The 143453-nt window shown below is 44.3% G+C and overlaps 3 protein-coding genes and 1 pseudogene across 6 annotated transcripts; 2 read left to right on the plus strand and 2 right to left on the minus strand.

The window, feature by feature from the left end:
• Positions 1-24888: 24888 nt before the first annotated feature.
• Positions 24889-42719, minus strand: LOC119062756 (TRPM8 channel-associated factor 2-like). 2 transcript variants are annotated; one of them, XM_037163824.2, is made up of 8 exons: positions 42560-42719; positions 39721-40356; positions 34119-35110; positions 33761-33858; positions 28234-28447; positions 27652-27891; positions 26457-26794; positions 24889-25888 (listed from the first exon to the last, which is right to left on the minus strand). In XM_037163824.2, exons 2-8 carry the CDS (start codon positions 40341-40343, stop codon positions 25637-25639), a joined length of 2757 nt encoding a protein of 918 aa, XP_037019719.2. In that variant the 5' UTR covers positions 40344-40356; positions 42560-42719; the 3' UTR covers positions 24889-25636. The 2 variants fall into 2 exon arrangements, with proteins under 2 accessions (XP_037019719.2, XP_037019718.2); XM_037163823.2 differs by lacking the exon at positions 42560-42719 and adding an exon at positions 42383-42511.
• An 8147-nt stretch (positions 42720-50866) lies between these two features.
• Positions 50867-92540, minus strand: TCAF1 (TRPM8 channel associated factor 1). Of its 3 annotated transcripts, none has more exons than XM_037163821.2 (9): positions 92379-92540; positions 70820-71453; positions 60982-61976; positions 60650-60747; positions 59403-59616; positions 58857-59096; positions 57741-58078; positions 56020-56270; positions 50867-53431 (listed from the first exon to the last, which is right to left on the minus strand). In XM_037163821.2, exons 2-9 carry the CDS (start codon positions 71437-71439, stop codon positions 53422-53424), a joined length of 2766 nt encoding a protein of 921 aa, XP_037019716.2. In that variant the 5' UTR covers positions 71440-71453; positions 92379-92540; the 3' UTR covers positions 50867-53421. The 3 variants fall into 3 exon arrangements, with proteins under 3 accessions (XP_037019716.2, XP_053527788.1, XP_037019717.2); XM_053671813.1 differs by lacking the exon at positions 92379-92540 and adding an exon at positions 80039-80198; XM_037163822.2 differs by lacking the exon at positions 92379-92540 and adding an exon at positions 77933-78093.
• On the plus strand, positions 79835-106252 carry LOC119062749 (olfactory receptor-like protein OLF3; annotated as a pseudogene).
• An 18658-nt stretch (positions 106253-124910) lies between these two features.
• LOC119049836 (olfactory receptor-like protein OLF3) lies at positions 124911-125864 on the plus strand. The gene has a single exon (XM_037145992.2). It carries the CDS (start codon positions 124911-124913, stop codon positions 125862-125864), a length of 954 nt encoding a protein of 317 aa, XP_037001887.2.
• Positions 125865-143453: the final 17589 nt, after the last annotated feature.

Consider the following 143453-nt stretch of genomic DNA (forward strand, 5'->3'; position numbering starts at 1 on the left):
TATAAGGAGGAAAAGTTCATTCCTTGGGGTCTTTGTACACATTTGGGTAACTTTATAGAAAACAGATGATAGAAAAGGGGCAATAGAGTAAACCTAAACTGTCAACAATAAATGAAGGCACAACAACACACAAAGGACGTAGGGCATAGAAGAGAAATAAGCCAGAGTATAATCAAAATCTTCAATTGACTCTTCGGAAATTCTAGGAAGATGGATATGTATCTGAAATTCTCATCAAAGAAAATTTAGAAAAGATAGAATTGAAAAAAGGAAAAGGTAGAATTAAAATATATACAGTAGAGATTAGAAAGAATAAAAGAATGTTATTAAAAAGTACTTATGGATTTAATAGACACATCTCTGAAAGTGAAAGTCCAATTGGCCCAAGAAGAAACAGAAAACTTGGGTAAAACTGTAGTCATTAGTACTTGAAAGTGCTACCAAAAAGTTAACCTTTCTGTCCTTTGTGTCACACTTGTGGAAAGTAATTTGACAAGCGGACTTTAGCCAAGTTTCAAGGAACATAGAATCCCCATGTGTTAGTAAGTTTTTCCAGAAAATGAAAAAAGAAGAAAAACTGCCCATCTAATTTTGAGACTTATTTAACTCATATTAAAATAGTTCTTATAATAGATTATGCAAAAGGTATACACTAATTTTATGGGTGACATCTTTTAATGTTGTCCAGAGTAATTCAACTTTTAAAAACAGCATATTTTTACCAAGTAACAATGTTCTCCGAACTACAGAGATGATTCAATCTCAGAAAATGCATGAATTCAGTATCGCTTTAGTTGATTGGAGAGAACAGAGTAATTTTGTATACATGGTAACAATGATGAAACTTCTTAGAAATAGAGGACTTTATAACCTAAGAAAACCAATGTAAAAATTGTACAACAAATGACTATCGATTCTAGAACAAATGGATAAATCTGAGGCAGTACTTCTAAAGTCAGAAGCTAGATATATGTGCTTTGTGTAAATAATACTTGTCATAGTCCTTATGATTCCAGCTGATACAAAGGAAAGAAAATATAATTGTTTGCTTGTGGTATGATCATTTACTTTTAAAATCCAAGAGAGTTATTCAGCAAATGAGTCACACTAGTAAGAAAACTCAGCAAGATTTCCGAACATAAGATCAACATATAAAAGTAAATAAGATCCCTTATACCAGCAATAATCAATTAAATATAATAAAAATAAGATAGCATTACAGTAGGAACACATGCCATAAATGTGGAAATGTGGAATGAATTTAACAAAATGCATAAGAGCTTAAAAGGAAAATTATAAACCCTGGTAAAGGACAAGAAATGGAATGTAAACAAACATAAAAATGTACCATGCTAATGAATGACATTCCCTAACGAAAATGTCAGTGTTTCCCTGAATTTCGGGATGCATTAAATGCATTTTCAATAATTACAACAGGATTCATGAGGCTTATTAGCATATTACTTTTTAAATATATATGGAGAAACAAAGGACTTTCTGCCAAGATGGAGGCATAGGCAGACACACTGTGCGTTCTCACACAACCAAAAGAAGGACAACAATTGAAAAACAAAAAGCCAACCAGAACTGACAGAAAATTGAACTTATGGAAGTTGGACAGCCAAGGAGTTAAAGAAGAAACATTGAGAATTGTAGGAGGGGTGGAGTCAGGCAGCTGGGCAGAGAGGACTCATGGCAAGGCAGTGGCTAGCAGACTTGGCAAGTTGGCAGCTGGCGGAGGGGGTGGTCCCACATTTGTGTACAGATAAACTGGGAGAAACAACTGGGGAGGGAGACAGACTGCACAACCCAGGGCCCCGGCGAGGGGGAATAAAGCCTCAAAATCTCTGTCTGGCCCTGGCTGGTGTAGCTCAGTGGATTGAGCACATGCCTGCGAACCAGAGGATTGTGGTTTGATTCCCAGTTGGGGCACATGCCTGGGTGGCATGCTAGTTCCCAGCAGGGGATACATGGGAGGCAACCTTGATGTTTTTTTTTTTAAAATTTTAAAGAGAAAAAGAAAAGAAAAAAATCTCTGTCTGAAAACACCTGCAGGAGTTGAGGGAGCAGAAGAAACCCTTAGCCTCACAGGAGATTGGAGAGACCCACAGGGTCCTAGAATGTGCACGGGCCCAGCCACCCAGGAATGAGCACCAGAAGGGCTCAGTTTGCTTGTGAGAAGTGGGGGAAGTGACTGAAAGCTGTCAGAGAGTGGAGCAAGCACCATTGTTCCCTCTTGGACCCCTCCCCCACATATAGCCTCACAACTCAGCCAGTTGTGTTGCCTTGCCCTGGTGAGCACCTAAGGCTCTGCTCCTTACTACATAATAGGTGTGTCAAGACAAAAAAATGGCTCAAATGAAAGAACAGATGAAAGCTCTAGAAAAAATACACCTACATGACAAAGAGAGCCAACCTATTAAATGCACAGTTCAAAACACTGGTAATCAGGATGCTCACAGAATTGGTTGAATGTGGTCACAAAGTAGATGAAAAAATGAAAGGTACACTAAGTGAAATGAAGGAAAATATACAGGGAACCAACAGTGATGGGAAGGAAACTGGGACTGAAATCAACAGTGTGGACCAGAAGGAAGAAAGAAACATTCTACCAGAAAAGAATGAAGAAACAAGAATTCAAAAAAATGAGGAGAGGCTTAGGAACCTTCAGAACAACTTTAAACATTCCAACGTCTGAATCATAAGGGTGCCAGAAGAAGAAGAGGGTTAGGGTTAGGGGAGGGAATTTCAGGGGAAAAGGGGGAAGGATTCACAGGAACTAGTATAAAGGACACATGGACAACAACTAAGAGGGGTGGAAATGGGAGGGAGGTGAGGGGCATGGTGGGGGGGGGATGGGATGGGAGTACAATCAGAAAACTGTAGTTGAACAACAATTAAAAAAAAGAAGAGGAAGACCAAATAATTGAAAACTTATTTGAACAAATAATGGAGGAGAAATTCCACAATCTAGCAAAGGAAGTAGATTCCAGGGAGTCCAGGAAGCCCAGAGAGTTCCAGTGAAATTGGACCCAAAGAGGAGCACACAGGCACATCATCATTACATTAGCCAAGATGAAAGAGAAAGAGGGAATCTTAGAAGCAGTAAGAGAAAAGGAGACAGTTACCTACAAAGGAGTTCCCATCACACTGTCATGGGATTTCTCCAAAGAGACTTTACAGGCAAGAAGGGGCTGGAAAGAAGTATTCTAAGTCATGAAAGGCAAAGACCTACAAACAAGATTACTCTATCCAGCAAAGCTTTCATTTAAAATGGAAGGACAGATAAAGTGCTTCCCAGATAAGGTCAAGTTAAAGGAGTTCATCATTACCAAGCCCTTATGATGTGAAATGTTAAAGGCATTTATCTAAGAAAGGGAAGATAAAAAATATGAACAGTGAAAGGACAGCAAACTCACACTTATTAACAACCACACTTAAAACAAAAACACAAACTAAGCAAACAGCTAGAAGAGGAACAGAACCACAGAAATGGAGTTCACATGGGGGGTTATCAGCATGGGAGTGGTAGGGAGGAGGGGAGAAAGGTACAGAAAATAAGTAGCATAAATGGTAGATAGGAAACAGACAGGGGGAGGACAAGAATAGTATAGGAAACAGAGCAGCCAAAGAACTTAAATGTATGACCCGTGGACATGACTTAGAGGGGGCAATGTTGATGGGAGGGGTTCGCAGGTCAGAGGGGAATAAAGGGGGGAAAATGGGACAACTTATATATTTTAAAAATATATGGAAAAATACAAGCCCCAAGACAGCTAATAAAAGTAAAATTTTTGAACTAAGGTGAGGAGTAGAGAAGATAAATAACTCCTAGATATTAAGATATACTGCAAAGCAATAATTAGTAAAATAACGATATTTGTATAAGAAAGCTGGTATACTGTACGGGATTGACAGTTCATAAACAGGCTTGTATTTTTATGTGAACTTGGAAAATGATGGTGATGGCATCATAAATCGATGAAAAATAAGTAAAAAACAAATGTTTTAAGGGAAGTAGGCTCATTAGATGGGGGGAAATGAACTAGTTTCTCCAGATATAGTCAAAGATGTAAAATATACAGGCCTTAAGAGAAAAGTTGATGGATCTGAGTACATTAAAAATAAATATTTTGGTTAACAAAGGACAACATAAGTAGAAATAATAGTGCAGGAAGAGATACTTGCATTATTAGTAATAAAACATCTAGAGTTAAAGAAGGAAATAGTACTGATTAATTAAAGAATGAGACTATGGACAAAGTTATTAAGCTGTTCGAGAAGAGGAACTTGAGTGGGTAATAAATCATTGAAGAGATTCTCAGCATCATTTTTAGTCGCAGATAAATAACATTTAAACAACCATGTGATCTTTCTCCCTTTTATTCTCCAATGTCACTGTTATGACGTGGATACTGGGCCTTTACTTTAACCATTTGTTCACATTAGTACAGGATCCAGTTATCTTTCACCAGAAAGAAAAGTGAAAGTGCCCTATTTCTCAGGGGATTACAAAACCCCACCCGTCAGATGAGGCATGAGGACAAGAAAAGACTTGGGAGAGGAGCCAAGTGGGGCCTGCACGAAGGTGGCACATACTGGCTCATGGGTTCACCTTCCATTGGCTCCAGGTTCTTTACCACGTTGTGCTGAGCCAAGTGTTAACACCTTCCACAGTGACCACGTGCAGTTTGCTGGAAGACGTACCCAATGACAGTTCTGCTCCTTGTGTTCTGAAGTTCAGTGTTACATACATGTGACGCCTTTTGACCTATTGTTGTAGTTTAGTTTGTGACTTTGGGGCTGCACCTTCAACCCCAGCCAGGTGGTTGGACACACTGAGCCTCCCACCTGACACTTCCAATGTGCTAACCAAGTATTAAGTGAAACAAGCAATCCAAACAACAAAAAAGAATAAAGGAGAAACCCATTTATAACCATCAGGTTGGCAAAAATTAAAATGCCAGTTACTACAAAGTGCTGGTGAGTTTGTAGAGAAAGGAATGAGCCTCCTGCACTCAAGTGGAGGGTAAATCAGTGCTGTCTCTGTGGAGACAACTTAATAATATTTGTGAAATGGCATCACTTCATATTCTATGCCTGCAGTTTCACTCCTTAGAATATTCCCCAGAGATACTCTTCTGGAGAGAGGGGAAATGCAAGTTCTCAGAAGCAGAGTTTGAATCAGCGACGACTTGGAGATGACTTGAACATCCAACAGTAGAGAAATGGACAGGAAAACGTGAGACATGCAGGAGTGTGAATGAGGAAATACCATGCAGGGGGTGAGAAGCAGCAAACTGGATTGAAGCATGTCTGCATTAGTGAGTCTCAGAATGTAATGATGAATGAAAACAAGTAAGAAGAATGTAGCACAGTGTCAGGATGTCAGTTAATTAAACACACAGGACTGAGAACGTGACTATGATATTAACATATTATTAAATACGAGACTATGAAAGGAGGAACCATGCATGACTCATGATGTTATTGTACCACAATTTGCTTATGGTCACATTAATCTTTTGCCTCGCTTCCTGAGACTCAGTTCTTTTCTTTCTTCCCTGAAATCAGTGGGAATAAAAAAAGAATGTACTTAGTTACAGCTAACCACTGTCAAATAATGATTGATCCTTCCCTTCATCCAGTCTCCTTTTTGAGATCTATGGTGTCACCAGTTTGTGTCAGGAATTCTTGTCACCTTTGTTAGCAGATTTCTAAAGTTACTTTTCCCATCTTTTTTGAAATCCTCACCCAAAGACAATTTTTTTTTCATTGCTTTGAGGAGAGAGAGAGACAGAGAGAGAGAGATAAAGATAAGCACCTATTGGTTGCCTTCTTGTATGAGCCCTGACCAGGGATCAAACCCCACAGCATAGATATATGCGCCCTGACTGGGAATCAAACCCATGACCTCTGGGTCCATGGGAGGGCACTCCAACCAATTGAGCCACACCATCCAGGGCTACTTGTACCATCTTTGATGATTTGTCATAATCAAGACTGAGCAATGTGGGGATGTGGGCAACATTTTCAGCCTCCTTGAAGCCATAGAATTAGTTCCTGGAGTGAAACAGTGCTGCCAAACCTCATTCCTGATTTTTCTGTCCAAATGCTGCATTTTAAGTGACTTTACCACTTATGTTATACTAACCATACTTCCCATCCTTGACTATTTCCACCCCTTTTCTCGATTAGTAGCAGGATATGCTTCAGCTTCATGACTAAGTGTCAACCCTCCTCTAAGATGTCATCTACTAAATCCTTTAACTGGTGTACCCTTGTTTGTGTAGTGTGACTGCTACTTATTCCAATTTCACCCCTTGTACGGGCTTCCTGCCTGACCAGACGCCTACCAACTGCAAGTGAGTTCCCACAGATGCTTAATGATAACTGTTCTTTTGCTGGTGAAGTTGCCATAGCATCTCTTCCAACCAACCTTCTGTTTTTCTCAAGCTTACCTGTGCTCCTTTTATTCCTGCTTCTTCTAGTCCCACCACTACCTACCTCTGTAACAGCTTAGAAAAGTTCCTGGAACATAGGAAACTTTCAGTGAATGTTGGCCCCTCCTCTTATGACCAGTACTACTAAGTCTGTAAGGATCATCACATGTGAAACAATTATTATGTGTGTAGCCTTACACCAAGTATTTACGTATCTTATCTCTTACTGAAGACACTCTTACCAAGTATGGTGAAAGCATTGAAGAACAATCCTTAGGTTTTTCAAATTTGTTTCCTCAAAGCTTGAGCTCCCCACTTGTATTTCTACCCTGAGAAGGAGGTGTGTGCTCGTGCTCTCCAAGGCCAGGACTTTGGGGTGTATTTCTATCCCACCTACCCATTCCATCCCTTCCACACCATGTTTTCCTGGTGCCAACTCCCAGATTCTTCAGCCTCTCTCTTTCCACTGGCTCCTTTCTTGACCCTCAGGGTTGCCCAGGTCTGCCTAACTTGTGTTGAAGAGTCCCAGGTTTGACTGTCACCATTTTCTTCTTCCCATCATTCTACACATTCCAGGTGAGCTTTTTAAAATCCTAAACACCTTTCTCTTGTGCAAATTCTGTTTCTGAAATGCACCTCTATCGTTTCTAACCTTTTCCTGGTTGGTCATGATTTCCTGGTCACAAAAATCCTCTTCTAACTCCTTGTTCTCCATAAATTTTTGTAGTGCATTTTGCCCCTTGGACCACTGTATCCTTGACACTCTGTCTTCTTTGGTTTTTATGATAGGACACATTCTTGATTCCCTACGCCTTTCTACACACATTCCCCTGCCTCTGTAGGGCCAGATGGTGAGCATCATGTGAGGACATCGCCTGAGAGATCTTGGAAGCAGAGCATGCACAGAGGTCAAGGGTGGGTCAGAAGCAGGGTCAATATCATGTTGTTAGAAGTCAGGAGGTCGGCAAAAGGCAGGGAAGGGCAAAGGTTCATATTTCTGGCATGAATTGGTGGCTGAGACAGATGTAGTTGTAGATGAACTATTGGGAACACCTGGGTACAGTTGGCCAAAGAGTTTACAAAATGTGAGGGAGGCAGAGGAAGAAAGGGCAGAAGTGTGCAGGGGGCAGTTCGGGGGGGATGACTGGAGGAGGTGGGTTGGTGGGCAGAAGCACAGTGGACAGCAGGGGAAAAAGAGAAGAGTTTTGGCTCCATTTCCTTATGTCCTAGTGATGGGGGTCTGCCTCACTCAGAGGCCAGGGGCGATGAGGCAGCAGGCTGGGTGACCTTGACTGTGAGCATGAGGTGAGGACCCAGCTGCTGATGTTGGCAGTGGAGGGAAAAGAACCTGGTGGAGAAGAGATCTGATAAGCATGGCTCTTGAACCATCATTATCCTTCCTCTTTAGTAAATGTCAGTCATCCACACAGCTTATAGCTTTTTATTATGGAAATTTTCATAACGTGCAACACACAGAGAGAACAGCATAATGAGCCCTCATGCATCTATTGTCTAATTCAGCAATTACCAACGTTTTGTCAATCTTGTTGAGTCCGTCTGTGCCCTACAGTGTTTGGCCTTTTGCTTTTGTTGCAACATCTTAAAGAAATCCAAAACATGCCACAATTTTACCTGCCAGTAAGGTAGTGCATTCATGTGTTTTGTGTCTAAGCACCTGTGTGCACTGGTGCTTGCCCTAGTTTTGTACCAGGATTCCTTTGGTTCTTCAGTGATGATGTTCAGTCCCCAGGTGAGTCTTCAGGAAGAGCAGGGCCTGAAAGCCCAGCTGGTTCTGCAGACGGACATGACTATGACTCTGGTGCGGTGTGTGGGGTTGTCTTTAGTTTTGTGGCTCCAAGAGCCCCAACTAAGGACTGGCTAGACCTTGTTCCTTAAATGAAGGCAGGGCATATCTCTTTTAGGCAGTCAAACTGAAATATGTTTGAGTAAAAAGGATTTTGCCATTTGCAAGTCTTTGAGCTAGTCCAGTAGGCGACCTGAGGTTCGTTATGATAATCAGCCTGAGATATAAGCATCCAATTCTGGGGGTGCATCAGTACTGGAGACACATGGGCCAACCTTGTAGGACAGATACAAAGTGATAGAAACGTAATTAACACCAGGGAACTGCACACAATGATCCACTGGACAGTACAAAACGTGTGTGCTCAATAATTACAGTGAACCAAAAAACCAGAAATCGAAATAGGTAATTTAATAAAGATTTTTTTACTAACAGGAATTTACTTATAACAGGAATCTCTCAAAATCACATTTTTCTGCTATATATGAATTATTTTTATTAAGAATGAAGAATCACATAAACTCAGGGCCATGTAGAAAACCTGGTGTGTGTGGCTTCCAGTGCAGGGCTCTGACTCTGGAGCCCTCAGCAGGCCTTGGTGGCCAGAGAAGGGTGACATGACACCACAGTGTCTGACTTGGTTCCACATGGTCAGGAGCCAATGTAAAGGCCACAGGGGATCCAGATAGGGTCGAGGTGGGAAAGAATTTCAGGAAGAGATGTGGAGGCGACATGGTGAACGTCCTTTTCTGTGTTTCAAAGAACGGTAGTGCCAACCAGATGGAGCTGAGTTTTCAATGAAAAAAGTGTTCTGCAGTGGAATGCACTTTGAAAAATGCTGTATTTAAAAAAAGTTTCCGGTCTCATCACATATTCAACTAATGTGCCTTTAAAAGGACAAGAGGTGAGGGTTGGCCGTATTCTTTTCTTTCCTTTTTTTGCCTTGAGTAAAACATCTATTAATGTCCAAAGAACGTGGCATTTCTCAGCACACAGGTTAGGAAATACCGTGTTAAGGAATTGATCGTATCTGAAAGGACATGGAGACTCACAGAAACTTTTCTGCAGGACACACGGACATGTCACCAAGGTTAATCTGCTGTGGTTCTAGGACGGAGTGAAAAGGGGAAGGTGAAAGCAAGGAGACAATGGTCCAGTTGAAGGATGCAGTGAGGAGGGCCTGGATGCCAGCAGGGGGCGCAAGAGTGGAAAAGAAAGAGTAGGGTGGGACTTCTGCCAAGATGGAGGCTTGGGTGGAAACACTTTGCTTCCTGGCACAACCAAATCTAAAAACAATAAAGTTTTAACAATAATAAATGCAATCAAACCACAGAAAATTAAATAATACGGAGTCTAAAAACAACAAAAAGCTCAGCTAAACCGTTGAGGGGCAAAGCCAGCAGTGGAGTGGGCGGGCAAAAACCATCCCTCCACCCCTGCTGCAGGAAAGCAGCTGAGAGCGCAGATCCCAGGTGCCGGGTAGCTACAGGCAGGCTCCGGGTGTGGCTGGCTGTGGGAAGTTGCGCATTTGCTCGCAGATAAGGCAGTGAAGAGGCGAGCATTGAACTGCGTGGTGCAGGGCTGCAGGTTGCACATTTGCGCTCAGAAAAACAGGCGGGGGCAAGTGGTGAGGCGGACCTGGTGAGCAGAGAGGACCACCATTGCTCCCTCTGACCCCGCCCCCACATACAGCATCACAAAGCAGCCACCTGGGTAGCCCCGCCCTGGTGAACACCTAAGGCACCTCTCCTCATACGTAACAGGCACCAACAGATCAAAACATGGCTCAAGAACAACTCAGAGCCCCAAAGCCAATAAATCTAAGCAATGAAGAAATACCCAAATTTTCAGATGTACATTTCAAAACACTGGTGATTAGGATGCTCACAGAACTGGTTGATTTTAGTCACATATTAGAGGACCATATGAAGGCTAAGCTAATTGAAATGAATGGAAATGCACAGGAAACCAATAGTAATGGAAAGGAAACTGGGACTCAAATCAGGGAGCAGACCAGAAGGAAGGAAAAGATGACCAAACAGAAAAGGATGAAGAAACAAGAATTCAAAAGGGGAAAAAACAAAAAAAATGAGGAGAGGCTTAGGAACCTCCAGGACATCTTTAAACGCTCCAACATCCGAATTATTAGGGGTACCAGAAGGGGAAGAGGAATAGTCATGAGTGGAAAACTTATTTGAACAAATCATAAAGGAGAACTTCCCCATTCTGGCAAAGGAAATAGACTTCCAGGATATCCAGGAAGCTCAGAGAGTGCCAAAGAATTTGGGCCCAAGAAGAAACACAGCAAGGCACATCATCATTACATTAGCCAAGATTAAAATGAGGGAGAGAATCCTAGAAGCAGCAAAGCTAAGGGGGCAGTCACCTACAAAGGAGTTCCCATCAGACTGTCAGCGGATTTCTCAAAAGAGACCTTAGAGGCAAGAAGGGACTGGAAAGAAGTATTCCAAGTCATGAAAACCAAAGACCTACAACCAAGATTGCTCTATTCAGCAGAGCTTTCATTTAGAACGGAAGGAGAGATAAAGTGCTTCTCAGATAAGATCAAATTCAAGGAGTTCATCATCACCAAGCTTTTATTATATGAAATGTTAAAGGGACTTACCAAAGAAAAAGAAGATAAAAAAGATGAACAGTGAAAGGACAGCAAACTCAGAGTTATTAACAACCACACCTAAAACAAAAGCAGACTAAGAGGACAGCTAGATCAGGAGTGAACCATAGAAATGAAGATCACGTGGAGGGTTAGCAACAGAGGAGTGGGAGAAGGAGAAGGAGAAGGAGAAGGGGGGAGAAGGTGCAGAAAATAAGTAGTATAGACAGTAGATAGAAAATAGATGGGGGAGGGCAAGAATAGTAGGGGAAATGTAGAATCTAAAGACCTTGAAACACGTGCTCACAAACTAAAGGGGGGAATGGTGGGGGAGGGGTGTGCAGGGTGGAGGGGAATGAAGGGGGGAAATAGAACAAATGTAATGGCATAATCAATCAAATAAAAAATATATTAAAAAAAGAAAGAAAAGAAAGACCAGGCCCAGGAGATGGACACACCGCAAGCACCTGTAATTTCAATAGGTGACCAATGGGACAGGGCAGGTGTGGGGTAAGGCAGGCATCACACTAAGGGTTTTGTGCACGGAAACTGAGACCACTGACAGAACAGTGGCATTTACACGGGGATAGAGAGGGAAAGGGTGCTGAGGTCGGATGGAGCTGAGCATGCTGAGCCGCAGGTGGCCGTTCAGGTGGTCCATTCAGGTGATTCTGTACAGCAGCAGCTGATGCGGGCGCAACGTGCAGGAGACAGAGGGCGGCCCTGGGCAGGGAACCCTGGCAACTTTCATGACTGGGTTGCTGGGTGGTGGCGGTATGTGCGGGTTTTACACGTGGTGCGGTAGCTGCAAAGTGAACAGTACCTAGAGTCAGGAAACCTGGTTCCAGTCGTGTCTCTGCCAGAAATTCTTTGCAACTTTGGACAAATTTATTTTGCCTGAAAGTAGATGAATAGATAGGTAAATAAATAAATGTTGAAATGCAATAAAGTTGTACCTGAAAGGGTTGATGTGCAGGTTGAATTCGGTGTGTGTGCAGAATGAACTGGAAAGGGCTGTACTGGTTTACTTACTATTATGAGTGATGGTTCTAGGGAGATAGAAACCTAAGGTGTAAACCCCAGGTGCAGCGGTCAGTCCCAGAGTAAGTGAGCAGAGAGGAGATATTAGCACAATACCCACGGCGTTGCCAGTGCTCAGCCAGTGTTCCCTCGACACCAGTCTGCAGTGTTTGCCTGGGGATAGGGGTGATCACTGTACGGTGATGAGTGTGACATGTGGCACAGAGTAGGTCCTCAACTAAGTGTCATTAATTATTATCTTATTTACCTGAAAGCATTCACCACAGAACAAGAGCAGCACACGGTCTGTGGTCTTCCCCTTCAGCACTCAGCATGTTTCCAGGGGTCGAGCTCATGAACTTAGAAGGGCTTCAGGTGGGCTCCAATCTGAAATTCAAACTTGTCACTGACTCCAGGGTACTGAGAGAAATTTCTGTCTTAGAGAGCTATTGGCTACCTGGCAGCATCTTCCTGGCTCCCTCCTGTGGTGTCATTGGTGAATTCACCTGCCCATCACAGCCTGTGGAGGCTCCTGGGTTGGGGGCCTGTTCCTCAGGGGGAGCTGGAGGGGGTGTGGCTGGCCCACCAGGTGTCCCTCTTTGCTGGTGGGTTGGGTTCCTGGTAAGCCTGCATCGTGAGTCTCACCACTCACCCTGGTCATCCTCAAGCTCCTGGAGGGAAAACACACTTCTTTTTCAGTTGAGGTTTTATGTTTATCAAAGTTATAAAGAAATCAGGCAAGGCTGAAGAAAGCATCTGCCCCTGCTTCGCCCTTTCCTACCTGTGACTGCTGCTCCTCAAGGGCAACTCTGAAGGGCTTCCTCTGGCGATGCGCATCAGAGCCATCTGAACCTATTAGTGGGTGTCGTTTTTCAGTGTCACATACTCTTCGTCAACTTTCTACTGTGGAAGGTGGAGATTTCAGGTCGTCCTTTTTCCCAACACAACGCCTGCAAGACAAACAGGTACATCTTCTCCCCATACAAGAGTGAAATCCTAATTTTGGTGTACAAACATATTCACTGTGTCCACGATTGCCATTATGTTAATATTATTCCCAGAGGAGCTATGAATTGTACTGTGTTTGCCTTCTTGTAAAACTTTTATTTCCCTGGAATTCACCATCGCCTCAGTTTTGCAGGTGTTTGGTTAGTCTTCTATGCAGCTATCACTGCTGTGCCTCAGAGCATGGAGCCCTTGGTGTGAGTCTCTGAGCACATTTAAGCCCATGAGCAGTGGGTCTGTTTTCCCGTTGTCCTAGAGATGTCACTCCTGGAGCCTTGGATCCTCCCCAGCGTGGACCTGTGGGTCCTTGCTCCCTGCACCACTTTGCTCCCCACAGTCCTGGAGACACCGCACTTTCTCTTGGGTCCCTGTTTCCTGAAAGCTGGATCTTCCTCTTTCTCCTGTTCTTGTTCTTGGACAGTGAGGTGTCCCTGAGCACCACGTTTGCTCATTCAGTCTCTGCCGACCTCACCCAGGCGTAGCAGGCGTGGCTCTGCCCCAGGTGCCAACACCCCCCAGTGATCCGTGCTCTGCATCTGGGCTTCGGGGCTTCCATTTTTCCAGGTGAGGTTTCTGTTTTCCCTGGTCTGCTAAGTGCGTTGTCCATCAGCCTCTTCTGCAAAGTCTGAGCCTTTGTTGCTGCCATCATCACTCTCAAGTTCTTGATCCTTGAAGATTTGTACCTTGCTTACTCCCTTACTTGTCTCGTTAGTGAGGTGGGACCGGAACCAGAGGTGATCTCAGGTGGTAAATCTCATGAATACATGGAAGTTCCTTGAAAAATGTCTCTTCACCACGTTTTGCAGGATTAGCTTTTGCGTCCACTGATTCTTCTTTTCTTCATCACTCATTTTTTTGCATTTCATTATTTTATGCTGGTGCTCTTATTATATCCTGGGAATTCTGGGTTGATTTCCCAGAATCACTGCTGTAGGTCATTCTGCTTTAAACTTGAAAAAATTGTGACTTATAATAATTATTGTTTATATCATATTTCGGTATGTGCAGAAAAGGCCCTGCATACATATAATTAAAAGAAACACTTACAAAAGAACACTTACATGTGGTAAATTTCATTTTCCCAGGTCAATTCCATTCTGTTTGTGTCTAGCACTGTTACCTTTTGAACTGGAGAGGGGCACGTAGGGGGGAGGGGAGTGGTAGGGATGAGAGCAGAGGGTGGCAGTGTCCAGCCCTCAGATGGCTTTTAAGGCCATGGCAGCGGCCAGACTTTACTAGGGAAGCTACTTGAAGTGCTTTGAAGCTGTGTTATATGATCTCATATTTTAAAAGACCCCAACAGACTGCTGTGGGGAGAGGAGGACACAGGGAGGAAGATGGAGGCAGAGGAAGGTGCTGCAAACATCTGGGCAGAGGGGGCCGTGCCCCCTTGGATTAGGGAGACAGCAGGAGAGGCGGTGAGAGGTGAGTGAAGTCTGCTCTGCATGTATCTAGAAGGCAGAGCAGAGCAGATGGGCTGGAGAACGGGAGGGGGCTTGAAAGAAGGAAGAAGCCAACACCCAATCTCTATCATCCCATGTTGTGTCTGTTTACAGCACTTGTTACTGTTTTATCATATCCTGTAATTTCCTTCCTTGAGTGTGGTCTTCCCCAACTGGGAGACTAGGCCCTCGGTGAGATCACACCTGGGCCGTCCTGTCACTGCCTCAGTCCAGCACCTGGAGGAGTGACTGGCACATGGAGAGGCTCCGTTGGTGGTGTGAATAAGCGAAAGGAAAAAGTGACATCCACGTTTTGTCCTCAGTAGATTTCTGCCATTTCACTCTCTACTTCCACTTCTGGGAATCTATTTTGGGGAAATTTTCACAAATGCCAAGACTTACCCCCGTACATCTTCATCAAAACAACTGCTCCTCATAGTGGAAAATTAAACACATCCTAGCTGCTCAACAAGAGAACAACTTGGGATGCTTCCTGAAATGTTCCAGGGAGACTCTGCCCACTTTGGGGCAGGATGGTCTGTGGCTGGAAATAGACCCCTCCATAGCCCCAGAAGCCTGTAGTCCCGTGGGCCCGGGATCATTCCTGTGAGATGTTAGTTCATTTCACACCACACATTCCAATTACAGCTCCTGCAGTCTCCAGGGTTCAATCAAAAGTATTACCAGAGGCTTGGCAAGGTTCCTGGGGCATCATTATGGTCAACTCTGCTCACCTTGGGCCTCTATGGCGGGAGTTCAGGGAAAGGAGAGCAATGACTGAGGGGAAGAAGTGGAGGAGGAGCAGTATGTTATGATAGAAAAACCTGAGGGAGAGCATGAGCTTTAGTTAAAACCCAGCTGGACAATTTGCACCAGAGAGTTTAACCCTGAGAAGGGGAGGGTGGTGGCAGCCTTAGGGAATGCTGTGGGAATGTGGGTCTGCCCGGCCCCTGGGAGGTAACATCTTGAGTAGAGGTTGCAAGACAGCTCATGGCAGGCACTCTGCACGGTGGTGTGGGAACTCAGGCTTGTGTGTTTATAAAGCCTGTATTTATTCTGCCGAGTGCGTGGAAAAATGAGATATAACACCATTTTCCTCACCATGCAAATAATTTTGTTTAGAGTTACACAATGGAGTTCCAAGTTCTAGTACACAATCTCAAGTGTATTTGTTCTAAATCAAAGCATTTCCAAACTGAAAGGAACAGAGTTCTGTTGCCTCTTCCTTTTACAACTAGGAAAAGGATGTCCAGAGAGTATTTGAGGTAATAGCAAAAGGTACAGAGTGCATTAATTCATGACCCATGTTATAGTTCTTTCTCCACTATTCTATGCTGTTTTCCATTTTTATCCCTGAATTTATTTATTCAACCAATACTCACTGAGAACCTGTGTGCAAAGCACTGGTTAGTGGTATGAGAAGGTGGTACACAAAGTGAAACTGGAATGAGTTTTACTTTCTAGAGATGTATAGTCAGGATACAGGTGGTCTCATACTCATCCTTTTCTCTTTCTTTGCTCTGGCTGACTGTACAGCCAACTTTCGGTGGCCAATATTTAGAATATCATGAGCCATGGGATCTCATGCAAAGTAGAAAATGTAGGTGCCATATGGGCTTCCAGGGAGTCTAAGAATCGGGTGGAATTCCTGGAGGAAGAGGCTGCTGTCAGTCTGGCCTGAGGCTGCCGTGGGTGTGTGTAGTGTGGCACTCAGGGATCCTGGGTGGCAAGCAAGAGAGAAGAAAGCCTCCCCTGACTCCGGCAGGAAAGGAATTCACCAGGCGCATTTGGACAGCTCTCATAAGTGATGGCACCTTTGCAGAACCAGGTCTGACTACACTAGGAACCAGGACCTAGAAGTTCAGGTGTGCGGCATTACCTGTACAGGTTCAGTTCAGACCCCCACGGTGAAGGAAGTATCTCCATAATGCAAGTCACAAATTTTTCGGTTTCTGGTACATGTAAAATTTCTGTTTATATTGTACTCTGCCAAGTGTGAAGTAGCATTATGTCTAAAAAAATACCCCAATGTACACACCTTAATTTAAAAATGTTTCATTGTAGACAGGTCTACAATGATGGCATAGGTGGAAGCTGAACTTGCTCCTTCCCAGAAGAAATCGAATGTACACCTGTATGTAGAGCAGATCCCCTGGAGAGACAACTGAGAGTCAGTTGAGCAGCTTCTGCACAATAGGCAATAGAGAGGGACTGTGTGGAGAAGGCTGGGGAACCTAAAAACTGCTCACCATCATCTGAGCCTTCAGCCAGTCATAATCATGTTGGTGGCAGAGGGTCTCACCTTGATGCTGATGGCTGCTGACTCATCAGGGGAGAGGATGCTGAAGGCTGGGGTGGCTGTGGCAATTTCTTAACATAAGACATTGTCATTTGCTGCATTGACAGACTCTCCTTTTCACAATTTTTCTGTACTGTGCAATGCTGTTTGGGAGCATGTACCCACAGAACTTCTTTCAAAATTGGCATCAATCCTCTTGAACCCTGCTGCTGCTTTATCAGTGAAGTTATGTCATATTCTAAATCTTTTGTTGGCATTTCTATGGTCTTCATCGCATCTTCTCCAGGAGTGGACCCCATCTCAAGAAACCACTTTTTCTGCTCACCCAGAAGAAGCTACCCCTCATCCATTACCTCTGTATCATGAGATTGAAGCAATTCAGTGACATCTTCAGGCTCCACTTCTAATTCTAGTGCCCTTTCTATTTCCACCACATCTGCAACGACTTCCTACACTGAAGTGCAGAACTGCTCACAGCCTTCTTGTGGGTTAAACTCAGCTTCTTCCAGACTCCTCTTAATGTTGATATTTTAACTCTGACGAGTCACGAGTGCTCTGAATGGCATCTAGAATGATGAATATTTTCAAAAGGTTTGTAATTTTCCCAAATCCATCAGAAGAATCACTATCTACGGCAGCTTTAGGAATCGCTATTTATGACAGCTACAGCCTTGCAAAATGTATTTCTTCATTAATAAGACTGGACCGTCAAAATCACTGCTTGATCTAAGAGCTGGAGAATGGACGTTGTGTTGGCAGGCACGGAAACACATTTTCATCAGAGCTCTTGGTCCAGCAGCTGCAGTGTCAATGAGCAGCACTATTTTGAAAGAAATCTGTTTTTTCTGAGCATTAAGTCTCATCAGTGGGCTTAAAGTATTCAGGAAACCATGGTGTAAACAGAATGCTGTCATTCAGTCTGTGTTGTTCCAATTGTAGAGCACAGGCAGAGTCGATTTATAATTCTGAAGGGTGCCGGGGTGTCCAGAAAGGGAAATGAGCATGGGCTTCCACTGAAAGTCACCAACTGCATTAGCTCCCAGCAAGAGAGTCAGCCTGTCCTTGGAAGCTTTGAAGCTGGGCATTGACTTCTCTCTCACTATGAAAGTCCTAGATGGCCTCCTCTTCCAAAATAAAACTGTTTCCTTTACATTGGAAATCTTTTTAGTGCTTGCACCTTCATTAATTATCTTGGCTAGATCTTCTGGATCACTTGCTGTGGCCTCTTAATCAGCACTTGCTACTGCATCGTGTACTTTTATGTGATGGAGATGGCTTCTTCCCCTAATGCCCGTGAACCCACTTATGCTTGAGACTTTTCTTCTGCAGCTCCCTCACCTTTCTGAGGTGAGAACTGAAGAGAGTTAGGGCCTTGCTCTGGATTAGGTTTTGGCTTAAGGGAATGTTGTGGCTGGTTTGGTCTTCTATGCAGACTACTAAGACTTTCTCCACATCAGCAATGAGACTGTTTTGCTTTCTTATCATTTGTGTCTTCACTGGAGTAGCACTTTTAATTTGCATCAAGGCCTTTGTCTTCACATTAACAACTTGACTAATTGTTTGATGCAGGAGGTCTAGCTTTGAGCCTGTCTCAGCTTTTGGCACGCCTTCCTCAGTAAGGTTAATCATTTCTAGGTTTTGATTTAAAGTGAGAGATGCATGAGTCTTCTTTTCACTTGAACATGGAGAGGCGATTGTAGGGTGCTAATTGGTCTAATTTCAGTACTGTTGTGTCTCAGGGACTAGGGAGGTATAAGGAGGGAGAGAGGAAGGGAAGGATGGAAGGAGATAAGTAGAGATGGATGGATGGACAGTGGATAGATAGACAGATGTGAGGGAACGGCTGGTCTTGGAGCAGTCAGAACACACACAATATTGATTAAGTTTGCTCTCTAATTTGGGCATGATTCATTGCACCCCAAAGATAATAGATCACCGATCACCATAACAAATATAATAATAATTAGAAACTTGGAAATATTGTGAGGATTTCCAAAACGTGACCCAGAGATGCAAGGTGAGTGAAGGCAGTTAGAAAAATAGCACCAGTAGACTTATTCATTGCAAGGTTGACACAAACCTTCGATGTGTAAAAAATGCTGTGTCCGCAAAGCAGAATACAGTGAAGCACAATCAATGAAGTTCGTCTGTACAGCAACAATGATGCCACCAGAAGAATTTGGTTAGGTTGTGGTAGCTGTGGCTACTGGTGGAGCCCACCAACAGAAGTAATTCCACTCCTGACACTCTTCTCATTGTCTGTTTGGGACTCAGCACCCCTGTGGACTCAGCTGACTGCACTCTAGTCACAGGGGTGAGGGTACAAAATATACATCTTTGTCATTTTTAGGTGGCATGCTGTGAGGAAGGAGCTTATTTAGTACTCAGGCCGAGAATATTGGAGCAGGGTCCCTAATAGAATCCGGATCCGAATGCTGAGTAGCCAAAAATAAAAAAGAAGAAAAAAGAGAGAGAAAGAAAACTGAAAGTTTCTTGTGTCTCTTTAAAATTGAACAGAACTAAGTGAGTTGAAAGCAGGTAGTCTGCCGAGTGTAGTGACATTTTTACTCACTGGTAGATTTTAAATGTGAATAAGTTTGTTGCAAATTTAGGTTCATCCTAGATCCCCAAAGATATGTTGAGAAGTAAGATGCTACTATTAGGGAACCCACCTCCCCCAAATGTTTTACTATTGTAAAAATAATCTCTGAGCTATAGTTCATGAAAAGAAAAATACCGTGTACACATTAGTCTCTTAAACGTGAAGCGCATAATAAAATCTAATGGAGTTGATAGAAAATCAGTTGGTTCATGCCCTACCCAATTTCTTTCCCTGTACTTGAAAGCTACTTTGTGTTTTCATGTGAAACGAAATATAATGACCTTCTTTCACCTTTCGTGCTCACAATGTCTCCCTCCATCCCGGACACTTCCCTACTGTGCTGATATTCACAGTATTTCACTGGAGAGAACAAACTGTCCCCTTGGCCCTTTACCCTGCAGGTACCTGTTCCTTGGCTTCCTTACCAAGAAAACCATATTGCCAGCATTTTGAGTCTGAGTTGTGCAGAATGTCTCCTGTCCTGTTCTCCTCAACCTGCCCCAGGTGGGGCCCCGACTCAGCCACCCAGCCCTGATGAGATCACCCACAGCCTCCACTACCTGGGACCCAAAGGTGCCTGCAGTGCCCACTCCTGGGACTTCTTCCTGTGCACTTGGCGACAGGGCACTGCTGTCATCTCCCCCTGCCTCTGCCTTGAACAGCTGTTTTCTGCTGTACCTCTGTGACACTCAGATGAATTTGGGCTTTGCCTTCTCTCACAGGCTGGTCCTTCCAATCCTGTTGCTGGCTCGGAAGTGCTGACCTGCAGCGTTCTCAGGGCGCTCAAGGCCGCCTAAACTCGGGATGCCAGCTCTCTTCTGAGCAGTTCTGCATTTCCATGGCCAGACCTGGCCTCTGCCCTGAAGTCTGGACTCCTCTGTCAAAGTGCCTGTCTAACATCTCCTCCTAACTCTGTGCCCTGAAGTGCTGTGGTGTAGACCCATGTTTCAAACTGTGTCTCTGAGCCTGTCTTCCTCTCACGCTCTCACACCCACTGTCTCTGCTAAAGGGGGAGAAACTCTGAGGGTTCCAGCCAAGAGCCACAGTATCATCCTTCGTCTGTCAGAGTTTCCCTGTCCCCCTCACGTCCAATGCATCAGCTAAGACTGCTGCTCCCCCTCCCATATATAGAGGATCCTATTTTCTGAAAACAATTAGTATTTTGTCTCTTCCTTTTCTGTTTGCTTGTATATCTTCTTGCATTGCATTAACAAGGACCTCTGAGGATCCTTCTGGTGTCCTTGAACTTAATGTGAATGCTCCTAAGTTTTCACTGCCGAGTGTAATGCTGCCAAAGGCTTCTGGCAGATGTACCGTTTGTTATAGGACATTTCTTCCTGCTTTTCTGTGCTGCAGTTGTTTAGTTAGGACCGGGTCTCGGAGTTTTCCAGTTAGTTTTTGGCGCGGCCATAAAATTTCTCTTTTGGAACCTAATCGGTGCACTTAGTGAAGATACTGATTCATTAGAGTTGCATTTTGCATTCCTGGGATTTAGCTGTTCCGCCCTGCACTTCCCCTGGAACTGGACAGTTCCTGTGGCCACTGCTGGTCTGTGAGCTCTTTGCACGGGGCAGGTTCTTGGCCTCCTTTCACCATGGGACCCCATCTCCCTGGGTCTCTTAAGGGGAGTCTGCCTTCTGGATGCCCAGCCCTGTGAGAGTTTTAGAAAAGAGCAAGTCTTTGTAGTAACTTATTGTGGGGTGAAGAGTGAGGGGTCTGTGTGTAGCGCGCCATCTGGAGGACAGATGGGGAAGGACTCGAGCTATTTTGGTTGATGTTGTAAAGAGATTTGGAGACTATCCTCTTTAAGGGAATGCCCTTGGTCTGGAATATAATGAGGTGTATAGTAGGGGCGGGGGAAGTGATCCTCGAGAGGAAAGAAAAGCCCCTCACACACTGATGCTGGCTGAAGTTCAAGTAAGGTGAGAACAGGCACAGGTGCGGGAAGAAGGGAAGACAGAGCCCCTAACAAGTCAAGGCCTAAAAAATGTAACTCAATCTGATTATAGCCTTTGAAAGTTTCCATCACTGTCCCCTCAAAAGTGTTTGCTGAAAACATCCTCCTATGCCCTGATTCTTTACTGTATCAAAGGGGTGGGGGGAGACCCCAGGAAAGTTCCCTTCCATCCAGTGGGACCACAGATATGACCGATGTTTTCCTGTAGCCAATTTCAAGGCAGGGGAAATGGAGGACATGTTAAAGTCACACTGAAACTTCCTTCTAGATTGATGGGAGGAGTTGAATTTCAGTAATTATCACAGGCCTGTATGGGATATTCAGTGGGGATGGGAGTTGGGGAATCCGTACTGAGTCTTGTGTATCTTTGTGGAGTAGGCAAACACCTCTGGAAATCTTGTGTCAGGCCAGGCACTAGGACACGAGTTGGAGGTAAAGCTCTGAGACGTGCAGACGTCAGCCCTGCCTCGGTGAAACGTGCAGCCCAGTGGGGGACGAGAACAGTACACAAGCACTAACTTCAGTGTGACTGTGGTCACGTTGGGGTCTCTGGGACTGTGTGTGGGCGCGGTGCAGACGTACAGCAGAAGTCACACCTGTCACCAGGGAGCACAGAGGACACTTATCTCAGCAAGGCTCAGAGAGCGCAGGTTTCTGGTGAGGACAGCCGAGGAGGCCGAAGGTACTTTAGATGGTAAATTAAGGTGTCTTAATTAGAGGCATTAAAATGTTGATTGGAAGGGAAAGTGTCTCTGTGAGAGTCAACTTTGGCTGGAACTGCTAATTATTGGAGGAGGGAAATCGTCATGGAGATACAGGATAAACAGGCCCCAAGGAATCTCAGGGCCTGAAAGTTTGGTTAAATAGTTGATTGTTTCCCAAAAGTGCAGAAGAAGCTCCTGCAAACAGCTTGTGGTGTTCTCGGAGCTCGCTCCCCAGAAATGGGGAAAGAGAGTGATAGAAAATGTACCTCACTCAGGTGGCCCGTGTTCAGATGACAAAACTAGGTTACAATCACCCTGGAGTTGCTGGAACAATGAAGCATTATCCTGAGCAGGGATGAGTAGCAGAGGCCTTTGAAAGGCGGCAAACGGGCACAGCAGTTGGTGGCCCTCAGCTAGTCTCTGCCCGTGTTGTACAGTCTCAGTGGGTGTCTGTGAGCTCAGCAAACACCCACAGCCACAGCGGTGGGTGGCGGTGGGGCCACGCAGCCAGCGGTCAATCAGACGGACCTGGCTCCTGTCCCCCGAAGTGTGCATGTAGTTGGGAAGGAGACGCTGAGTCACCATTAGGAATGAGAGCATGGGTGTGTTAGGGACTCTCATGGGAATGTGAGGCCTGGGGGCAGGACAGAGCAAATGGCCTTAGCTTGGGACCTAAAGAACGAGAAGAAAGCCTTCAAAAGACTGGTGCATGAATTCCACTTTATGCTGAGGGGTACCATCTCCTCCGGCACTGCCGCCCTGGGCCATGGGGCATCTGTGTGTAAGCTGTGAAAGGCCTGACTTGCAGCCCTGCCAGGGAGAGGGGCAAGGGCTGGACAGCGCCCCCTCCTGGCCCTTGGATTGGGAATCTTCCTGTGGGGCCCCAGTGGCACCTGCATGTGGTGTCCCCACCCCACTGGACACGACTTGATTTTATTTCCTGCAGCACTCAACAGTGCTGACCATGTTACTGAGATTTAGCTAATGAATCAAGTGTTTTGCATTTAAAAAGAGTTCAGACCTTTCCAGTGTAAGGTCAGCTTGAATCAGTCACTGAATACTTAATGTGGGAAAAACGTGCTCTGATTTCCCGTGATATGTAGAAGTTACCTGCTATGGTTCTGCACACCTGAGGCTGTAATTATAGAAAAGGACGTGTGTTCAGGTCCGCTGTCGTTGCTATTGGTGGTTTCACCAGGGAGGAAGCCCCACCCCAGGCGGTTCTCTCCTGTGATGTGGAGGGAAGTTTGGATGGGGACAGGGAGGGCTCCAGGGGCACAGAGAGGCCTTTGGGTGTGAGCACGGGGAGGGGGGGCCGTTAGGGTCTGTGTCCCATGTGCCCTCCTCCGGCTGGAGGAGGGGGAGCCAAGCAGAGAGTGGCCGGGACGGGTCTGGGAAAACACTCGGGGACCCAGTCGGGGAAGAGCTGTTCACTGGTCCCTGGGTGGAAGATGTGAAGGCAGTGAAACTTACTTTGTTGGAAAACGGTCCTGGTAGGACATGGCAGACAACACACAGAGTAACAGTAAAATGCTGAAATACCAGGGCAGAGCTCAAAAGAAGAACAGCAGTACTTTGGCCAAACCTCTTCCCTCTTCACCTTCCCCACTCCTGGTCCCACTCTCCCTAATAGGCTATTTAAACCCTTTAAAGGAATTTTTACCTACTTTTTAAACCTATCTCCAACACAATTGCACCTTTACATTTTCCTTTATTGCACACCTTTCAAGCATGTGGGAAGGCTGAGTTATGACCCCAGGTTTCCTGCACTTAGGCTCACTGAGTGGCAGCACCTGGCAGCCTGGCCACAGTTTCCCCTGGTCCTCCAGCTGTGGAGAGAGAGTGTGCTTCCCAGAATGTCCTGTGGGGGGAGCAGCTGCGTGCCCTTCATCAGCCTGGCTGGGGCAACTTGCAGCTGTTTGGAGCAGTGAAGGTCAGAAGGTAGAGAGGATCAGATGAGTCCCACCAGACCCTGTGCCCCGCCTTCCAAACCCTGTGGACTGTGTGCAGATGGTGGTGACAGCAAAGGGGAACTGGCGGGTCTTTTTCCAAAGTAATAATGTAGCTGATGGGAAGCTAATGTAGCACAAACATAAAGGACAAAAAAAAAAAACCACCCTAAAACTCCCCAAACCAGTATCCTGTACAGGGAGAGACAGGGCGAAAGTGGAGTCCAAGGGAGCTGTGAGAACCAGTTCCACAGCTAGACCAGCTGGGTGCAGTGTCTATTCCATTGTGGTTTTTTTCCCCACAAGTTTGTATCTGTTATTGTTCTATTACAGTTGCCCCAGTTTTTCTCCCCTTGCCTTCCTCCGCCCAGTCTACGCCCCCACTCCCAGCCAGTCCCACCCTGTTGTCCATGTCCGTGAGTCATCCATACACGTTCCTTCCCTACTCCGTCCCCCTTCTTTCCACCCTCACTCCCCTCCCGCCTCCCCTCTGGTCACCTTCAGTCTGTTCCTTGTCTCCGTGCCTCTGGTTCTACTGTGCTCACGAGTTTGGCTTTGTTCATGAGGTTCCTGTTATAGGTGAGATCATATGGTGTTTGTCTTTCATCGACTAGCTTACTTTACTTAGCATAATACCCTCCATTTCCATCCATGCTGTCTGTCTGTTGGTAATAAATACCTTTCTCAGAATAATTTCTCTAGACTTAGTACATCTCAGAAATGATAGATTCGTGTTCATGCATTCAAAAGTAGTCGGGAGGGCGCACAGTTATGGCGAATGCAAATGTAGAAACCAGCGGCAAAGCCACGTCAGTCTCTGTGAGAGAGAGAAGGGCTCCAGCTTCCCCCACAGAAAGTGGGGAAAAGTCCCATTTTGTCTTCGTCTCTATGACGGCCTGTTCTACTCATCATTATCCATCCCTGCACCCTCCCTGATGTCATGGTCAAAGACAGCAGCTCTGAAGTACAACTGCCTGGGTTCAAATCCCTTCTCTTCCCAAAGACTAATGGCACATGGAGACAAAGATGGAACTCGATTCTGATACCTTTTTGGAGGTTACATTCAATGTTTAATAAAAATTCAACAGTGAATGTGGCATAAGTAGAACTTTGCCGAACTTCCTTTCTTCGTTTTCTAGCTGAATTTTTGTTTAAACTGTAAGTCATTTGTGGAGGATAAGCTACGGGCTTCAGCCAAGCCCGATTCTTCCTCTCACTAGGTTTGTGACTGCAGAAGTTATTCAGTATCCCTCAGGGTGCGTTTGCGCATCCACGAGATGGGAATCAGTGTCGGAGTCAGAGGCCCTAGCAAAGGTTTCGTAACTCACAGAAGTCACCTCACCCAACCCTGGGCCACAGCCCCTGCTCATCACGTAGGAGGTCTCACTACTGTCCGTTCAACTCACAAATATTTCCTGAGCGCCTCTCATGTGACAGGCACCTGGCAAAAGGCACTAGTGAAGTAAAAGGAAATCATCCTAGAACTGAGAGAGGTGCGGATGGGACTCAGAAGCTCCAAGTCGTCCCCCAGGTCAGCTCTCTCCGAGGAGCCGGTCTGCTCCGCCAGGGAGTAGAGTCCCCCTCAGAGGAGCAGGCCAGGGGGAGCCAGGTCCTGGAGAGGGCGCTTCTGGATCTGCAGGGAAACTGCCAAGGAGCACCGGGGGTTTTCCTGAGAAAGTCTGATTCATCGCGTCTGTGACCTTCACCGCTTCCCGAAGACAGTGAGGAAGTGGGACCCAGGCTCGAGTACCCGAGGCAGCCGTGGGTGTGGAGCTGCTGCCTCCGCACGTTTACTGCTCAGTGTGGACGGGCGTGGCCCCGCATGGGGTCTGCCTCCCACCCAGGCAGACAGGCCAGGCCGGCAGCCACTTCCTTCTGCACCGGCCAGCCCCAGGCCTCGAAGAACGGAGCCAGATTCTTCTGCACTTTTTCAGAGAACTTCTTCACCCACAGATTCATCTTGCCAGTGTTGTCTTCGGGGACGCCGGAGAGGGTCTGGTACTCGGCAAAGAGCTGGGTGAACGGCTCCCACCCGAAGGCCTCCTGGAGCTGGGAAGAGAACGAGGGGGCGGCGTGAGGCGTCAGGTTTCCGAAAGTAATGGCAGTGAGCTTGCTCGTGAGAATGTTTCGTTCGTGGTGGTGACTGCCCCTTCCTTGCTCAGTGGCCCCCCTCCCGTTCTTTGTCCCCTGCTCCCACAGAGCCCTGCACATAAGGACAGCTGTCGGCTCATTCCACCTCTTGGCCACTTATTAGGGGACCACGTGAGTGGACCAAAACCAGTGAGTGGAAGAGCTGTGAGTCAGTCTCAGGGATGCCTCACTCAGAACTTCTGCTCTTGACCGAAGTACCCACGGGCTGTATTTCTCTCCACTTACTTTTCTCATAACCCTTTTCATTTCCTCTTTACTTATGATCACAAAATCACAGGAGGCGAGTGGGTCAGGTGTTACCACCTCCATCCAGAAATGTATAACCTGAGAAGCACCTCCCTACACCCAGGCTTCTGTGTCCAGGGCATTTTGTGAGCCCTGGCTGCTGGTGGTGGTGGCGGTGGTGAAGGATGATACAGAACGGAGGGTTCTGACGGCCCCACCTTCCTGAGTTTCAGCTCGGTACCTGTAGATAGGTTTCCAGAGCTGTCCATACGTTCCAGTTACACAGGGGGGCTCCCTTCGCCAGGTGCTCTCTGATCCTCTTCTCTCGCTGTGGAGGGCTCAGAGCAGGGTGGGCCCGAGCTCTGGGGATGCCCAGGACCGTCTCGTGCACATAGACTGACCAGAGGTTGCAGGTGGCCTCGGTGGTGTGTGGCGGGAACTCCCACCCGTGCCGCTGCTGGTTGTGGCCCAGCTCGTGGATGGGTCCCCACAGACCACTGCCCCGCATGTGGGTCTCGCTGATGAGCTCCTGCACCGACTCCAGGTGGCACATGATGGGGTACCCAGAGTGCATCCAGCCTGCGGCCCCAAGAGGAAGAGATGAGTGATGGGGCGGCAGGGGGCACCCAAACCAATCTCCCTGCATTCCTCTGCACCGGGTAACTGTTCCACACCGCCCTGGTTGCAGCCAGCAACCGCACTCCTGTGCTCGGCTTTCCCGACGTGGCCAGAGGCTGGAGTCCTCGCCCCTCCCAGCCTCTCGCGCCGCAGTGGCACCCCCCCACCCCGCCACACTGGCCCTGAAGAGTATGGGTGCACTCTGCACAGGCATTCTCGCCACAGCGCAGCGCTGCCTTTGCGGGTGTGTTCCCTGTGACGTCCTGAGTCTGCATTTAGGGTCCTCGAGGCTAGAACAGTGTCCTCTGTCTTGTGGAAACCACTGGTGTCGGCGTGCACACGATTTAACAGTGAGAATCTTGTCCCTTTTCAAAGAGCAGCAAACTGGGGTCCAGAGACGGTTTTCCCACATTGGACCCAGATGTCCTTATTTTTTTTTCTTTCGATTCCCTTCTTTCCTCTAAATCACTCGGTACTTAAACCTCTTTACTCCCTCTTTTGATTGCCAACTCTCACTTGTGCTTGAAGGAAATACTTCTCTTTCCATCTCTCCTTGAAACAGCCCCTCTCTGTCATCTGCGAGCTCCTGGTGCCACGTCTTTCTGAGACTGTCCCAGCAGCCCTCTGAAACCTCCCCTTGCAGAGGCGAACGATTTGCCTTCTGACACGTGCACATCTCCGCATCCCGTTAAGGCCCCTGTATGCCCTGTCTTTTTACCTTTGTTGGTAAAATTATGCCTTCCCCATCCTGGACATTAAACAAAGGCAACAGAATGAAGGGTGTCCCCCGACTAGGAGCCCTTCCCCAGAGCACCCACCAGCCGAGATCTGCACGTCAGCAACAACCCTCTCGGGGCGGCGGAACGGGAAAGGCTGGGCCGCCAGCCTGGCTATAGCCCGCATCATCTCGTCCCAGAGGCGGAGCACGGGCTCGGGGTCCTCCAGGGCCCGCAGGTCGGCGGTCGGCACCGTCAGGATGATGTTGTCTGTTGCCAGCTCCCCCCAGGGAGCTGGGCTTTTCTGGATGCAGCTCCTCCACTCCTCCAGGGATGTCTTACCTGGGAGTAAATATCTTGGGTCTGTCATCCGCTTCCCCAACTTCTCTTGAGCTGAAAAACACAACTTGACCTCCAGGAGGAGGATGCTGAAGTAACGCACTATTATCACCTGGGTCTCTGTGCCATGAAGGGAGGGACAGGCCTCCAGACCCTTCCTTCGGTTCTGCCCTGACGTGTCTGCAGACGCAGGGTGTTCAGTTTCTCCTTCCTCCACTTCAACCTCAAACGGTCCTCCCTCCTTCTGTCCACCTGTCCGTCTCCCTCTCCTCCTTAGCAACCAGCCCCTAACTGTATGGCAGCATCCTCAGTGTCCCCACTTCCCTCAACATTCAGTCCACTTACCCAGCTTGTAGTATGGGGCAGGCACAGCCCTCTTAACGGTGACAGACATGGGTCCCAGTTCACTGCCTTTGGGCATGATGACATAGAGAAGGCCACCCCAGAGGCAAGAGACCGACTGTTTGGTTGTGTCCATACAGCACTGGTGAGTCACCACAGGGGCTCGAGACAGCTTGCTGGCCCGGGTCAAGTCATCGGTGTGGCAGCCAATCTGTACCTGGGGGGTGATTCCACCGTGTGTGGGAGGAGCTAAGTCCCTGTGTGTGGGGGGTTGTGCGTGGCACTGTGTGGATGAAGGGTATTAGAAAAACTCTAAGAGTTCCAAGATGTTGGCCGACTAGATGGAAGTGGCACTCACCTCCTCTCAGGACCAAATCAGAATTATATCTAACTTATCGAACAGTCAGCCTGAATGAACAACTCAAGACTAGAGGACAGAAATCTTATGAACAAGGATTTACACAAGAACTCACATTGAGACTGGTGTGGAGGGTGGAGAAGGGAAAAGAGCTGACCCTGCAAGCACCTGCAGTGGTTGGGAACCCTAGAGGATATCTCAGTTGCGAAGCATACCTCACCCCCTGAAGAATGTGCAGCTTCAGCCCCACGCCAGGCTCCCCGGCCCAGACCATAGTGCTGGGAAGAGGAGCCCATGTAACATCTGGCTGTGAAAATCACACGGGGTTCCGTCCACCAGGGAGGGACAGGAGACTGCTAGATGCCCAGGGGCCCTCTTAAATGGCTGGTGCAGACACTCTTGTTTGCACCCGCTGGGTCCCGCAGGAGGGACCGCAGCTCACTGTAGACTGGAATCATGCAGGCAGAGATTGGGTTGTGTGCCTTTGGAGAGATGGCTGCAGGGACAGTTGCCAAAGACCCTGTGCTGCGTTCCATGTCACCCACAGATACCATCTCTCCTGGGCTTAGCACACCCCTCCGAGTGACGTCAGCCTGAGGAAATGTACCAGCCCCATCCTCCCACCTCCCAGAGATTCTGCCAAGCTCACGCCCTGTGGAGGAATCAGGCAGCTGCAGCCACCCTGGGCCTGAGGTGCAGTTCTTATGGAAGGCCCGCGAGGAAGTCTGGGCGGACGCAGGGCCTGTCGGGGAGGCCCCCGGAGAGACTGAGCTGTGTGGCTCTAGGATGAGAGCCATTTTTCCCTGGGGGCCCTAACTGGCACCACGGTTCCTCTGAAGACCCTCCCTCCACACAGCCGTTTAGCCTGATGAATTCCACTGGCCTGACCTTGACAACTCCCTGAAACCCTGACCCACCATAAAGGTCCACAGGCTGCAGAAGTGGTGGCCGGCCTTGGTGTTCCCTCAGACCCAGCACTAGTGCCCAGTTTGAATCTGTATCATCCTGGTGAAGACTACTCGCCCATTCCTGGTGACTCACTGAGAACCTACCTTACACAACTCGCAGTTGTACCACCAGAGGCACTTTCTGTGACTGAGCCACACAGGAAGCCAGCTGGCAGAGGTGGATCTCAGAGTGCCTTGGGCCTTTTTCTGAGATGCCTCAGGCTTGGTAGTAGTGGGAAGATGCTTTGGCATGTAGCTTGGCCTTTCCCATGCACATCCAGGCCCAGCAGAGGCAGCCACAAACTACAGGTGACTTTTTACCTGCTAACAGGTATCCAGGGCTGGTCACAGATGGTGTCTGACACTGACCTGTACTGCTGTACTGGAGCCCCCCCAAGAGGCTCCCAAGCTCACATACCTCTGAATGTGACCATGTAAGCTCCAAGTGGCATGCCCCATGGGAAATATCAGTAGGTACCAGACCCTGTTGTGGTGAATTCTGCTTCATGGGCTTAGCCCTACATAGCAGCCCTTACACTGTGATCGGGGTCAATCTTCACATTCAGCCAGGCTGAGAGTCAACCTCACTCAAGGACAGGCCAACAGCAGTCAAGACTCAGCTACAGTAGGAGGGCTGTCATGACCCACACAAGAGACACTCCTGGGGCACCCATTCAAATGTTCAGGGGGACTGTGCCACTGAGCCCCACAGGACACCGACTACATAAGGCTACCCCACTAAGACTAGGAGACATAGAAGATCTGCCTAATACACAGACATAAATACAGAGAAGCAGCCAAAGTGGGGAGATAAAGAAACATGCCCAAACAATAGAACAAGAAAAATCCCCAGGGGAAAAAATAAACAACTAAATGAAATGAAGGCAAGCAATGTACCAGATACAGACTTTAGAACAATGATGATAAGGATGTTTACAGAACTTAGAACTTTAACAAAGAAATAGTAACCATAAGAAAGGACATAAAAATGATAAAAGAATCAGAATTGAAGAATACAATATCTGAAATGAAGAATACACTAGAAGGACTCAACAACAGACTACATGAAGCAGAAGGTTGAGTCAGCAATTTGGAAGACAAGGTAGCAGAAAACACCCAATCAGAGCATGAAAAGGAAAACAAGAATTAAAAACAATCGGGATAGTTTAATGGAACTCTGGTACAGCATCAGGGGTTATAGCATTCACGTCATGGGGGTAGAAGGAGAAAAGAGAAGGAGAATGACTGAAAACTTCTCCGACATGGTGAAAGAAGAAGCAGACAAGTCCAGGAAGCACAGAGTTCCAAACAAAATGAACACAAAGCGGCCTACACTGAGGCCGCTTAAATCATCATTAAAATGGCAAAATTTAAGAGCAGAGAGAAAATCTTGAAAGCAGCAAGAGAGACAGTTAGCTACAAGGGAGCTCTCATAAGACTGTCAGCTGATTTCTGTACAGCAACATTTCAGGCCTGAATGGATTGGCATAAAATATTCAATTGGTGAAGAGCAAGGACCTACAGCCAAGACTGCTGTACCTAGTGAGGCTATTCCTTTAAATTGAAGGAGAAATAAAGGGCTTCTCAGACAAGAAAAAGGTAAAGGAGGTCATTACCACCAAATCAGCATTATAAGAAATGTCACAGGGACTTCTTTAAGAAGAAGAAAGAAAAAGAGGAACATCATTGCAAAGAATAAAATATCAATAGAAATGTACTTATCAGTAATCACCTCAAATGTAAATGGATTAAATTTTCCAATCAAAAGACACAGGGTGGCTTAATAGATAAGAAAACAAGACCCATATATATATGAGTCTTGTCTACAAGAATCTACTTCAGATCAAATGACAGACACAGATGGCAAGTGAAGGGATAAAAAAAGATTTTTCATGCAAATGGAAATCATAAAAAAGTTACCACAGAATATACTTTAAAACAAAGGCTCTAATAACAGACAAAAAAGGGACATTACATAATGATAAAGGGACTAATCCTGCAAGAGGATATAACCCTTGTAAACACTCATGCACCCAACATAGGAGCCCCTAAATACATAAAGCGAATCTTGATGGACATAAAGGGAGAGGTTAACAGGAATACCATCATAGTGAGGGACCTTAACACCCCATTGACTTCAATGGGTAGATTCTCCAGACAGGAAACCAACAAGGAAATGGCAGCCTGAAAAGACCAGGTGGATTATAGTGATATTTTCAGAGGATTTCACCCCAAAGCAGTGGAACATTCACTAGGATAGACCACACATTAGGACACAAAACAAGTCTCAATAAAGTTAAGAAGACTGAAATCATATCAGCCATCTTCTCTCACCACAATGGTATAAAACTAGAAACCAGTTATAAGAAATAAACTGAAAAACACAAGGCCATGATACTAAACAATGAGTGGGTTAACAGTGACATCGGGGGAAAAAAATTAAAAGATACATTGAGACAAAGGAACACGAAAACACAACCACCAAAATCTATGGGACACAGCAAAAGCAGCCCCAAGAGGGAAGTTCATGGGAATACAGGCCTCTCTCAAGAAGTAAGAAAAATCTCAGACAATCTAACCTTACACCTAAAGGAACTAGAAAAAAATCAACAAACCCCAAAGTGAGCCAAAGGAAGAAGATGATAAAGATCAGAAATAAATGAATAAATATCTGAAATAAATGAAATGGAATCTAAATAAAAATAATACAAAAGATCCATGAAACCAAGAGCTAGTTCTTCGAAAAGATAAACAAGATTGCTAAACCGTTAACCAGACTCATCAAGAAAAAATAAAAGAGGCCCCAAATAAATAAAATCAGAAATGGGGGAGAAGCAACAACTGACACCACAAACGACTGTAAGGAAATGTTATGAACAGCTACACGCCAACAAATTGGACAATCCGGAGAAATGGATGAATTCTTAGAAACATGCAATCCTCCAAAACCAGATCAAGAAAAACAAGAGTGAAAGAAGGAAATGAAGGGAAATGAGTCAGAGTACAACAAATACCACGGGATTTCACCTTTGTGTGCAATCTAAAGAACAAAATAAATGCGCAAAATTGAAACAGACTCACAGATACAGACTGATGGTTGCCACTGGGGAGACTGGGTGACACTGACGGTGACAAAGCAGCCGCGAGGATGTAAAAAGCACAGCACAGGGGACACAGTCTATGATATTGCAATGACAGTGTATGGTGCCAGGTGCAGCGATATTGCAATGACCGTGCAGGGTGCCAGGTGGGCACTTGAACGGTGGGGGAGAGTACCATGTATAAAGTATGCGACTGTCCGGCCATTGTGCTGTACACCTGAAACTCATACAAAACAGTACTATATGTAAATCATGGTAGAAAAATAAAACATAAATTAAAGAAAGGACAAACTCTAGCTTCCCTGTTCTCTGAGCTACACGTGGAAACCTATGGCCTCTTCACACTCCAAACGTCCTGTGGCCTGAAAGGTGCATGGAAGCACTTTTCCAGGGAGTAGAATAGGCTCCTGAGTTTGCTGCTCACCGAGGTCCTGTGTGCCTTCCTACCAGGCAGCACCCGAGGCTCTGCTACTGGGTCCTCAGCCTGAGTACTGAGTGAGTTGCTGGGGATGAGCCCGAGAGGCCCCGTCTGCCCCACATGCACAGGCAGGAGGCCTGACCACAGGCAGAGGGAGCTGCCCCGGCGGGGGAGGGGCTGAGTCTGCCTTCCTCCTCTGCCCAGGGCTGCCCTCCTGGTCTGGTGGATTGAGTCCCCCTTTGTTTGGAGCCCTGCACTTCCTCTCCTTAGGTTTAGTGCACCTGAGCCCCAAGAAGGAGCTGGGTACAAAAGAGACCCTCACTGAGGGAGGAAGTGACCCTCCGAACGGAGGCACTATTTTTATGGGTGACTGGATTAGGCACACCCCCCAGGTGCCTGGGGAAGAGGTAAAAACCCCTCAGGGCCAGTGTGCTGTGAGAAGCGGGTGGGGCTGTGGATGAGCACCGGCCTGCGCTTCACACATGCTGTCTCTTCCACCACTCGGGGAAGTCCCAGGCTTAGGTTCGAGCGCTGGACCTGATGTCACGGTGCCATCCCCACCGCCTGAGGCCCCCTGAGATTTAGCTGTGTCACCTGTGAAAAGGGTGGGCTGCTCCCTTCCTGTCCCCCAGAGCACTGCCAGGAGCCGGTGGTAGTGAGGCAGCCCCAAGGCTTTGGGATGCGGACAGAGGTGCTCTGGCCTTACCTTCAGGCCGGAACAGGCCATGGCTTCAGGCAGCGAGACTTCTGCGTTGTGTCCATTTAGGACGTAGAGCCCAGTGCTCACCCAGGACTCGCTGCTGTCTGAGCAGAGACACGGGAGGGGCTGAGTTCTCACCCCACCTGGAGCCTCACAGCCCCTCCCTCAGGTGCAGCCCCTGCCCTGCCGACCTTAACTCAGCCATGCTTCTTGTTCTCATCCCTCCTAAACCCCAAGCAGAGCCTAGCCTGTCTTCCTGACAGTAGCTGATAAGCAATGCAGCTGCCCTCCTGGGTTGCAGCACCTGCTAACCCCACCTTCCCCTGACCTGCAAAGCTCCCAGCGAGCTCCCCTTGCTCCCTACCTGGGTTGTTCCCATCGATGTGCACCGTGATGGGGTGTTCTGAGGGGTCCAGGCTGGAGGGGCAGGTCCCAGTTCCCAGCCCCTGCACCAGTTTGGAGCAGTCAGTCCCGGAGCGGGCCAGTTCGGTGGCCAGACAGAGCACGGTGGCCTCATGGGAATCACTGGCCACAGGGTTTTGCCGGCTGACAGCAGGGAGGCCAGACAATTGCAGCATCTTCCGTATGAGTCGGTGCATGGACATGTATGCAGGGACGTCCCCTGCAGGGATCTGCAGGAAGGCGGCCCCATCGGCTCCCAGTTTTGCCAGCCAGTTCTTTTCCAAGTTCCCATTCCTCTGGTTCAGAACAGCCTGGAATTCTGACAGCGCTTTGCGGAAGTGGTAGCTCAGCATCTGGGGGGTGGGCACGGGGAAACAGCCTGGGTTGAGAGTGTGAGGTAGGATGCTAAGGCCAAAGCAGTTGAGGATGACGTTACCAGGGAAACCAGCCAACACAGAGCGGCCTGGGTTCTGGGAAGCCCACCACCAGGCCTGGCCCCCGATCAGCAAGCCGCCGCCCTCAGCCACGAACTCCTGCAGCTGCTTCGCCTGCGTGTCACTGTAAGCCTTACAGCAGTGGACGGCCAAGCCGTCCACCAGCCGGGGCTCCAGACTGCATTCCAGGCCGTGCCCCGACAGCAGGGCACACAGGGTTTTTAGACTCACGTCCACGCCGACCTTGCCCGTCTGGCCTCTGGCCAGCCAGCGCACAGCATTGAGCAAAAAGGGCCCCATCTGGGGAGCACAGAGCATGCCCTCATGGGCAGCCAGGACCACCCGGCCCCGGCCATAGCGGGCGGCGGCCAGGAAGCAGCCGAGTGAGGCATCCAACCCCAGGGGGAAGGCCAGCGCCCCGTGCACCAGCAGCTGCGAGGGGATTCCTCCCGTCTTGATGTCCAGCTCCGAGATCCCTTCCAGGAGCTGGCGCTGGTCCTGCCTGAGGTCCTCCCCACACCTGGAAAGTGACATGGGGGACAAAGGGGACACAGTCAATCAATGGGCCACTGAAATGAGCTCACCAAAGACAGGAAACTGTGTAGGGACAGAGACTACATAGTTCACTCCAGTCTCCTCATTTTTGCTGATGACATTCAGGATTTCAGTAGGTAACACCGTTCCCCTTTTTCACATCTAAGGCATATCACTGTTTAATCGGCACTGTTCACTCTTTCTTAGTAACACACAGAACTATGGGACTTCCTACGAGCCACCCTGTCAGACACTTGATGGAAAACTGGAGAGGGTGGTGGAGGCCTTATCGGCACATCTCCAAACTCACATTCTCCAGATGAATCCTCCCCATGTGGGTCAACTGAGTGTGGACTAGTCTGGCTTGAATTTCCTATCTTTTCAAAAAGCAAAACATATGAATGAATTAAACTGAAAGAAATGGTCTGTTATTCCTAGAGAGAGTGGTCCTACCGACCCATTATCTCAGGGCTAATTTCCTGTAAAGGAGGCTATAGACAGACATGAAACTGCCCTTGCCTCCTGCCAGCTCGGTCTAGGACCACATTATAAGTAAACTGTTGAATATTGTGCTTGAAGATTTGTACGAATACCCACTCTTTTAAAAAAAGTCTCATTTAAGTCGGATGAAGTATTTACTACCGTTTATTGAGAAATGTCCGAAATGTAATGAATGTGGGTAAGGTTTTGTATTCCAGGATCTGTCTGTCTTTCTTTTTGCTCTTAAAAAGCCAATTAGTAGATTCTCTAAATGTCAAACAACAGAAGGCTGGTTAAGTAAGTTATGGTTAACCCTAGAGAGCATACCATGTGCTAATTAAGATAATAATTAAATAATCAAAAAGCTTAGTGAACAAATTTTTAAAAATCACATTCTGAGATATTGTGTACTAAATTAGCCAGATTTTGCAAAACAGACACCAAAACCAAACAAAGCAAAAACCAATAAAAATATAAAACCAGACACAAAAGAATTTAAAGCATATTTATCAAAATGTCCTCACCCCCCTAGGACCTCCAAATGTGACCGAATTTGGAAACAGGGCCACTGCAGAGGTGACTGGCTAAGTGAGGGTAAGGTCAGACCACAGCAGGGCGGGCCCCTAGTCCAGTGACTGGTGTCCTCGTCGAAGGGGAAATTTGGGCCCAAAAAGCCCGCAGGGAGAACACCAGTGAGCAACAAGGCGGATCAGGCCAAGAAGGCGACAAGCCAAGGAAGACCAGAGGTGGCTCGCACACCCCAGCAGCCGGCAAAGGCCCAGGGCAGGTCCACCCTCGTGGCCGTCACAAGGCACCAACCCTGCCAATGCCTCGGTCTCAGAGTTCTGGCTTCTGACGAGGGGATGATACATTTCTGTTGTTTACGACCCGTTTGTGTACTTGTATCCAGCCCTCGAAGCCAATAGTCATCATTCTGAAAATCAACCCTCATCAAACACCTTAGGTGTAGGCAATACGTAAAACTCGCCTGGAAGTTTCCTAGCACTCTCGGACTTAGCTTTTAAAAGTGCCGCTGCCAAATCGGAAAGTTCCTCAGGGGTAGGACTGCATCTTGTGTGTCTGGTTCCAACAGCCCCCAGTTCTGTGCCCGGTGGGGAGACACTGTGCCCCCCAGACAGTGAGGCAGCTGCAGACAGCAAGGGCTTCCGGGGGGGGGGGGGCAAGTACGCAAAGTCAGCACGTAGCAGGGCGAGATGTGCCCTCTGTGCCGCACTGCCTCTTCCGAGTTTGCCTCAGCCTCCGCTCAGTGTTGCTGGTATCCAACAAGTCATTCTGTATTAAAGGCTGAAGACGGTGCCTGGCACAGCTCTGAAATTTTAAACAAGCTGATGGAGATGGGCTGCCTAGGACACGCCATGGAGCCACGAGTTGTAGAAGTTGAGCTAGTCAGCCAGGTAGCTATCGGGGAAAGGACCAGACCGGGATGCAGAACCCAGTGCAGAGGCATCAGGAAGAGAGCGTGGCTCGGAAAGGAGGCCCGTGTGGAATCGAGCCGGGTGGAACCGCAGCCAGAGCAGGACGGGGAGGTCAGGCAGTTCTCAACAGGCAAGAGCGATGTTAATGATCTCATCTCTACTTACCAATACTTAAGTCTTGTCTAATACCTACTTACACTATTTAGGTCTGGATAATGACGTACTAGAAGTAGCTATTATTTAAGGAGGTTTAATATATGCACGGCATTTATACATAGGGATTCTCTCTTTCAATCATTATAGTAAACCTGAAAAGTATTATTGTTGCTTTACCAATGAAAAGTGAAGCAACATGTTTCTTAGCGAGTCAGGAATCAAATCCAGGGTTTGTTTGATGGACAGTCTGTGTCGTCCACACACCAGAAATCTCCCATCCGTGACCAAGTCTTAGCATGAAGCCCACAGCCAGGCATATGGCAGTCAACAGGTATGTTTTGTGCAAAAGAGGCTTTAAATAGATATGAAGGTGTGGATAGTACTGCATTTCTGAAGGAGGAAAAGCATGTCCCTTCTGAGCGGGGAGAGCGGGAGAAGGCAATGGGGGAGGACAGGGAGGGAGAGGTGGCGATGTCTGGGCAACAGCACACCAAACCGCACCTGAGGGGCAGGCGGCACGGGCGGCGGCTTTCTGCCGCTTAATAGACTGTCGTCGCGGTGCCGGCAACAATCAGAAAGCTCACGGGGACGTGAGCTGCTGCCACTGTGACTGCACGCTGGCTTCATCTAGTCTAGTCCTTATGGTGGCAACCTGACCGCTTTTACCTGAGGTGCTTGGCACTCATGCCGGCTCTCGTTTTAGATCACGTGTTTTCTAGACAGCTCTTTCGTAGCTCTCCTGAAGCATTCTCGGACTTCTGCTCCTGTTCACTGGGTCACCTTTCTCTTCCCGGTTTGGCTGATTCTGTTGTCTTTCCATGTGTCTCTGTGATAAAAGCACGGCATCTGTGCGTGGTCACTGCACGGAGTCCGCACTGCTGGGGCAGGCAGACCCTCTGTGCGTCTCCATACAGCATGGGCGGGTTCTTTGTGATGTCGTGAGTCCCCAGCAGGATGTGTTTCTCTCTATACACACATCCATCCACCTTCTCAAACTGTATTGAGGTCTGTACGTAGCTTCTCTCCACTTTCTTATCACTGGAAGGGCGGAGACCAGTGGGACTCCATTGTCCTTGCTGGAGACTGGTCCCTCCACCCAACCATGGGACGCACTGTCCTTGGAAGTGGGCAAAGCCAGCATCCCTTCTGCCTCCACCAAGTCCTAAAATCACTGCTGCTGTCACACTGGAGGGCTGTTTCCTCTTAAAGGTCCACTCACCCAATTTGTTTGCTCTCCTACGCCACAAGAAGGCACTGATGCCTATTCCTGGATTGGTGGTTTCGAGTTTTTCCTTTTAGTTGTGCCCCTGCGGTGGGATGGTGCCAGGGGAGGCTGTACACTGGGCCACACATCAGTCACCCACCTCTCCGCTGGCCAGTGCTTAGCGACGTCAGCGCCAGCACCAGCACCTCCAGTGTCAGCTGCTTGCTTAGTTTGCATTCATTCGGTCAGGTTTGGTGGAGAGGGCGATTCCGGGACCTAGCCCTGTTTGGCACAGTCTTTCCCTGGAGATGCTACCTGTATGGATCTTGAACATGGAAACAGAACTGTGCTGCTTGCAGTTTGGGGGTCCTCAGGGGGCTGCACCGAGAAGCGAATGAGGTGACGTGGCATCTCCACCAGATGCACAAGCCTAAGCTACTAGTATGTATTTACCGTCAGATGAGCAGCTCCTAATATTGCCATGCTATGGGGTGCATGGGGTATAACGGTGAGGCGCTGTGGCTCTGAGGTTACTGCTTCTACAGACTGTTCTGTGTCGTGGCATTAAAGTGGCACATGCCTCTGGACCTGGTCTGGCATAGGAAGGTGACGCAGGGACCCCTCGGGTGTACACACCAGGTGTGCAGGCAGCTCTGGCCTTTCGGGGTGGGAAGAGGGAGTAGTCAGAGCCTGCCCCTCCCGGGGGCAGACAGAGCAACTCTCTGAAGAAGTGCCTGAGCCGGCAGCAGGAATTCGAAGTTAGCAAACCTGCTAGGTCAGTTCAGGGACCTCTGACTAGGATTTGTTGGCAGGAAGGTTCACTGGAAACCCCCAGAAGGGTGAGGCAGGCAGGGATCTGAACCGAGGGGCTGGGCTCCACATAAGGGGCTCTTAGACCTCAGAGGTGACGGGGTCGGTCAGCTCCATCGGCTTTTGGCTGAGGCTGCCTCCCTCCGAGACACGGCTGCCCCGGAGGTTTCGTCCGTAACAGGAGGCTGGCTGTGGGCTCGCACTAGTGTTCTGGGCCACCATGTCTTATGTGGCTTGGGCCGGGTGGTCATCCCTGTATTTGTTCATGCATTTCTGCAGCCTACAGACACAGGTTGCTCTCGTGTACCTGCCAGGCAACGCCACTGTGTGCACGGGGCTTTCCATGCAGGGCGGCTGCCTGGGCGCCCGTGAGCACGTGGGGGACAGTCGCCGACTGTGATCACTGATCTCCAGGGAGTAATGGAGACTTTGCCGTGAAGGGAACGGAGGGCCAGTCCTGGTCTCGGGGGGGTCACTGGGGAAGACTTGCCATAGGGACGCATTACTCACCTGACCTGGAGTGGGATCTTGGGGACCTTCTTAGAGACTTTGCAAGTGCCGCTGTCCCCATGGGTGTCGGTGAAGTACACTCCAGCCACACCGGTCACCCGGTTGCCGGGGAACCAGGACAGCACCTTGTCACCACCGTGCTGACTGGCCCAGTACCAGGCCTGGCCCCCGATGAGCAAGCCTCCCCCACATTTCATGAACTGGGTCAGCTTTGCAGTCAGGGTTTCGTTGTAGGCATTGATGCAGTAGACCCCCACGGGGTCTCCCGGTTCTGGCCGAACCTGTGCAGCAACCCCAGAGCCCTGCAGGATGCTGACCAGCGGGCCCAGGGAGGTGTGCACTCCAATGGGAGCCCCGGAAGAAGGACGGAGCCAGGCCACCGCGTTGAGAAGAAACGGGGCCAAGCCAGCCTCCAGCAGGTAGCCCTCGTGGGCCACCACCACCAGGCGGCCTCGGCCGTAGGAGGACGCCGCAATGAGGACCTGGCCCTTGCCATTCACCATCACTGGGAAGGCGGCCTCTCCAGTAAGAAGCAGTTCGCATGGGACGGCGCTTTGGGGGAGATGCCAGCTGGTCACTCCGTGCATAAGGGCCTCAAAAGCGGCACTGGGAGTCGTTGCCATGGTCGGTCGGCTACTGCAGAGGACAGCAAAGATGCAGCAAGTCAGAGCAGGTGAAGTAGTGAGAGAAAACACAAAGGACTGATACATTCACCGCTTCTTGGGTCCCCACTGTGCACCAGCACTGGGGGTGCAGTGAGGAGCAAAACAGACAGGGTCCCCCCTTTCATGAATCAAGGATTTTAGAAGGGGAAGGACCAGAAATAAATAGGGAGGCAAGCAGATCAATAACATGCAGCAATTATTGTAATAACTGTTATGATGGAAATCAAACATAGTGATGTGTTACCACTGTGGTGACAGGAAAGGCGTATGTATATGAGACAGTGACATTGAAGCTGAAACCTGACACAGGAGTTGAGACCTCACATGTTGCAGGGGAAGGCGGTCCCACAGAGAGAAGTGACAGGGTGGCTGGAGAGAGCAGGGCAGGGAGGAGCTGGACCTGAGTGGAGAGGGAAGGGTCCCCTCCCACAGGGCCCGGGAGGTCAGTGTGCCAAGAGCTGACTTAGTATTTCATTTTTCTGCACAAAAAGGTCAGGTGACCTTTCAGAAACTGCATTTGTTTTGACAGCTTCCACTGAGTGAGCTGGACATGCCTCCCAATGTATTCTGTCAAACCAGGGAGTTTGCCCCTCTGGGCATCAGTCTGTGCTTTCTGGTGCTCTTTTCAAATGTGTTGCTCCTAAAACTGAGCTCATTATCCCCTCAAAGCAGCTCCTCTTGGAGAAATTAGTTAAGCCTCCGTTTTCCTATTTGTAAAAAACATCACACACCTCTCAGAAGGTTGTTTTCAAAGAGTAAGAGGATGCATGTAAAAACACCTTGTCCTGGGCTGGGTACACACAGTGAGCACCAAGAAAATGTGTCTGTCCCTTTGTGGCCCGTGTAGCTTCCCCAAGTGACTAGGGTGGTGCAGCAGAGTCTCCGGGTGACAGAGCCACACCCACTCCACCCACATCTGACTTCAGTGGCTGAGATGCCTCCTGGAGTCCTCAAGGGTCCTTGGAGGGATTGAGCTCCAGCTGCCCCCAGTGGAAAACAGCTCAGTGATGAGCCCTGCACTGCCTCTCCCTCCTTCCTCGTCCCCACTTCCTCACTCTGAGTTCTGGGCTGGCTTCCTACAGAAAACTACCTGTACTCAAGTCCTTCTCCCAGGCTCTGTCTGCTCTGGGGAAGAATCTGAACTTGGACAGATACCACAGCCCTGTGCTGCGCTGGCCACCTTCTTCCCTCTCTGCTGCTTCCCAGGGAAGTCAGCCCCCTCATTTGTTCCTCGTCCTTCTTTCTCGAGCCATCCTCCTCACATCTCTCCCTAGAACCCTCCAATTTCATCCGCTGCCCATAAGGCAAAAACTGATTGCCTCACTCTGGATGTTCAGGCCTCCAGGGTCTGGGCTCCCCACTGTTTTGGGGACTTTTATTCCTGCTGTGTTGGTTCTCCAAGAAATCTCTGGTTGGCTTGACCTGTATTTCCTGTAAAATTCCTCCCAGCCCCGTTTAAAAAAAAAAAAACCTACCACCTCTTTCTCAGTACTGCTCCAAGGACATTGAATTCACAGCCATTCCCCAGCTGGAGCCTGGAGCGTTTGGTGTGCAACCCCATTCTTTGGGTTCAGGAGTGAGAAAGGCAGGAGAGAGGTCAGGTTCCTGAGGTCAGGATCCTAATTACCTCTGAGAGGACAGGGCGGGTCTTGCCCTACTCTGGGCAGCCCGAGTTTTACAGGAAAAACAAACACAAAAACCAGGAGATGAGCAATATGTTCTCAGGATCCTCACACCGACTCTCTAACCTAATTGGTGAGCACACACCGAATCTTGATCAGATTCTTGACTTAACAAATTCAAGAGGCGAGAGAAAAGAGTTTTGAGAGGCATAGTAATAGCGTCAGGCCGGCGAAAGTAAAGAAATTAAGACCTGGTGGTAAGAAGAGGCAGACATCCCGATTGAGGGAAGGTTCTCGGGCATGCGTCTGGCACCCAGGGGCGCACAGTGTATGGGGGCTCGGCCCACCCACCAGGAGCTCCGATTGAAAACTCACGCTCAGATCTTCCGGTCCGTGGTGCTGGCTCCGGCTCCTACACTAAAGCAGAGGTGGCCGGCAGGGCGGGATGGGCGGGGACCGGGCGGGAAGCGCCCTGGAGCCACCGCCCCGTGGTCCCTCCCCTGCTGACCGCACCTGGGCGAGGCTACCGAGCTCAGGCCCAATCCCACTCACCTACACCCCGGAAGCGTTCCCGAGTGCGAGAGGGCATTCTGCAGAGTTGCTCTCACACTGAGTGAGGAACGCCCACGCCAAGTCTCCAGCTAGCCATATTGGAGGCAAACGGTGCCCCAGCCAGAACGTCAACTCATGGCCAAGGGTGGAATCGGCGGCCCGAGATCCGCAGCTGCAACGTCACCACTGCCTCGCAGCTTCAGCATTGAGGGCCTGCCCCCTGGTGGTCACAACTGGTCATGCAACCTGTGCTGGGGGCGGTTCGTGATGGTCCAGGGAACTCAGCGGAGAGAACTGGGACTGGGATTATACACGCGTCATGCCCAGTGACACTGCTGCTGGGAAGGTAACCTGCCTGTTATATCACCGAACAGACACATCCATGCCTGGCTGCAGACGTTACAGCAGACGACACGGCACTATAGCGTGGCTGCGGCTTGAAATTCACCCAAGAGGGGGAAATCAAGGCAGGAGAGCCCTGGGAGGTTCGCTGCCAATCTGATTTTGCACAGCTCTGCACAGCAGATACGCTGTTTTTTACTCCGATGCCCCTTTATTTTGTTTCGTTTTCAGGGGGAGAAAAAGGATGCAGGCAGTGGTATGGAGGGGCTGTGACTTGAGGGTAACTATGGAGAAGGGAGCTTTCGATCCCTTTTTTCTATGTCTCCTTGGGGGCTACCTGTGGTTTTATTACATGTGAATAATCGCGTTGTTTATCAAGTTATCAGATGCACCTATTTTTATAGAAAAGGTCCTTGCCTGTCTCTTCATCAGCATCGTTTAAAACATCAGCGGTTACTCCACAGACAGTAGTGGACTCTTCACTCCCATTTGCTCTTCTGTCTGGGGGCTTGTCAAGACCAGTCTCCTGAGCACACTGGGAGCCCATTCTCTGGACAAAACAGCGTCTCCTCCAGGATCCTGCTGTCTAGTCCGTCTCCTTTTTGTGTTCTTATTTTTTAACTCCTGCTGACTTCTTTCCTGCGCTAAAACATGTATTGGTAAAACTCCCTTCCTTGCCCCTCCGTATAGCCCGTGCCATTTCTCCCCCCGGTCCACCCTCTCTTTTGCCAAGAATGAGGTCCAGACCCCGGCAATGCAGCTTCTGGTCTACAGCTGTTCCCTTCCAGGTCACCAGGGGACTCCTTTCCAAGTCCACTCTCCCTCCTCACCTCCTGGCCTCCAGCGCACACTTTGCTGTTCTCACCCACTCATTTTCAGTCTTTTCTCTCAAACTAAAGGGGTGCTATATGCTATTACTGTATTTCTCTTTGGAACTTTACCGAAACATGCAATACTTTCAGTATTTTAGAGCAGTTGTTTTTTTTTTCTTTGGGAGTAGGGGCAACCAGGAATGAAGTGCTGATTCTCTTTTTTTTAATTTTACTTATTTACTTTTAGAGAGAGGGGAAGGAGGAAAAGAGGGAGAGAGACATCAGTGAATAAGAGATAGATGGATTGTTTGCCTCTCGCTCTCTCCCAAGTGGGGGCCTGGCCCAAACCCAGGCATGTGCCCTGCCTGGGAATCAAACCAGAGACCCCTCTGTTGGCAGGCTGGCACTGAATCCACTGAACCAAATTTTAATGCATCATGTAATGCTTCTCATTATGGACTGATTGTGTTCTCCCTTCCCTCAAATTCATATGTTGAAGTCCCAACCCCTGATACCTCAGAATGTAGCTATTTGGAAAGGCCTTTTAAAAGATGATTCAGCCCTGGCTGGTGTAGCTCAGTGGATTGAGCTTGGGATGTGAACCAAAGGATCATGGTTCAATTCCCAGTCAGGGCACATGCCTGGGTTTGGGCCAGGTCCCAGTGTGGGCCATGTGAGAGGCAACCACACATTGATGTTTCTCTCCCTCTCTTTCTCCTTCCCTTCCCCTCTCTCTGAAAATAAAATATTTTTAAAAAGACGATTCCATTCAGACCAGTGAAGTGGGTCCCTAATCCAACATGACTAGTGTACCTAGTATACCTATAATAAAAGGAAGAAATGCCCAAGGTGCCCCCACACAGAGGAAAAGCCATGTGAGGACGGGGCAAGGTGACTTCCTAAGTCAATGAGAGAAGCCTCAGGGAGCTCAGACCTTGAACTTCCAGCCTTCAGAACTGCAAGAAAATTCCTTTCTGTTATTTAAGCTGAAGACAACTCAAAATTGCCTAACCAGTAATTTAGACACTATCATGGATAGTTTGAAGTTAAGATGAAACATACAATGGAACTTTCCAATGGTTAAAAGGAATGAAGTATGTTTGTAAATACTAATGTTGAAATCTTTGCAAGTTTAATGTTTAAAACATGTGGGGTGGTGTGTGTGTAAGCTTTCATTAATATAGAAAAAGATTTTATACAACCCATCTCTCTCTCTCTCTCTCTCTGTAAATGCATAGAAAATGTCTTGAAATGTTTTTAAGGGTTTCAGAACAGGATAACCATTTATCTCTGGTAAGTGATTCCAGTGTGTTTGTGAATGGAGAGTACACTTTTCCTTTTCATTTTATTCTTGAACTCATGTTACTTATATCATTAAGAAGAAAGAAAAATATGTGTTTCTGGCAAGAAACGGTCACATACAACTTGGGCCATTGGAGCGTCATAATTAGACTTCTGAGAATTTTCAGTGGTTTGTGACACTGGGGAGAAGTTAATAACATTGCTAGTGAAAGTGGCCAAAATTTGACTGTAGCTGTTACGATACAACTACGAAGCAGCACACCTAAGGCTGTAGCATGGAGTCAGTCTGCACTCTCGGGAGGTCGCATGTCCCAGCCCTCCGTGGGCTGCACGGTCCCTTCTGTAGTCAGTCAGTCCTTCTTACTACTGAACCGTCTACCTCTGGGAAACCTCTTGTCCTTTTACCCCATCTCCACACCCCGCCTTCTGTCAAACTTCGGCGGCATCTCTCCTGCGGCAGCGCCCCTTCACAGAGCTCCCTGCACCCCCTACTCCCAATACCAGTTCTTACCCATTCTTCACGCTGCAGTTAGCGCTCACTCTAGCGAGGAGAGCAGACATATAACAACTGTATCAGATCAATTGATGTAGATGCCAACATTGGTCGCAAAGTATGTTCAAGGGAACGGGAAGGAAGAAGCAATGATCTCTTCTTTATCGAGCTCTCAGAGAAGACGTTACAGAGAAGGTGACACTGAAACTGCTTTGACAAAATCCACGTGGCCTTTGTGGGCAGAGAGGGCGTGACACCGGAGGGCTGTGGCATTGTCACAGTGCAGCAATTCTGGAGTGAAAGGCTGGATTTGAGAAGACAGAGAGCTCCTTGTGACTGAAATTCGTGAACAGGACTCGTGGGGTGCTGGCTCTGAGGGGGCCTTGGGCCCGGGTTTGAGGGCACCCCGAGGGGTCTGGATGGTTGTCTGCCATCCGGAGGAAGGGTCTTAAGTGTCACATGGGAAGTGACACTCAGTTCCCTACTCCACCCTTAGTGTCCTTTCTAACCAAATGCCAGCTCTGTCCAAATAATCCACCTCCCCCGATAGAATTCAGGAGGAATGACGCCACTTCCAGCCTCAGGGCTGGGTAGGAGTTGGCCTCGGCCATGCATACGAACGCACACCCTTTGCATGGCACTGACTGGTCTTTCTGCATGATAATTCATAAATGTACATAAATAATATGATGTTTGATTGTGCAGCTGATGCAAGAGGCACACACAAATCAGGATTTTTATTGTAAATCCGTCCACTTTTGTCAGATAGAAGAAAACCCCTTCAGGTGTTCTCACTAAGCCAAATGCAGGGGTCACTTCCCATCTACTTTCCAGTTGTGGGTTAACATGGAGAAACACAGGCCTCCTTCTTCGCTTATTTTTAGTTAGGAGTTAAGCCTTTGTGCCCCATATGTTCTTTCCCGGAAGGCCCTCAAGGACCTGGAAAGGATTAGCCACACTCTAATTTAGGAACAGAGATGGATGAACCCACCTGTGTGCATTTATTGGCATGCAGCACTGAGTGACTAAGTCACTGTTTACGATGGCCCAGAGCAGGTGCCTACAGCTGTTTTCAGAGTAAGTGCTGTGGCGGCCACGAGAATGGTGTGCTCAGATCTCCCACTGCAGCGGGTGGGTTTGCAAATTGACAGATGGCCCCAGCTGGTGGCTCTGGAATCCTGGGAGCCAAGGCCAAGCTGCCCGGGGGCCCAGTGATGAAGTGTGGCAGGGGTGCTAAGGTGGCCCATTCCTGGGAGACAAGGCACTCTTCTGTCCTTTAGCTCGAGGACTCCCCATTGGCCTTGACCACGTTTCCTGAGGCCTGCACTGCAGTGTGAGCCTTGCCTTCCTTTGTTCCCTCCCTCGAAAGGGCCGAACCCGAACAACAGTCTTGAGGCTCTTCCAGTTCGTTATCTCTTCTTGGCTTCTGCCTCTCGGAGGGTGGGGCTAACACAAGTACTGCTGTGGTTATATCTCCTAACATTAGAATGCGCAGGGGTGGCTTTATGAGACGTGTGTTGTACTAGGAATACAGAGCAAAGTCATTAACCTGAGAATGTTTATGAATTATTAACTACACTTTTCACTCTCTAATATGTGTCTGGTAAGTAACCTTTATTCAAATTAGAGCATGGGCCCTCTGTAAGGGCAAGTTCCTGCCTGCTTAGTTACACAAGACAATGAAGCTGAAATTCTCTGCTTCGCTTGACAGTTGGCCGGCCCTAATTCAGAGCTGTAAAAACTTTCATATTCTCCTTTGGCGTATTTGCGAAATTAACCTGGGCCCATGTTTTCTTTTTGGATCGTATGTACGGGGAACATATGTGCTAGGAGAGTGTCTGGGAACTTGTCACTGCCACTCCAGAGAGGCCATGCTGAAACTCTTCCTGCAAAACGGAACAAGGGCGGGGGCTTCTTATGTCTCTAAACTCCTCCCATCCCCCTATAGGATTCAGGGGGAATGACACCACTTCCAGCTTCAGGGCTGGGTAGGAGTTGGCCTCGGTTACATCCCCAGGTTACACCCCAAGTGCGGTTTTGTGCTGAAGACTTCAGTTGTCTGGAAGCTACTGGAACTGACTTAGCCCGTGGCTGAGCGTGGGTGTTTTCCCTCTGGCTCTGAAAAATCAGACCCCCTGGGTTGGCACACAGCAGGCCCAGTTTCCTTTAACGCCACCCACACTGGTCTGGCTTATATGCCTTCACACGTCATCCTGGAGGGGTCGCAGATATCAAGATGCCAGCAGTGCTAGTGTTGGGGGCTGGGAGTCATGGAAGGTTAAATGTCTCTGACAAAATTCCTACAGAGAAAAAAATGTGTCAAAGTTCCCTGTCTTATGGCACCAGCAACATTTTGTTTGTTCCTGCAAATGTAAGCAGTTCTTACCAAATTGACTTATTCCAAAGTCCCTGGGACATTAAGGTCCTCCTCTTTTCGTTATCATCGAGAATTGTGATCCAAAGTGTCTTTTAATTTTTACTGAGGTCAAATAAACATCATTCAGCTTGGCAGGGGAGGCAGGGGAGGGTCTGAACTGAGGAGTCAGGAATTTGTCCACTACTCTGTGCATCAAAATGTAAGACTAAAACTTTCACTGCTATGCAAATTTATTCCATTGTTTCCAGATCAATTTTCTCCATATGAATTTGGTTCCAAATTCCACTTGTTACTGGACCCATTAGGCCATTGACTGGGATGCAGACTTTAGTATTTAAAAGCAGGGAGTTGTGTCTCCACTTGATACCTTTGCAGAGGCCATAGAGATCTCAGAGAGAAGCTATGACATTCACTGTGACCTGTGCCTTGCTTGGCCTTGAAGTTTGAGGGCAGATGCTCAAAAATTGTGAGTTTCTTTTAGCTCAGTAGCTCTTATCATGATGTGAAGGTCAGAATCTGTGATCAAGACCTACATCTGAGCCCTGGCTGGTGTGGCTCAGTGGATTGCGTGCCGGCCTGCAAATGAACGGACACCGGTTTGATTCCCAGCCAGGGCATGTACCTGGGTTGCAGGCCAGGTCCCCAGTAGGGAGCATGTGAGAGGCAACCACAGAGTGATGTTTCTCTTTCTTTCTTCCTCCCTTCCCCTCTCTAAAATAAAGAAAATCTTTAAAAGACTTACATCTGAGAAAGTAGCTCTTGACTGTTAGAGGAATGAAATGCATGTTTGTCTTGCTGCTTTCAGTAAGTTAATTATAAGCATACTTCTCTTTGCATCGAATTATCTGCGTGGTTTGTTCCATCGTCTTTCAAGAATCTGCTCGAATGTCGTATTACCAGTGAGGATTTCCTAGACCTCACTATAGCAAACAGGAGACAAACCCATTGTGCAGCCCCTACCCAACCTACCCCACCCTGACTTAGTTTTATGTTATTTCACAGGACTGATCCTACCTGATATGAGTTTATTTGTCCATTTCTGTGTGCAAACGAACATGAGCACTGAGGGCAGGAGCTTTATTATGTTCATCTTGTATGTCCAGACTCTATACCAATAATTAGCATTGTTGTCGGTGCTCAGTGAATGTACATTGAATGAATTTTTAGGTGACCACACAGATGGCAAGAACAAAAGGAGACACTCTATGTAAAAAAAAAAAAAAAGCTGGAGTTGCTTCTCCCATCTCTACTTACCTTGATGGAGGGTGAGGAAGCAATTAATGGTCTTTTTCCAGATCTTTGGCTCCGGTTTAAAGCACAGACACTTCCCAGGTCACAGGACCGGGCACAGGCATAGGCTGCTTTAACCATTGGCTCTTGGACCACAGGTTGTGTTGAGGAAGGGGAAGGTCCTCTCTCCATCTGCAGGCTTTTCCTGGGCCCCAAGCGTGTTTTATATTGAACATTTGATCTTTTTGCCTTCCCCCTCCCACCCTTTTGGCACTATCTCAGCTCTCAAATTATACTACGTAACTGTGGCAATCTGTGAAAATGAGTTTTATAGCAACAAAGGTATTTTATGCAAAGTTTTTAGTATACACATGTACATATTTTTAAAATAATTATATGAGTTCCTATATAGTGCAGATGAATAAAAGTAACTTTAGTGACCCTCAGGTGCACAAATTTGTATTTAAATAACCATTGATTCCTGACACTCATCACTTGTCAATGCAGGGTTGTTTTTGAGTTGCTCATTCATTTATTCTATTTATTTCTCATATAATGAATACCTATGAAATCAGCCACCTGACATGAGGCCAGAATAGTGGTAGTAATTTAAATCGCCCTAGTTTTCCTATCAAGGAATGCTTCTTTACAGCATTTAAATGCACAAGAATCCCAAGTGCATAAGTAGCATTTCTGTCGTTCTCCCGAATTCGACGTGGAACTGTTTGTGTGCACGTGTAATCAGATCTCTGACCAGTTGAGGATCAACCCCACCCTTCTCTACCACACTTGGAAGACAGACGTCAATGATGTGAGTCGAAGAAAGAAATCCATTTCAAGGTGGAAGCCAAGTAGGGTCCAAAAGCTTCAAAGGAGTAAAGCACATGGGCATGAAGCAGTCTTGAAAGAAGGCTATCACTTTTGTTAGCAAAAATAGTCAACATAGAAGTTCATATCTGGTTAGCTGTTGCCCTACCAAGTGAAAACATTAGGTGAGGCTGTGACCCCAGGTGGGGACATTAGTTTAAAAATGAGTTGTATCAGAAATTACTCTTAGGAAGAAGAGATCAGAAGGAATTCCAATCAATGCAACAGTTGAAGACTAACTGTCAAGCTAACACTCATCAGAGAGCTGTATTTGGCTTTGGGAGTCAGACATCAGAAGACAGCAAACTAATGGAGAAGAAAGGGCCACCAAAGAATGGCAGCACACCAGGAACTTGAGAGCCTGCATGTTTCCACTAGATAGTTGACTGTTTCTCCCAAATATAGGAATAAATAGCTGAAAACAGATTATAATGTTCAGGCAATGTGGCAAAGAACATACCAAGCAGACTGACAGGTGGACAGAAATCCTCTGATACCACCTGGTCTCATGTAAGACTGAAAGTTGATAAAACTGTCCAATGAATTGGAGGACAGGAAAGCCTACAGCTCCACTTAGTCTTGAAATGATATCGGAATAAGGACAAATATTATGTGCACTCATTCACCCAACCAACATGGAAAACCTGCTCAGCAGTAAGCTTTACCACCAGACACACGGTGAGATCAGGGGCAGGCCTTGTTTCCCGGGGAACACCTGCAGAAGCAAGGTGAAGTGTGTTTGAATAGTTGGAGGAAGTACCTGTGGTGAGACCTAGAGTGTGATGGGGAGATCCAATGAGCCTGGACACACCAGGGGGATCCAAACATGTAAGGACCTTAGAAGCCATTTTAAGGTTTTTGGTTGGATGGTGTCTTAGTCGATATGAAGCCACTGAAGGATTTTTATTTGAGTTTATTAAAAATTTTTCCAAGTAATGCATGCACAAGGTAAAAAATTAAATAGTACAGAGAACTTGAAATGAAAAACACAGTTCCCCATCCCACCCTTTCTAGCCCTAGTCCCGTTCCCTAGAGGCAATGCATTTAACAGTTTCTATATTTAGATGTTCTGTTAACTAACTTTCTAACTTTAAATAATATGTTTGAACAATAATTTCTTGGTATATTAACTTTAGACAGTCTTTAATAATACACCATTACAAAAGATAAGAATTTAACTTGCACTATTCTCCTCCTTTCCTTTGCCTATCCTTCCCAAAAGTTTTGATAGATACCATTTTAATATTGTTGGTTTGACTTTTAGCTTTGAACAGCATACCCATCCTCCAGTTCTTATTCCACTAACTGTAGACTTCCTTTTTCATCCCCACTTTAAATGCACAAGTAGTCCTCTTCCTTCCACCTTTCTTCCCACAGCTGGTCCTCAACCTCTTCCTGCTCTCTTTTTCCTTAACTTGTCAGGGTTAATTACTTTCATTTCTGAATAAAACATTAAACCTTTCATGTTTTGTCTATAGGCTGATCAGAACACTAAGTGCCAATAAATAGCATCTACATTACTTTGGCTATGCAAATACTGTTTACTGAGGGCCAAGTAGAAACTAGAACATTTTCTTCCATATACATCCATTGTCAGGCCTGGGGCACTTGAAAGGAAATATACCTACCGCCAATGTCAAATCAAGTCTCTTCTTACATTCCATGAGTATTTTTATTGTCTTTTCATACGTGGACTTACATTTCTTGACATATTTCTGTTTTGTTTTCTGTTGACTAAACAGTGTACCTTCTCCGTATTTTCCAAACCTTCCAGCTTCTCAGTGATACTATCTGTGGCACAGAATTTGTACTCCTCCCAGAGTGCCTGAGACTGTACTCACAGCTGAACTGGGTTGCTCTGCTGGACGGCTGTCACTCTAGAGTGAGATATCCTGCTGGACAAGCGTCACTCTGGAGTGACATATCCTGGGTGAGGTACATCGTCTTCTGGCTTCTATTTCTTCTTCTTTCCTGGTCCTCATCCTCATTTTGCTGGGGAACTTCCACAAGCTACTTCCTCAGTAAGGGTGCAAAGAAGCTAGACTTCCTAAAAACTTGCATGTCAGAAAATACCTGTTTCGACTTGACTGGATAATTTGGCTCGCTATAGAATTCTGGGGATAATTTTTTTTGTAAGATAGGTGAAGACATTGCTCCATTGGCTTCTAGCTTTCAGTGTTGCTAATGAAAAATCTGCTGCCAGTCTATTTCTCATCCCTTTTCAGCTGAGCTAATTACGATGATCTAATTTTATTTTCTCTCTGGGCACTTTTAATATCTTCCTTCTATCCTTAATTCCAAAATTTTACAAGACTATGTCTTGATGCAGGTTCTTTGGGGACCCCCTGGATCTGGAGACTTACTTCTCTGGTTTTCAATCATTTTTTTCCTTCACCTATATTTTTCTGTTTTCTCTTTCAGAAATTTCTAATGGTTAGATATTGATTGTCTGGGTCTCTTTCTTTTCTTCATATTGTCTGCACTTTCTTCTTGCTCTATATCTAGGGAGATACCCTCAACTTATTTTCTAGCCCACCTATGGAGTATTTTTGACAATCTTACTTCACTTTCAAAGGGTTTTCCTGGTTCTCAGAGTTTTTCTTTTCTTTGTAATATCCTATTTTCATCTTACAAATATACCTCAGCTCTCTCTGAAGATACAGCTAGATTTCAAAGTTACTTTTTCCATTTTAACTAAGTTTTCTCCATAATTTATTACAGTTTTTAAATCTCCTAATTCTAATTGGTAGTTCTAATTCTTTTTCTTACATGCTTCTCCCCAGGTCCTCCCTCCCCGCCTGCCCCTTCCCCTCAGTGCTCAATGGCTGGGAATTCGTAGCTGGCTCTTTGCGTCCGAGCATCAATATTAACTGTTGATTTTTATGGGAGTTGGTATAGGTTTCCTCTGCCACTGTACGGTTTGGTGTGTTTTTCCATTAAGTCTCTTCTATGATTGCTAACATTTTGTTACTTGAGTAGGGATTACTTCAACCATCAGAGAATTAGCTGATAGGCTAGGGGGCCACTTATTTCCACAAAAAGAGAAATTTCATTCTGGAGCACCAACTCCTCCCTCTCCCTGGGCAGTTTATTTAATTCCTTTATAGAAACAGCAACAACAACAACAACAACGGCAACAACAGATTATTCACTGATACCGATAACTGACTGCTTGTAATCTATGCACAAGGGACGGGGTTCAATTCTACAACTAGTACAATTCCTTAGCAGATGGATTTTTCAGATGCCCAAGTCTCTCTGGGTTAGGTTGTGAGATCAGCTTATATTCTGTCTGAAAGGTGCCTTCACTCGTTCATTCTTTTTCACTCTTCATCTACTTTCTCTCTTCCAGAAATGTGCCGAGGTCTTCTTCACTCATAATCAAATGCCTTCAGTTTTCTTTGCCGAGCTGTTTCTTTTGCATTTCTTGACTTCAATTTCAGTGGGGCCTGGAGAAGGAGGGGAGGTAAACTTACATGGTCAGTTCATCATCTTAAATTCAAAGTACTGCTAGAAGCTTTTTAACAGGGAGGCGCCATGGACAACTTTACATTTGTAAAACATCCCCAGGGCTATACTGCTGCAAATAGATTAAAGAGGGCAAGAATAGATACAAATATTATTCCAAATGACTGAGGATCTAATTTCCCTTGAGAACAGGCAATGTCTGGGACTTTGGGGGTGGGGGTGCTCAGACACTTGACCAAAATAACCCATTATTCAAATTCCAGTAAGCTAGTAGAATGCTTTCATGGTGCTCTGGAGGGAGTGACTAGAACCTGAATGACCTGCAACCTAAAAGGACTTGAATGACTCTAAAGGGATCATCCCAGCTCTGTCTGCTGGGAAGCCTTCAGGAGCCTACCTCAGATTCTTCCTTTGAACTGGAATTTAGAATAAACAAAGAGGCTTTTGTTCTGCTAAAATTAGATGGGGGGGGGGGTAAGGACAAGCAGCCAAAGTGCTGGCGAGTAGGAACATAAAGGCCCTTCTATTTGCTGGTTGGTTTCTTCATTTACTCATGTATTTGGTTATCCAAAGAACTGTAGTTACTAACACCCCTACTGTAATCAGAGTGCCCAGGTTCAAGTCCCAGTTCTACCCCTTGTCAGCCATGTAGCCTCAGGGACTTCACTTGCCCTCCATAAAATTCAGTCGGCTCAGTGCCTAAAAGGGAGCCGTCAGTTTCCATCTCATAAAATTATTGTGAAGTTTAAATGAAACAGTCTATAAAAAGGAACCTGTCCAATGCTTGGCATGCACTCAACATCCCACTAATTGACAGCAATTATTTTAAAGGTTGAATGAATATTCAACATCTATGTTTGAAGCACCTAGCTGAAAGACATTTATGAAATAAGGGTAAATAATTCTATGATTGAGAAATGGAAGGACAAAAAAATCCAAAGATAAACATTACCTCCGTCAAATCGTATTGTTTCTGCCCTCACCCAATTTCCAATAATGTTGTACTAGAACAACTAAATAAGAAGAATTGAACTGAAAGGGAACTGGCCGGGTGTACACATTAATTGTAGGCCCCCACTCTTGTTGAAACTACAAAGAAATGGGAGCTTCTGGAAACGATTAGAAGAAAATTTAAGAAAATCTTTGAATGTGTTGTAATTAAATGAAATTCAAGTCATCTATATCTAGTTCTCCTGTTCCAAAATAAAGATTTGTAAATGCATGTGAACTTTCTCTGCCCAACTAGTACATGACTCTTGACAGCGGTAGAAATATAGACACCATCACTGAGCCAGATGCCTACCATGTGCTACAGACAAGCACCCTTGTGGAATGGTTCTGGGTTTTCAAGTGACCTCCACTCCTGATTTAATCAAAGAAGGAATTCTCCCTCAACAGTGGAATTGAATGAAGAAACCAAACCCTATGAAGCTTTGAAAACCCTTTGAATTTGGAGCTGTGCCTTTAGATCATCAGGCAGCCTGCCTGGCTCCTTCCAGAGGTGGTGTAGGAAGTATGGGATGGCATACGGGAGATGACACTGCATCTGTAAAGCCACCTAAAAGTGAAGTCTAGCTCTCCAATGGCAGTGAGCGAACTGGATATCAGCAATGGCAGCAGACACTGTCTCTGTACCTACTCACTGCCAGCTACTGTTCTCATCTCACTTAGGGGTACGACAATGTAATCATCACAATAATCCTATGAAACAGATCCTATTTGAGAGATGAGGAAACTGAGTCACAGAGAAGCTAAGGAACTTGCCCAGGGTTGTATAGCTAACAGGTGAAAGAACCAGGATTTGGACACAGGGCAGCAACTGAGAGAGCTCATGATCTTAACCTCTAGGCTGTGGGAAGTAGCTCACTGCCTTGTGAACCAGCATAAAATAAAGCAGCGCCTTAGAGAGCAGGCACTGTGTTCAGAAACCTCTTCAGAACTTCCCATTCGAGTCTCTACGACAGCTCCATGGGGCAGGAATGTTTTATCCTTATCTCGTACATAGAGAAATGGCCGTACTGACACAAAATGACTTTCCTAAGAGCTAACCCTAGCTATTGGCTCCATTGTACCAGGTTGCTTTTCAAGCTCTCGGAAAACTACCCAAGACACAAAATATGAGAGCCATTGGGGAGCTCATGGTAAATTTGTGTTTCAGTTGGGTCCTAAGGTTGGGGTTTCTGGAATAACTCATCAAACATTAAAGCCTCGTGAGCCCTCAGGATGTCAGGACGAGAAGCACTCTCTGTGGTCTACAAGCCGTGATGGTGAACCAAGGGCTGGCACCGACCCGAGGGCCACAGCTCTCAGAACGGGCCCGAACAGGGTCAGGGGGAACTCTGAGAGCTGAGGGCTGAGGAACAAGACTGACACACAGAAGGCCTGTCCCACTGCACTTTCTTACTGTGTTCTCAACCCACTTTCTAGAGAGAACTAGGTTATAAGATAAAGGGGCTGTGAGCCCAGAGGGTGAGGCTAGAGCCCTAAGAGTCAGAGGTCGAGGAATGAATCCCCGTCTCTGCCTACCTCCCAAACCTCTCTACCTGCCACCTTGCTGGGCACTCCTTACATCTGTGTGAGGAGGTACAATTTCATAATATTTTCCTTCCACTCGGGCAGATAGGCCAGGCTGGTAGCCACTTCCTTCTGGATCGGCCAGGCCCAGGCCTCGAAGAAGGGAGCCAGATTCTTCTGCACTTGGTGGGAGAACATCTTCACCCACAGATTCATTTTGTCGACATTGTCTGTGGGCAAGTTGGTCTGGTTCCGGTACTCGGCAAAGAGACGGATGAACGGCTCCCAACCAAAGGCTTCCTGTAGCTGGAAAGAGAAAGAAGGGGCAGGATGAGACATCTGGTCTACCTGAAACCACTCTGATAAATGAACCTAATGCGCCGAGCCCCTTAAACATACTAGTTTCCCAGCTAAGATGGACCCGCTCTCCTGTTTGCTTGCTGGCCTCATGCCCTACTCCCTGACATTCCAATCGTAAGAAGGGCCTCTCAGCCAGCACAGTGCTCAGCACAGAGCAGACACTCCAGAAATGATGGCCGTGGTAATAACTGCAGTGAGTATTGTCAGTATTTACTACCAATGTCATTCTTCGTGTATCTCACTAGACTGTGAAAGTGGTGACAAGACACAACACAAGGACTTAAAATGGGCTGAAGGGAAAAAATTCTCTTATCTTTCATAGTTGTAATGTTAGACCCCAATATTTGGGGAACTCCTAGGCTTATCCTGATATGATCCTCATTAACCATAGGTCTCTGTCATTTTGCAAGGCCACTGAAATGGCCTTTGGGGGAAAAAATGAATCTGGTAGAAGCAGAAGACTATGTATGTCATAGTCTAGGCAGTAAAGATTAAAACATAATTTTAGGCTGTTGGAAATAGGCTGTGTTATGTTGGGTTATGGAGATTCAGCATTAAAGGGGACGTTAGCGGTTCCCTAGAACAGTCTCAGCTTCATTTTATGGATGAGGAACTTCTGTCCCTGGGGTGAAGTGGCCCCAATGACTAGTTTCAGCAGAGTCCCCTGGCAGTGTCACCGTCCTTCCCATGGCCGTGGGAATGCACACGGAGACTCGAGGAGGTGGAAGAACTGGAAGGCAGTGGGCCTGGCCTGTAATTACGTTCCAGGACCCGAGGGGATGACGTTCCAGGCAGTGAGCTGGGAACTAATGCAGGGACTCAGGGAAGAACTGGGGGTCTGAACAACAATGCGAGGAAAGGCAACCTCCACATCCAGGCTGGGGGGCGCCCTGGGTTGCCTGCGAGGTGGGGGAACGGAGGCCCAGCCAAGTCACAGTGAGAAGCTGGTGCACTCATCCGAGGAAAAAGCAGTAGACCCGATCCCCTATTGCGTGTGTGTGCGCGGGGGGCTGGGAGTGCTGTTTGGTTTTAGGTGGCTACTAAACAGCGTAGTTTGGCTTCCGTCTCAGTTCTGTATGGGTCGGGCGCCAGCGAGAGCAACTGTATTCCCAGCACTGCTGCGCCTCTGCCAGGTTTTCACCTTTCTTGGCGCTTTCTGTCTGTCCTCATGCATCTCTCCAAGATCGTGGGGGGAGGGTGGGGTGGGGCCGAGGCAGTGAAGCCCACTTAGGGTCACGCAAAGGGATGCACTGAGAGGCATCATCTAATGGGACCGTCACAGATGGGCTTTGTCAGGGGCTTCTGAGGCTTAGTGTGGGAGACAGGTCTAATGGGTTGCAAGACCGTCACCGAACAATGATGCTCTGGCATCCCACAGAGGGGGGCTCCCATCACCCTCCACTTTTGCCGATCTACCTGTAAGTATGTCTCCAGTGCTGTCCACGCATTCCAGTTCTTCACATGGGGACCCTTGCTCAGGTAGATTCTGACTCTCTTCTCCCGCACAGGGGGCCACAGGGCGATGTTGGCTCGGCTTCGAGGAATGCCCAAGACCGTCTCGTGCACGTAAACACACCACAGGTTGCAGGTGGCCTCGGTGGTGTGCGGCGGGAACTCCCACTCCTGCCGCTGCTGGTTGCGGCCGAGCTCGTGGATGGGGCCCCACAGCCCCTTGGTTCGGATGAGTTTCTCGTTGATGAGCTCCTGCACTGACTCCAGGTGGCACATGATGGGGTAGCCTGCGTGCATCCAGCCTGCGACCCAGAGCAGGGAGGGAGAGAGGGTTAGTGTGCCCCACACACACCTTGCGGAATCCTTCTCTGTGTTCTCTCCCCAAACACACAGTAGCCCCAATGACTTCCAGAGCCCTGTGCTACTCAGAAGGCCAGTCCAAACCCACGCCCTCCTGGGCTTTCCACCTAGTCCTCTCATTCCATAGTAACGATGCCTTCATCCTCACTCTGACCCGAGAGCGTGTGCTTGCTCACGGGAGGCGACACGGCATCGCAGTTGGCTCTTCTGTGACTGTTCACTTGTCTGTGTTTATGCGAGCGCCCTGTCCATGTGGACCTCTGTCATGACGCTCTGTCTCAAAGTGAAGAACTCACTGAGGGTGTTCCCCTCTCATTGTTTAGATGTGGGGTTGCGCACATTGATGTTCCTTTATAGTGATCACCTGTGTCGGCTCGAATGCGGTCTGTGGTTCCTCTAGTTCCATAGGCACCCCCTTCCCCCAGTTTGTTAGGCCTCTTGGCCCACTGGCAAGCCGCCACCAAAGTATCTCCCTCAGTGTCTATCGAGGGTACGCACAATACGTCACTTAACCGTTCCATAATGGTTGGACATTCAGGTAATTTCCTATTTTTTGTGAAAGGAGGTTGCCAAGCTTAGGTTTTTTTTTTTTTAATTCCCCTTGCTAGAACAGCATTTTCGCCCTTGCTGGCTGCCCACCGCACGGCCGTTGAGGGGAAGGCAGCCCCCCCCACCCCGGGGACAGCGTGCACACAGGGCCGCTGGGACCAGGGCACCCACCTACTGAGATCTGCACGTCAGCCACGATCCTCTGCGGCAGCCGCAAGGGGAAGGGCTCGGCCCCCAGCCGAGCCACAGCCTGCATCACCTCGTCCCAGAGGCGGAGCAGCGGCTCAGGGTTGTCCAGGGTGCGGAGGTTGGCGGTTGGCACTGTCAGGATGATGTTGTCCGTCGCCAGCTCTCCCCAGGGGCCTGGATTCTCCTGGACACGCCTCTTCCACTCTGCGTGGGTTGTCTCCCCTGGGGAGAGAGGCCATGGGCTTGAAACGATCTTTTCATTTTTCTTGGGTCAAAACATATAACTTGAACCCCAGGAGAGAAACACCAGGGTTATGAACAACCATGTCTCCCTCTCTACCCTTCATCTGTGATGTCCCCATGGATGTGGTTTGGTCTGTCTCCTTGGCCCCAGAGCTGAATCTGAGGAGGTTTACCTCCCTCCCCGCCTCCAATCTGAATCTCTCTCCTCCTGCACCAAACAGCCCCAGTGGCCTCCTCTCCCGCTGCTCTCCCAGCCCCAGGGTTCACGCCACGGCTCCCACTCACCCAGCTTGTAGCACGGAGCATGCACAGCCCCCTTCACCGTGATGGGCACGGAACCCAGCTTGCTGCTCTGAGGCACGATGATGTAGAGCAGGCCACCCCAGAGGCAGGTGATGGACTTTGTGGGCTTATCCAGGCAGCACCGGTTGATCACCAGGGGACCGCGGAAGAGCTTGCTGGCCCTGGTCAGGTCATCAGTGTGGCAGCCAATCTGCACCTGGAGCAGAGAGATCCCCCCCATGGAGTCACCTCGGAGTGCGTGCCATGAGGTGGGGAGAGGAAGGGTACTGGGCCTCTGACCCCAGCCTTCCTCCCGTCTAACACGCACGTGTGTGTTAAACCTGCATCTGGTGGTATGAACCGAATGCTGTGTAAATATCCCCCTGGGGGATCAAACAGCTCCACCAGGGTGATGCTGACACACTGATGTGAGGGGCACAGGTGTAACCAGAGGCTAATTCTGAGGGTCCCTGAGTGCGTCCATAACAGACAGAAGAATCCCAGCATGCCTGTCCCACGGTGGGGACTCTGGTAATGGGGTGGAGGGCATCCAGCCTTTTGGTGACTCGAGAGGAGACCCAGTGTGGGGCTGTGTGAGCAGCTGGTGTGGTCGAGGGCTGTCATGTCCTCTGATTGCCAAGGTCCCCTTCCTGAGCCAGTGGAGCGACCCCTGTCCTCAGTGAAGTCCTGGGATTTTCGGGGGGTTATGCTAATGGAGTTCCAGGATAGGTGCAGGCACAGGATAGGTCCTGTCACAGCCACTCTCAAGGGAGACAGAGCAATATGGCAACTTAATGGGTGACGAGTGTATGTGTGTGTGTGTGTGTGTGTTTGTGCAAGTGACAGAGCTGAAAGGGCATGGGGCCAACAAGGAACAGTCCTTGGCATCCCAGGATGAAGGCGGAGTCGGAAAGGCCTGTGCCACGGTGGGAGATGTGAATGGGATGGGAAGTAAACTAAGGTTTACTGAACACCACTTCCTGGGGCCCCTTTCCTAGTCCCTACTCCGTGCCCTCAGTGAGACACAAAACTTCAGTGCAAGGAGGTGGTTAGGTCTGAGTCCTGGGCTTGGAATGTATCCGGTCTATACATTTCAGTCAGTCAGTTAGCTGCCTGACTCTTAAATGGGGGTGCAAATACACACCCCAGATTGCCAGTAGGGTTTTTTAATGAGGATCAAGGAAGATGCCTGCTGTGAAGGCCAGAACGTTGGGTTCCCCGTTTCCCGGGGAGAGGGGCGGGGGCCTTACCTTCAGGTCTGCAGAGGCAGCGGCTTCAGGCAGTGAGACCTCTATAATTTGCCTGGAAGGTATGTAGAGCCCGGTGCTCATCCAGCAATACCGGGTGCCTGTCAAAAGCACAGGAGGACAGACGTCACCCTTCCTCCATCTCCACCAGCATCTCCACCGCCCTCCATGAGCTCCGTACATCCTTCCCCCTCCTCGCTGCCCTGACTCCACTCTCGCAATCTTACCTAATACCCCAACCCCTCTCTCCTTAAAAGCGCATAGCAAAGGGTGCACGTGGCCTTGTGGAGGTGACCAGGTCCCCCAATACTGAGCCCCCACCCCTCATTCCATACCTGGGTTGTTGCAGTTGACCTCCACGGTGATAGGAGACTCCAGGGGGCGCAGATAGGGGCTGCTGTATATGTCTTCAATCTCTGGGACCAACAGAGAGAGGTCGCTTCCAGAGTGGGCCAGACCCGTGGCCAGGGACAGCATGGCACCCCTGCAGCAGTCATTGATGACCGGGTTCTCGCGGGTGGCCACGGGGAGCCGGTACCGACTCAGCAGCTTCCGCAGGAGCCGGTGCACGGACATGTAGGCGGGGACCTCCTCCGCGGGGATCTGCAGGAAGGCGGCGCCGTCCGGCCCCAGCTTGGCCAGCCAGCCCTTTTCCACGTTCCCCCTCTTCCTGCCCATTATAACCTGGAACTCGGCCAGGGTGGAGCGGAAGTGGTAGGTCCTGACTCCGGCTTTCGGGGTGCGGAAGGGCCCCGGGTTGAGGCTTTGGCTTGTGATGCTGATGCCGAAGGGGTTGAGGAGGAGGTTCCCGGGGAAGCGAGCCAGCGGGGACACTCCGGGGTTCTTGAAGGCCCACCACCAGGCCTGGGCTGCCACGAACAGTCCGCCGCCTTCGGCTACGAACTCCTGCAGCTCCTTGACGCCCACGTCATTCGTGGGCTCGAAGCAGTAGACACTGGCGTCGCTGGTCAGATGGGGCTCCACGCTGGTGTCTATGCCCCCCACCGCGAGCAGGCCGCTCATTGTCCTCAGTTCCGTCTGCACCACGATCTTGCCTCGGCGGCCAGCGTCCAGCCAGCGCACGGCATTGAGCAGAAAGGGGCCCAGCTTACTCACGGTGAATAAGGCCTTGTGGCCCATCACGACCACGCGGCCCCGGCCATAGCGGGCAGCCGCTATCACACAGCCGTGGTAGGTATCCAACCCCAGGGGAAAGGCTAAAGCCCCGTGCACTAGCAGCTGGGACGGGAAACAATCGGAGTTGCTGATGTCCAGCTCCGAAATCCCGTGCAGAAGCTCCTCTCTGTCTTCGGAGAGATCGTCTTCACAACTGCAAGGGAGACATGTGTTCTCTTAAAGGGGAGACTCGGCATATAGTTCTCAGAACAGCGCCCAGGACATGGCAAGCATCAGCTTTACCACTATTGCCATTTTTAGCTCTTCCAGGAAGCTGGGAGAAGCAAGTGGGCAGGTCTGGCCTCCCCGGGTAAGGAGGGAAGACAGAGGGACTCGGCAGTAGTTCTGCTTATTCTCTGCGTACAAAATCTCCAAAGGAAATCTCCAAGAAAGCCTTGCTGGGTTTATCCAAAACTATCTGTTACATATTCTGAATTTAAGGGTTAAAGGTGCCCTTTACGCATTACATAAAGAACTGAATGGGAAATCATATTTTCATCCGTATAAGGAGTCTTGTTTACAAATGCCATGCAGTTAGTTTTCTGCAAATTAATTCAGTGGACAGCTGAGTCCCTGGTACTATTATAATCAGCATTATGTCAAAATGTGGGTCCCTGAGCTGACTGGCCTCAACTCCAGTGGGGCAGCCGCATTACCTGGACCCAAGATTGACTGTCCCACCTGTATTCCCACTGTGGGAGAAGGAAAACGCCCAGGTGTCCACCCCACTCCTTGCCCGCCCGCAGGAGTGAGGCCTGTCCGAGCTCTACGGCTTTTCTGAGCACCATCTGTCCCTGTCCAAAGTGGGGAGGGAGGCCTGGACGCCCGGTGGGATTACTGGGGTAAGGGGCCCAGTGCCCTCTGTCAGCTGGAGACCCCAGAGCTGGTGGTGCCACTTGAGTTAGGGGAGGCAGTGGCACCTGTAGGCTCAGAAGGCAGCTGTGAGGAAACCCTGAAAAACAGTGAATTTTAGCTTTTGCATTAAAGTCTAGATCTATTTTTAATTATTTTGTGTGGAGTGGGGTAAGTCAAGATTCACTTTTTTTTCTCACAGGGGTTTCGGAACCATCTGTTGAGAAGATTCTCTTTTCCCTGTCAAATTACCTTGGCACGTTTGCCAGAAAAATAACTGAGCATAAAACCGTGGGTCTGTTATTGATCTAGTCTGTTTCATTCATCTGTGTTTATCCTTCTGCCAAAACCACAGTGGTTTGGTTATTTTAGCTTTCTAGTAAATTTCAATATTAGCTTATGTTAGTTCCTTTTATTTGCATATAACTTTAGAATCAATTTTAACGACGCTTGGAATTGAATTGAATCTACGTGTCATTTAGGGAAAAACTGACATCTTAAAAATGCTAAGTGTTCTGATCCACCAACATGGTGTATTTTTCTATTTCTTTAGGTTTTATTAAATTTCTCTCTATAATGTTTTATAGTTTTCAACATACAGGTCTAGTAACATATTTTGTTATATTTGTCCATTAGCATTTCATGATTTTGGGTTGTTTTAATTGATGCTTTATTTTTAATTTCAATTACTATCTTTTGGCTGCTAGTACATAAAAATAGGGTTTTTATATGTTGACCTTGTATTCTGCAATCTCACTCATTATAGTAACTTTTTTGTTTAGTGAAATGATTTTTACATAAATCATGCTTTCTGCAAATAAACATAGTTTTACATCCTAATTTTTCATCTCTATCACTTCTTTTAGTTGCTTTAGTACAATGTTGACTAAAGGCAGTGAGGGCAGATATTCTTGTCTTGTTCTCAATCTTAGGGTGTTTTACCATTAAGTACATTCTCAGCTGTAAGTTTTTCAAAGATGACTCCTAACACAGTGAAGAAGTTCCTCTTTATTTCTACTTCACTGAGATTTTATGACTGGGTATTAAAGTCTGCTGAGTGCTTTGTCTATGTGTGTGCATGGTTTGAATTGTATAGTTCTCTCATTCATTCTGTTAATATGGTGAATTAATTTGATGTTTGAACGTGAAACCAGCTATGCATTCCTAAGATAAGCCCTATTTGGTTGTGATGTATTATCATTTTCATATATCGCTACATTCTACTTACAATATTTAAAAAATTTTTTGCATCTTGTACATTTATGAGAGCTATTGCTCTGTAGTTTTCTTTTCTTACAGTGTTTTTCTCTGGTTTTAGTACCAAAGAAATACTGGCTTAATCAATCAAGTTGCAAGAAATTTCCTCCTCTCCTATTTTCTCGTAGAGTTCAAGTAGGGTTTGTATTATTTGTTCTATGAGTGTTTGATACAATTCATCAGTGATGCTGAGCCTGAAGGTTTCTTGAGGGGTGGGGCATTACATTGTTGTTGATTTTAAATAAAATTTTTCCCTGGCTGGTGTAGCTCAGTGGATTGAGCGTGGGCCTGTGAACCAAAGGGTCACCAGTTTGATTCCCAGTCAGGGCACATGCCTGGGTTGTAGGCCAGGTCCCCAGTGGGGGGTGCATGAGAGGCAACTGCACACTGATGTTTCTCTCTCTTGCTCCCTCCCTTCCCTTCTCTCTAAAAATGAATAAATCTTTAAAAAAAATAAAGTTTTTTATTTAAACAAAATTTTTATTTAAAAAATATAAAGTTTATGATATGGTCCAGAGAGTTCCTATATACCCTTCACCCAGTTTCCCTCGTGTGTGTATAAATAATATAAAATCATAACACTTTTGTCAAAAGTAAGAAGTTAATGCTGGTAAAATACTATTACCAGCAAATTTTACAAATTTTATATAAACTTGTATAGACTTTATACAAATTTTACCAGTTTTTCCACAGATGTTTTCTTAGGATCCAGTCTAGGCTACCACATTGCATTCAGTATTGAAATGTTTTTAATTAAACTCCAACTTATTCAATGTGTCAATTTTAGTAGTTTTCATCTGTCAGGAAAATTTCCCATTTCATCTACGTTGTCTAACTCACTGGCGTAAAACTGTTAAAATATTCCCTTATTAACCTTTTAATGTATGTAGGGCTTGTATTAATATCCCTCATTCCACTCTTGGAACACAGCTGATTGTCCTAACCAGTACAGCTAGAGACTTATCATTTTCATTGCTTTTTTCTACTAACCAACTTTTGGTTTTATTGTTTTCCTGTTTCCTATTTCATTGATTTTTGCTCTCATCTTCATTACCTTCTTCTTCTTCCCACATATTTTGGGTTTAATTTGACTTGATTCTTTTGCTTTTTGATGTGGAAACTTAGGACACTGAGCTTAGAATTTTCATTTCTTTTTTTTAAAGAGTTTATTTATTTATTTTTAGAGGGGAAGGGAAGGAGAGAGGGAGAGAAAGATCAATGTATGGTTGCCTCTCATGTGTCCCTTGCTGGGAACTGGCCTACAACCCAGGCATGTGCCCTGACTGGGAATCAAATTGCGATACTCTGGTTCGCAGGCCCGTGCTCAATCCACTGAGCTACACAATTTTTCACTTTTCTAATGAAAGCATTTACATTTCTCTACTGTATCCTACCAATTTCGACAGGCTGTGTTTTCATTTTTATCCAGTTAAAAATATTTTCTAATTTCCTTTGTAGTTTCTTCTTTGACTTTCAGAGTATTTGTGTTTTCTAACTTACAAATATTTAGGTATTCCAGGGATGTTTATACTGCTGATTTCTAATTGAAAACCATTGCGATCAGGACATACTACACATGATTTAAATCCTTTTAATCTTGCTGAGACATTTTATGGTGTAACATCTGGTCTTGTTTAATGAATAATTTTATGTGCACTTAAAATGAATGTGCATTCTACTCTTGTAATCTTGTTCATAGTCCACACATTCAAAAATTAAAATGGAATTAACAAATATGAGGGAGAACTCACTTTAAACAAAAACAGGACCAAATGAAAAAACAGCCCGAGTAATCCACGTATTTAAAATTTCTATGTTCTATGCTGAGAACAACAAAAAATGACAAAGAGATCTTGACCTTAACTGAGTGAGTTTGCTGTTGGAACCAGTACGGGAATAGTAATCATGAGTGACTCTGAGTGCTCGGTGGGACTGAGCAAATGAGTCCCCACCGAAGGTGTAGGAAACCAGTTCTCCCACTATGGAGAAGGAAGACACCAATATGGAGTGGGCGGAGGAGGAGAATTCTGTCGTTGGGGATTAAAATGGGGGTATCGGTGCAGATTTAGGGTTAAAACACATACATTTCTTGGCTCTGTCTTCCCAGGGGTCCAGAAATGATGGCCCGGCAGCAGTGGGCTCACCCAGATGAACTTGCCGTCTGAACACCACTCACCACTGAAAGGACCAGGCTTCCTGGAGGGCGTGGCTGAGTCCCGGTTTTGGACAGGAAAAGGACAAGGTAAACCTGCAGCACCTTGTGTCAGAAATCAAGTACTAAAAACGGATGGGGTGTGTCAAAGGACTCAGGAGTCAAGCTTAGTGGGGGCATGTTTACTCACCATGGTTGAGGTCACTGGACCTTCAAGAACTATCAACTATGAATGAGTTATAACACTTCTTTTCAAAAACAAAAAAAGAGTCCATGAGTACAGAGTGATATGAAACCCAATGAAATTTAAGCACAACCACAGAACCAACAACAAACGTGAGGCTGGGGAGAGGGTGACTTCCCCTAGAGAGGAGCTTGCCACCAGCCAATTCTGGGAGACACCTACCAGCAGATCTGCCCTCTGCGGGGTGGGTTCCAGGAAAGAGGCATCTGCGTGAGATAGGGGACGAGGGGGCGTGTGTGGGGGAGGTGACACCTGTCTTGGATCTTTAAGCAGGGAGCGCAGCAGCTACCCAAGTGGTGGAGGTAACCACTCTGGTAAATACCATGGCACAGATCACCAATGGAGGATAAAACCACTGGGTGAAAGGCTGTGGCACATGGTATTAATAGTCTCTTGCCACACCACAGACTGAATTAGTGAAATGGGGGAAAGGCACTATTACAACAAAAAAATCTGGCAAACTCCAATTTAGCTAAAATGACCAATTCAAACATCGCCAGTAACAGACAAGCTGACCTCACATCTTCCCATCTGATGTACTGGGATAAGCACAATGTCACCTGTGTAGTATTCTTGCCGAAAATGTTCGAACTGAGTGTTCTCAGGAGAAGACAATTAGACAAATCCAAACAGAGGGGTAATTCCATAAAACAACTGGGCTGGATGCTTCAAAAATGCTAATGTCCTGAAAGATAAGGAAAGCTGGGAACTATTTTGGTTGGCTCCTTTACTGTTTAAAAAGGCATCATGAGGACCACTGGAGACATGTAAATGTGGACACTGGATAGCAGTATTGTATCGATGCGACCTTTTTTGAGTGAGATAATTGTGTTGTGGTTCCGTCACAGAACGCCTTTGTCTTTAGGAGACATGTGCTGAAGCATTCAGGGGGTCTGGAGGTTACTCTCCAATGGCCATGCAAAAGAACCTGGGCGCTTATGTAGTCATGTGACCAAATCTGACCACTGGTGAGTCTGGGTGGAGGGTATGGTTGTCATTATGCTACTCTTGCCACTTTCCCATAAGTGTGAAAAATTTTTAAATAAAGCGCTGGGGAAAACAGTTCAAGATGGCTTTGAAAGAATATTAAACTTGTAATTTCCAAATAGTGAGAAGGGGAAGGAAATTCAAGTAATGGAAAAAACAATTAAAAACAAGCAATAAGAAAGTATAACAGAAAACAATGAGCAAGATGATAGCAGCTAGAACAAACACCGATTTTTTTGATTATATAAATGAATTTTTCCCTTGTAAGTGACAGAGGGTCTTTGAGATAATCAGGCCGATGCTAAAAAAAACAAACCCTTTCAACACTTTTTTAATCCTGATGCCTAAAAAATAAAAGGATCAACAACAACAACTACTACAGAAACAGATGAGATAGGAATAGTAAATACAATGTTAGGCAAACAGAGTTCAGTGTGAAAAATATTAGTTGCAAGAAGGATATTTTATGCTGCCCAAAATGTATAAACCATAAAAAATTCATGTTTTTAGAAACCTAAAATACAGCTCTGAAATATATAAAGTAAATGCTAAATTCATATACAGCATCTGTTTAGAGTGTTAGGCAATTCAGGTTTCACAGGGGGTTTTCCAGCTAAAGTATTTGGGGCCTTTGTGCCCCAATCTCTTCTGTGCATTTCCGACGGCTCTGAGTACGCAGGCGTCACTGAGGACTGAAACCATTATCAATGGAGTAAAGGCTAAAATCGGGACACGGAGCCTCTACTCCAACACTGTCCACTTAAAAGGGAAAGAGAGTTGGAAGGACATCCCAAGGTCACATGGCGCAGTTGCCGGCAGTAGACCCGGGCTCCCTGTTCTAACTGACACATGACGTCCCAGAGCTTTTCCTACGGCGGTCACTCGGGTTTTGCCATTTCTTCTGGGGCTGCTTATTGAAGATGTTTCTGGCTCCTGATGCTCACTAAGATCTCTGGAAATCATTTTCTTGCAATAAGAAATAGTGCCTGGGATATAGGATATACTCCATAAACACTGACTAAATGAATGTACAAATGAACAAATATAGAATTAGGACTCTTAAGAGAAGCCTGAGATTTGGGTTAAATTGAAACAAGAACCTTTTTATCTGAAAGACAGAGTAGACAAAATATTGTGGTTGATTCTCCGGAAATCTCCGTAAAATTGGTTATTTAGTGCTGTGTTAAACCTGGATCAACTATTTTACTGGTGTGTAGTACCTGTTTTGTTAAACGTATAATGAGGGTAAAATGTGGCAGTCAGTCATGACGGTGCTGTCTCAAGTGTGGTGGAGGAAATAGGTAAAAATATCAGTTAAAGTCTCAATACCTAATACAACTGGGACGTCGCCATGATTTGGGGCTAAGCAGTGTAGTGATGAATGACAGTAATTTTCAGTGGTTGGGAATGAAATTCATGACATCACACGCTTACATACCATAGCACAGAGATGTCAAAATAAAGTATTCTTAGGTACTCTGAACATGTTTCTCAATTCATTCAACTCTCACAACCACCGAATGGTTGTCATTATTCACCGCACTTGAGAGATGAGGCTTAGAGAGGTCAGCTGAGGCCCCAGGTTTTAGAGCAAGCCCCAGGCAGACCTGGCAACTCCTGACACACCTGCCTTGTCTAAATCCAGAGTCTGTGCTCTTTCCAGGGCAGTGAAATCCTTCACTAGGATCCTAAGCCCTGCACTGGGGCTGCGAGTAGTTTCAAGACAATGGACCCAGTGTTCATCCACGTGAAACATCGACACCTAATAAAAAAGAAGCTGGGACTCGTTCTGCACCTGGACGAATTGCTCAGGAAACAGGCTCAGGCAGCTTGGGATGCGGAGGCCAGTGTCTAACTGCGGACTAGACGCTTTCCGGGCGGGAAGGTGGGGCGGGGCCTGAGAAGCTCACGTCCTGACGTCTGCGGCTGTTCCCACCAGGCTAAAAGTAGGGCCCACAGCTTGGTTTTTCTTATCATAAAAGTAGTAACTTCTTCTGATAAAATTTGATTCATCTTAATAAGGCCTGTGTGCCCGGCCAGTTGATCAAAGTATCATCCATACATCAAACGGCTGCATGTTTGATATCCGGTCACGGCACATACCTGGGTTGTGGGTTTGATCCCTGGTTGGGGTGCCCAGGAGGCAACCGAACAATGTTTCTCTCTCACATTGATGTTTTTCTCTCCCTTTCTTTCTCTCTAAAATCAATAAGCTTATTTTTTAATTCTTTTGAAAAATAAGACCTAAAAATAAAATTTTAAAAGGTTGAGGGAGAATCCCAAGATCTTGTTTAAACTTTAATTTAGTAAGAAATGTGTGAGCACTGAGATTAAAGGTTGATTTGCACGTAAGTTCAAATGGTTTAAAAATAAATAACAGGACACTCTGGCAGTGATAAAAACACCTTTTAAGGCAACCAGGAGCGAGTGAGGCTGGTAGGATATAGTGCTGTGGCCAGGTCGTACCTTGCCATTCCTCAGGGTCAAGATCATGGGTGAGGTGAAGTTGGATCAACCCGATCAACCACTCTGCCTCTGACTAACTGTCTCTCCTCACTGCACCTGTGAGAACGGGGCTGTGGACTGTTCCAGGAGTCCCGGGCCAAGGAGAGGCCACCACTCATTCATTCCCTCTCTCCCTACTAACCCTGGTATGTCCTCCCTACCCAGTCCTACCTTACTCTGCTCGCCGGTCAGAAAAAAAACTGCTGAGACTTTTAATGTACAATATAGGGCTTGGCCTGGTGCATTTTTTCCACCCCTGGGACGTCCACCTTCTCACCTCTCTCATCCACCCATCCAGTCATCCGTTCAGTACACGTTTACTGAGCACCGACCAACCTGCTCCACGTTCGGTACCGTCGTGGGTGAGGGAGCACTGAGTGAACAGAACAGGCTGGGCAGTGCGGTCAGAGACTTTCAGGGCATCAGTCTCTGTACCTATCACCTGCCTCCTTCATTCTCCTCCATCAGGTGTTCTACTCCCCAGAGATAAAATCCTCTCCTAACTCCTAGGTTTAGCATAAATAGCTCGTGCCGTCTTTTCTGCTGTCTTTACCTCTCACTGCCATTCCAATCCCATCTGGCTGGACATTTCAACCCCTTTGCCACACAGCTCTCTAGACTGCTCCAAGGTCCCCTCTGTTTCCCCTCCTCTCATATTTCAGTTGCGAGCAGCCTTCTGCTGTGAACCTTCCCGAAGCAGTTGTGCCAACTCTGGGATTCAGCAGTGCTTTTTGTTACGCTAGAGGCTGAGGGGCACTAAGAAATTTCTCCCCTCTAGGGGCCCAGTGATCTGGTCTGAGGAGGAGGCAGCAACGGAGACCCTGCCCCTCCTGTGACTCTCGGTATTTTTAAAATCTGGTTGATTTATGGTGAATCCATGTCTGAGGGCCAAATTCTCTTCTGTTAGCCTGGGACTAACCTGCACACAAGAACGGGGTCCGCTTTTTAATCTGGGACCATCCCCTTCCCCCTCCCCAGGGCGGGTGATGAACGCACTCACCTCACTAAGACCGGGATCTTGGGCATCTTCTTAGACACTTTAAAGAAACTCGTGTCTCCTTTGTTGTCAGTGAAGTACACGCCCGCCACACTGGTCACCAGGTTCCCAGGGAACGTGAACAGAACCCTTTCATCGTCGCCTTGGTTGGCCCAATCCCAGGCCTGGCCTCCAATGAGCAAGCCTCCTCCACGTTTCATAAACTTGACCAACTTTTCGGTCATGGTTTCATTGTAGGCGTCAATGCAGTAAACCCCCAAGGAGTCTTCCACTTCCGGCTCAAGCTTCGCCTCCACCCCGGAGCCCTCGAGGATTTTGGCCAGAGGTGCCAGGGACGGGTGTACACCTACAGGAGCCCCAGGGGAGGAACAAAGCCACCCCACTGCATTGAGGAGAAAGGGAGTGAGCTGGGCCTCCACCAAGTAGTCCTCGTGGGCCGCCACCACCAGGCGGCCTCGGCCGTAGGAGGACGCCGCAATGAGGACCTGGCCCATGTCATTCACCATCACTGGGAAGGAGGCCTCTCCAATAAGAAGCAGTTCGCACGGGACGGCATCTTCAGGGAGATCCCAGCTGGTCACTCCTTTCATAAGGGCCTCAAAGGCAGCTGAGGGGGTCGCCATGGCTGGACGGCTGTCTGCAGAGAGGAAGGCAAAGACTCAGCCTAGTGAAGAATGGAAGGGTAAATGAGCAAACAAACCAACAGGCCAAGCAGTTTATTCCTCCACTGGCTGGCACAGTTCTTCCCATTACACAGATGAGGCCGACCTCGTGAACTGACTCAAGACCTCACCAGCGTTGGTAGTGTCTCCAATCTAGGAGACCCCATGACACTCTGTCCTCTTCAACTCTTGGGGTCAAACTAGAAGGGCTCAGTGCTTTTCTGTCACCAAAGGAAACAAACAGAAGTGAAGAATGTATCCCCAAAGAGCTATGTTTAAGCAGTAAGCCCCAGTATCTGTGAATGTGACCTTGTTTGGAAATAGGGTATTTGCAGATGTGATCAAGATGGTCACAGTGGATTTGAGGGGGGCCTAATCCAATGACTGGTGTCCTAAGAAGAGGAAATTTGGACACAGACACAGACAGGGGAGAAGGGGATGAGAAGACAACACAGGGACTGGAGTGACGCATCTATAAGCCAACAGATGCCAAAGATTGCTGACCGACACCAGGAGACAGGAAGAGGCACGGAACCGATTCTCCTCCATGACTTCCAGAAAGAACCAGCCTTGCCGACACCTGAACTGAAAACTCTTAGGCCTCCAGAACTGTGAGAGGTAACATTCTGTTGTTTAAGCCACCCAGTTTCTGGTGACTTGTTCCGGCAGCCCCTCCAAACAGGTACAGTGGTGCAGCCCGCTGCCCCAGCCCCACTAGAACCTTACTCATCTCATCAATCCCAGCTTGGGGAACCCCAGCCTGCAAAGCCTGCATCCTCAGAGAAGGTGCTTTGGCACAGACACAGGCTACATAAGAGGAAAGAAGTCCTCTGTGGCTTGAATCCAGGTGCCGGGCAGCAGAAGGCAACCAGTTATGAAATCCCGGCCAGTTCTTACCTGCACCTGTCCCGGTGGAGGAAGGTGTGTATGTCTGCCGACGTGTACTCACAAAAACCTACCGCTTCTTCACCATGAGCTCCCCGCTTAAGGACACTCTGTAGTCTGACCTCCGCTGTAGGCACTTTGCCGAAACAGTTCCCCAAGGGCAGATGTGTTTGCATACTCGGGACAGCCAGGGACTGTCATCCTCACTGGCCACTCCACTCAGTGGCCCCGGACAATACTGCTTCCTGGGCCCGAGGTTCTCTCATCTCCTCCAACCTTATGACCTGAGCCGACATCATCTGCCATCTCTTGAACCACTTACTTTCTATCCCTCTCTTACTGCTTCTGAAAATGCAGGTATTCCTTATGATTTTATGTCTTCGGTCCTTATGTCTTTTCTATTGCCCTGGTCAGAGCACGTGCTCATTCTCAAGGTTATACAGCACAGTGATTACAAGTTCAGCTCTGGAGTTAGGCTGGCTGGCCCTGAATCTCAGCTTTGCTGTTACTGATACCGAAACCAGGTACCTCACCCCACACGTGGCTCCCTCACTCAGTAAAGAGGGAGGATAGGATCTGCCACGTCAGGTTGTCCTGAGGCCTGAAGGAAATGACACAGGCTCGAGGTCTTTCAATGATTTATTATGTTTATGACCGTTTGATTATTTATGTATGTATATGCAGATATATACACATATCTATGTATATGTGCTTATAGTTATTTTGTCAAATGTAAACTATCTGCATAATAGAGAATTCTTTTTTAAAATTTTTAAAAAAGATTTTATTTATTGATTTTTTAGAGAGAGGGGAGAGGAGAGAGAAACATCAATGTGTGACTGATGCTCACATGGCCCTCATTGGGGACCTGGCCTGCAACCAAGGCATGTGCCCTGACTGAGAACTGAACCAATGACCCTTTGGTTCGCAGACCACGCTCAATCCACTGAGCTATACCAGCCAGGGCCATAATAAAGAATTCTTATAAACGAAAAACCTAAACTAATGTTAGATTTTACACAGACTGGATTAAGCATTTACTGATTCTGATTTTATAGTTTTCACAACTTTGGAGCCAAAATTAATAATAATTGGTATTATATTGAGTTCTTAGGTAGTTCCACAGGCCCCTGCAAAAGCCCTTGGCAAAGGCACGTGCCTTCCCGGCCACGATGGAAAGGCCCCGCTCCTGACGCAGCTGGTGAACCCAAAGCCCCCCCCTGAAAGGGCCACTCCCCGAGGGGTAGCAGTCTCTACAACTGAAGAAGTCTCCCACTTATTCTTTTCCCTCCAAAGGAGCTCCTCGTAGGTAAATGACCTAAGCTTGATGTCCCTGGTTGTTACCGAGGGCAACCTCCACCTCAGAGAACTACAGGGAAAATACAATCAGCAAACAACTGGTTCATAAGAGCTTCTGCCCTTCCTGCTCCTCCCGGTGTCCACAAATAACCAGGACAGCCAGCCACAGAGTCACAGTTGTGTCCCTTCTCCCGCCTGCTCCATTTCCTGTCACTGTCCTCGTTCACAATTTCCAATCACACTGCCTGCCATTAACCTCACTCAGGTCTGCAGTACCAAACTGATCCAGTTTCCCAGTCACCAGTATCTGTTCTCACCTCTATCCTTTTAACACCACCATGGTGTTATGTCCAGAAGAGAACCCCCAGACAACAGGGGACAATGTGAGCCCTGCGTGGAGGGCGGTGGGGGGCGGGGGTGGTGGGAGGCCGCCAGGGCTGGGGGCTCCTTATTTTTCCAGCCTCTCCACAGAACACCTGGCGTCCCTGGACATGCCCTCCTTTCACGTTAGATTCTCTTCCCATCCTCGTCCCTTCCTGCCCCCTCTCCCACATCTTTCTACTGAAGTCCTATCCTCCTGAGAGAAGGTATTTACGGAAGAGGAGATGTATGTGGCCAATTAGTATATGCAAATATGCCCTATCTCACTAGCCAGATGCATAAAAACAATGTATGTTGACCATGTTGTCAAAAAAGAAAGTGGTGAAGACGGAGAAGAGGAAAAGGTGGAGAAGAAGGTGAAGCAGACAAACACAGCTGATAATGTCCAATGTCCAAAAGGCTTTGGGGACAGTGTCACATCTGCTGGAAGGACTGACAACCTGACGACCATCTGATGGTGGCAACTCGGTTTCAAAGTGTACCTCTCCTTAGGCCAGCGACCCCTCTTCGAATAACTGTCCTTAGAAAGAGGCGCAGCAGCATCGAAGATGTACATACGAGGATGCCCAGTGCCACAAAGACAGACCCAGAAATGGAGATACATACGTGACAGGGGATGTGTCTTGGAAGCAGTTTGGCTCCTGTGGTTAGAGGATCTCTAACCCAAAGCCGCATATCCTGCCCCCATGGCCCACTGTACAGCCACATTCAACCCCCCCCACCAGCCACCCATTTGCACCCCATGAAGAGCTACCCTTCACACCCCTTCTCCCCGGGCCTATCTCACTGCTGGCGTTGCAACTCCAAACACAGCCCGAGCAGGAAACACATTTGTGTCCCTCTGGTTGTACTCTGAGCTAGTTCCCGGGAGAAGAAATCTCTGTGCAGTGACGGGATCGGCAGGTGGCCTGGAGATCTGAAAAGTAGGAGACCACGGAGATGAGGAGGGTTTTTCCTGGCCGGTCTCCTCCTACCTTTCTCCTGGGCAGGCCTGCTGGCCCGAGGTGGGTGGGGTTTGGCTAGGAACGTCCAGGCTCCCTTTCTCTCGGCCACTTTGCCCCTTTCCTGCTCCATGAGTGAGGCTGCAGGGTCAGCCCTGGTCTGACACGGACACCGTGTGCGCGGCCAGACAACGTGTGAGAGGACGAATGAGTCGACTGTAATAGGCTACACTATAAAGTATCACGCAGCTATTAACAAAGGATGCGTTACATCTACTTTGCATCTACCTAGATGAATGTCCTAGATACATTTTAAGTGAAAACTTCAAGTCATCACACTACACGGGACACAAATCCATTTTTGTATGGATGGAGACAACGCTAGTAGAACTAGTAATTTCAGTAGAAGTGACGAAACAGGGTTTACCAGGTCCCCAGCATTATTGTAAGTGCTTCACATAAATTGTAATCCCGACAGTAAGCCTCTGAGGTATGTATTCTCCCTCTCCCCGTTTTATAGATGGGCAGAAACATAAAGAAAACAAAAAACCTGGCTGCCGGAGAATCTGTCACTTAAGTCCCACAGGTGGTCCCGGTGGATCCAGTGTCCGTCCAAACCCAGGAAACCTAGCCCTGGAGTCCACGTTCTTAAGTATCAGAAATTAGATAAGCCTCATAAGCACCTGTTTCTTATACACAGAGAAAGCCTATGAGGCCACATTTCAACGGACTAACATTAGGAAGGGGAGAGGCGAACAATTCTTCCTCTTCCTGCAAGTTTGCATCCTTTGAATTCTTTTCTGCATTACTATTAAATTAAAAATAGCACAGGTAATACCAGTTTACTGAACCAAGTAAAGACACATGCACTGACTGAGTATACAAGAGTACAAATGATTAGATTAACTGGCCCCATCTTACTCATCCTAAAATGTCTTCCTTCACCTCCCAACAAGCTCTACACCTTCCTACCAGTAAGTTTTTTTCCTCTGCTGTGGGTGTTCCTTGAGCTTTGCAGCTGGTTCTTTTCCCACATGCACCAGCTATAGCTGATGCAGACACTGTAGAACCAAATTCCTCCTCTCTGTGCCTGAATCCCTGTTTGCCCTCCAAGCTTGGTGAGCTCTGATAGACGGAGCCAGGAGAAATCCCTTTTGTTTCTCCCCTGAAGTTCCTCCTCCTTGGTTCTACTTCCATGGATCTTGCTTTCTCTTCCCCAGGCCCACCAATTTTCTGGAACCCAAAGCACCTCTCCAGCAGAAGGGAAGGCAGGCACCACTTATGACACAGGGGGAGCTCTACAAGTGGTCACAAAGCGACCCCATGGTACCTAAGTGGAGTTTCCCTTAAGAGATGTTATATGGACACAAAGGAGGGTCGTGGGCCAATGGTGCTCATTGCACTGCACCCTGCATTTTATCTTGATTTCAAATCCTCAAAGTAGGGTGACTGTCTGCAGTCAGGTCCTTTGGATTTCCTGGGAGCTGCTCTGCAGATGGATGACTGATTGAAGGCTGTAGGGTGTGGGTTGGGGTTAGGATGACTTCTTCAGCCAACAGCTACCCTGGCCTTGAAAAATGATGCCTATCTGAGGCATCCAGTTCTGTAAGTCTCCTCTTCTTCCTGCCGTTTCCTTCCATGAACCCTTTTTCTCTTTCCTTACACGTCCAATGTCTTTTCCAATGTCCATCAACTTTTCTTAAGCCAGAATCAGGGTGGTCCGACCTCTTCTTCTGCATTCTGTCTGAAATAGTCCCTGGCATTCAGTCTGATTTTTAGTAACATATAATGGTTTAATTCATACATTTAAAACAGTATGTAATACATGTGAAAGGCTATAGGCAGTAAAATAATAAAACAATTTTTAAAATTACACAGACTCTCATATACATACTACTGCCCAGCTCTAAAAACAGACCATTACTTGTTATCTTTGAAGGTCTGCTTGCAGCTTTCCGGAATCGTTCCCTCCCCCATTCCCATAAAAGTATGTGTGAGCTTGAAAACTTTGCTTTCCCTGTTCCCCCCATTTTGAACTTACCACTCCCCTTCCTCATTCCTGAGTCCCCGTCCCCCCTCCCCTCCCGCCCTCTCCGACTTTCTCTAGCTCCTGGTTGCTCACTTTCTGTGTGACTCCCAGCAGGACAGCAAAATGGAGGACCACCAGCCCGGGAGTGAGAAGGCCTGCTTTATTTTCTTAAAAAATTCAGGGGCTGCCTCAGGGGTGTTCCATCAGAGGCGCAGTGCTGGAGAAGGGACGGTCTGCACACCGCGGGGCTGTCACTACTGAGTTCTAGTGTGGGATCCTTGTCCCCCCCCCTTCCCCTGCAGGTCCTCACCCAGGCCCAGAGCCAGTCCACAAAGAGCAAGTCGGCGACGTCAGAGGAGGAGTGGAGCGGGCATAGGTTGGGGGGTATCGAGGAGAGGAAGGGTGCGGAACGGAAAAGGTCGGGTGGGCAGGGACTTCTGCAGGCCTGGCGGCAGGGAGGTTTGGGAGGGATCAGTGCAGGCGGAAGGGATGTCGGTCCCAGACATGGTGTTTGCAAAGATCAAAGGACACTAGGACAGAAGTGATGCTCCGTCGCCAGCCACCTGTGTGACCCTGAGCCAGCAGCCACGGCCACGGTATTCTCATTCCATGAGGCTGCAGATTAGACGCTGTTCCCTAAGTCAGGCCTGTGCACAACTCGATGACACAAAGCGGGCGAACAGACATCACAGGCAGGGCCCCGAGAGGAGCTCCGAAGCAGGCGCCACGCAGAGCCCGAGCGCCAGCAGCAGCAACGCAAACAGCCAGGGAACCTGTCCCAGGTTTGGGCCCCCGCAGTTCGACCCCACGTCCCCCTCGGCCTCCAGCACCGCCCCCCCCCCCCCCCCCGCCCCCGCGCGTTGATCTGCCGCCAACAGCCCTTCTGTAGTCTGCAGGGCATTCGGAGAGGGCCGCTCACCTGGTGTCCCTGCAACTTCCGAAGGGGCAGCCGGAGGGGCAGGGCTGGGGCAGAACGGGCGCACCGGGCGGTGGGCGAGGGGCTTCCCTGCAGGCAGTGCTGGGCGCAGAGCGAGAGCTCCGAGGGGACGGGGCGGAGGAGGGGTTCCCGAGCTGTCTCCTCCTCCCCACTTCCTCCGGGCCTGACCGAGCCCGAGGGGCGGCGCTTGGCAGGCAGGCGACAGCGCTTCTTTGTGTCGCTGGCCCTGTCAGCTGGCCACTGCGGCGGTGCCCCCCATCCGGATGGCAGTGGGACCTGCCGTTTTATTCAAAACATAAACTTCTCTATTCCCTGATAAGGGCAAGGCTGAACAAATTATAGGTCACATTCTATGGAATATTATTCAGTTCTTATGGAGAGCTTAGATCTCCATTGGGTTGGAAGAATGTGCTTTAAGTATCGCCAAAGGCAAAATAAAAACTGAAGAAACTGATCAACATGCTTTCCTTTTTACAATGAAAAACAGCCCTGTGTATATTCGTAGTATGGCGGGAGAGGGGAAGGATGCATCTGTCTGTTAATACTGTTTAACCAGAGAAATAGGACACGGACGCTTACAGTTCTACATTGTCTGCTTTGCATTGTTACATCTTACCTTCGTAAATTAAAAATGTTCCAAACAACAGGTAATTAAAACCTAGTCTCCCCTGTACATTTCAAACCCTATTTCTTTGCTGCGAGTCCTCTCTCACGTTCCATTGACAGCTGCTCCTCTCTGCTCTGATTTGCAAGTCCCTGCTTCACCCAGTGACTCCACCTGTTCAGGTGCTCCTTCTAGTCTGTGAAATCAGGGTAGTATAGTGGTTGAAACCCAGACTGCCACGAGATGGTCAGCTTCAGATCTAAGGGCTACATTTAATGGGCTGAGTGACTTTGAGAAGTGACTTAGTTCCCTTATGCCTCACATTTATTACCTGTACAGTGAGGAGGATGAAGAGAGCATTTATGTTACAGATTTACTGTAATGTTTACATTTCGGTGAGTGAATAGTTGTAACGGTCTCTGACCACCGTCTGGCAGTGTATGACTGTTAAATATAACAAATCTTCAGGTTGTCCTAAGAATCCATACTTCATGTTTCAGGCAAATGCACATCTTTTTATCCCGACTGGGGTTTGGGTCCCAATCGATGTCACATTTCCTTTCCCCATGTACCTTCAACCCCCTTTCCCCAAATTGACTCAGATGGACAATACTCAACGGGGGGTGGAGTAGGCGAGGTCAGTGGCAGGCTTGACATAGAAGAAACGCCAGGAAGAGAAACCAAGGGAACCTGAATTCAGGGTCCAGTTCCTTTGAGGACCATGAGCAGGTCCTTTATATTCCCCAGGGCTCAGAGTTCTCAGATAAACCAGGCGGGCTGGCGACTTGCTTGCTAATTCCCTTCCAGGTCTGAAAAGCTAAGACTAATAGCAAGGAAAGGTAGAAACCCAAAATACTGTTTTACCAAAAAAAAGGTAAATCAAAACAAAATGCACACACATATTGCTTACATTAAAACTAAATAATAAAATATATACACATGGGAAAGATACCACCTGACTTACCTCCGAGGAAGAGGGGATGAGATTCAGTGGGGAAAAGGTCTTAATTGTTGAGTTTTGCTCCTTAGAAAGGAAGAAACACACAGTCACACACACCCACACACACATAGAGCGAAAGCAAAGGTGACAGAATGTCGGCATCTGGTACATCTGTTATATTATTTTCTACATGTATCCGTAGCTCTGAAATATTTCTGCATGAAAACAAATGTTTTTTAAGGACAGGGATATATTAGACTCCTGCTGGTTAGGTTCCTGGAGAAGACACGTAGCACGCAGTAATTAAGAGCCACAGAGGGAGAAAAAAGCGGAAACAGACATGGAGAAACCGCAGGCAACCTTTGAAAGACGTGCGCCTCCCCAGGCCGAAGCGGTCTCAGGCCCCAAACCCGACCCCGCGGCCCGCAGCGCCCCCTGCCCAGTGCCGGCCCAGACTCCCCGTCTGCCATCCGGGACCATTGCACTGGGTCGCTGTGCCCCAGGCCTGCTCCGGTTCCAGAAACCATCGCTGAACAAGACTCACCGGCTGTCCAGCAGTTTCCACACCGGGCTCCTCCCGAGGGGGACGGGCCTCCGCTGGAGAGACGTGACAAGGAAAAGGGACAGACCCCCGGGTATTTGGAAATTAGTGGTGGTGTTGGTAGGACCCCGCAGGGGGAGGTGGTTTGCTGTGCAGATTAGGGGGAGGAGGGGGCCGGGAGCTGATTGGCAGCCGCGGCAGTGGGGGCGGGGCCTGGACGCCCCCACCTTCGCAGACAGCAGAGGCCGGGCTTTGTGTCAGGTTTTGCACGAAATCTAGGACGGGCTCGCTGGCGCCTGCACGGAGGGCGCGGCAGGGCAATTTGTTGAAAAATCAACCCGTGAGACTATTTTCCAACAAGGGAGTGACTGATGAAGTATGATAAATCTTTATGTAAAGTAATGCACAACTATTTGCAAGAACGAGTTAAATCTCTGTATTTGCCAGAAGCTAGGCTATATTTATACATCATAATTTAAGTAAACATTTAAGGTGGTGGTAAAACGGGCAGTTTGCATTTTTGTACAAAAATGCAAAATATATTTTATGTACTCATGTAAATATACAAAGCATTTGAAAAACAGACATCAAATTATTAGAATCAGTACTTCAGACAGGAAAGAGTAGCTTACTTTTAAGTATTTTCTTCATATATCTCCTAAAACTTTTAATGGTATTATTTTAATGTATTATTTTGTGATAAAAACAAATTCAATCAACTAAAAATAGAGAAGTACCCTTGCTCAGACAGCTGGTAGTGACCATGCTATAAATACGATTTCTCCCTCTGTGTGGGTTTCTTGAGCTTTGTTCCTAGTTCTGACTCACTTTGACCGAGTAAGAATAGAATCCAGCACCGACATTTGAGCCAGGTCCTGCCTTGAATCTGTGTCTGCTCATCTAGTTTTGAGAGCTCAACTTCAGGACCTGGGGGGAAACCACTTGTTCCTTTTTATGGTTGGCCCCAAAGCCCTGAATGATTGGTGTGGTTGCTGGACATTCTCTGGTTTCCTCCCCCCCCCCTCCCAGCTCTGGCCTCTGTGCCCTGGGCACCTAAGGAGGTCCCTATGCCCAGGCCAAATGGGCCCTAGGCAGAGATCATTAAAAGGCTTTCTCCTGACCACAAACCAGTGTCCAGGCGGACCTTGCACGGGAATGTGGATTCAGTGGTAAAGGGGATGGAGTACCACATCCTGTAATTACTTCAGGGTTTCATTACAATTCTTCAAAGTGGAGGAAGCATAAGCCAAGAGTTGGGTGTGTTTTTTTGTGGGTTTTTTTGTCTTCTTTCGATTCTCCACTTCATGTGGCCATAAACAGGTGCTCCATAATGTCCACTTGATGGATTTGGAGGACAGAATAGATGTACAGTATGTGGGCTGAGGAAGGCAAGCCTAGGATCACTCCGCAAAAACAAACAAAAAGCAAACAAAAAACAAACAGCAACTTGATGTAGACAACTGATTAAGGTACAGATTTCCCGTATTGTAAATTTTCTTCTCTTTGCTTTTCATTTTGTTCCTTAGCCATTTTGTTTTCTTTCTATATCTCCCCAGATTTCAGCAGGGTTTATCCTCTCTTCTCTGTTTCAGACTTCACATTACTAACTCAATTTTAAATTCTATATTCTGCCCTGGCTGGTATGGCTCAGTGGATTGAGTGCCAGCCTGGGAACCGAAAGGTTGCCACTTCAATTCCCAGTCAGGGCACAATCCTGGGTTGTGGCCAGGTCCCCAGTGCCCGGGGCAGGAGGGGGCAGTGCAGGGCACGAGAGGTGGCCACACCTCAAGGTTTCTCTCCCTTTCCTTCTCCCTCCCTTCTCCTTTCTAAAAATAAATAAATGAAATCTTAAAAAAATAAATCCTATATCCTTCCCTATTTCTAATTCCTCTAGAGTTTCTGGTTTTCTTTCCAGTTTTTGCCCTGAGTAATAGAGACTTCGATGAAATCATTAAAGTACTGAAATAACTCTTGAGGTATTAAGTTCTGTAAATACGCAGTAATGTAGGAATGAATGCACAATTTATTAAAATCCCATACTACAAAACCTTATGAGGTTCTTCAAAGAGTGAGCTCATCATACCTGAAGAATGATTTCAATCTATATTGTCCATGAAAAGTTTTTGATTCTACTTTTTAATGTTTACCTGACAGAAAAAATAAAGCCATATTTGGGGACTTCAGGAAGTGAGAAGGATTGACCAGTAATTTTTTTCTTTAGACGTTTTGTACTTTTTAAACATTATAAAAGTCATCTTAAAATAATAAATAAAATAGGGCCACTCAGTAATGCTACCCTTAGGTATCTATCCGGTAGAAATGCAGACAGGTGCCGCGAAAAGATGTGCACCGCAGTGCTCCAAGCAGCGCCATGCACACGGTCCAACACCGGACGCGACCCAGGTACGGCCCTCCCCGCTTTCCACTTATAATGCCACCCCGGTGCCACCTTCTAATACAAGATTCTTAAACATTTTATTCTCAGACCAACAAATACTGGGGGGTTATTATAAAAGATCTGCTTTGCAGAAATTCTAAAGGATGTATCACAAGAAGAAATGAAATAGTCTTTGATAATGTGAGATGTCGGACAAAAGAGCAAGAGACTTCCAGTTCTGGCGCTGAGACAATACCTTGGCTGAAACAACCCTCCTGCTGAACACAGCAGTGGAAGTTGGACAAGACACAGGGAACAATGGAAGACTCTGAAAAGCCAACAAAACAAGCAGAACTTGAAAAGCTTAGATCCTGAGCCAAGGCAAATAGGATTGAAGTGCTACTCCTACTATGGCCTTTTCCTTCAGGGCATTTTCCAGTGCCCAGTGCAGGGTAACGGTGATGAGGCCAAAGGGAAAGTGTCAGTTTTACACACTTCAAACCACCAGAACTCAGCAAAACTTCAGAGAAGAAGAAATCTCAGAGACGTGAATCTGAACATCTATGTCCAAATTCCCCTTAAGTCACTGGCTGACTCCACAGCTATGCAGGTTCTGGGAGACTCTCCCTCCACCCTCACCTCTAAAAACCACAGGAAAAAAAAGGCTAAAATCCAATAACAATTGAGCAGACATTTCAACAGCTGCACTGTCCGGGGATAAGGCAGTGGAAGTCATCTCCTACCAAAGTAAATGATTCTTCCCAACGCACTTTGCTTTCTGTTGAGATACAAGAAATTCCACTGCCTGTGAATAAGAATGACGCCTTAGGAGTAAGGACTATTTTCTTGGATGAAGGAAAAACCTAAAACAGACCAGTTCTAAGAAAGCTTTAAACTAGCCCTTGATAGTATGAAATTAATCTGCTGGTACTTTATCTGTCCCCCATCCCTGAAAAAATTTCTGTTTGTAAAAATAACAACAGCAACCTGTAACTTTTCATTGCCAATGTCCTGCATCCAGTGAAAAATTTAGAGGGAGGCTAAAAATCAGGCTACATTGCCAAGAACTCAGGAAAACAACAGACAGCAGAAACAGACTCGCAGATGGTTCAGAAATCCAAGTTGTTACCGGCGACTGGCTTTATCACAGCTGTGAACGATAAGTTCCTGTAGGACAGAGACAAGGCTGGAGGATTTCAGGATGGGTGTAAAACTCATGAGAGAGTAAAATGGAAACTAAAAAAATAATAATCGTTATCAGGAATTCGATAGTTGACTTAAATAGCATATTAGACACAAATGACCAGAGAATGGGTGAAGTGTCACAACGTTGAATAGAAAATACTTCACGACGACACAGGGAAGAAATCATGATGCACAAAGAGATGAAAGGAGGTAAAATACAAAGGCCATAACAGAACACTAAGACACAAAAGGAGGTTATGAATCATGTGTATTAGGGTCCCAGAAGAGGAGAGGGAGAGCGATACAGAAGCAATATATTATCAATTCATGACTGAAAATTCCCTGAAAGAGATGAAAAACATCAAAACTCAAATAGAAAAACCTCTACATTCCCTAAGTAGATTAAAAACAAAAGGAAACTACAGTAGGCGCATCGCAGTCAAACTGCTAAAAAGCAGATTCAGGGAGGAAATTGAAAATCAGCCAGACATGAAAGACCTTTCCATTCGGAGGCACAATAATATCGCTGACTTTTCACAAGAAATGATGGAAACCCAAACACAATGGAATGGATTTAAAAAAGAAAGATAAAACCTGCCAACCTAAATTTCTGTGCACAGGAGAAATGAATGCCAAAAAATACTAATTAATTATAGACAGAAGCTGAGAGAATTTGTGGGCAATACAAAAAGGAGTTCCTTGAGATTAAGGAGAAGTATTCCAGATAGGAGCCCATAACCACATGAAAGCACGGAGAATACTGAAAAGAGTAAATGCACGGGCAAGTAGGTTAATATTGACTGCGTATATACACACATATAATGTCTTATGGGCCATAAGATCATACCAAAATAAAATAAAATATATAATAATAACAGCCTAGCTGCAAGATGAGGATTAATAAAGATTTTTTAAAGTTATTGCATTCTTTGAACCTTACCCATACTCTGATACAAAGACAGAGGATACTACTAAAGAAAATTATAGGCCAACATCTGTGATGAACACAGATGTAAAAATCCTCAACAAATATTACCAGACTGAATTAAACAGTACATGAAAGGACCATAGATCGTGATTAAGTGAGATTCATTCCAGAAATGCAAGGGAGATTCAATATCTGCAAACCAACAAATGTGTTATATACTACATGAGCAAAATGAAGGATAAAATCATATAATCATCTCAGTAGATCCAGAAAGAGAGTTGGAACATATACAACAATTTTTTTATGATAAAAATCCTCAACAAACTAGATATACAGGAAATATATCCCAGTATAATAAAGGCCATATATTACGAACCAACAGTTGACATCAGACTCAGGGATGAAAAGCTGAAAGCTTTTCCTAAAAGATCAGGGACAAAAGGCCCACTCTCATCACTTCTTTTCGACATTGTACTTGAAGTTCTACCCAGAGCAATTAGGCAAGAAAAAGAAATAAAAGGCATCCAAATGGAAAGGAAGAAGTTAAATGGTCTCTGAATATGACATCATCTTGTATACTGAAAATCCTAAAGACTCCACCAAAAATCTTGCAAGAACTAACAAACAAATCAGTATGATTACAGAATACAAAATTAACATAAAGAATCAGTTGGGTTTCCATACACTAACAACAAAGTATTAAAACGAAAATTAAGAAAACAATGCTATTTATAATAGAGTCAATTACAATAAAATACTTAGAAATTTAACCAAGGAGGTAAAAGATCTGTGCACTGAAAACTATAAAACACTGATAAAACAAATTGAAGACACAAATAAATTTAAAATATTCTGCGTTCATGAGTTAGTTGAATTAATAATGTTAAAATGTCTACCCTACCCAAAGCAATCTGCAGATTCAATGCAAAAAATCCAATGGCATTTTCCACAAAAATAGAAAAAAAATCCTAAAATTCATATGGAACCACGAAAGAATTCAAATAGCCTAGGAAAACTTAAGAATAAAATTTGAGGCCTCACAGCACCTGTTTTCAAACAATACAACAAAGCTATAACAATCAAAAACAGTATAGCCTTTGCATAAAAACAGACTTATAGCCCTGGCTGGTGTGGCTCAGTCAATTGAGTGCCAGCCTAAGAACCAAAATTCACTAGTTTGATTCCCAGTCAGGGCCCATACCTAGGTTGTGAGCCAGGTATCCAGTTGGGGGCGTGCAAGAGGCAACCAACTGATGTATCTCTCACTTATGGATATTTCTCTGCCTCTCTTTCTCCCTCTCTTCCCCTCTCTCCAAAAATAAATAAATAAATAAAATCTTTTAAAAAACTCAGACTTATAGACCAGTGAAACAGAATAGAGAGCCCAGAACTAAACTCACACATATATTTTCAGCTGATCTTTAACAAAAGTGTGAAGAACACACAATGGGGAAAGGGTAGTCTCTTCAATAAATGCTGTTGGAATTACTAGATATCCACATGCAGAAAAATGCATTTGGGCTCTTACCTCACTGTGTAAAAACCAACCCAAAAATTCATTAAAGACTACAGAAGAAAACAGAGAGAAAAGTTTCTTGATGTTGATCTGGACAATAAAATTTTTGCATATGACCCTAAAACAAGCAACAAAAGCAAAAGTAAACAAGTGGGACTATATCTGGTTTAGTAAACTAAACTAAAAAGCATCTGCACATCAAAGGAAACCCTCAACAGAATGACGGGGACAACCTACAGAATGGGAGGAAATATTTGCAAACCATAAATCTGATAAGGGGTTAACATCCAAAGTATACAAGGAACTCAAACAATTCAATGGCAACAAAACAAATAACCCAACTACGAAATGAGTAGTGGACCTGAATAGACATTTCTCAAAAGAACACATATAGACAACCAAGAGACACACGCAAAGGTCCTCAAATCCATTCGTCATCTGGGAAATGCAAATTTAAAGCATGAGATACCTCACAGCGGCCAGAAGAGCCAGTATCAGAAACCCAAGTGGTAATAACTGTTGGTGAGGATGTGGAGAAATGAGAGCCCTTGGCAATGCTGGTGTGCCTGCACATTTAACAGTCGTAGAAAACGGTACATATAGAGGTTCCTCAAAAGGTTAAAAGTAGAACCACATTATCCAGCAATGCTACCTGTGAGTATATATTCATATGAAATAAATCAGGACCTGGAAGAAAGACCTGGACATCCATATTTACTGCAGCATTATTCATAGATATGGAAACAACCTATGTGTCTATCAATCGAATGGATTAAGAAATTGCGGTACATACATACAGTGGAATTTATTTAGCTATAATAAAGAAGGAAATCCTGCCATCTGCAACAAGATGGATGAAACTTGAAGACATTATGCTAAGTTTCAGAGTAATTCAGACAGAAAAAGGCAAATACTACATGACCACAATTATATGTGGAATCTGAAAGTCAAACTCATAAAAGCAGAGAATGGCATCACAGTTATTAGGAGCTAGGGAGTAGGGAAAATGCAGAAATATTGGTCAAAGTTTGCAAAGTTTCAGATAGGTAAGATGAATCATTCTGAATATCTAATATATAGATAGTATAGTGACTACAGTTAATAATACTGCATTATTGTGCATTTCAAATTTGCTAACAGAGTACATCTCAATTGTTCTCACCAAAGAAGGGGTAAACTGCAAAGTGACCAATATGTTAGTTAGCTTGATTGTGGTAATCATTTCACAATGTGGACATATATCTAAAGATCACATTGCACACTATATATATTTTTATTTGTCAATTATATGAGTTAAGTATGTTATATAACTAGAATAATCCTAAAACATTCAACCTAAAACATTACAACAGGTAACTTCCAAGTAAGAGGAGGAGTAAAATGGGGAAGCAAATAAGGAGAAAAAAGGGAGGAAGAAAAAGAGAGATATAGCAGAAAAATAAAAAGCAAATAATAAAATGGTAAAAATAAATCTAATTGTATTACTAACTACAATAAATTTTACAACTAAATTATTCAATGACACATTATAAATGATCCAGCAATAATTAAAAAACCCAGGATTGAAAAAATACAGATAAGTTTCTTGACATATATACCTAAAACACAGATTTAGAAAGATTTAAAGTCAGAGGATGATGTAAATCAAGGAAACCTTAGTTTAATTCTGACCAAATTAAGAATTTAAAACGAAAGGAGTTCATTGGTAGCCATAATATTGTATCCCTATATTATGATAAAATTTTCAATTTACTCCAATTCACTAATAATATAGCCTCAAAATATATAAGGTAAAAACATACAGATCTATAGTGAGAAATTTCAAAATCAACCATTATAGTGACAGATTTTAATATACTTCTCTTTTGTAATTGGTTATTCAAGCAGATTAAAAATTGGTGAAGATATGGCAGATCTGGACTGCATAATTAACACACTTGTTCTAAAGGTACATGTGCCTGGCTGGTGTGGCTCAGTGGATTGAGCCTGGGCATGTGAACCAAAGGGTCACCAGTTTGATTCCCAGTCAGGGCACATGCCTAGGTTGCAGGCCAGGTCCCCAGTAGGGGGTGGTGAAAGGCAACCACACATTGATGTTTCTTTCCCTTTTTTTCCCCTTCTCTTCCCCTCTCTCTAAAAATAAATAAATAAATTTCAAAAGGTATATATAGGTCATATAATTAGAGACTACAAATTATCTTCAAGTAGACAAATAAACTGACCATATGCTAGGTTATAGAACTACCTTCAATAAATCGAAAGAATTGGTATCATATATTCTCTGATTACATTATAAATTAGTTAGGCAACACTTACTATGAGATAAAAGAATCTTTAGGTAAGTGACTGGAAATTAAAATATTTGCTTCTTAAAAATTCATAGTTAAATAAGAAACCATAATGGGAATTATAAATAATTAAAGCTATGTAATAGCAAAACACTTATGTAAACACTCATGACATATACCAAAAAAGTGACACCAATTTATAGCCTGAAGATCTTTTATAAGAAAGAAAAGCTCAAAAGTAATAAGCTAAGCATATACTTAGCTTATTTATTGAAAATAAATAACAAAAAATTCAAAGATAGGAAGAAATCATAAAATAAATAACAACCAATAAAAATAGACTTTTTTTGTATGTGAAAGAGCTAATAAAGTAGTACAAGTTCTGACAAAATTAATCAAAACAGAGAGAGAAACATATACACATTAATAATGAGAATGCAGTCATAATACTAGATGAGGGAAATATATAAACATGTAACAAGATATCATGAACACCTTTGTTCTATTTTGAATGTGTATTTATATGAAATGGTTAACATCTATGAAAATACAATTTATAAAAATTGACTCCATAAGAAAACCTAAACAGTCCTATAATCCTTACAGTGATTGAACCAGTAAGTTTAATATCTTCTGACAAAATAATCTCAAAGTGCTGAGGGCTTTGCTTGTGGTTTGAGCAAATATTCAGACCAGATAATTCCAATCTTGCGCAGATTTTTCCAGAGAATAATAATAGTGTGAATACTACCCATCTTATGAGATGATATCATCAGCAGATAAGGTTAGTACCAAAAAGGATAATTACAGGCCAATGTGAACTCACATATATGTGCAAATATATAACGCTTATCTTTATATCTATACATAAAAGTTTTCATATATTAACCATATAGCATTTATTCCAGGGGTGTAAAATTGACTTAACATTAAAAATTGAATACTATAGTCTACCATATTAACACATTTAAAGAAAAATTATTTTAAAAAATCAATAACTATAGGAGCAATCCATAAAACATTGCATAATAAAAGTATAAAAGTGCTTACCATAAAAAGAACTGAACCTTCTTATCATGGGACAAAGTTACAAAATAACCATAGTAAATGCAACATTTAAATTTGATATAGTGAAATCTTCCTCTTTATTATCTTAAGGATAAAACAGAATGCCCTACTCTACTTTTGTTTACATTACACTGGAGGTGCTAGCCAATGCAGTAAGACAATAAAAGAAAAAAGAAATTAAAGTTGTAAGTATTGAAAAGGAAGAAACAAACTCATTATTTTCAGATGATATTATGACCACTTGTGTAGCAAATCTGAAAGATTCTAGGTAAATTTAGAATTATTAATGGAGTTTATTAAGTTTGATGTATAATCAATATATAAAAGGCAATTGCTTTTCTACAGACCAGCAACAAAAAGCTAAAAAATGCGATTTTTATAAAAGAAAACATTTATGGCAATATAATAATTTACTTAGGTGAATAAGTTTAACAAAAAAAAAGGAAAGCAATGAAAAATGTTACAAAACCTTAAAGTAGGCTAAATAAATAGCATTATACACCAAGTTCATAGGTGGAAAGATTCAACATCTTAAAGAGGTCATTTCTCCTCAAATTGACGTATAGAATTAATTTAGTATCAACCAGAATTCTAGCAGGTTTGTGTGTTTGTTTCTTGTTTTGTTGTTTAAATATTTATATGGAGGATCGAAGATCCAAAACTGCTAAAAACAGTCCAGAAGAAGAATAAAGAGGCGGGAAAATCTTTCCTTCTAGGTTGTAAGACTTATTATAAAACTCTAGCAGTTAAAAATAATTTAAGATTGGTGCAGAGTTAGACAAACAGGCAATAAGAGAGCAGTGCACTCAAAACCAATTCTCGCATATATGAAAACGAGATTCATGCAGATCACTGGTGATGGGACAATCGCCCACATACAATAAAAACGGTAACAATCAAACTCCACGTAGATTAAGACTGATTGCCAAATGCAAAACGATAAAAGCTGTTAGAGGAAAACACAGTCAAATTAATTGACTACCTTGAGAAAACAATTTTCTCAAATGAGACAAACTATAAAAGAAAGAGTCCTGGTCACTTAAAAATTCAAGACTTAGTTCATGGAAAGAGACAGAAAGAAAAGCTAAGCATCAATTAAAAGCAGATAATTGCAGCACATATAGCTAACAAGGGATTGATTAGCATTCAGTTTTTATAAAGAAAGCATCCCAGTGCTTGCTTGGACAGCACATACACTAAAATGTATATATCCTAGAATGAGTCAAAATAAGAAATAGCAACCCAATATGAAAATGAGAACAAACAACCCAGAATTATCAGAGAGAAAGCACCATCACTTTTCAACAAGTAAAAAGACGGTCAGCTTCATTACTTAGCAGAGAAATGCTAATCAAAATCCCAAGGGAACGCTACCTCCGTCCTGCTTGGGTGGCTAAAAATGAAATTTCATAATGCGAAGTTATGCCAAGTATGTGGAGCTACAAGTATGTAGGAATTCTCATGTCTTGCTAGAGGGGGTGCAGAATGGCTCAACATTTTGAAAACAGCTCAGAAATAACCTCATGAAGATGAACATGCACAAATCTTTAAACTCAGGAATTCGACACTGGTGTATACTCCAGGGTAACGCCTGCCCATGTGAACCAGAAGTCGTGCACAAGAATGCTAGAGGACAGCGTTATTTGTTAGTCACGCCTGTAGTAGGTAGTCTTTAGCGGGGGTCCCCAATTATTCCTGCCTTTGGGTATTCCTCTTGTGTAATAACCTCTTCCCCTTGAGTGTGAGCTGAATCTAGTGATTCACTTCTAATGAACAGATGGCCAACTGATGGGGTGTCACTTTTGAGATTAGGTTACGTCCGTATACATAGGACCATGTGGCAAAAACAAAACAAAAAAAAAAAAAAAACCTGATGTGTAAACTAAGGGCTACTTGATTGAACACCATCACTAGAATACCTGACAGTGGATCTTATGGCTGAGGTATCTTGGTTAAGACCACTAGGGACCACGCCAGATTTCACCAAGCTTCTCAAAACAGCCTGCAGTTTTAAAACTTATGGATTGCTTATTTCTGGAATTTTTTCTTTGATATTTTCAGACCATGGTTGACCACGGGTAACTGAAACCTCGGAACTGCAGTTAAGGCGAACTACTGGATTGAAATGATATCAACTGGCAAATAAATAGCTTGGAGTGTAAAAGGATGGATGGTCAACCAGACAGATACTATGTCCTTTAAGTTTATTTAGACCTGCTCTTCTTCCGGTAGTTTCTGTGATTGTCCCATCAGTAAATCTCTTATACTTAAGGTCTTCTCCCTCCGTTGCAGGTTGAGTCAACGCAGAGGCCAGCTTAGGGCGCTGTTTACTGGGTAACTTACCTGAAGGCCAAATACATTCCAGACTAAACATTCCACAGGATTCCCTGCACCCACTCTCAGCACCAGCCCTCCTCCCACTCGCCCCTTGCACCTCCCTCCCCCGCCGCAGATGGTCTGGGGCCTCACGTACAGCGCAGGGGTAGGAGAGGACTTTAACCTTGGGGGAGGGAGGGAGGGCTCTGCAGAAGCAGACTACAACCCTCAATTCAAGAGTGAGTCCCAGATGACTTCGCCTCCGTGCTTTCTCTGAGCTCAAATCACAATAGCTTTTGCAGAGCGCAACGCCACCCCCACCAATAAACAAACAAACAAACAAACAAATAATAAGATTACAAGAAAAGAGTGGGTCTGAGCCTCCTGATGAGCCAGGGTGAATAACGATGAGGCAAGAAAGAAAGACTGAGCTACAGGGAGACACCAGAGTAGGATCCCAGAGGTAAACAGCAAGGAATGCTGCGTGGAACACGCCTGCCACCGCCCATCCGAGACACGCAGAGGCCCCACACAAAGTCCCCACCCCTGCCGACCCCACAAACGGACACAGAGCCTCCCGGGCTTTCACCACACCTCCCCCTCCCCCGCCCAGGCCACCTCCAAGCGGCTCTCGGTCCAGAATTATCGCTGACCCCCCAACTCACCGTTTGCCCCGTGGATCCCTGCAGCGGGTTCGGGGGCAGAGAGGACTGGTTAGGAGGAGGCGGCGGCGGTTCCCCAGGGGAAAGAGCTTCTCAGCAGAGAAGGGACTGGGCGTTGGACCAAACCTAGGACGTGGAAAACTGCAGGGGGAAGGGGAGGCGAGGTGGGCGAAGTTCTGGGAGCTGATTGGCGACCTCGCCTGTGGGGGGAGGAGCCAGGCCTGCCACCCAGGGATTGCAGAGGGCCCCCTTTGTGTCCGTTTCAGCAGGAAGATGCGGCCCCTAAATCCAGTACGGAGACACTGGCGCCCTCCGCGAGAGTGAGGCAGGCAGTTGTGGGAAACTAAACCCGTGAGGCTATTTACGAATAAGTGAGAGGTCGCCAAACGATGATACAATTTTTTTTTTGTATAAGATTACGCACAAACATTGCCAAGGAGGAGTAAAAAAATCTGTGGCTCCTAGGTATACTTTTTCATTAAAAGAACCAAGTTGTATTAAAATGGAGCGTATGATTACATTCTTATGAGAAGATCGCGTATCGCTTGTATAAGGGCAGGGCTAAGCGTGAAGAATTGGCTATTGATACCGATCTTCATAACTAAAGAATTGTAAATATCACATATATTGTTTTATGATTTATGTAAAACAGGAGGGGATTAAAATGTCTACCAACCAATAAATAGGTGACAAATATTAAACGCGAGGGAGAGAAAAGGTGTGGCTGTTACTTGGAAGGCACTGTGGCACCCTCTGCTCACCCGCTGGGAAGCGCATGCACTTCCTTTGGCCGTGGCAGCAAAGGCCCCCAAACTTAGTGGCTTGAAACAACAGGCTTATTGTCTTTGTTCTCGTAGAGTTCTGTAGGTCAGAAGTCCAGCCAGCGTCTGGCTGGCTGACATCAAGGTTTAGGCAGGGCCGTGCGCATTCTGCAGTTTCCAGGGGAGAATCCATCTCCTTGCCTCTCCCAGCTGCTTTGGCTTGGGGCACCTTGACCCGAGCCAACAATCTCATCAGCCTCAACGCCAGCTGTCTCTTCCTGTGAGCCTCTGCCTCTGCTGCCACGTCTCATTCTCTGCTTCTCCCCTCTCACTTATTTTTTAGCAAGTTTAACCTGTTCGTTACCTTTCCATCCTGGATCTAATAGGCCGTCCTCAATTCTAAATCCCACTTCCGCTTTTATGCTCATTTTCCTTGGGTCTTTCTGTTCATCTTCTGTCTTCTGCACGGTTCATCTTCACCCCCCAGATAGTTTAGTTCTTTACAGGTAGAAAGTGTAGTGGGTGGAACACCTTATCAATAGCACACTTGCCACTGTCCTACTGCCCCTTAAAAGTCAGGTGCTTTTTTAGAGTTGTTGAAATACATGAGACAATAGGTGAGAAAGGACATTTGAAACTCTCAGAGGCTGCCGGTACTAGGTTGCCAGTACTAGGTTCCCAGTCTGCATGGGCTGCCCTCTCCCCACTTCCCTCCGTAAGCCCTCACCCAGGCTCTGTTTTCCTCCCCAGTTCCAGAGCCAGTCCACAAAGTGCAGGTCTATGACATCAGGGGAGGAGGGGCGAGGGGCCTAGGGTGAGAGGAAGCAGCTGGGAGAGGACAGGAACTGAGCAAAATGGCCTGGCCCCTACTGGCAGGGAATTTGCTGGCTGAGGTCTGTCCTCTGCATTTGCTTGCAGGGTGGAGGAGGTCTGCAGTCTGTTCTGGCCCTGGCTCCTCCCAACCCCCCCCCACACACATAACACACATGACACATGCATGCACATGGAACAAAGCCTAGGGGACTTCCCAGCATCCTGGCTTCCTGGGTTTTGTACTGACAGCACTGGAGCCTTAAGTGGGCATCTGAATGTCAAGGTCATGCTCATCTCTGCCTGTGCTAACCCTTTCTGCCGCCTGCATGTCAGTATTCCATTTTTTATGAAGGAAGAGATGGGATGATATGTTTTTGCCCTGAAACTGTGACCAAATACACAGGGAGAACAAGACCAACTAAAAATGGTGGGTTCTGGGGGTGCGTCTGAGAGAGAATAGGGAGGGCAGGGGTGTGTCCTTGTTCCCAGTTTCTGAGAAGAAGAGGGATATGGTAAGAGAGATATCAGCTGTCTTGGCAGAGAGAATGAGAAAGAGGAAGTGCTCACGCCAAGGAGCCCCAGTCTTTTAGGAACACTCAGTCTGCAGTCCCTAAACCCCCACAGGTTTCCCCAGACACCCCACTCAACCTCTCAAACTTGCCCAGGCATTGGCTTTGCCTTTCACCCTCAAAGGATTTGTAGTCAGAAACCATCCCTCTGTGCCTGGGAGGCTGGGTTGCTGATTTCTAGAAACCTGAAAAACGAACCCCCATGTTTGCCCTCCAATCTCAGGCCAGGCCTTGCAGGTGGTTCTGAGGGAGATTAGACTTTGGCAGGGAAGTGAGTGAAGGGCAAAAAGATTTTGAGAGCAAAGCAGATGAGGGAGAAAGAGCAGTGGTTGAACAAAAAAGTGGACCCTCTGGTCAGTAAGAGGATTCTTCTGCCTTTAAACTGGGACATTGCCCTCAGACTTTAACAGAATATTAGTTCTTCCTAGGTCTTTAACCTGTTGGCCTTCAGACTGGATTTACGACATCAGCTCTCCTGAGTCTCCAAGTTGCCAGCTCAGCTTTGTTGACCCTAAAAAACAAACAAAATCCAGCCAGTTATTTTACCAATAAAAATGTTTTTGTTAAAGAATGACAGAGAAATTGGAATTCAGGACATGCCATCTATGGCAAACCATAGGCAAGTCCAGGGAACAAAGAATCAGAAAGTTACTTTACAGAGAAAAAAGGGGAGTTAGAAGGACCTGGTGTGGTGCTCAGTAGGCTACAGTATCTTCCCAATACATCAAGGTTGCAGTCTCTGGTCAGGGTGCATGCAGGAATCAACTGTTGGGAACCAACCTGCATGGTTTCAGAAGCTGTAACCCACCATTGCAAAGGCTGAGTAAAGAGACCTTGGGACTATAAGCCACTAAGGAGACAAAGCTTATCTTCCTGGCAAGGGCGCTATCTCTGCCCCCTTTTACTTCACCTTGCTTAGCTCTGGGCAGATGACTGGTTAGCCAATGATGGGTAAGATTCCTCAAGAGAGGGACGACCTAAGACAGGCACAATTGAGAAGGGGCCCTCAGGGAAGGACTTGGGGTTATAAAAAAGGGGGTGATGGACCCTCACCCCTTGGCTTTAACATAGCCTGAGTCCTCATTCTGTCTGCAAGAAGTCTCCTAATCTCTTGGTTGCCTTACTTCACCTGCCTGATTTAAGCCTGAAACAATGCCAGAGGTGGGTGCAGCCTTGTGCTGGAAAGGGTGGGTTCCCTGGGAAGATCAGGCCTAAGAAAGAATGCATAAAATTCTGTGAAACCTGCTTTGCTAAGACCCTCAGTTTTCTGATAAGGGTCCAAGCATGAAATGAGTTTGTTTCTCAAAATTTGTGGCCCTTTAGCTAAATGACCCAGACTCTGAATAAGCTCTCATTGTTCTTTGAATGTTATCTGTTGTTTGATCACTACTGCCTGACAATGACTGATGAGATTTACCTGTACTCCTATGCAAATTGACCCAATAAAAGCCCATTGAGGAACAGCTGATGACCCTTCTCCTCCGAGAGATTGGCCACCTCTTCTCTCCAGGCTGATCTTGTCTTGGTAGACTTATTCTCATCCGTGGTAGATGGGAGGGGGGCTCTGTGGGCTGAGCACCCCCACAGTTAACCAATGAGTACACACATGAATGAGTGGAACTGTGAGTCGAAGTTTCTGTCTCTGTCTGTTTCTTCCTCTCTCTTTCTCCCCTCTCTCTCATCAATAGAAACAAAAATGAATCGACCAGTGAAGGCATAAAGGTGGAATAGCAAATCAATGTTTCTCTCTCTTTCTCTCTCTCCCCTCTTCTTCCTCTTTCTCTAAAATCTGTATATACATGTATACATACACATATTTTTTAAAGAAGCAGCTGTTATCAATAATGTCCATTATAGGAAAACAGGAGGTAGAAGTGTAGTGGCTTCCCATTGGCAGAGTCACTGCAGTTTCTCATTGGCTGGGTCTGTTGCTAGGCAAGGACAAAAGTTCCTGTTGCTGGAGTAGTAAAGGAAGTTTCTTGCTGTCCGAGCAGCCTGTGAGGTTGGTGAGTGGCAATGCCAGAGAGCTCCCCATTCAGAGCTTCTGGACCCCATGTAAAGTGAGGTCAAGTTTGGAGACTTGCTGGCCTGCATAATTGTGTGAGCCAACTCCTTATAGAAAATCTCTACGTATCTATGAGTCACTGATCTGTCTATTTCTCTATCTACCCTAATGGTTTTCTCTGGAGAACCCCAAGGGGGGGTTTCTCGTACACCCCCCTAGGTTATTCACTTGGAATATTCATTGGAATATCAGGTTGTTGGGAAATTATAATACAATTTTGATTTTCAAAAGAAGAGGAGTTGATGGGAAGGTGCAGAGGAGGTGGGACAGTGAAGGTGGATGAGAGGAGAAGTTGCATCAATACTTGCCATCACAAGAGGAGACTGCTCCCAGGTTTGGATCCCTTGTGTCTGAGTGCTGGGCACCAATCCCCACCCTCTGTCCCCCCAGCTTGTGTGCTCGGCTCTAGGGGCTGTGTAGTGGAAAGAATAGGTGGAAGGTAGAGAACTTGGGGACTTCTGCCTGTGCTCTGTCATTAATTCTTAGTGTCATGCTGAGAAATTCTTTTTCTTCTCCGGAGCTCAGTTTTCATGTCATGGAAGAAAAAGCAGCATATGAGAACTGTGAAACTCTGACATGAGAAGTAAGGCACAAGAGTAACATCAGTGTGGTAAAGCAGAAACAGGTAATCAACTATGAAAAGTGTTGCCTCCTTTGGAACCACCGTGTCTCTGACTCACAGAGCTTCCTAGGTTTCACACATTCACAAAGACCTGCCATTGCACCCACAGGCACCTTCAGGACAGCTTCACTCTTGCCCACCCCAGAAACTCTCTGTCCATCTGCTCTCTTATCCATGATGCCAAATTTCAGAAAGTCTGAGAGGTAAAAACTTCCTCATTTGTGCTATGATGTCAGCTCAGAACATGCTTACAAGGAGATTTCGCTTCAGAGAAGTGATGAAGAGATAAACAGTTTGGAGGTTTAGAAAGTAGGAAAAGAGAGCAAAAGGAGAATTATCATTCATAGAAATCTGTCTTCTTTCTTCTGGATTTTTCTGGAGGGTCGGAAGGGCCAGAGCTTTGCTTTGGAGGCTGATTCAATAGCTTGCAGGGCTCATATGCTTGGAAAATTCATGGCTTCAAGTGAAAAGAAATTATAAAATCATTAAACATTTTTTTAGTTTTGTTAAAACATACTTTTTACTTCCTTTTAAAGGATCAAGTGCTTCTGTAAGTACTGGTTCTGACACAGCTTTCTCAAGGGAGTGTCTCAGACATTCTGCACAGCTGGAAATTCTAGTTCCAGCCTGTTTTTTAAAACAGTCACCAAGGGGCTCTTAGGTAAAGAAGCATAAAGGAGAAGGAAGGGGGTTGTTTTTCATTAAAATAACTTTAAAAAGTACAATCTAAAATGCTGAGCTGCCTTCTAGGAATGGAAAGAATTAGCCACAGGCATGGGTTTGCCAATGCATTAGGAGCACCATGCCCTTACACGCCACCTGAGCTTCTTTCCCATCCTGGTCCAGCTGGGTGGGGCAAGGAGAAGGCATTGCCTTTAGGCAAATTAGTTAAACACACACACAACAAATCTGTTCTTTCAGTGAGTTTCAAATGCCAAACAAGACAAATGGACTATTACAGCAGCAGAAGGCAGGCAGCTTAGAAGGGCTGTCTAGTGAGACCATTGGTATCAGAAAACCCTGAAGCATCTTTGCTAATTATCCATGTGGTTCACTAAATTCCAAGGACCTACTCTTACCTTAGCGCTAACTGGGGGTATGGCTTAGGGGCTGGAGTGAGGGAGGGTTGATATCTTTAAGTTTTCAGGATTAGTTGAAGGCCTCCTTCTGTAACAAGAGAACTGAAGGATATCCAAGAGAAAAATGCCCAACAATTAAAACCTAAATTTAAGATTTTTCTATAAAGAGTTTAAACATAAAGGTAGAAAGATTAAAAATAAATTCCCCATTATGACAAGATCCAAGAAAACTACTCTTAAACATTTTCCTTTTAAAATCTCTATTTTAAAAAACATAGCTGCAAATTGGGCTTAATCAAACAATGAAATCATTCAACAATTAAAAAAAAACTTGTTATTTTGCAATAATTATAGATTCACAGGAAGTTGCAAAGAATGCACAGAAAATTCCTGTGTCCCCCTGACTTAGTTGTCCCTAATGGTAGCACATCTTGCATAATTAGTTGTGTAATATCACAACCAGGAAGCAGATGCTGGTGCAATCCACAGAGCTTATTCAGATTTCACCAGTTTTGTTTTTTTAAAAGATTTTATGTATTGTCAGAGAGACGGGAAGGGAGGGAGAAAGAGGAGAGAAACATCAGTGTGAGAGAGAAACATTGATAGGTTGCTTCTCTAGGGACGGAACCCGTAACCCAGGCATGTGCCCAGATTGGAAACTGAACCAGTGACCTTTTGGTTTGCAGGATGATGCCCAGCCAACTGAGCCACACTGGTCAGAGAGAGATTTCACCAGTTTTACAAGCACTCATTTCTGTGCATGTATACATGCTTCTCTGCTGCCTTATCACATATGTAGATCTGTGTAAGCAGCACAATCAGGATACAGAACAGTTCCACCACCACAAGGCCCACACACACCCTCACAACATAGGGCTATAACTTTGGCCCACCTATAACCGAAGTCAACAGGACCTTTACAGAGGCACTCTCCATGACCAGCATTGACAATCTTGTTATCTCTCCCACTCCTCAGAGCCCCCTCCCCACTTACACCAAATGAACTCCTGCTTAGATTCTAGGTATTAGCTCACAGGCCCATTTCGGCGGAGGGGGGGGGGGAGAACTTCCCTGGTGCCCATTAGGTGGATGTGTAGTTTGCATATTATGGCTTTTTCATTTCGTCGTCTGTGATTATGGTAGGTTGATTTAAGGTCTATAGATGCACTTTCACAAGCTTCTGTTCTCAGACAAATTAGGAGCTAAAATTGAATCTGTTAATTTTAGAAGTGTTTGCATATGATGTGAAAATGATTTGTAAACATCGGAAGAATACAACTTTTTAGATACATCTCTCATAGGAGTGCTAGGGTGTAAAATTTGTGGACATCATTGGTTGCTAATTGTAGAGGCTTTTGAGAAGTGTTTTAAATTTCAAGGAACTTTAAGCCAGAGATGGTCAGAAAAACCCGTATGGCCAGGAGAAAGGAGATGTATCTCACTCCTTTAAAAAAGAACTAGAAAAACAAAAGGTCATTAGGACTGTAAAGAACTAGTCATATGATTTTTAGGAATGGCATGCTTTTGCAAATCTATAGAAGCTTCCCTCTGGGTTTCAGGTGATTGGGACAAAAAAATTGAGGAAATTGAGAGGGAAATGCTAAGAATTGCCCCAGAGAATAAAGGTAGCTAGAAAAGCAAACCAAAATACATCTTTACAATTAGTTCTAAATACTTAAGCTAGGAAAACTGACCCTGGAAGGGACAGAGGGCTGGCCTTGAAAACCATCCAGAGATGCAATCACTTACAGACAGCTTGAAGTACTTATTCCTGATTATCTTTGGTGAGTCATGCTTTTACAGGACAAAGCTGTCGTCTTGGTGCAAAGCAGGTCATTGCAGGAGAGTGAGCTTGGGGTTGGTGCCTTGAAATATCAGGGCTAATTTTTGCAAGCATTCTTCAAGGTCTCTTTTCTGTAACTATAGCTTGGATGAAATGTTTTAAAGAGAAGTCAGGTAAACAAACAAAAAGAAACATCTTTTTAATTATATTATGACAATTAAACAGAGAAATGCAAAGAAGAAAAAAAAGCAATCATTCTACCACTCTGATATTTACCATATTTCCAGATGATCATCCAGTGGTCATTGTTGCCAACTTTGGCTAAGTTAAACAGAAAACACCTTTATTAGGGAGTACAAGAAAACTCACAGACTCAGCGAATCGGGCTGACCAGGGTTCTGAAACATGGTCAGAAATCACTTCGCAGCCTGGTTCCATCAGGATCCACCACTGCAGTCTTTCCCTGGCCCAGACAGTGAGCTTGTTCTGCACCTACCCCTGGAGCGTTGCTGTCTCTACTGATTCTGGAAACCAGACTCACCACTGCCTCCAGTGCCAGCCTCACCACATTTAATTCTGGGAGGCCTCTCCTGCTGTGCATCTCTAGTCTTTGTACCAAATTCTGGTACGAAAGCACCTGAGTGACAGAGGGTAGGTCACAAACCTGGTCCCTTCTGCAAGGGATGCTGAGAACATTTTAGCCTCTCCTGAGTGGGGATACTCCAAACATAGAAGGAGGATTCAGATGGTGGGTAGAAAAAAAAAACGTGAGAGATATCACTTACATTTTACATCTTTGGCTACCCCAAATCACCATATTCTCTTCTTCCCATGTTAACAACTCCTCTCCTTGAAAAGCTCTCATCTAACACAATGCACAACTAGAATGCACCAGCTGCCTTCTCAGATGGGCCAAAAATGCATTCATGTCTAAGACCAGAAGTTCTGGATAAACTCTGTTCTTTCTCAGAATGTCAAAGTCCTGTCCGGATAGTCTATAACTTGTGGATTAATGTGAAAACTATGCCACTGTGAACATACCCTGTCTTGAATGGTAGGAGAAAGGAAATGAAGGGAAAAAATTGTCTAAAATGAAAATACACACCAGGGCACACCAAGGAAGAAACTATTTAAAAGATGCTACATAGCATAGCCTTGTTTCTGTGACTGGTCACATGGTCACAGTGTTTGTGACTTCTCTACTGCCCACCCCATGATTCTTTTGTTCTCACCCAGCTTCACAGCTTGTTTGGGCTCTTCACTCAAAGGGCTGTTCATACCTTCACTCTGAGAGAGCAGAAATTTTGAGATTGGGCATTAGGAATGAGAAACACATATTATGTGCTTCAGAGTCTATCTGTTAAATTTGTTTTTCTCTTTTTCAATTGTGTAGACCTTATTTTATTTCAGGGTAGCATTTGCTCAGTAAGTGCCAGTAAGTTACATTTCTGTGGGAACCTGTAAATTGCTTTGGGTAGTATGGACATTTAATGATGTTAATTCTTTCCACCCATGAACCTGGTATATGTTTTCATCTATTTGTATCTTTGATTTCTTTCCTCAAGGTCTTATAATTTTGAGTATGAGTCTTTTACCTTCTTGGTTAAATTTATTCATAGGTATTTTTTGTTTAAATTATGTATGAGATTGTTTTCTTAATTTCTCTTTCTGATAATTCATTATTGGTATATAAAAATGCAACTGATTTCTTATTATTTTGTATTCTATAACTATTGAATTCATGTATTGGTTCTAGTGGGGTTTTTTGGTGGAATCTTCAGAGTTCTCTCTATAGTGTCATGTCATATGCAAAAAATGACAGTTTTACTTCTTCCTTCCTTATTTGGGTGCCTGTTACTTTTTTTCTTGTCTGATTGCTATGGCTATAACTTCCAATACTACGTTGAATAAAAGTGGTAAGAATGGACATCCCAGTCTTGTTTCTGATGTTAAGGAAAACACTTGTAGCTTTTTCCCATTGACTATAATGTTAGTTGCGGGTTTATCATATGAGGTCTGTCCAGAAAAATTTCAGCCATTGTTAATATAATGAGAATGTAACATCAATGAGACATCACTGTCACCTGGCAGCCAAGGAGAGTGGACTGGAACGCACATGCGTGAACAATGATGACTTCACTGTACTAGTCAGTGGGGGTGGTAGAGCTGTTAAGTGAGCACATGCACTGTGTGGCCATTGCATTCAAAATAACTGAGTGAGTAGAACAACAAATCTGCATCAATTTTGCATTAAGCTTGAACATTTCTCTGCAGAAACTATTCAGATGACTCCAAAGGCTTTTAGGGATGATGCTATGAGTGCAGTGCAAGTAAAAAAGTGTGGCAAAAATTCTTAAAAGATAGTTGAGAATCTGTTGAAAAAGATCCATGTTCTGGAAGGCCTGCAACAAGCAGAACACCTGAGAATGTTAAACATGTATGGGCTGCAATCAACAAAGATCAGTAACTGACAATAAAAAAAACTAGAAGCTGATCTGGGGGTTCTAAAAACTATTGTGTCTGAGATTTTGACACAAGATCTTGACATGAAACGTGTTGTGGCAAAATTTGTTCCATGGCTTCTGCATTGATGTTACGATGGTGTGATGTTTGGGAAACATTCATTAAGCTGTTTAAGAAAGCATCAGGACTCTTGGAGAGAAGCCTAGGAGATAAATGTAGAATTGAGAGTGAACTATTTAATATATGGAATTGATAACAATCCCTAGAGTAGAGATATATCCTTAGAGGAAAAGCTGTAGAAAGAAAAGTACAACTTCTGAGAGCAGAATCTGAGAAAATACTCATAGTAATGGAGCAAAGAATTTGAAATTTAAAATAATTATCCAAGGGTGTAGGCAAAGAAAATCAAGACAGAAGAGCATCATAGAATTTAGAGTTTGAAGGAACAAATAGTTATATTGGTTAAACAATAATTAAAGAACTAAAGTAGAATACATGTCTCTGAATTGGATGATTAGAAAGCCACAATGACCTTTAAGAGTATAATTTCCATAGATTAAAGAAGACACCGAGATTCCCACGGTTTAAGGGATGAATTCTATGAGTAAATAAACTCAGCAGGTGGCCACCAATCATTTGACAATTCTGGTTGTAAAAGGAGAAGAGAATTAGAATGTTAATTATATAACAAGGATAGTCTCTCCAATTTGGGTTTGTATATATTCTTTATAATGAGGGAAGATGATCAGTCAGGGTCTCGACAGGGTTAGGATGGTAGAAGGGGGATAAATGAAGGGATAAGATGCTGAACATGAGTAAGAGCTTGAAATGAGAGGTCAGACAGTTACCATCACTAAGTAATGTACACCTGCCCTGATTCAGTCACTAGGAGCGCGTTGATTTTTTCAGTGACCCTTTCAGTTGGCCAGTATTATCTATATTTTGTGGATTAAAAAATATGAAGCTTTGAGAGGTTAAGTAGCTTGCTCTAGATTTTAGGAAGCAAAAGAGAATAGATTTAAAGCGAGAAATGATAGGACCTGAAGGTGATATGTGACACTATCACTCACTGGTAATGAGACAAGGGCTGTAGCAGAGAGAAGTGTCAGGTGCGTAAGTGAATCAAGGGCTGGCATGCTCTCCAGGCAGCTTGCACAGGGCACCGGAGAAACAAATGCCATGTCAGCAATCTGTTCTGAGTCTTTTTCCTTTACTTGAGCATTATGAACAAAGAGGTGTACCATTCACCTTTGAAATCACAGCGTCTAGCAAAGATGACCCTAAGATAGGTGCTAAATTCATGGAAAGTGAAATGTCTACTTCTGGTGCAACAGAAGTGAAAGGTTGTGTTTACTTTTCCTCCTGCTACACAGGAAAACCTTAGCAGCCATTTTAATACTATATTTTCTACTGAGATCATAGGCAAGCGCTAGAGTTGTGGAAAAATAACAACAGCAAGTCACAACAAGTAAATGGAATGGTACAACAATAAAAAGAAAAAGATAAAATCATCCTGCCTCCCTCTCATGCTAAAGGCTGGAAGATGGCAAATTCTCAGAAAGACCCATTCTTCCCTAGATCCCCCAGGCATCAAAGCCACGTTTTTAGACTTCTGGTGTATTAACGGGTTTGCTTTCTTTTTGTTGATGTCTGAAGTTGTGGCGGGACATGAGAAGAAAGCACATTTGTTCCTCTGTCTCTCCCATGCTGCAACTGATACCCACACCACTGAAGTCCTATTTACTGCAACAGTTCATAAAGTACTCTCCTTATAAGTTGCTTAGTTTGAGTTTAAATATATATGTAAGTTACGCAACATTATTCCATTTTGTATGTAAAAGTTTAAATCTTTAACCCAGTCACACATCTGGTAAATCATAGAAGGAAGATCCATAGTCAGCTTTTTAATTCCAGAACCTTCCATAAGACAGCAGCCTTATTTACAGTATACATCTGTCTTTTCCAAATCTCCCCCCCCTGCATAAATTGGCATAGTACATACATGTAGGGCAGTTCTTAAACTTTGAACAATATTTTTCATCACTGTTTATCACTTTCCCTTCCATTGTCAACTACTATCACCTACTGCTCTGGAAACGGAGGTAAGATAGAGTTTCCAAAAATGCACTGTGTTATCTCCTGGATTTAACTGACTCCCTGGGACCACATCATGTTCTTGTGAAGGGCAAGAGTAGAGTAGATGTAATAAATATACACACCAAACCTTATGTTGGCCCATAAATGATCTAAAACCTTTACGTCTCACAGGTCATATAAAATATGCATTCTTTTTTTTTAGTAAATTTTTTAAAAATTTTATTTAGTTATTTTTCAAGTACAGTTTTTTGTCTATTTTTCCCATCCCAGCCTCCCCCGCCCCTTGCTCCCCACCTCCCTCCCATTTCCACCCCCCTTAGTTCTCATCCCTGTGTCCTTCCTATTTGTTCCTCCAAATCCCTCCCCCTTTTCCCCCTTAACTTCCCTTCCTTCTCCCCTCTGGTCACTATCCCCTTTTTCTCTATTTCAGTGTCTTTGTTTTTTTGTTTTTTGTTTTTTTTTCTGCTTGCTTGTTTGTTTTGTTGTTTAGCTTCCTGTTAAAGGTGAGATCATATGGTATTTGTCTTTCAGCACCTGGCCTATTTCACTCAGCATAATGCTTTCCAGTTCCATCCATAGAATTTCCAGTTCCAACATAGAACTTGTTGCTACTCTGCTGCATAGAATTCCATTGTGTATATGTACCACAGTTTTTTGATCCTGACATTTCTAATGGAAACAGACAAACAGAGTAGATGAGAGGATTTATTCTCCTCAGCCTGTCCAGAAACTGGGACACTCAGCTGTCTCTTTTTGTCCTGTTTGTAGTCATGTACCTGGTGACAGTGCTGGGGAACTTCCTCGTTGTCCTTCTGATCAGACTGGACAGCCGACTCCACACTCCCATGTACTTCTTTCTCACCAACCTCTCCCTGGTTGACGTCTCTTATGCCACAAGCATCAGCCCCCAGATGTTGGTTCATTTTCTTACTGAACAGAAAGTGATTCCCTATGTGAGCTGTGCAGCACAGTTATTCTTCTCCCTGGGATTGGGTGGCATTGAGTTTGTTCTACTGGTGGTGATGGCCTATGACCACTATGTGGCTGTGTGTGACCCCCTGAGGTATTCAGTCATCATGCATGGAGGGCTCTGTACTAGGCTGGCCATCAGCTCCTGGGTCAGTGGCTCTGTTAACTCTGTCATGCTGACTGCAATCACCTTTCAGCTGCCCATGTGCTCAAATAAGTTTATTGATCACATATCCTGTGAACTCCTAGCTGTGGTCAGACTGGCCTGTGTGGACACCTCCTCTAATGAGATTGCAATCATGGTTTCTGCCATCGTCCTGCTGGTGTCCCCATTCTGCCTGGTTCTCTTGTCCTACATCAAGATCATCACCACCATCCTACAGATCAGGTCCACAGAGGGCAGAAAGAAAGCCTTCCAAACCTGTGCCTCTCACCTCTCAGTGGTGGTCCTGTGCTATGGCATGGCCATTGTCACTTATATCCGGCCCCACTCCAGTCCCTCTGTCCTTCAGGAGAAGTTGATCTCTCTCTTTTATGCCATTTTGACACCCATGCTGAACCCCATGATTTACAGTCTAAGGAATAAGGAGGTGAAGGGGGCCTGGCAGAAACTCTTAGGACAATTATCTGGATTAAAGTCAAAACTGTCAACTTGATGACTCATGAACATCAGTTAGAGAAAAGGACTTTAACTCAGACATGACAGGCATCAACTGCATCACCATGGCAATCAGGAAGAAGATGATAGAAATGTCTGATGTTGTGGGGAGGAGGCTGACTGGTTGGGTTGGGGTGATGTGGGATATTTTTAGGTCCCAGGAGCATGTTCAGTGAAGTTAAGCACTGCTGTACCAGAACTTCCCACACTGAATTTAGCTTCATATGGCCTGAGAGTGATTTAAAAAAAATTGCTGTTTTGATTTGTTACATACTTTATAATCATGGGCCTTGTTGTGGATCTTAATTTGGACCTCTGGTTCTTATTCATCTGTATTTTGCACAAAGTTACTGTGTTTCCATTGGGTACATATCACTTTCACATTTCACTTTTTAAAACGTGTGGTATGTGTAAGCACATCTGATCATTATGTGAGTCACTGTTCTGAGGAGGGCATTGTTATCAAAGCTGAGTAAATGCTCTGTGCTGGAACTACGTGATGTGGACATAACATGTGTGTCTGAGTGTGGGTGGCAACACAGGAGAAGCTTCACAGAAGGTCTTGTTTTACACTGACAAGAAGCTAAGTAAAAGTTGTTAGTACATGTGGCTATGACTGGGCAAGGGAAAGGTGTTTCACTCACTGCTGGAGTATTCAAACTGTTTGAAAGGAATTTTACTGCGTATATAAGTGTACCATTGAAACATTTGTAAGCTGTCCAACTCTGAAATGTCTATTCTTTTTTCTACACTTTAGAAACAAAATAGCACATAAAATGTGTGATAATGCATACATATAAAATTAATTATCTAAGAAAGGAAATATTCCAGAGGCAAGGCAGTGAAGATAAGACAAGCTGCACATGGGCTGCGGATCAGGATGGTTCCATCACCTCTACACACAGCACCCTGTTATCTGCCCAGGAAGCCCTCCCCCAGCCCCACCCCCCCACTCTCCTCCATACACAGCAGTGGGCCTACTACCTCTCGTGCATCTCTGAGCTGGAACAGTCAGAGAGTGAGTGCCCCTCTGAGAGAAAGCCTGAGTTTAACAAGGTAAAGGAGGGGGAAGGAATAACTGCATAAGGGAAAGGAAGGAGAAGGAGGAGGAAGAGTGTGCTGGCTCATCTGCTCCCTTCCTTGAAGTCTCAAAGCCCTTTCTTCCCATTGTCTCTTCTTTGAGTTGGTTGGTGTGCAGCTCTTCCATTTGGGGACGCATTATCACAGGTTCTCAGTGTGCAATCATTTAATGTGGAGCCCATTTGGTATTTTAATTTTACCTTAAAATAATTGATTCCTAAAGTCTGCCATTTTAAAGGCAAGCATTCTGAAGAAGGCAAGGATACTAGTGACTTCTTTAGCTATACTTCTATTGCTATTAACTGGGCAAGTTTTTTAAGAGAGTCTCCCATGTGCCTGTAGCAATGAATGGTTCTTGAGACAGAATAGTCAATATGGTACAGTTTTCCCAGTGATAGGACTGCAAGTGGAATGAGACACCATAAAGCAGTTAAAATGCAGTGTGTGTCACAGAGAAAGAGAGAAAGACTTTGGGGGTGATTGCAGAAGTCTTCCTGTATGAAAGGACAAGAAGAGGTCCAGGTAAAGGCCAAGAAAGGGAGAACAAGTGACTTGGATAACAGGCGACTAGAGTGAAGGCTGACCTGTGAAAGGTGCTGAGCTGGGAGAGAGTGTGAGAGTTCAATAATGCCCTGAAGTTGCTCTTGCCGGGCAGAGGAGATGATGTAGAAATAAAGCAGCCAGCTAAAGACTGGTCCCATCATATCATACACCAGATGCCCAAATATCACTTACCTTTAACAGCAACAGGGAGTGAGTAACGATTTTTAAGCCAGAGTAGGGCGTGTCAAAATTCACATTTTTTAGTTAGCATTGTAGCAAGTGAATCAGAGGAAGAAACACTGGAGCCAATGAGACCAGCTAGGAGGGTACACCAGGGTTCCTCATGAGTCATTAGAGGAATCAGAACTAAAGAAGTAGCAATGGGGAAAGAGAAATTATGTGAAGTCCTGTGATTTAAAAGAGATTTCAGAAGAACACTTCACCTTCTCCTGGAATGGAATTCCTCTATGGACCCCATATCTCCTCTAAAATGTCATGATTTTCTAACTTGCGGAGTAAACCATAAAACTTACCATTATGAACATACACTGTATGAAATGTAGGGGAAAGGGACGAAAGAGGAAAATTGGTGAGAAATGCAAATACACACATGACACTTGGAGGAAGAAGATGTATGTTCATGTCGTATCCTCATTTCTTCTACTAGTTAAAATATTTGTGACTCTTCTCCACCATTGCATAATCCTTTTGCCTTCATGGAGCTTCCACTCCATTGCTTACTGCCCCTCCCCCCACCTCAAGGTCAGCAGCACAGGAAGTCTCTCTGAATCTGTCCCTCCATTGCCATTTTCACAGCTGTTTCCTCTGACACTGGGCTTTTTGTCCTGCTCTTCTTTTTGAAATTTATTTAATTATTTTTCAAGTACAGTTTTCTGTCTTTTACTCCCATCCCAGCCTACCATCCCCATGCTCCCACCTCCCTCCCATTTCCACCCCCCTTAGTTGTTGTCTTTGTGTCCTTTATACTAGTTCCTGTAACTCCTTCCCCTTTTCCCCCTGAAATTCCCTCCCCTCTCTTCTCCGGTCACAGCCTGTTCTCTATTTCAGTGTCTTTGGTTATATTTTGCTTACTTGTTTGTTTTGTTGTTTAGGTTCCTGTTAAAGGTGAGATCATATGGTATTCATCTTTCACTGCCTGGCATATTTCACTCAGTGTAATGCTTTCCAGTTCCATCCAAGCTGTTGCAAAGGGTAGGAGCTCCTTCTTTCGTTCTGCTGCATAGAATTCCATTGTGTAAATGTACCATAGTTTTTTGATCCATTCATTTACTGATGGGCACCTAGGTTGCTTCCAGCTCTTGGCTATTGTAAATTGTGCTGCTATGAATATTGGGGTGCACAGGTTCTTTTGGCTTGGTTTTCAGGGTTCTTAGGGTATAATCCTAGCAGTGCAATTGCTGGGTCAAAAGGCAGGTCCATTTTTATTTTCCTGAGAAAATTCCATACTGTTTTCCATAATGATTGTACCAGTCTGCCATCCCACCAACAGTGAACTAGGGTCCCCTTTTGTCCACAACCTCTCCAACATTTGTTGTTTGTTGCTTTGTTTATGGTGGCCATTCTGACCAGTGTAAAGTAGTATCTCATTGTGGTTTTAATTTGCATCTGATAGCTAGTGATATTGAGCATCTTTTCATGTGTCTCTGGATCCTCTGTATGTCCTCCTTGGTGAAGTGTCTGTTCAAGTCCTTTTACCATTTTTTAATTGGGTTGTCTTCTTAGAGTGGAGTTGTGTAAATTCTCTATACATTTTGGAGATTAAACCTTTGTCTGAGGTATCATTGGCAAATATCTTTCCCAAAGAGTTGGTTCTCTTTTTATCTTAATACTGTTTTCTTTAGCTTTGCAGAAGCTTTTAATTTTGATGAGTCCCATTTGTTTATTCTTTCCATTATGTCCCTTGCTGTAGGGGTACATATCAGTAAAGATGTTGCTGTGTGAAATATGTGAGATTTTCCTGCCAGTGTTCTCCTCTAGGACTTTAATGTTGTCACGGCTTATATTTAAGTCTTTTATCCACCTTGAATTTATTTTGGTGTATGGTGTAAGTGGGTGCTCAAGTTTCATTTTTTTGCATGTAGTTGTCCAGTTCTCCCAACACCATTTGTTGAAGAGGCTATTTTTACTCCATTTTATGTTACTGCCCCCTTTGTCAAATATTAATTGACTGTAGAGAGCTGGGTTGATTTCTGGGCTCTCTGTTCTGTTCCATTGGTCTATGTGCCTGTTTTTATGCCAGTACCAGTCTGTTTTATTACAGTGGACTTGTAATATAGTTCGGTATCAGGTATTGTGATCCCTCCTGCCTTGTTCTTTCTCAGAATTTCAGCTGCTGTTCAGGGTCATTTATGGTTCCATATAAATTTTTGAAGTGTTTGTTCTATGTCTGTGAAATATGTCCTTGGTACTTTAATAGGTATTGCATTGAATCTATAAATTGCTTTGGGCAGTATGGACATTATGAAGATGTTAATTCTTCCAATTCATGAACACGGTATATATTTCCAATTGTTTATCTTCTTCCTTGATTTCTTTCTTTGGGGCTGTGTAGTTTTCTGTATACAGGTCTTTCACCTCCTTGGTTAGGTTTATTCCCAGATATTTTATTTTTGTTTTTGCTATCTCGATTGGGATTTTTTTTATTTCTGCTTCTGCTTTTTTATTTTTAGTATACAAAAATGCCTATGATTTTTGGATATTGACTTTGTATCCCACTGTTTTGCCAAATTCATTTATTAGGTTGAGCAGTTTTTGGGTAGAGTCTATAGGATTTTCCATGTACACTATCATGTCATCTGCGAACAATGACAGTTTTATTTTCTCCTTTCCGAATTGGATGCCTTTTATTTCCTTTTCTTTCCTGATTGCTGTGGCTAAAACTTCCAGTACTATATTGCATAGAAGTGATGAAAGTGGTCATTCTTGTCTCGTTACGATCTTAGTAGAAAAGCTTTTAGTTTTTGCCCATTGAGTATGATGTTGGCTATAGGTCTCTCATATGTGGCCTTTATTATATTGAGGAATGCTCCCTCTATTCCCACTTTGCTGAGTGTTTTTATCATAAATGGGTGTTGTACCTTATCAAAAGGTTTTTCTGCATCTATTGGTATGATCATGTGGTTTTTGTCTTTGCTTTTGTTTATGTGATGTATTACATTTACTGATTTGTGAATATTGAACCATCCTTGCATCCCTGGGATGAATCCCACTTGGTCATAGTGTATGATCTTTTTGATGTATTGTTGGATGCGATTTGCCAATATTTTGTTGAGGATTTTAGCGTCTATGTTCATCAGTGATACTGGCCTGAAGTTTTCTTTTTGTGTGTGTGTGTGTCTCTATCTGGTTTTGGAATTAGGATGATGCTGGCTTCATAAAAAGAGTTTGGGAGTCTTCCATCATTTTGAATTTTTTGGAATAGCCTGTGAAGAATAGAAGTTAGCTCTTCCTTAAATGCTTTGTAAAATTCTCCTGTGAAACCATCTGGTCCAGGGCTTTTGTGTGATGGAAGTTTTTAAATTACTGCTTCAATTTCTTTTGCTGTTATTGGTCTGTTCAGATTTTTGCTTCTTCTTCATTGAATTTTGGAAGATTATATTTTCTCTAGAAATTTGTCCATTTCCCCTGGGTTTTCAAATTTCTTAGCATACAGTTCTTCATAGTAATTTCTTACAATCCTTTCTATTTCTGTGGTGTCAGTTGTAATCTCTCCTCTTTCATTTCTGATTGTGTTTATTTGGGTCCTCTCTCTCCTTTTCTTGATGAGCCTACTTAATGGCTTGTCAATTTTGTTTATCTTTTCAAAAAACCAGCTCCTGGATTCATTGATTCTAAGAATTGCGCTTTTAGTCTCTATGTCATTTAATTCTGCTCTGATCTTGATCATTTCCTTCCTTCTACTTGCTCTGGGCTGACTGAGTTGTTGTTCCTCAAGTTCTTGTAGGTATAGGGTTAGGTTGTTTGTTTGAGATGTTTCCATCTTCTTTAGATAGGCCTGTATTGCTATGATCTTCCCTCTCAGGACTGCCTTGGCTGTGTCCCATAAGTTTTGGGTTGTTGTGAGTTATTTTCATTTGCTTCCAGAAACTTTTTGATTTCTTTCCTAATTTCATTCTTGATCCATTCATTGTTTAATAGCATACCATTCAGTCTTCATGATTTTTGGTGTTTTGGGTTTTTTTCTTTGGGGTTGGTTTCCAATTTCAGTCCCTCGTGGTCAGAGAAAATGCTTGGTATGATTTCAATTTTCTTGAATTTTTTGAGGCTTGTTTTGTGTCCTATCATGTGGTCTATCGTTGAAAATGTTCCATGTGCATTTGAAAAGAATGTGTATTTAGCTTCTTTGGGATGAAGGGCTCTACATATATCAGTTAAGTCCAATTCATCTAGGATGTTGTTTAATGCTACAATATCTTTGTTGATATTTTGTTTGGAAGATCTGTCCATTTTTGACAGTGGGATGTTAAAATCCCCTACTATAATTGTGTTGGTGTTAATATCTTTCTTGAAGTCCTCTAAGATTTTCTTTATATATTTGGGTGCTCTTATATTGGGTGCATATATATTTACGATGTTAATGTCTTCTTGGTGGGTTCTTCCCTTGAGTATAATGAAGTGACCTTCTGGGTCTCTCTTTATGGCCCTTTTTTTGAAGTCTATTTTGTCTGATATGAGAATTGCTACCCTGGCTTTTTTTTTTCTTGTTCATTTGCTTGGAAAATTTGTTTCCAGCCTTTCACTTTTAGTCTGTGATGGTCTTTTGTCCTAAGGTGGGTCTCTTCTAGGCAGCATATGTGTGGGTCATGTTTTCTTAGCCATTGAGCTATTCTGTGTCTTTTGATTGGAGCATTTAATCCATTTACGTTTAAGGTTATTATTGATAGGTACTTATTCATTGCCATTTTTGTACCTGTGTTCCTCTCTGCCTCTCTTTTTTCCCTCCTTTCCTTAAAGTAGTCTTTTTATATTTCATGTAAAGCTGGTTTGGTGGAAGCATATTCTTTTAGACTTCTTTGTCTTGGAAGCTCTTAATTTGGCTTTCTATCTTGATTGAGAGCCTTGCTGGGTAAAATAGCCTCGGTTGTCAGCCTCTGGTTCATATTACTTGGAATATTTCTTACCATTCTCTTTTTGTTTTCCATTGAAAAGTCAGTAGCTAACCTTATTGGGGCTTCCTTGTGTGTTATTTCCTGTTTGTCCCTTGCTGCCTTTGAGATTCTCTCTTTGTCTTGGAATTTTGCCCTTTTAATGATGATGTGTCTTGAAGTGGGCCTCTTTGGGTTCCTCTTGATTGGGACTCTCTGTGATTCCTGTATTTGAGTGTTTTTTTTTCTCTCATCAAATTAGGGAAGTTTTCCATCATTACTTTTTCAAATAGATTTTCTATCTCATTCTTCTCCTTCTGGTATTCCTATTTTTCAGATATTATTATGTTTCATATTGTCTTGCATTTCTCTTAATCCCTCTTCATTCTTTCTGAGCCTCTCTTCCTTTCTTGCTCTTTTTGGGAGTTTTTTTCTTCTTTGTCCTCCAACTTGCTGATCCAATCTTCTGCTTCATCGATCCTGCTTTTGATTCCTTCCACTGTGTTCTTCAGTTCAGAAATTGTATTCTTCATTTCCTCTTGGTCCTTGTTGATAGTTTCTATTTCCTTTTTCATGTGGATATGGTTTGCAGTGAGTTCATTGTAGCTCCCCTGTAGTTTCTGGTAGCTCATTGTGAGCTCTTTGAATTTCCTGATAACCAGTGCTTTGAATTCAATATCTGATAGCTGACTTGCCTCTATTTCATCTAGCATTGTTTGTGAGTCTTCTTTCTTTCCTTTCATTTGGGGATTGGTTCTTTGTCTTCCCATTGTCTGTGAGACTCTTCTTGTTAGCTTCAGTTTCTTAAACTGATTTGTTCTGTCTCCCTGGGTTTATGGTGTGAACTTCTGTGGTGTAATACCTGTGAAATTCAGTGGTGCAGTCTCCTTCAGGTATCGTGATGTTCTCCATTTCCACCTACTTGTTTTTTCATGTGTGTGTGATCACTTGGAGGCGGAGGCAAAATGGTTTATGACAGCAGAAGAGTATTTTATGATATTCACAGTTACAGCTGATAGAGAAGCGATAGAAGATCTTTAGGCTATATATAGTGTTAATTGTAATCTTCAATCCAACTTGCCACTTTTAAGAAAGGATCGATAAACTATAAGTCTCTTGTTGGGGAGGGAAGGCTTGTGAGTTGGATCTAGAAAGCAGTGAGGTTGCGGGCAGTCAGATTTTGAGGTGAAATGACAGTAAAGAATAGTAAATAGGTGTAGTGTGTGAGCAAATAGAGTTAATCACTACAGTAATAGAATTCAGGGACCTGTAAAGTGGGCTAAGATTCAGGAGATGTGTTGTGAAGTATTTACAGTTGTATAGAACAGCTATTATTTACAATAATGTTAGAGCAACAATCACATGACAGACTCTATGTGATCTGTCTGAATAGTGGGTATAGAGCTTTGGGTAGTGTGGTAAAAGAAAACAAGTGGCGTGAAGTACAGGAAATTAGCAATACACTGTGGAGGAGACAACAGGGGAAACCTGTCAAATAATACAATATAACCAGCCAAGGCTAAGAAGCCTATACAGAAAGAGGAGGAATACAAAGGTACTACTAAAATATAAAAGAAGTGAGAATAATAATAAAAAAACAAATATGCAGCACCTTGTGGCTTCTCTGCTATAGCAAAATGAAATTTGTCTCTCTGTCTCTACTGTTGGGATGCCCCCTTTTTGGGTCCCACGCTGGTCTTTTTATGGTTCCCAGTTGTTTGTGTCTCTTGTGGGTAAAAGAAAACAAAGCAACAAACAAAAAAAAAGTCAGGAGAAGGGAGGAAAAAGCAATAAGTTTGGAAAGAAAGGAAGAAGGGCTAAAACAAGAAAAAAGAGGAGATGAACAAAGTATTGAAAGATAAAACAATAATAAAATTAAGTATATATATGATTACTAAAAAAAATAGTTACTAAAGGGAAAAAAAATCCCTTGTTTGTTTCAAACTCTCCAAACCAGTTTTTCTGGTTGCAGCAGGGTGTGGGTTGATTGGTGTGGTTTTTCTGAGTGTGCTCTCCCAAGAGCTAGCTTCTCTCCAGTGCTCCAGGAAGGAGATCTAGGTTCTTTTCAGAGCATCTTCCCCAGGGGTCCTCTATGTGGGCTGGGGTGCAGGCATGCGCGTTCCAGCCAGGCTACCAGACTGGGTTGCAGGTGCCCGTGCACCTGCCAGGCTGCCTGGGTCCTGCAGGATCTGGCACGGTCCTTCCCAGTCCTGTGGCAGAACTCAAATGCTTCCACCCCTCCTGTGGATCTCTGACAGGCTGGTTGGAAAGCAAGCCAAGCTGCCTTCACAGGAGAACACCTCAGTTCACTTTCCAAAAAAAAAACTTCTCCAGAAAGCCTGCCTCTCAACCCAGCCCAGTCTCCAGCTAGACCGGTGATGCCAATGCGCCTCTCAAGTCTCCTGAACTGGTGACCAACCACAGAGCCTGGAGCTGAACATGGACCTTTGTCCTTGCTATCCTGTCTGTAAACTCAAGCAGACAGGTCTCTGCTCGGTGTTGCCCAGCCTTGCTTAGACAGCGAGGGAGGGAGCTGATGACCCAGTTCTGTCCCAAGGACCCTGCAGCGGGCCCAAGGCTCCCAAAGAGTCTACCACAGACCCGCCAGGTGCCAGGCTCCTGAAGAGTCTATGGCAGATGCCCCCGGCGCTGATCCCAGACCGATGCCTCTGGACCCCGACCAGAGGGGATCTCAGTGGCACCAAGGCCGCTAGGCGCTGGCTGAGGGCACCAGCCCCTGCTGCCACTACTCTTGTCTTTACTCAGGTCCCTGAGACCCCACTGACCTGCAGCTGTCTGGTCCTTCAGCGTCCGTCACAATCTCTGGTCTCTTATTTTCATAAATGCTGGGGAACTGTTGGTTGATTGTGCCGTTCCTTAATAGATCTGCCAGGATTTTCTCCCATGTGTACGGGAGCTGGAATCCACTCTGTCCTACTCCGTCGCCATCTTCCCCCTCCCCTTGTCCTGCTCTTATTCTTTGAGACCGCTAAGATTATCCAGGATAGTCTCTCTTTTTAGAAACCCTTAAGTTAAATACATCTCCAAGTTACTTTTAACCTATCAGGCAACATATTCACAGGTTCTAAACATCTTTTGGGGGGTATTGTTTAGCCCACTACAGAACCTATTCAAATTGGCCACGTAGTTTTTCCATGTGACCCTAGTCATCTTCAACACCTTCCTCCCTGTCTCTTTTTTTTTACATCTCCTGCTTTATAAGGGGAATTATGTTTCCAAGAAGCTCCAAAGAACTTCCATTAACATTCCTCGTGATCTAGGTCTGCTGGAAACATATGCATTCAGTTTTTGTTGGTCTGAAAATGCCTTTATTTCTCTCACATCTTCAGAAAGTACTTTCTGTACACAGACAATTCTTTGTTGATAGTTGTTTTCTCCACAAGGTAAAGACGTCACTCCATTGTCCTCTGGTTTGCGTAGTTTCTGAGAATTCTGCTGTGCTTTAGATCTTTATTCTTTTGTAAGTGGAGTCTTTAATCTTGCCTTCAAGATTTTTTCTTCATTTTTAGCTTTTAGGCAGATAGGATATTATGGGTCTAGGCTTTTTAAAAATATACTATCTGGCTAAATTTATTTGATTTCTGCTTTAATTTATTTCACTATTTTTTCAGCCATCATCTCCTCAAATATTTCTTGAACTCCTTTTTCTCCATTTTTCTTTTGTGATTTTTTTAATTTTGTGTATGTTAGATGGTTTAATATTGTCCCACAGTGCTGGGAGACTCTCTACTCTTTTTATATTTATTATTTTTCCCTGTAAGATTTAGTTTAATTAATTTTTATTTACTTACCTTTATTGTCACAGATTGTTTTTTGTTTGTTGGCTCTTTTGAGTTGACTCATAAGTGATCTTTATTTCTTTTATTGTATTTTTCATATTCTAGAATGGAAATATTCTTCATATTTCCATTTAATCTATTCATATAGTTTTTAATTATCTATTGAAATTCCTCAATGATGATGTAGTCCATCTTTTCCTTAAACTTATTTATGAGAGTTATTTTAACCCCCTGTGTGATAGCTCCTGTACACAAGTATATCTGATTTGGGTTCTGTTAATTGCTTTGTTCAGTGATACAGCAATTTTTCTTACTCTTCCTTTGAAATTTAATTTGGATTGAAAACAGGATATTTCGTGTGTAGGATAATGGACCGTATGATAAACAGTATTATGCTTTGCAGAGGACACATCTTCTGTTTATCCCCTAGCACAGAGTGTGTGGGGTGTGGGAATTATTCAGCCATGGTTGGGGCTTGGTCTGAGCTTTGTTGTTGCTCTGGTTATCCTCAGTGCACCAACCAATTCCATTTCCTCTGGCATCACCTGTGCCTGGGGTGGGGTGATCAGTGCGGGGAGGGTTTCCCCAGTATCGCTGTTCCTCCCTTAGTTTCCAGCTCCCCCTGTGGGACAGCATGTCAGAGTGTGTGTTCCCACATGTGGCCTCTGCCAGAGCTAACTGCTGTTCCATGTTCCTCAGTCCTGCTCAGCAGATGGTGAGGGTTTGTTCTCTGTTGTCCTGCTTCTGTCTCCGTCTCAGGCAGACACTTTCTCCAGGTGTCTCAGGCAGGGTTGGGGCTTTGTGATCTTGGTCTTCCACAGTGTGAGGAGGTGGATCATAGTCTCAGCAGAGTAGTCTCCTGCCCAGTGGAAATCCCAGGGCTGGAATGTGTGTGTATGTGTGTGTTTTCCATTATTTTTCTCAGCACTGAGTCCTCATCTGTCTCTGAGGGAAACAGCATTCGCTGCCTTTCCCCAGTGGCTTCAGACTCTTCTTCCATTAGGAAGCCAGGCTTGGTGTTGGGAGTATGTCTGCTGCTCACTGTGGAGGCTGGGGCTGATCATTGACCTGCGCCATGGAAGAGGCTCAGTCTGGCTGTTCACCCTCCTCAGACATTCTTCAGAGAACTGTTCCAAGTTTGTCAAAAACCTTGAGAACTGATAGAGACTTTTCCTTTTTCTGTAGCTCTCAGTCACTCAATGCTTAACAGTATTCCACACTTGAACTTAAGCCCTATGTTAAAGCCATTCTCAGTGATTTGTTAGGTTGCTCTATTTTCCTCCCATGCCCAGGTAAGTAAGAGCTCACATCTTTTCTCTTTCTGGATGTACCTGTTTCTTGAGATTTCATGCTATTTGGTTGCTCTGCCGTCTTGTCTTACTGGAGATTTCAAGAATAGTTATAATTTTGTAGATTAAATTTATTTTGTTTCCGGATGTAACAATGCTCTTTTCAGCTTTCTACCATCTCAGTGAAAGCTAGAATAGGATCAATTACTTATTTTTTCCTTTTAAGTAGACTCTAATTTTTAGAGTGGTTTTAGATTTACATAGCAAAGATGAGCAGGAGTGTGGGTTTCTTTGCCCACACCACAGCCTTCCCATTGTTAACATGCTGCACCAGACTGGTATATTATCAGCTACTTTTAAAGGTCTGTTTCAACAGATAAATTAATTGTAAATGGGGGATGACAATTTTACAGATAAAGAAAATATAGCACTGTCAGCTAATGATTTCTAAGCAAATAAATTTTAAGTGAAACAAACCATTTATCAGGAAGTAGTATCCCCAAATTGTATGCATGGAGTTTGAAGCAAATACTTTTTTCATATTCCTATTTTTGCAAACCTAGGTTGCACATTGGTAGTATACATTAGCATGTCTGTCACAAAGGCTTCTTGAAGGAACATTGAATTTCTAGGTGAACACTTATGGGATGACATTCTTAGGCAGAAGAGAGAGCATTTCCTGTTTGGGAAACAGCAGGGATTATAGAATGGGTGGGGCTCACATGAGTGGGGAAAAAGTGAGATTGTGGGTGACTTTGAAACTCTTCACTCTGAGTTCACTGAGCTCTGGAAGTAAAGTAGTCATTGGGTTTCACAGCAAATCTTTGTGCAGTGGGTCATGGTACAACAGAGAGTGGTAATGCAGAATTGACATGACGATGTTGTACAGAGTGAATTGTTTTAGTAGTTTTCAAATTTTATTCTATCAGAAACATCTGAAAGTCTTCCAAGTCTTTGCTGTGGTTTTTGGAACTGAAGTAGTACCATGAGACATGCATTCAGATGTTCACCACACTTGCAGTGCTCACAGCAGCCCTTTGCACAGATCTCAGAGGATGAGAAAAACTCTTGACTCCAGAAAGACAGGTAGGGACACTGGGAGCAGAGGACGATAATTGGTTTTCCACCAGCTTGGAGGCATGCCTGTCACTGCTCACTAGAATAAGAGCATGAGGGCTAACTATCAAGATTGGAGTAGAGGAGGATATTCTAAGACCCCATTAAAAGGGCCCCATGATTTTGTTTAGAATCACCTTAGGCTTCATGAATTGTAGCCTGAGGAAGATGGAGAATAGCTTATCAAGGGAGAAGAGGGCAGCATAAGAGAATTGGGAGTGGTGACAGCAATTAACACTCTGATGCAAAGAGCTCTGGGGGATCTGTCAGCCCACATGGCTAATTCAGCCACTGCTACACCATTAGGGCTGTGTCTGAGCCAACCATGGGGCCCCTGTGAACTTCTTCCCAGCAGTGGCCCTCACCATGTCAGCTAGTCCAACCTGTGAAATCTCAGCCCAGGTGGCAAGGAGCCTGGGGGACTTCATGTCCTCTCCACAGTCTGTCACTTTATTGGAAGATAGCAGTCTTCAGAAACCCACTTAAACCTAGACTGAAGTGTACATCTGCATTTTTCTTGCTGCCTCTACTCAATATTTGAGAGTTCTAGTAGAGGCATCAACAGTGGGTGGGTTCACCTGATTTTTAGGGACTTTGGATCAGAGATAGGGAGCTCAGATGTTGAAATCTTCTCACTCTAAATAGTATAGTGAATGTAGTCCAGTTATTCTGCTTTTCTAAATGACAGGCTTAGGCACATTTTTGTTCTAAGGGTTTTCTAGTCCAGACTTTAGTGCTTGCAGAGAGAAAGAGGAGGGGTGAAATGAAGGGAGGTGAGGAACAGGATGATCTAGTATTTAGATACTGGAGATCCCATGGATGAATTCTACAAGAAATTTGGGTGAGATGCTAAGGGACAAGCCCAGATGTGTGAAGTGATACTTAGAGATTAATATGCATGAACCTGTAAGAGATTATTACATTTCCAAAAGGAAAAATTGTTAATCACTGTTATCTCAATTATTTCCCCGAAGATATGTATGCAAAGTACTTGGAATTTTCCTTTCAATATTATAAAATGGAAATACACAAGGCGATTAAATGGATTGCTGAAAGTCAGACACTCAGCATGTGAACTGGGACTAGAACTGAGGTCTCCTGACACTCACTTCTGGGTTGGTTTCTAGAACCCACTGTAGGGATTGCACAGTGGAGACATGGTAGTCTGAGTGAATTGCTCTAGCCTTACGTATGTGGAAAAGGCATAAAAAGGTGCGCATTTAGAAAGTGAAGTCCTAGTGAAATATATCAAATTGCTGATTATGTGAAAAGGCAGGCAAGCAAATCCAGACAAGAAATAGAGAACTTGGTGCTTTCTGAGGATATAAAACTGCTTTTAGGAAATCACCCACTCAAGTGGTCCTTGGTTTTCTTTCCCAAGCATTAGGGTGATGCAGATATTTCTGGCCACGATGGAGGCATTTGGCGCACACAACATCCATGTATTCAGCCAGAGGTCAGATGACTCTTTCTTTAGTTGAAAGTTCCATTTTTATTGCCAACTCAACTCTGTAAAGTATGGTTCTTGTTTATTTGACCAGTGTAAGAGAAAACATCTTTAGTTTGTGAGAGTTACCTTTTGTGCTCTGAATCTGTGTTCAGGCCTTCTGTGTGTCTCTGCTAAGATTGTAGAGGAGTCCAGTGAGAAGAGCAAATATAATTAAGACTCAGTGGAGTATTTTAAAAGATGATACACAAACAGACTTTCAGTTATAGGGCTTCATCTCTCTAATGAATGGAAGATAAGATGGGCAATGATCCCAGGTGGGACTTTTGAGGCCAGTCCAAATTTTGTCCATCCATGCACCCTTTGAATCAGCATAAGCAGGGGAAAGGATTATTATTCTAAAATACAACAGAACTCTGGAAGCTGAGGTGCTGGGGAATCTTTCTATAACATGTACACCTCCTGAGTCTTTTCAAATTAATACTTCTTTCTTTCTAATATAGGAGGAATGGGAGAAGATAATTTATTGCAGCAGCTAGCCAATAGAAGTAGACATGTTTTGGTCTTAAAATATAAGACACTAACTAGGGTAGGAAAATGAAACATGGCAGTGAATGTTACAAATGAAGAACGTGCCCATGTGTTGAGCCCTGAACACCTCCTTCCTTGCAAAGTTGAATTGAATATTTTGGAGTGTTGTTCCACAGAGTGGCAATGGAAAGTAAATGTAATTAAAAACTGATTGAACATGTGAACATCAGGCTTTGAAGGTGTCTCCAGAGAACCACAAGTGATGAGCCTGTCTGTGTGGCACCAACACGTGGGAAGTTCTGTCACTGTTCATTTTATTTTTGTCTGTAGGTCAGGGTTTCCATCTGTCTAGATGAGCAGTAGCTCATTGTTCTTCAAGGCCTTATCAATAGTGTTGGAGCAGGAGTGTGGGGAGGATGTGGGGAAGGCCAACAGGGCACCTTATGTTGAGAAGCTGTATTGTCACTTGGGGGTATTGATGCCCTTTCCTGTCAGATGAACTGTAGAGCTACAGGGAGCCAGGCATGGAAGGGGCCCCTTTCAGGAGATCAACTGCCAAATGCAATGGACCAGTTGGGACATGGTCCCATTTCTATAACCCCAAAATACTAGGTATTTACAAATTTTACCAAAAATCACCACCTGAGAATTCACTGTTAGAAATATATTTAAGTTGACTTAAGCAAAGAGCAAGTGTTATTTCTGAAGAGATTTGCTTCAGGTGCCAGGAAGCAAAAGAGATTGGATGCAAAGCAGAAACTCTTCAGCTCTGAAGCTCAGACTTGTACTAAGACGAGACAGTGCCACTCCCTGGGAGTGAGGTGAAGGCTGTCATGGAGGGATGTGCAGGGCGGGTAAGAGGGACACTGGGTGTCATCAGCTGTCATGTTCTGCAGGCAAGTCACACATGTAACAGGGGAACAAAAGATATAATGCTTTGTTTTGTGTCCTTCCTTCTTTGGATGGGTCAGGTCTTTGAGCACAGGGAAGTATAATATTCACCATGAAATAGGAGCATCTACAAAAGATTGCACTTGATAGACATTTGCCAAATTAAGAGAAGAATAGAAGATAATGTTGAAAGTAAAGTATAATTGAAAAATCAAAAATAACTTACTTCAAAATTAAAAGAAAAGCAATGTCTACTTTCTGATGCAGATCTGATGTGTGTGTGTTTTTGACAACATCTATCAGATTTTTAAAAATAAATATTCTTTTGAGGTGTTAGAGTTAAATTTGAGTGTGTTCTTTGTGTTAAGTGGATGCTTTGTCATTCTGCCCAGGACTGAAGAAAAGCTGAGGGAGGGGGAGGGGTAAGGATCCTGCATAGAGCCATACAGGAGGGACTGTTGAAAGGGGAAATCAGGTTTGGGGGAGGAAATTGGGGTGGACGTTTGAAAAAAATGTGTGTGTGAATCATGGGAGAAGAAATGGTGATTTCTTGAACTTCTTTTTATGTGTGTGTGTGTGTGTGTGTGTGTGTGTGTGTGTGTGTGTGTGGTTTTGTCCTTTGTGAGATAAAAGTTTTGAAGTGCAGACAATCTCCTTTCTGCTGAGAGACCCCAGCTTGGGTCTGGAACGGCGCAAACAGCTTGGCTTCTGCTCTCCAGTCATCTTGCTGCTATTTTCTCCTCCTTCCCCTCATTTTGTACCCTGCAAGGAAAGGAATGTTCCTGATAGGTAGGCTTAGACAAACCTAGAATATTAAAAAATGTGAACAGTTTCTGTTTAATGTTCCAAATTGATATGGTAGAGTTTTATTAGAAAAGGACTTCCAGGTCACAGTAAAATGAGCAAAGCTTCATTCCCACTTCTGTTGCAGGAATTCATGCATTTGCCTCTGCTACAGGCAAGGAAGAGCAGTCCTCAAAGACCTGCTTCCTTTCCTCTTTTGTAAAGGGAAGGTCAGGTGCTCATACTCTCACTGAGCCTGTATCTATACATATTTTGAGCCTGTATAGAAAGGGCAGATTCCTAACAGTCACCAGCCAAGAAAAGAAAAGAAAAGTAAAAGGACAACATTCGATTATAATCCCCTACCAAGTTTTATGCCACTGCATTGGAAGAAATGAAAGTTTATCATCAAAAAGACAATGGTTCCCTTTTATTATTTGTTCAAATAAGGTTTCCACTCATGACTGTTCCTCTTCCCCTTCTGGTACTCCTGTAATTCGGATGTTGGAGTGCTTAAAGATGTCCTGGAGGTTCCTAAGCCTCTCCTCATTTTTTTGAATTCTTGTTTCTTCATATTTTTCTGTTTGGTCATTTTTTCCCCTCCTTCTGGTCTGCTCCCTTGATTTGAGTCCCAGTTTCCTTTCCATTACTATTGGTTTCCTGTGCATTTCCATTCATTTCAATTAGTTTAGCCTTCATATGTTCCTTTAATTTGTGGCTAAAATCAACCAGTTCTGTGAGCATCCTAATGACCAGTGTTTTGAACTGTGCATCTGAAAGTTTGGCTATTTCTTCATCGCTTAGATTCGGCTCTGGGGCTCTGAGTTGTTCTTGAGCCATGTTTTGATCTGTTTGTGCCTGTTACATGTGAGGAGAGGTGCTTTAGGTGTTCAGGACTTACCTAAGAAAAAGAAGTAAAAAATATGAACAGTGAAAGGACAGCAAACTCACAGTTATTAACAACCACACCTAAAACAAAAGCAAATTAAGAGGACAGCTAGATCAGGAGTGAAACATAGAAATGAAGATCACGTGGAGGGTTAGCAACAGGGGAGTGGGAGAAGGAGATGGGGGGAGAAGGTACAGAAAATAAGTAGCATGGACAGTACACAGAAAATAGATAGGGGGAAGGTAAGAATAGTAGGGGAAATATAGAATCTAAAGAACTTGAGACATGTGTTCATGAACTTAAAGGGGGGAATGGTGGGGAAGGGGGTGCAGGGTGGTGGGGAATGAAGAGGAGAAATAGAACAAATGTAATGGCATAATCAATAAAAATAAAAAATATATTTAAAAAAAAGACAATGGTTCCTCATCCCAAAGTGACCCAACTTTCCTAAGTTTTCAGTTCCATTAAAGACTTTTTAGGTCTGAATTGGTGGAGGGATTGCATGGGGAAATCACTTTTGCTACCCTATCAACCCTGAGACAGAGGTCATGTTTCAACTAATACTCATTCTGCTGTGGTCCTGCTACCGGTATAGTTCACAATATACTTTCTCCAACCTTACATACATTGGAACTTAAATATACTTGCAAGTTGTAAAATATTATCCTGTTTCATATATACAAGTTTGTCACTGAGCTAGAATCAGTTGGCAGCTCAAGAAAATTAGGTTTCAAACTAAACTGTCTGATTGCAGACCTTTTCACAAACCCAGCCTCTTCTCAATCTTTCCTTTTGTAATGGATTTCTCCATTTAAGGCAGCTTTTATTCCTTTCCAATATGGCTTTTCTTCATTGTTTATCATTTTACCTACCATTGTCCTGTACTAAGCTCTCCACACCTGAAACCTGATGTAAGTTGGTAAAGATGTTGAGCTCCTGAAGCTGCACCACATGGTCTCCAGGCTGAGCTGATCTCCCAGAGGCCACACCATGGTGCTGGCCTGTCTCTGATGCACACTGGGGTAGAGCCTGTGGTGATGGTCCACAGTGATCTGAAACACCTGGCTGAGGCTGACCAGTTACATACAGTAGGTATTCATAGAAAGTTGTTCTTACTGTTCTCTGATTCAGCAGCTTCTGTCCTTTCTGGCTCTCTGCAGATTCACAATCCTGACATTGTTAATGGGAACAGACAACCAGACGTGGGTAAGAGAGTTTATTCTCCTCGGCCTGTCCAGAGACTGGGACACTCAGGTGTCTCTCTTTGTCCTGTTCGTGGTCATGTACCTGGTGACAGTGCTGGGGAACTTCCTCATTGTTCTTCTGATCAGACTGGACAGCCGACTCCACACTCCCATGTACTTCTTTCTCACCAACCTCTCCCTGGTTGACGTCTCTTATGCCACAAGCATCGTCCCTCAGATGTTGGTTCATTTTCTTACTGAACAGAAAGTGATTCCCTATGTGAGCTGTGCGGCACAGTTATTCTTCTCCCTGGGATTGGGTGGTGTTGAATTTGTTCTACTGGTGGTGATGGCCTATGACCGCTATGTGGCTGTGTGTGACCCCCTGAGGTATTCAGTCATCATGCATGGAGGGCTCTGTACTAGGCTGGCCATCAGCTCCTGGGTCAGTGGCTCTGTTAACTCTGTCATGCTGACTGCTATCACCTTTCAGCTGCCCATGTGCTCAAATAAGTTTATTGATCACATATCCTGTGAACTCCTAGCTGTGGTCAGACTGGCCTGTGTGGACACCTCCTCCAGTGAGATCGCAATCATGGTTTCTGCCATTGTCCTGCTGGTGTCCCCATTCTGCCTGGTTCTCTTGTCCTACATCAAGATCATCACCACCATCCTACAGATCAGGTCCACAGAGGGCAGAAAGAAAGCCTTCCAAACCTGTGCCTCTCACCTCTCAGTGGTGGTCCTGTGCTATGGCATGGCCATTGTCACTTACATCCAGCCCCACTCCAGTCCCTCTGTCCTTCAGGAGAAGTTGATCTCTCTCTTTTATGCCATTTTGACACCCATGCTGAACCCCATGATTTACAGTCTAAGGAATAAGGAGGTGAAGGGGGCCTGGCAGAAACTCTTAGGACAATTATCTGGATTAAAGTCGAAGCTGGCAACTTGATGACTCATGAACATCAGTTAGAGCAATGGACTTTAACTGTGTGTTCTCTCACTGAACTCAGACATGACAGTCACCGACTGCATCACCATGGCAACCAGGAAGAAGATGATGTAAAGTGTACTGATGATGTGGGTATGAGGATGAGTGGTTGGCTTGGGGTATTGAATGTAGAAATATTTTAATGTCCCAACAGCATGTTCAGTGGAGTTAAGCTCTGCTGCCATAGAACTTTACAATCAGTTGGTCTCCTTTCCTGACAATAATTGAAAAACCTATCACCATTTGCTGTTTTGATTTGTCATGTTGTTTGGAATCATGGTCCTATCTTGGATCTTCGTTTAGACCAACGGTGCTTGTTTCCCCACATTTTGTCTGAGGTTATCGTGCTTCCATTGGAAGCAAAACACTTCACATTTTGACTCATTGGAAAATTTGGGTGGTATATGTAAGCACATCCTCAATTGAGTCACTCTTCTGAGGAGGGCATTGCTATCAACGCTGAGTAAATGTTCTGTGCTGGAACTACGTGATGTGGACATAATGTGTGTCTGAGTGTGGGTGGCAACACAAGAGAAGCTTCACAGAAGGTCTTGTTTTACACTGACAAGAAGCTAAGTAAAAGTTGTTAGTACATGTGTCTGTGACTGGGCAAGGGAAAGGTGTTTCACTCACTGCTGGAGTATTCAAAGTGTTTGAAAGTAATTTTTCTGCATATATAAGTGTACCATTGAAACATTTCTAAGCTGTCCAACTCTGAAATGTCTGTTGATTCTTTTTTCTACACTTTAGAAACAAAATAGTACATAAAATGTGTGATAATGCATACATATAAAATTAATTATCTAAGAAAGGAAAGATTCCAGAGGCAAGGCAATGAAGATAAGACAAGCTGCACATGGGCTGCGGATCAGGATGGTTCCATCACCTCTACACACAGCACCCTGTTGTCTGTCCAGGAAACCCTCCCTCAGCCTCCCCCACTCTCCTCCATACACAGCAGTGGGCCTACTACATCTCGTGCATCTCTGAGCTGGAACAGTCAGAGAGTGAGTGCCCCTCTGAGAGAAAGCCTGAGTTTAATAAGGTAAAGGAGGGGGAAGGAATAACTGCACAAGGGAAAGGAAGGAGAAGGAGAAGAAAGACTGTGCTGGGTCATCTACTCTCTCCCTTGAAGAAGTTTCAAGGCCCTTTCTTCTTATCATCTTCTTCTTGGAACTGGTTGGTGTGCAGCTCTTCCATTTGGGGCAGACTCTCAGTGTGCAATCAGTGTTGAAGTTTCATATAAACCAGAGCCCATTTGACACTGTAATTTTATCTAAAGGTAATCCATCTGGAGCTTTCCAATCTAGGCAGACATCCCAATAAATGTCAATGCTAGTGGGCTGTATTTCTGTTGATGTTAATTGAGAAATATTAGTGGACTGTCTACTGTATATTAGTAACATCAAGTGGTTCTGGAGACACAGGATGATACAATTTTGACAAAGATATGGTCCCATAGCAGGATGACAATGAAGCAGTTAAAATTTGGGGTTGTGTTACAGAGAGAGTGAGGCTTTGGGGGTGATTGCAGAAGACTTCCTGTATGAAAGGACCAGAAGAGGTCCAGGTGGAGACCAGGAAGGAAAGTGAGAACAAGTGATCCAGTTCACCTGAGCAAAGGCTGACCTGTGAAAGGTGCTGATCTGGGAGAGTGTGTGCAAGTTCAGTAATGCCCTGAAATTGCTCTTGCTGGGCAGAGGAGATGGAGGAAATAATGGGGATGAAGCTGGTGGCAGACAGGGGCCATGCCTTGGAGATCATTGAATGAATTCCAGATTATTTTGAAGTCGATCCTGACAGCACTGGAAGCCAATAAATACTTTTTGGCCAGAGTATTCCTTGACAAAATTTGCATCTTTGAATCACTCTGGCACATAATCAGAGGGAGGAAAATGGAGCCAAGGGGACCAGGTAGGAGGTTGCAGCACAGTTACTGAGATGCAGAGGAAGCTGGCCTGAACAAGTGGCAGTGGGGAAAGAGAAGTCATGTCATGTGATTTAAGAGACGCAATAGAGGGACCCTGGCCGGGCAGCTCAGTTGGTTAGAGCAAAACCCCAATACACCAAAGTTGCAGGTTTGATCCCTGGTCAGGGCACATACAAGAATTAACCAATGGATGCATAAGTAAGTGGGACAACAAATTGATGTTTCTCTTTCTCTGTCTTTCCGTTCTCATCTCTCTCTAAAGTCAATTTTTTTAAAGTTTTAAAAAAGGCATACTAGAGGAACACTTTACCTTCTCCCAGTTTAGAATCCCCATGTGGGTTTATTTGTCCCTAAAAGGTCATGGTTCTGTCTGAGTATTCCATAACTTGTAAACTGAAAAACTTACCACCGTAAACACACCCTGTATAAAATGGTAGCAGGGAGAGATGAAAATTAGGTAAAAATATAAAGACACACCTAATGCTTTTAGGAGGAGAATGTGTGAAAGAATCTGCATTCTCATTTCTGTGACTGGTATGTGGCCACAGTGTGATGTTTCTCTACCACCCGGCAACGTATTGGGTTGGCCAAAAAAATTCATTGGATTTTACAGTAAAACAAAAAGATACAGGTTCATATTCACTAATTACTTTATTAAGCAATATATTCACTGTTTTATTCCACTTCCTTTTGCCATCTTTCAGGCAACTTCATAATTTCATCTTTCCAAAACTTTTTATTTTTTTGAGCAAAGAACTGTTCCAGGTGCCTCTTACAGTGTTCCATGGAATTAAAGTTGTTTCTATTAAGAGAATGTTGTAAAGACCAAAATAAATGGAAGTGTGAAGGTGCAATGCCTGGAGAATATGGCAGATGAATAAGAACTTCCCAGCCATGCAGTAACAGATTTTGCATGTTCATCAAAGAAACATATGGTCTTGCATTATCTTGATGGAAGATTATGCATTTTTGTTGACTGATTTTGGATGCCTTTCTTCACATGCTGCATTCGGTTGATCTAATTTGGACCTTATTGCAATTAATCATTTTGTGTTTTTGGAAGTAGCTCATAATAGAGGACTCCCTTCCAATCCTACCATATATATAACATCACCTTTTTTAGATGAAGATCATCAATTAGTGAGGTTGGTGGTGTTCCATTTTGCTTGCCCCATGATCTCTTATGTTTCACATTATTGTCAAGTATCCACTTCTCATCACCCATCATCACCCATCATAATTTATTTTAAAAAACAGATTTTTTTCATTTTAAGTAGAGAATTGCATGTGAAAATACATTGAAGAAGGTGGTTTGGTTTTCTTTTTTTTCTTTTCTTTTTTTGCTTTACTTATGTGGAGTTCAAACATCAAAGATGTTAATATAACCAAGCTGTTGCAAATGTTTTTCAACACTTGATTTAGATATTTGAGTATGTGACTTTTTCCTGTGTGGGATAACATTGATTATTCTCAATTAATGTCTCAATGTGATCTTTATCAACTTCAACTGGTCTACCCAACTGTGGAGCATCATCCAATGAGAAATCTCCAGCATAAATTTCACAAACTGCTTTTGACACATTAAATCAATTGGATTTAATTCTCTAAATTCACCTTCTCTATTCACTGTACAAATCTTTTTTGGGTGGATTTCAGTTGCATTTTTACATTTTGAAATAATAAAGCATAATATGCCAAATGTCTTGAGTATTTTCTTCCATCTTCAATATTACAATGGCTACACAAAAATTCACCAATTTTGATATTAGGCTTTTATTAGGTTTAAAGATTTTTAATGTTTTTTCAAGTATATTTTATTGATTATGTTATTATAGTTGTCTGAATTTTTCCTCCCCTTTAACCCCCTCTGCCCTGCACCCAACCATTCTCCTGCATTTCTTCCTCCACTAGTACATGTCCATGGGTTGTAGAAATAAGTTCTTTGGCTTCTCTATTTCCTATACTATTCTTAACTTCACCCTGTCTACTTCCTACCTACCATTTATGCTACTTATTCCTTGTACCTTTTGCCCCTCTCTTTCCCTCCCTCTCCCCCACTGGTAACCCTCCATGTGATCTCCATTTCTGTGATTCTGTTCCTTTTCTAGTTGTTTGCTTAGTTCATTTTTGGTTTTGATTTTTTAGGTTCAGTTGTTAATAGTTGTGAATTTGCTGTCATTTTACTGTTCATATTTTTTATCTTCTTTCTCTTAGATAAGTTCTTTTAATGTTTCATATAATAAGGGCTTGGGAATGATGAACTCCTTTAACTTGAGCTTATCTGAGAAGCACTTGGTCTGCCCTTCCATTCTAAATGATAGCTTTGCTGGATAGAGTCATCTTGGATGTAGGTCCTTACCTTTCATGACTTCAAATACTTCTTTCCAGCTCCTTCTTGCCTGCAAAGTTTTTTTGAGAAATCAGTTGATAGTCTATGGGAACTCCTTTGTAGGCAACTGTCTGCTTTTCTCTTGCTCCTTTTAAGATTCTCTTCTTATGTTTTATCTTTGGTTATGTAATTATGATGTGCCTAGTTGTGTTCCTCCATGGGTCCAATTTCTTTGTGACTCTCTGAGCTTCCTGGACTTCCTGAAAGTCTATTTCCTTTGCCAGATTGGGGAAGTTCTCCTTCATTATTTGTTCAAATAAGTTTTCAATTTCTCACTCTTCCTGTTCTTCTTCTGGTACCCCTATGATTCAGATGTTGGAGTGCTTAAATTTATCTCAGAGGTTTCTAAGCCTTTCCTCATATTTTTGAATTCTTGTTTCTTCACTGTGTTCTGGTTGGATGTTTATTTCTTCCTTTTGTTCCGAATAATTGATTTGAGTCCTGGTTTCTTTCTCTTCACTGTTGGTTCCCTATATATTTTTCTTTATTTCACTTCTATAGCCTTCATTTCTTCCTTCATTTTGTGACTAAACACAATAATTTCTCTGAGCATCCTGATTACCAGTGTTTTGAACTCTGCATCTGACTGTTCGTCTATCTCCTGGTGCCTTAGTTTTTTTTCTGGAAGTTTGATCTGTTCTCTCATTTGGGCAATATTTCTTTGTCTCAGCATACCTGCTACATGGTAAGATGTAGAGCCTTAGTTGCCCCTCACCAGGAGGGGCAACTCACGTTGCTCTGTTGAAGTGCTTTATGTAGGGAAGGGATCAGAAAGGAAGAATGCTGCATTCTCAGCTCTCAGCTGGCTTTCTGTCACTTCCCCTGCTACCCACCAGCAGATTGGGTCCTTTCAGTACTGATTCCAGGTTTGTGGGTTTGTACACATTCTAGGATCCCATGGGCCTCTCCAATGAACTCTCCTGTGACTAGGAGTTTATCCCACATGTAACCCCCTCCCAGGTTTTTACCACCAGAGGTTTGGTTCTTTAGTTTCCTAATCCACCAGTCCCCACATCATCTGTGAGGTCTCCTGCATTGGGGTGATTCCTCTCCACCCTTCCTACCAGTCTGAATTAACATTTCTTTAAGTCCTTGGTTGTTGGAGTTCCACGCAGTTTGCTTTTCTGGCAGTCCTGGTTGTTTATTGTTTTAAATTGGTTGTTATCCATCTTTTGGTTGTGTGAGGAAGTGAAGCATTTCTATCTACTCCTCCATCTTGGCCACAACTCCTATGATAAGGTTTTTTAAATGCATGCTGATATGACGGCTACCACAATACAATCTAACAGAATTCTTTTGAATAAAAATTAAAGAAAACTAGCACTAATAGAGCTATCTTATGGGAAAAAAATGAATGAACTTGAGCTTGTTTGGATTCATCTGAAGGGTTATCTAAATCTTCATTTTTTTCAGGAAGTAGAAATGTTGAGAGCAGCCTTTCAACATGTAGACACCAGTTAGTGCAATCTTATATTCCATGAGTTAGTTTTCTATTTTTTCCTTTTTTATTTTATAGAGTTTTTAATTTTAAACTGCCTATTCTTAGCAAGTTAAATGCTATGTAACTAAACTATTTTGATACATTTAGATGACAGACATTCCTCACTAGTAACTGCTTGTGAATGACATTCCTTAGTATAAGGGAGGAAAGTACTGTTGATGAAGGGGCAACATAAGATGTAATTCTAAACAACTAACCTATTAAATAGAACTTTTTCACCAAAAGTGGGACACTGAAAAATAGTTGAGAAATAACATTTTGTTCATTATTTTATAACCATAAAAACATCATAAAGGAATTTTGCAAAAAATGGTCTAATATATATTAATATATGTATATAAACTGTAATGTATATATGATTACAGTTTGTCCAAATAAATATCTAAATAAGATCCATACATTGGAATTGTCTGCTGTACCTTTGAAATTCTGTATGTTCATCTTCAATTTCCTCTTTTTTCCCCTTGCAATTGTTTGTTGAGAAAACAGTGTTGTGTTTTCCAGGTGGGATTCCATACTGTCTGGACTTCTTGATGACATCCTGGGGGTGTAATTTTGCACATTCCATTGTCCCTGTATATCCTGTTAGAGTGAGAGAGGCTTGATCAGACTTAACTGTGTGTGTGGGTTTGTTTGTTTGTTTGTGGTAAGAGTATTTCTTGATGGTGGCATGTACTTCTATCAGGAGGTATGAAGTGTTCCCTCTTTCTTTTATAGGGTTTAATGCAGTTATGACATTGCCTAGCTCAGGTTTTCTCAACAGCAGCAAATATCTATTGACCTTTTGGGCTGGATAATTGTTTCTTGTGGGGGTTATTCTGTGCATTGTAGGATCATTACAGGATATTTTTTTTACTCTGGGACCTCCACCCACTAGATAGCAGCTGCTCCCCTTCCCCACACCTGCTAATTTTGATAACCAGAAAAGTCTGAAGACATTGGGAAAAGTTTCTTGGGAGGGCAAAGTCACTCTTGGGTAAAACTGCTAACCTGGCTTCATTATTCATTAGGAGTTAGTGCAAGGTGGTCATTATTCATTAGTGCAAGGTGGTCATGTTCTGTTATCGCTTTCTCTTTATTACCTGGAATATATTCATAGGTAGAAACCTCCTATTCATCACTATTTTATCTACCTGAGATAATTAATATGAGAAAAGCAGAATAAAATGTTGATTGTTTTCTTCTTTACCTCTTTTGCAATACAACCAAAGAGTAGGTTTTTTAAAGTCATTATGAACAAATTAGTGTAAATTTATTTGCTATAGAGGTGGCTCTGCTGCTGGCAAGATAGATAGTCAGCAATGGCAGGAAATAAATTAGTCTCGGCTACATGGTGTTCAGTATGTTGAACCCACAGTCATCATCTTTGGTCCCATGACCCCTGGTGCTTGTGGGAAAAGATTGGACCACTTCTAAGGTATGCCAGTATTCTGGTCCATGTGGAAACTGAGAACCTACTTCATCATGAGAAATCACATGGAACGTGCACGAATTCACTCATGTGTCTTCCCTAGAGTTCTATGTCCCCAATCCTCCAAACTTTATCTGTATATCCAGGCAGAATATTAGGCATGGGCTTTAAATCAATTTATGCCTGGCTGTAGATCATCTCCCTTCCAGGCAAAGTGATGATGAACCATACTGTTTAAAAGTCTTTCCTTTAGGAGAAATGCTTTCTCTGTGGTTTTTTAGCTCATAAAAAATTACCAAACTATTTTCACAAGTTGTTATACCCTTTACAGTTGTATCAGCAATATATGAGAATAGAGATTACTCCACCTCAGTGCCAATGCTGGCTAGGGTCAAAACATCTCCTTGTACCTGTAATTTGCACATTTTAAGAACTAATGATGTTGGGTGTTTTTTTCATGTGCTTTTCAGCCATCTGTATGCTTTTGGTGGGATGTTAGTTTAAATCTATTGCCTAGTTTTTTTATTGGGTTGTTTATAGTTTTACTATTTAGTTTTGAGGATTTGTGTTATAAGATGTGTGTTTTGCAACCATCTTTTCCAGTCTGTGGCTTGTCTTTTCATTCTCTTCACAGTGTTTCTCAAAAAGCAGAAGTTTTAATGTATTCATTTGTTTCATTTGTAGATCATGTGCCAGTGTCCTATGTGGGAAATCTTTGCCTGACCTGGGCCAGGTAGCTGGTTAGAGTGTCATCCCAGTACACCAAGGTTGTGGGTTCCATCTCCAGTCAGGAAACATCCCAGAAAAACCAATAAGTGCATAACTAAGTGGAAAAACTTCAAACCCATGTCTCTCTCTCAAATCAATAAATAAAAATTAGAAAAGAAAAAGAAAAGGAAATCTTTGCCTAATCAAAGGTCACAAAGATAACTCAGTATTTAAGTCTCTGACCAGATTTGAGTTACTTTTTATTTTTTTTGCACATGGATGTCTAATCATCCATCATTATGTTGAAAATTCTCCATTAAGGAGAATTCTCCATTTTCCATTTTCTCCATTTTCCAAATTCTCCATTTTCTCCATTAAGTTTTCTTTGCATCTTTTCCTAAAATAATTGACAATATATCAATGGATCTATTTCTGGACTCTTTTTTTTTTTTTGATTCTTTCAACTATACCTCACTGTGGTAATTACTGGTGCTTTATAGTATGTCTTGAAATTAATGGTGTAAGTTGTTCAACTTTGTTCTTCTTTTTCAAAATTGTTTCAGTTATTCTAGATCCTTTGTTCTCCACATAAATTTTAGAATCAGATTCTTAATTCTTACAAAAATTTCTGGTGGGATTTTGATTGATCTTGCATTGTATGTTTAGGTCAGTTTGGCACAGAATGAATATTTTAAAGACATTAAGTCTTTCACTCATGAACATGGTCAATATTTACCTACTTTTGAGGCATTGTTAAATTTCTTTCATCAGTGCTTGGTTGTTTTTAACATGCAGATCTAGCATATATTCTATTAGGTTTATACCTAATCCTTTTATGCACTGTTGTAAGTAACATTGATTTTAAATTTTCTTTTTCAACTTTTGTTTCTTGTATTTGCAAGTACAAATGATTTTGGTATATTGACATCATGTTTAGTGAATTTGCTAAACTCATTAGTTAGTTTTAGTATCTCTCTTGTAGATTCATAGGATTTTCTACCTAGATATTATGTCATGGGTGAACAAAGTCAGCATGATTTCTTCTTTTCCCATCTAAATGCCCTTTATTTGTTTCTGTTGCCTGAAAAACTGGCCGGGACCTCTTGTACAGGGTTAATAGAGTTGTGAGAAAGGGTGTATTTGCTTTCTTTCTGATGTTTGGGGGAAATGATTGAACCTTTCATCATCAAGTATAAATTTAGTGAAAGGTTTTTCAGACATCATTAACCAGACTGAGGAATTTCTCTTTTTTAAATTTGCTTAGTTTTTATCATGAATGGATGCAGACTTTTGTCAAGTACTCTTTTTACTGAATACTTACCTTTATATACAGTTTTACTTCTTCAGGTTGGTGGTGTCATGAAATACAATGATTACATTTTGAATAATGGATTAACCTTGCATTTCAAGACCAAACCAAACTTGGTCATGCTATTCTTTGATTCAATAGCTAAGTTTTTTTAAAGAATTTTTGTATCTATCTTCATAAGGGATAGTGTTGTGTGATTTTATTTTCTTATAAGATCTTGTTTAGTTCTAGCATCAGAGTAATGCTGGCCTCAAAAAGAGTTGAAAGGTATCCCCTCCTCTTCTGTTTCTGGAAGCAATGGTATAAAATGTATATGATTTTTTTTTCTTGTTTGGTAGAAGTTAGCATTTGGTCCTGGAATTTTCTTTGTTGAAAAGTTTTGAATAATGACTTTCATATTTGTACTAGAGTAAGCTTTGGTACTTAGTGTGTATTAAGAAATTTGTCCATAAGTTGTAACACATATTGCCATTTTTTAGTGTTAGAATCTTCTTTTAAGAATCCTTTGAATGTCTGTAGGGTTTACAGAGATGTCATTTTTTTCCTGATGGTGGTAATATCCTTCCTCTGTCTCTCTCTACATCATTCTGGCTAAAGGTTTACTAATTCAATTTTTTAAAAGGAGGGAGTCTTTGGTTTTATTCTTTTTTCTTTTTTTAAATTTTAATAAATTTTATTTAGTTATTTTTCAAGTACAGTTTTTTTTGTCTATTTCTCCCATCCCATCCTTCCCCGCCCCTTGTTCCCCACCTCCCTCCCATTTCCACCCACCTTAGTTCTCATCCCTGTGTCCTTCCTATTTGTTCCTCCAGATCCCTCCCTCTTTTTCCCCTTAACTTCCCTTCCCTCTCCCCTCTGGTCACTGTCCCCTTGTTCTCTATTTCAGTGTCTTTGTTTGTTTGTTTGTTTGTTTTTTCTGCTTGCTTGTTTGTTTTGTTGTTTAGCTTCCTATTAAAGGTGAGATCATATGGTATTTGTCTTTCAACACCTGGCCTATTTCACTCAGCATAATGCTTTCCAGTTCCATCCATGTTGTTGCAAAAGGTAGTAGCTCCTTCTTTCTCTCTGCAGCATAGAATTCCATTGTGTATATGTACCACAATTTTTGGATCCATTCATTTACTGATGGGCACCTAGGTTGCATCCAACTCTTGGCTATTGTAAATTGTGCTGCTATGAACATTGTGGTGCATAGGTTCTTTGATATTGATGTTTTAGGATTCTTAGGATATAGTCCCAGCAGTGGAATTGCTGGGTCCAAAGGCAGGTCGATTTTTATTTTTCTGAGAAAATTCCATACTGTTTTCCATAATGGTTGTACCAGTCTGCAGTCCCACCACAGTGAACTAAGGACCCCTTTTCCCCACAACCTCTCCAACATTTGTTGTTTGTTGCTTTGTTTATGATAGCCATCCTGACTGGTGTAAAATGGTATCTCTTTGTGGTTTTAATTTGCATCTCTCTGATAGCTAACGATATTGAGCACCTCTTCATGTGTCTCTGAATGTTCTGTATGTCCTCCTCGGAGAATTGTTTGTTCAAGTCCTTTTCCCATTTTTTAATTGGGTTGGGTGTCTTCTTAGAGTGGAGTCGTGTAAGTTCTTTGTATATTTTGGAGATTAAACCTGTGTCTGTGGTATCATTGGCAAATATGTTTTCCCATACAGTTGGTTGTCTTGCTAATTTAATACTGTTTTCTTTAGCCATGCAGAAGCTTTTTATTTTGATGAGATCCCATTTGTTTATTCTTTCCTTTATATTCCTTGCTCTAGGGGACATACCAGTAAAAAATTTGCTGCGTGAAATATCTGAGATTTTCTTGCTGATGTTCTCCTCTAGGACTTTAATGGTGTCACGACTTACATTTAAGTCTTTTATCCACCTTGAATTTATTTTGGTGTATGATGTAAGTCTGTGCTCAAGTTTCATTTTTTTGAACGTAGCTGTCCAGTTCTCCCAACACCATTTGTTGAAGAGGCTATCTTTACTCCATTTTATGTTACTGTCCCGTTTGTCAAATATTAATTGACTGTAGAGAGTTGGGTTGATTTCTGGGCTCTCTGTTCTGTTCCATTGGTCTATGTGCCTGTTTTTATGCCAGTACCATGCCGTTTTGATTACAGTGGCCTTGTAATACAGTTTGATATCAGGTATTGTGATCCCTCCTACTTTGTTCTTCTTTCTCAAAAGAGCAGCTGCTAATCGGGCTCGTTTATGATTCCATATAAATTTTCGAAGTGTTTGTTCTCTGTCTGTGAAATATGCCATTGGTACTTTAATAGGTATTGCATTGAATCTGTATATTGCTTTGGATAGTATGGACATTTTGAGGATGTTAATTCTTCCAATCCATGAACAAGGTATATGTTTCCATTTGTTTGTGTCTTCCTTGATTTCTTTCTACAGGGCTGTGTAGTTTTCTGCATACAGGTCTTTTACCTCCTTGGTTAGGTTTATTCCCAGATATTTTATTTTTCTTTTTGCTATATCGAATGGGATTTTTTCCTTGATTCCTGCTTCTGCTGATTCATTGTTGGTATACAAAAATGCCTTTGATTTCTGGATATTGACTTTGTAACCAGCTGTTTTGCCAAATTCATTAATTAGTTTGAGCAGTTTTTGGGTGGTCTATAGGATTTTCCATGTACACTATCATGTTATCTGCAAACAGTGACAGTTTTGCTTCCTCCTTTCCTATTTGGATGCCTTTTATTTCCTTTTCTTGCCTGATCGCTGTGGCTAAAACTTCCAATACTATATTGAATAGAAGTGGTGAAAGTGGACATCCTTGTCTTGTTCCTGATCTTAGTGGAAAAGCTTTTAGTTTTTTTCCCATTGAGTATGATATTGGCTGTAGGTCTCTCATATGTGGCCTTTATTATATTGAGGAATGTTCCCTGTATTCCCACTTTGCTGAGTATTTTTTATCATAAATGGGTGTTGTACCTTATCGAAAGCTTTTTCCACATCTATTGATATGATCATGTGATTTTTGTCTTTGCTTTTGTTTATGTGATGTATTACATTTACTGATTTGCGAATATTGAACCATCCTTGCATCCCTGGGTGAATCCCACTTGGTCATGGTGTATGATCTTTTTGATATATTGTTGGATGCCATTTGCCAATATTTTGTTGAGGATTTTAGCATCTATTTTCATCAGCGATATTGGCCTGAAGTTTTCTTTCTTTGTTGTGTCTCTATCTGGTTTTGGAATTAGGATGATGCTGGCTTCATAAAAAGAATTTGGGAGTTTTCCATCCTTCTGGATTTTTTGGAATAGTCTGTGGAGAATAGAGGTTAGCTCTTCCTTAAATGCTTTGTAGAATTCTCCTGTGAAACCATCTGGTCTGGGGCTTTTGTGTGATGGGAGTTTTTTGATTACTGCTTGAATTTCTTTTGCTATTATTGTGTATTTAGATTTTCTGCTTCTTTTTCACTGAGTTTTGGAAGATTGTATTTTTCTAGAAGTGTGTCCATTTCCCCTAGGTTTTCAAATTTCTTGGCATACAGTTCTTCATAGTAATTTCTTACAATCCCTTCTATTTCTGTGGTATCAGTTGTAATCTCTCCTCTTTCATTTCTGATTGTGTTTATTTGTGTCCTCTCTCTTCTTTTCTTGATGAGCCTACTTAAAGGCTTGTCTATTTTTGTTATCTTTTCAAAGAACCAACTCCTGGATTCATTGATCCTTAAAATTGTGCTTTTAGTTTCTATGTCATTTAATTCTGCTCTAATCTCGGTTATTTCCTTCCTTCTGCTTGCTCTGGGCTGTCTTTGTTGTTGTTCCTCGAGTTCTTGCAGGCATAGGGTTAGGTTGTTTGTTTGAAATGTTTCCATCTTCTTTAGGTAGGCCTGTATTGCTATAAAGTTCCCTCTCAGGATTGCCTTCGCTGTGTCCTATAAGTTTTGGGTTGTTGTGAGTTATTTTCATTTGTTTCCAGAAACGTTTTGATTTCTTCCCTAATTTCATTCTTGACCCATTCATTGTTTAATTGCATACCATTCAGTCTCCATGATTTTGGGCGCTTTGGGTTTTTTCTTTGGGGTTGGTTTACAATTTCAGTCCCTTATGGTCAGAGAAGATGCTTGGTATGATTTCAATTTTCTTGAATTTGTTGAGGCTCGTTTTGTGTCCTATCATGTGGTCTATCTTTGAAAATGTTCCATGTGCATTTGAAAAGAATGTGTATTTAGCTTCTTTGGGATGAAGGGCTCTATATATATCAGTTAAGTCCATTTCATCTAGGGTGTTGTTTAATGCTACAGTATCTTTGTTGATAATTTGTTTGGAAGATCTGTCCATTTTTGATAGTGGGGTGTTAAAATCCCCTACTATAATTGTGTTGCTGTCAATATCTTTCTTGAAGTCCTCTAAGATTTTCTTGATATATTTGGGTGCCCCTATATTTGGTGCATATATGTTTACAATGTTAATGTCTTCTTGGTGGATTCTTCCCTTGAGTATAATGAAGTGACCTTCTGGGTCTCTCTTTACGGCCCTTTTTTTGAAGTCTATTTTGTCTGATACTAGAATTGCTACCCTGGCTCTTTTTTTCTTGTTCATTTGCTTGGAAAATTTGTTTCCAGCCTTTCACTTTTAGTCTGTGATGGTCTTTTGTCCTGAGGTGGGTCTCTTGTAGGCAGCATATGTGTGGGTCATGCTTTCTTATCCATTGAGCTACTCTGTGTCTTTTGATTGGAGCATTTAATCCATTACATTTAATGTTATTATTGATAGGTACTTATTCATTGCCATTTTTGTACTGTGTTCCTCTCTGTCTCCCTCTTATCCTTCCTTCCCTTAAAGCAGTCCTTTTAGTATTTCTTGTAGAGCTGGTTTGGTGGAGGCATATTCTTTTAAGCTTCTTTTGTCTTGGAAGCTCTTTATTTGGCCATCTATCTTGATTGAGAGCCATGCTGGGTAAAGTAGCCTTGGTTGTAGGCTGCTGGTTCTCATTACTTGGAATATTTCTTGCCATTCTCTTTTTGCTTGAAGTGTTTCCATTGAGAAGTCAGTAGCTAACCTTATTGGGGCTCCCTTGTATGTTATTTATTTTTTTTCCCTTGCTGCCTTTAAGATTCTCTCTTTGTCTTGGAATTTTGCCATTTTGATGATGATGTGTCTTGAAGTGGGCCTCCTTGGGTTCCTCTTGATTGGGACTCTGTGTGATTCCTGGATTTATGAGACTTTTTCTCTTATCAAATTAGGAAAATTTTCTCTCATTACTCATTCAAATACATTTTCTATCCCTTCTTCTTCTTCTCCTTCTGGTATTCCTATTATTCGGATATTATTACGTTTCATATTGTCTTGCATTTCTCTTAATCCCTCTTCATTCTTTCTGGGCCTCTTTTCATTTCTTGCTCTTTCTGTGAGATGCTTTCTACCTTGTCCTCCAACTCACTAATCCTATCCTTCTATCTATCCTACTTTTGAGACTTTCTACTGTGTTCTTCAATTCAGAAATTGTATTCTTCATTTCCTCTTGTCCCTTGCTGATAGTTTCCATTTCCTTTTTCATGTTGATGTAGTTTTCAGAGAGATCATTGTAGTTCCCCTGTAGTTTCTGGTAGTTCACTGTGAGCTCTTTGAACTTTGTAATAACCAGTGCCTTGAATTCACTATCTGATAGTTGATCAGCCTCTATTTCATCTAACATTCTTTCTCAAGTTCTGCTTTTTCTTTCATTTGGGGATTGTTTGTTTGTCTTCCCATTGTTTGAGACTCTTCTTGTTAGTCTCTGCTTCTAAAATTGATCTGTTCTGAAACCCTGGTTTTATGGTGTGAACTTCTGTGGTATGATCCTTGTGAAGTTCAGTTGTGCAGACTCCTTGAAGTGTCCTGATGTTCTTTGTCTCCACCTACTCTCACACTGGTCCTCATGCTGGTCCTCACGCTGGTCCCTGCGTTGGTCGCCTACCACTGCTAATGTTCCAGCTCTAGTAGCCACCTCCTGAAGCACCCAGTCCCGTTACTACGGCAGCGGCACAGGGGCTGGGAATGTCCCGGCTCCCGTAGCTGGCTCCTCTGCCACCCAGGGCCATCACAGGGGTTTGGAGTGTCCAGGCTTCCATACCTGACTCCCCAGAGTCTAGTCCTGTCTCTTTGGCAGTGGCACAGAGGCTTAGAATGTCCCAGCTCTGGTACCTGACTCCCCAGCGCACAGTCCCGTCGCTATGGCAGCGGCACAGGGGCTGAGAACGCTCCTGCTCCCATAGCTGGCTCCCCAGCACCCAGGCCCGTCTCTCTGGTGGCGTCACAGGGTCCTCCGGTGTCCTAGCTCTTGCAACTGACTCTTCTGTTGCCCAGGCCGGTACCTATGACATCGGCACAGGGGCCAAGAATGTTCCAGCTCCGGTTCCTGACTCCTCTGTTGCCCAGGACCGTCACAGGGGCTTGGAGTGTCCGGCTCCCGTACCTGACTCCCCGGCTCCCAGGCCTGTTGCTCTGGCGGCAGCACAGGGGCCGTGTGTGTCTCAGCTCCAGTAGCTGACTCTGCCACTGTCTGGTGTTTCAGCGTCGGTCACAATCTCTGGTCTTTTAATTTCATAAATGCTGGATAACCAGTGGTTTATTGTGCTGTTTCTCTATAGATCTGCCAGGATTCTCACCCATGAATACAGGAGCTAGCATCAGCTCCGTCTTACTCCATCGCCATTTTCCCAGCATCCTCATGTTTTTTCTTTATTGTTCTTTTTTTACTACTTTACATTTGCCTCTCTCTTTATTTTGTTCTTCCTTCTGATTGAGTTCAATTTATTCTATTTGTTGTTGTTTCTTTAGCTTGAAGTTTAAATTACTGACTTTTGGCTTTTCTTGTTTTATCATGGAATCATGTGATGATGCGTGTTTCTCTCTAAGCCCTGCTTTAGTTGCATCTTACAATTTTGATGTTTTTCATTTTCATGCAATCAAAATGATGATTTCTCTACATTTTTAATAATGTAGATCCACTATTCTGTGTGGTAATATTTATTTTGCCTGAAGAACTTGTACTGACATTCCTGCTGGTCTAGGCCTGTTATCAATGAATTAATTTAGTTTTCATTTGTCTGGAAAAAGTCTTGATTTTCCTTCATTCTCAAAAGGTATTTTTCTGTATATGGAGTTCTCAGTTTGCAGTTTCTTTCAACTCCATCCAGCATTTTAAAATGTCCTTCTATATGTTCTGGCCAGCAGTGATTTTGACAAAAAATCTAAATTGTTTTGGATTTTTATTTTTTCTGTATGTGATGTCTATTTCCCTCAGGCTGCCTTCAAAGTTTCCACTTTATTGTTGGCAGTTTGAATATGATGTGTGTAGTTTTTGCTCTGATTGTTTTTAGTTTCGGTCGTTTTTTTGTTGTTGTTGTTTTGTTTTGTTTTTTTTGCTCAGCTTCTTAGATTTCTGTTCTGATTTCTTTCTAGTTTTTTTCTCACCATTATCACTTTCAATATTTTTTCTATTCTCTCTCAAATTTCTTTCTGTTACTTTCTAATTGAATGCATGTTAGATTGTATGATTGTCCACTAGATTGTTTGATATTGTATATTCTCTGCCATTTTTATTGTTGTTATGATTGTTTTCATTCTGCATCAACTGTTAATTTCTATTGATTCATTTTTATTCTCACTGATTATTTCTTTGTTCTGTTGACTTTTGTCGTAAGCATCTTTCACCTCTGTTACCGTGTTCTTCTTGTCTAGAATTTCCATTGGATTCTTCCATATACTCTTCATGTCTTTGCGGAAATTTGTCATGTATTTACACAGGATATCCACGCTTTCCACTAGACCCTGTAACATATTAATGTGAGTTATTTTAATCCTCTGTATGATAGTTCCTATATCCAAGTCATACCTGATTCTGGTTCGGTTACTTGCTTAGTACAGGAATGGTATTATTTTCTTTCTTTTTCTATGCTCTTTAATTTTGACTGAAATCCAGGCATTCTGTGTGTAGATAGACTGAGATAAACAGTATTATGCTTTGCAGAGGACACATCTCTTCTATCTGTTCTCTAGCACAGAGTATGTGGGGTGTGGGAATTATTCAGCCATGGTCAGGGCTTGGTTTGAGCTTTGTTGTTGCTGTGGTTATCCTCAGAGCACCAACCAATTCCATTTCCTCTGGCATCACCAGTGATGCTACAGGTGGGGTGATCAGCGGAGGAGGGTTTTCCCCATGTTGCTGTTCCTCCCTTAGTTTCTGGCTTCCCCTGTGGGACCGCATGTCAGAGAGTGTGTTCCCACATGTGGCCTCTGCCAGAGCTAACTGCTGTTCCATGTTCCTCAGTCCTGCTCAGAAGATGGTGAGG

The sequence above is a fragment of the Artibeus jamaicensis genome, unplaced genomic scaffold (genome assembly GCF_021234435.1).
Source record: "Artibeus jamaicensis isolate MK-2021 breed Jamaican fruit bat unplaced genomic scaffold, CSHL_Jam_final contig_704, whole genome shotgun sequence".
In the NCBI taxonomy this organism is placed as follows: Eukaryota; Metazoa; Chordata; class Mammalia; order Chiroptera; family Phyllostomidae; genus Artibeus; species Artibeus jamaicensis.

Excerpts from the sequence above, each read along its gene's own strand:
- LOC119062756 (XM_037163824.2), bottom strand. The coding sequence starts at position 40,343 with ATGGCAACGACTCCCAGTGCCGCTTTTGAGGCCCTTATGCACGGAGTG. Across the intron at positions 28,448-33,760 it reads TGGCCTGTTCCGGCCTGAAG|GTACAGATTGGCTGCCACAC; the intron begins GTAAGGCCAGAG and ends ATCACCCCCCAG. Across the intron at positions 25,889-26,456 it reads CTCTGGAAACCTATCTACAG|CTCCAGGAGGCCTTCGGGTG; the intron begins GTACCGAGCTGA and ends TTCTCTTCCCAG.
- TCAF1 (XM_037163821.2), bottom strand. The coding sequence starts at position 71,439 with ATGGCGACCCCCTCAGCTGCCTTTGAGGCCCTTATGAAAGGAGTGACC. Across the intron at positions 61,977-70,819 it reads AAGATCCCGGTCTTAGTGAG|TTGTGAAGACGATCTCTCCG; the intron begins GTGAGTGCGTTC and ends TCTCCCTTGCAG. Across the intron at positions 58,079-58,856 it reads TGACGTGCAGATCTCAGTAG|GCTGGATGCACGCAGGCTAC; the intron begins GTGGGTGCCCTG and ends TCTGGGTCGCAG.
- LOC119049836 (XM_037145992.2), top strand. The coding sequence starts at position 124,911 with ATGGGAACAGACAACCAGACGTGGGTAAGAGAGTTTATTCTCCTCGGC.